At 49.9% G+C, this 114,296-nt stretch overlaps 1 protein-coding gene, 1 non-coding gene and 1 pseudogene across 2 annotated transcripts; all 3 read right to left on the minus strand.

Moving 5' to 3' along the window:
- Positions 1–18,008: 18,008 nt before the first annotated feature.
- LOC118555659 (uncharacterized) lies at positions 18,009–77,860 on the minus strand. Its single transcript, XR_013449934.1, has 5 exons — positions 77,563–77,860; positions 43,009–43,128; positions 42,280–42,402; positions 20,086–20,162; positions 18,009–18,929 (listed from the first exon to the last, which is right to left on the minus strand). It is a non-coding gene; the product is annotated as an uncharacterized LOC118555659 (transcript).
- Positions 25,067–25,690, minus strand: LOC118555658 (cilia- and flagella-associated protein 276 pseudogene; annotated as a pseudogene).
- BLACAT1 (BLACAT1 overlapping LEMD1 locus) lies at positions 56,851–67,019 on the minus strand. The gene is made up of 2 exons (XM_078078304.1): positions 66,900–67,019; positions 56,851–62,830 (listed from the first exon to the last, which is right to left on the minus strand). Exon 2 carries the CDS (start codon positions 62,792–62,794, stop codon positions 62,693–62,695), a length of 102 nt encoding a protein of 33 aa, XP_077934430.1. The 5' UTR covers positions 62,795–62,830; positions 66,900–67,019; the 3' UTR covers positions 56,851–62,692.
- Positions 77,861–114,296: the final 36,436 nt, after the last annotated feature.

Raw genomic sequence — 114,296 nt, forward strand, 5'->3', positions numbered from 1 at the left:
TCGCTGCCAGAACTATCCCTTTGTCTCCCAGACTCCCCTCGGAGCTGCACTTTGGCCCCTGAACAGGGTGACATGGTGACCATTGGCTGCAGGCTGTCACATCTAATGAAGTGTTGGCCTGGGGAAACAGCTGTCCATCAGAACAGCCGAAGAATGAACTATGCGCCACATTAGAAATGCCTGAGAGATTGCTACAACCCAATTAAAGAGAAGGTGTGTGTGTGTGTGTGTGTGTGTGTGTGTGTGTGTAAAGCGACTAGAGGGGGTGGAAAGTAGAATATAATTAAGAATCAAGTGAAACTGATCCCTGGAGACAGATTATAGACCACAAGCAAACAGCTTGCCTAAATGAGATCTGCCTGGTGATGCTGGAGATTGGACCCAAGTTGCCAAACGGCCCCAAACCAAAGGGAAGCTTGCTGATTCCTATTTGTCCTGTGGGGCGATGCCTATAAATAAATAAATTACATAATCCATAATCTGAGAATAATTTGAACCTCAATTGGTGATGGTCCATTCTAAGCAAATATTTGGAGGCGTTGGCTCTTCTTTCTTCTCTGTTTTGTTCGGGGTTACAAGACGGAGTGCAAGACAGGTGTGAAGACGGTGATGGATGAAGATGTTTCAATCGTGAAATCCATTGGGGAAAATTCTCATCTCTCCAGTGACGCTCACACCCAGGGGCAGGGAAGAGAAGAGGAGGAGGCGAGACCATGACAGCAAAGGTAGCCATTAAGATGATGGCTGCCCTAAATGACAGTTCTGAACGTGAAATCCTGGGGAGGAGGAGGTCTGATGTGCAGCGCAGAACCTTTCCAATGATGAAAACGACTCTTTTGGCAGTGATCTGATATTAGGTGATGAAATAAAGAAAGCATGTTCCAGGGGCGCCTGGGTGGCTCAGTCGTTGGGCGTCTGCCTTCAGCTCAGGTCATGGTCCCAGGGTCCTGGGATCGAGCCCCGCATCGGGCTCCCTGCTCGGCGGGAAGCCTGCTTCTCCCTCTCCCATTCCCCCTGCTTGTGTTCCCTCTCTCACTGTGTCTCTCTGTCAAATAAATAAATAAAAATCTTAAAAAAAAAAAAAGCGTGTTCCAGCTGAAATTAGCAGGCTGGGGTCCAGGTTAAAAAGCAAACAAAGGAAAGCAGCCTGGAGTCAGCTGGGGTTCTGGGATACAGATAAGTCACAAAGCTGGCTTTATCTGCAGGTGTCAGAATTGATCAGCCCAGGGTCTATTTCCAAGGCTCTTCTCTACTCAGCCACCACCCCCGGCCGCACCCCGCCCCCCTGCCAAAAAAAAAAAAAAAAGAGACCCAACCTGAAATATAAAAAGGTGCTGGATCTGAAATCCTGCCTAATTTAAGCTCTGCTCACAAAGAAGGCCAGAGAGCACAGGGAGGGGGGGAAATCAAGTAAGTAAATGTCAGCCCTGCAGTTGGGTAGAAGCCATTAGCCAGGCAGAGCATCCAATTAGAAGGCATTGAATTAGCGCAGTAAGAGAGGAGGCCTGACATCAGAGGGCACCGCGGGGAGGGCCAGTCGAAGTGGGCGGGGTGGGGGGGAGCGAGGCAAGGCAGGCAGTCGGGAGGGGATTACTGTAAGATGTACAAATGGCAGGAACAGATGCCTTCCAAATGACAGAGCCCCCAGTCAGGCACCCTTCATAAAATGCCCACATGATGCCTTTGTCCTCCCCCAAATCCTGCCTCAGGGAGCCCAGCCATCCTATGGGCTATTTTGGAAAAGATTCCTCCCTTCTGCCCGAACCCAGAGACAAAATGTGTAGCTTTCAGCCACTCCGGGGTTTACACGCCAGACAAAGGAGGGGAGCAAATCCCTTGGCAAATAGTGCCCGGGAGATTTCCTTTCTCCCTCTTCAGTCCAAACCTCCTCAAACAGATGCAGAAATACACCTGTCTGCTTGCACACACAAGAGAACTTCGTTCACAGGGAGATGTTTCCATTTAATGTTATAATAATTATCTTATTTTGTAACGTGTTGTCAATGTTGAGTCTTTTTTTTTTTTCCTTTTTATAAACTCGTGTTCCTTTGTCCAGAGAAGGAAAAGATGAACATTTCTCCCGTTTCTCCTACAATGGAAGATTTCAGATTAAGTCTCTTAAAAGCCACGTATGTCAGGGACGCCCATGTGCCACTGACTGCAGGATTTAACAGGGGGAGATCCACTCTGAAAATGAAAATAAAAAGTAGCTTTGATTTAGGACAATCAAATCTCATTTTTTTTTTCACTTAACACATAGCTACTGGGCAACTCCTGAGCACAAAGCATGAGGTGGCATAGCAGGGATGGTCTGTGTGCTTGGGAAGCTTTCAGACTCTAGAGGGGATAAAACACAGGACATACATCTCCTGAGTGGAAGGGGGCGTGTGTTGAGTGACATATAATCAGCCTGCTTTTTGGAGGTGGAGAGGAAGAAGAAATCATAATTATTTGAGAGTAGCAGAGAACACCTTGTTTGTTTGTTTGTTTTTAAGATTTTATTTATTTCAGAGAGAGAGTATGAGTGGGGAGAGGGGCAAAGGGAGAGGGAGAAGCAGACTCCCTGCTGAGCAGGGAGCCCAATGCGGGGCTTGATCCCAGGACCCCGGGATCATTACCCGAGCCAAAGGCAGACGCTTAAACGACTGAGCCACCCAGGTACCGCCAGAGAACACCTTTTAAGAGAGGTGGTCTCTGAACCAGGTCTTCAAAGGCATGTCAGAGCCGAGGGCATTCAAGCAGAGACAAAGTAGATCCACGTTTGCAGACTGACTATAGGTTGTCAGATAAAATACAGGACACCTGGTTAAATTTGACTATTTAGGATATACTTATACTAAAAAATTATTTGTCACTAATCAGAAATTCTGATTTAACTAAGGGCATCCTGTATTTTTATTTACTGAATCTGGTAATCCTATGACAGGAGCAAATGACCGCTCTCACGTCAAGTCCGTGCAATATTCCAGGTGCCTAAATGTGTTATTTGTAACCCACTGCAACGACTTCTACAAAGGCAGCACCCATTTTACAGGTGAGGAAACTGAGGCTTATAGGGTTTAAGCAGCATGTGACTCTGGTCAAGCATTAAGGAGTGCAGAGACAGGGCTTTGCCCTTAGCCTGACGGACTCCTAAGATGCCTTGGGAGTGCTGAAATGCCAGGTGAGGGGAGGCTGGGAGCCAGAGCCAGCTCGTGCTTGAGTGCCAGGCTACAGCGCTGGGCTGCTCCAGAGGCAATAGAGAATCCTTGAAGGTTTTTGAGCAAGGGAGTGAAATGATCAGAGCAGTGTTTGGAATCTCAGTCTGGCTTCAGACTGTAAAATGGGTTTGGTCCAGGTGAAGAGCTGAGAGAGAAGGACGCCATGCAGTCTTCCTTTCTATAGTGGTTTATGGAGCACCTACTAGGCATCAAAGGCATGCTGATGAAAAGGAACAGCATAGTCTTTGTCTTCTAACCTAATAGATTGACAGGCAACTGATTTCAATATAGGGTGTTGAGTTCCGTGAATGAGGAACTTGGCCTGCTTTGAAGACTGTGCAAATAGCATACTGGCGAAGAGATGAGGACCTGAATTAGAGCCATGGAGATGGGATTGTATGTTGCTTTTGTAAATCAAGGTTTTACAATATATTCAGGACATGACCAAATGGTTTAATTCTTTTTAAACATTTTAAAATTTATTTTTATTTTTTAAGTAGGCTTCACGCCCAGCATGGAGCCCAACACAGGCTTGAACTCACGACCCTGAGATCAAGACCTGAGCTGAGATCAAGAGTCTGATGTTTAACCAACTGAGCCACCCAAGAGCCCCTAATTCTTAATTATAAGGATAGTTGGAGCGGGAGAAACATAGATCATTAAAATCTAGCAGTCACTCTAAATTCCAATTACATAGTATCTCATGCTCCCCCCTCCTCTATGGGCTATGGATGTATTTGTGTCTATTCAAAGAGTAAAACATAGTGGCTAATAGTAAAAGCTCCAAAGACCTAAATATAAGAGCTACAACCATAAAACTCTTGGAAGAAAACAGAGACATAAATCTTCATGACCTTGGATTAGGCCATTTTTTTTCAGCTTTATTGAGATATAATTGACATATATGTAAGTTTCAGATGTGTAAGTGATGATATGATTGATACATGTATATATTGCAAAATGATTACCACAGTAAGGTCAGTTAACAGCTCCATCACCTCACATAATTACCTTTTTTTTGGTGGTGATAACATTTAAGATATATTCTCTTAGCAACTTTTTTTTTTAAGTGTAGGCTTTTTTTTTTTTTTAAGATTTTATTTATTTGACAGAGAGAGACACAGCGAGAGAGGGAACACAAGCAGGGAGGAGTGGGAGAGGGAGAAGCAGGCCTCCCGCTGAGCAGGGATCCCGACGTGGGGCTCGATCCCAGGACCCCGGGATCATGACCTGAGCTGAAAGCAGATGCTTAATGACTGAGCCACCCAGGCACCCCAACAACTTTCAAGTATATAACACAGTTCTGTTAACTCTAGTTAGGCGATGGTTTCTTAGCTAGGACACCGGAAACAGAAGCAACAAAAGAAAAAAATCTTCTGTATCAGTACTTCATTTCTTTTTTCTTTCTTTCTTTTTGCCTAATAATATTCCATCGTATGGACATGACACATCTTTTTACCTATTCATCAGTTGACAGGGTTTCTTTGGGGGGAGGGTGTGATGAAAATGTTCTAAAATGGATTGTGGTGATGGTTGCACAGCTCTGTTTGGTAAAAGCCACCGAATCATACACTTTAAATAGTTAAATTGTATGGTATGTTAATTATATCTCTAAAGCTTTTGCTTTGTTTTTTGTTGTTTATTAATTTTTAAGATTTATTTATTTCAGAGAGAGAAAGCACACATGTGCACCCATGTGGGTGGAGAGGGGTGGGTTGCAGAGAGAGAGGGAGAGGGAGAATCTTAGGCAGACTCCCCACGGAGCTCAAAGCCTGTTGGGGGGCTCGATCCCATGACCCTGAGATCATGACCTGAGCCAAAATCAAGAGTCAGTCACTTAATCAACTGGGCCACCCAGTAACCCCTTTTTCTGTTTGTTTTTTTAAGAGCAAAGCTGTCAGCATCATGTAGATATGGGTTTGTATCCCAGTTCTCCATTTGATTTTGAATAAGTCAACTTTCTGGGTCTTAATTTTTCTTCATCTGCAAAATCAGGATTATTATAATACCTATTTCACAGCACTGCTGAGAGAAGTAAATGAAATAATGCATGTAAAAACACTTAGCACCGCTCCAAGCATACAGTAAGCTTTTAATTAATGTTACCTAGGCCACTAAGTTTGGGTGAGTACCAACTTTTTGTGTGACCACAGACCACGCTTACTTCTAGCACCTTAACTTATACAAAAGTATGCTCTGGAAACTTCATGGGCCTGTGTGTACGTTTAAGGAAGTTACAACCGTGTCATTCCATATAGCATTTCGAAACGAGGGAATATACTTCTCAACTGTTGAAACTCAATCCTCAAACAAACAAACAAAAGACAGCCATGGTTTAACTTTGGTTAAAAGTTTCACAGCAAACTCAGCAGGGGGCATTTATGTCAACGTCACACCCTTTGAGAGGAATTCAATGAAGACATCTTGGAAGGTATGTGATTGACTAAAAGAGGGTATAACCAGGGCCAGAACAGCAAGGAAAAGTTCTACCACAGTTTCTTCAGCCTCCACATTTTTTTCCATCGTTTTTTTCCATCATTTAAACGTGGACCATGAAAATTAAGCATTTGTATTTACACGTGCAAGGTATGCTGTGCAAACATAATTGCTTATGAACATATGAGAAGATTGGAAAATAATGTAAAAAAGCATAGAGCAAAAAAGAAATCATTTGGACGAACAACTTTAACAGTTTACATTTCTTCTAATCCTCTTGTCCGACTTAAATGGGGAAAGGCTTACAAGTGTAGATAAGACAACCAACCAAAGGGATCTCAACTGGGGCAAAGAAACATTATATTAAGAAGAAATGCTGCTTTTTGAATACCTGCTAGGTACAAAGATTTTTAATATATTATCTACCGCACAAAACCCATGCAGGGGGGGATTATTTTAACTCCCGTGTTATAGATGAGAAAACGGAAGCCCGGAGTGAGTTTCCCAGGATCACAGAGGTAGGAGGTGGTCGCACCAGAACCTGACCCCCATGAGTCTGATACCATACAGAAGCTTCTTCCCCTTCTACCACAGATCACTGGGGCCTCTCTCATACTTGGCCTGGTTCTCCAGTGAAGACCAATCTTAAAGCCACACCGCCTCCTCTTCTCTGAGCTAGATCGTTTGAAAGGTTTTAACCTTCCCCACAGTGGCCTTCACCTAAGGCAACTCATTTCCAACCTTGGCTGCACCTGTTCCTGTGTCCCTCCACCAGAGAATCTGATGTAATTGGTCTGGGGTACAGCCCGGGGTCAGAGAGCACTTAAAAGGTCCCCAAGTGGGGCACCTGAGTGGCCCAGTCGGTTGAGCGTCCCACGCTTGGTTTCAGCTCAGGTCATGATCTGGGGGTCCCAGGATTGAGCCCCGCCTCGGGCTCTTCACTCGGCACAGAGTCTGCTTGTCCCTCTCCCTCTGCTCCTCCCCAACCCCCACTCTCTCTCTCAAGTTTAAAAAAAAAGTAAAGTCCCCAAGTGATTCTAATGGGCAGCCAGGTTGAGGACCACTGGATCAGGGGTATCTGTGTGGTACGGATTCTGAGCCTTCAGTCCAAACCTGCATCGTGAAGGACTCCGAGGAGATGCCCCATCTCCACTCGCATGGCCCGATCAGATTTGCCCAGAAGCTGCTGGGCCTTTAAGATAAAGAAGAAAAATACTTCCTTACCAGGCCTAAAGACAGCCCAGCCAAGACTCTTGCACCGTAGGCTCCTGTTAGATAAGAAGACCAAACCCCAGGCTCTCAGCCAGCAATCCCCGGGGTCAGCCGGTTGCTTAGCCAGTTCAGTAGTTGCGTGAACAAAATGCACCCCGGCAGCAGTTTGTGGAATTCGATGCGAGGAAAACCCGCTCTCCTCCCACACCTACCAGGTGACCTGGACAGGAAAGACAGCTGATTAAGCAGCCTACCTCTCTCCTCTGGCTTCTCTCCGACGCTTCAAGAGCAAGGGATGACTTGGCCCCCAAACAGGCTGGGAGGATCGGTGTCATTTTGGGAAACACAGGAGAAAGACATCCAAGGAGAATGACGGGGAGGCGATCAGGAACTGGAGGAGTAAGAAGCCCATGTGATTTTCCCTGGGGTTTCTCTATTGTTTGCAAACCCCACACTGTGAAGACGCTCTGCCCATCTCAGGGATTGTGAAAAAGAAAAGCAGAGTGTGAACATTCTGAATTTTAGCCCTCATATTAACATTAATTGAGAGATAAGATTCACCCTCCCCTTTTCCCTTTTAGGATCCACATGCATATGAACACCTAGTTTAATCTCAAAACCATTTACCCAGAAACCTCAGCTACCCAGGACAAAAACATGGGCTTGACTTCTGCGACAGAGTTTCGGGCCCTCGTTTTGAGCCTCTTGACCTACATTTTCTTTCCAGTCCTTATTAGAATTGTGTTCCCACTAACATTTACTGGATCCTTACTCTCTGTCAGCACCGGCTAGGTACTGGAGACTTATCGGGGATCCAGACACGGCCCTGGTGCTCTGCGTTCACAATCTAGTTGAAAGCTACACATCTGCCCCTTACCAGGTGATGAGTCCGACTAGGCTAAGAGATTTAATAATAATAATAATAGTAAAATCCCAATCAATTATAAGTCCAGTGAGAGGGTTTCTCCATGTTGGTTTGTAACCTCCCCGGGAGCTACTCTGGTGAAATCTGAAACTGCAGCCCCCCACCTCCCCCACCTTCCCCACCCCACCTCCCCACCCCCACCCCATACTCAGAGGGCAGGGAGAGACCAAGGAAGAGGCAGGTCACTCCAAGTTGGTAGGTGACAATTTTAACAAGCAAAGGGAACTTACACAGGAGGCTTGTCTCAGGCAATGGGAAGATGAATGGATCCCCGCAGCCGCCCCCTACATCTGAAATTTAGAGAGAGAGAAGCCTTAACTGGGTTCAGGCAAGCATACTGTCCAGGTGTTCTCAACACCGCTTCACCATTTCAGGGCTACATCCTTGGAGCAGCCTCTGGGAGCGGAAAAGGCAAGGGGAACCCACACTCTGAGGACAGGGGAGGGGGGAGGAGCCTCTGAGTACCCGGGTCCAGCTCACGCATCAACTGGCAGTCACATCTTCTCGATGACCTTCCACAACATTCCAACCTCCAGAAGATTACAGCCAGAAGATGCAAATGCAGGGAAGAACTGCTGGAAATAGTTGGAAGTCTGAAAGCAGAGGGAAAAAAACAAACAAAACCAACAGCTCAGAAAGCACAGCAGTCTGGGGCTTTTAGCGTAGGGCAAGCTGTCTTATAGGCCTCTGTGGGCACCCCTATTTTAATATGGCAGTAAAATATAACTAATAACAGCTATGACTTATTGCTAGATGCCGCACCATGTGGGCTCTGGTATAGACGGTTTCAGTGAGCCCTCGCAGCAACCCGGCGTGACTCCCAGTCCCCACTCGGCAGACGGGGGACTGGAGCCCAGCCACGCAGCTTCCCGGCCCCCCGGCTGGCAGGTGCCGGGTCAGAATTGGAGCCCACGTCTATCTCTCTTTCCACCCATCCCCAAAGTGATGCTCATGGTTATGAAGTCAAAAGCACATGAGAGTTGGCAGGGAGGCCCTTGTTTGACTGAGGAGGAAACAGAGGGGAAAGTCATTCCAAATATGCAAAATTATATTTATTAAGATTCTTTGCTTAAGAGGAGGGCAAAGAAGGGTATAACATTAAAACTAATGATGTAATGTATGGGGATTAACATAACAATAAAAAATTTAAAAAAAAAAAAAAGAAGGGTATAACATTTCAGGAAGATTTCCACCAAATAGTATCCCCATAACACTGTCCCAGCCTGGGTTCCCCAGGCACAGAGCCTGAAATAGACACTTGGGGTGTATGACTTGTTAAGAAGCGTGCTTCAGGGGGCGCCTGGGAGGCTCAGTTGGTTGAGCAGCCGACTCTTGCTTTCAGCTCAGGTTGTGATCTCAGGGTCGTGGGATTGAGCCCTGTGTTGGGTTCCAGGCTCAGTGCTGAGTCTGCTTGTCCCTCTCCCTTTGCTCCTCTCCCCACCACTCGCTTTCTCTCTCTCTCTCAAATAAATAAATAAATAAAATCTTAAAAAAAAAAGATTCTCTCTCTCGGGGAGCCTGGGTGGCTCAGTCGTTAAGCGTCTGCCTTCAGCTCAGGTCATGATCCCGGGGGTCCTGGGATTGAGCCCCACATCGGGCTCCCTGCTCTGCGGGAAGCCTGCTTCTCCCTCTCCCACTCTCTCTGTTTGTGTTCCCTCTCTCGCAGTGTCTCTCTCTGTCAAATAAATATAATCTTAAAAAAAAAAGATTCTCTCTCTACCTCTCCCTCTGCCCCTCCCCCCTCTAAAATTAAAAAAGAAGTGTTCTTCAGAAAGACCTGTAAGGCTCTGAAGCGGGATAAAGGGAAAGAGCCACATAGAGCTTTGGTGCCAGGCAAACTGTAGCCCTGGCCTGATTCACGGTAGATGGGTGGGCAGGCAAGGTCCTCTGGATCATAAATAAAATGGCAGAGTGTTCTCTCCCCACCTTGATGCCAAGGGGCTGCCCTTTCATTTTTCCGTATCAGTTCGTCTTTGGCTGTGGGCTGCCCAGGGTGGGTATAAACTGAACAAGAGAAGTAGCCCTAAGCAGCTGAGGACAACTCTCGGAAAGAGGGGTCCTCCATGAGCTTTTAGCAGCCAACGCACACAGTAGGGCTGGGTACACTGGGCCAGGGAGGAAATCTGGGCAGAGCACCAAAACAGCATCCACTGACATACTTGGACAAGGTGTAATCCTCTGTCTGTGTCTTTGCTTTCCCCACCTGATCGTGAGCTTCCGTGTCATTATATCTCAGTTCCTAGCACAGGGCTCGGCACATAATAGGCTCTCTGTAAGTATCAGCAGAATGATTCGCAGGAGGAAAATTGCCACTGCTTTCAAAGAGGCAAACTCTAGTTATCTGGAAAAAATTGCCAGCTAAGTGAGGTATCACTGGGCTTAGGGCCACACTGGAGCTCAAGAGAGGACAGGCAGAAAGACTCTTTGAATACGGGGCCCCAAACTTCCATCGGCAGCCGGATTTGCTGAGAATGCAGATCTATTCATCTAAGCAATATTGTGTCCCCACTTTGGGAGAGCATATCACATCAAAAAGAATATTTTGATGGCTTCCCACAAGCAGGAGACTTATGTGCTGTCACTGAGAATTAATTGTCGAAAGCCTAGCCTAAGGAAATGCCCAATTTTCTCCTTTTTGCTACCAGATTTGGTATAAGCAAGAAGTAGACTGGCAGATGATTAGTGATGTGTTCTCTACACCTCTCCAAATGGCCTACTTTTGCAAGCAACGTCCCACCTTTAAATAAAGCTGCTAGCAAATGCAGAAAGCTGTCTATGTTCTCTTGCCAAGTTGCAGTACTGTGGTTATAAGTGAAATGCAAGAGACCTCTGGAATCCGCATGGCCGCTACTACTCTGGTAAAGGGAAATCCCTTGACCCTGGGGTCTCACGTACTGGGATGTACTTTCACTTTCCACACTTGTCAAAAATCAAGAGGGATGCAGGATATTGTCTGACCTCTGAATACGGTTGCAGGAACAGACACCAGATACGGTGGGGAAGTGGATTGCTTTCGAACCAAAAATCAAGAGATGGAAGGCATCAAGTGAGATGGGGCTGTTAGGGGCTATTTCACTAGTTCTCCGTTAAAACCAAACAAAATAATGGTAAGCGTTAGTGGAATTTGGGGGGCGAAAGTGACTTTGGGGCTAGAAAATGCATGTGGGCACCTCAGATCTCAGATGGGCTCTGCTAGAATCACCCCAAGGTTGATGCCCGCGTATTCACCAGTTACAGTACCTGAGTGGGCCCTTCCTGTTCTGGCACATTCTGGTTGGGTTCCCATGGGCACAATGTGGAAAGTCAAGGGCTTATCCAGATACAGTTTGTCTGGGGTGGGATGCTGGCAAAGAAAGAAGAAAAGGACAGCAGGTGCTCCAAAGTTGCATTTCCATAGAGGGAGAACACTGGAGGTCTGGAAGCAGAATATAAACTGTAGATGGATTTTGTTTGGCCCACAGTTTTGTTTTGTTTTGTTTTGTTTTTTTACAAATTTTGAATGAGTTGCCAATTTGAAGAATTCAGAGATTTCACCTAAATACCCAGAATTTTCGCTTTTCTAGAAAAATCTACCCACATCACTACGCATGGCACATCTTGGTTGGGCTGGGGAGCCACTGCCCCCTCTGGCATAATGTACGCCCTGCAAGTCACGGGGCTCACGCTTCCCTTTATGCACCTTGCGTGGCCCTTGTGGGTGGGTGAGTTTGAGACCCCTGATACTGTGGGCAAATGCTGTGGATAATTGCTTGGTTTCTTTTTTCTTTTTCTTTTTTTAATTGCAGTAAAATATACACAAAATTTACCATTTTAATCATTTTTCAGTGTACAGTTCTGTGACGAAGCACACTCACACTACTGTGCAACCATCACCACCGTCCATCTCCAGAATGCCTTTCATCCTCCAAAACGGAAACTCTGTGCCTGTTCAACTCTCCACGCCCCCTTGGCAACCAGCATTCTACTTTCTGTCTCTAGGAATTGGGCTCTTCTAGGCACCTCGTAGAAGGGAAGTCCTACGGCACGTGTCCTTTTGTGACAGGCTCACTTCACTTAACACAATGTCTTCAAGACTCCTCATGGCTTAGTTTCTGACTCAGAATTCTGGGGCTCAGTTTATGGATGAAACTGAGGCCCCAGAAAAGCCCTACATTCCTACAAGCAGCGCGGGGCCCAGATGGGTTTGGAAACTGGATCCTCTCAGTCCCTGCTCAGAGCACTTTTCCTCCACGTCACTCTTCTTCTTCCTTCTCTTCTTCTCCTCCTTCTCCTCCTTCTACTACTTCTTCAAGATTTTATTTATTTGAGAGCGAGAGAGAAAGAAAGAGAGAGCGCACAAGCAGGGGGAGCAGCAGAGGGAGAGGGAGAAGCAGGCTCCCTGCTAAGCAGGGAGCCCTATGTGGGCTGAAGGCAGATGCTTAACCCACTGAGCCGCCCAGGCGCCCCACGTTGTTCTTCTTAGACCAGATTTCGACTCCCCAGTAGGGCAAGTAGGAAAGATGTGTTCTTCACAGCAGCAGAGTGATCCTTGTTCATACGGGTTGTGAACCTGCCCTCCTGCTGGTTGGCCCCTTGGAGGGGTTGCCCAACATCGGTCTCGTGAAAGGGGAAGGAGGTGCCCTCTAATGAGGACGGTGATGGACGTTAATAACCTATTCCCCTCCTAAAGGCCAAAACATAGTTGCAACCAAAAAAAAAAAGACAAACTCACCCTGTCCCCTCCACATACTTTTAGTGAATCCTTGAACTCCAAAGAGGATTTTAACAATGGCTCTCTAGGAAATTGTAGCTGTCACACCATTCTTATTGCCAGGAAATGAGGAGAGCCACCTTCATTCATGTCTGAGTGTTTCTAGAATAACCTCCTTCTGGCTCTCTGGAGATTGATTCGAGAGGTTACATCCCTCCACCCCCACCCCAACACACAAGAGAACATTCGCAGGAGCAATTATTTAACAGCGAATGTGGTCTTCTAAGGCTGAGAGGGAGCTCGTGGTAACCATGCTGATGAGCATGCATATGTCCTCCCCGCTCCCTGCTTTACCTCCGTGGCACCTGGCCAATCTGCCCCCCTCCTCTGCACTCACCTGCTTTGCCAGAACGCACCAGAAGGATGTGGGGGCAGGCTGCCTACCCAGGCGGGCACGGGAGCCCTGGCTGACAGCGGCACTGACATTCTGTACCCTCTTAACAGGTTCATTCCTTCTTGAGCAAGCTTGTTAAAAATTAGGCGGCTTCACACAAACTAACTGGCTTCTGTCTCATTTTCTGCCACACAGGTTTCTACGGGGAGTCTTCCTCCCAGAGCACATGTTACGGTGGTTAGGCACTTTCTCATTTTAATCTTGAGATAATTTCTTGCTTCAGGAAAGAGTGAAGTTTAATTTTACTCCAAACATCAGCCCCTTCACATTACTCTAATCAATAAGACTTTTCTTGGCTGGGGTGGGGGTGGGGCTTGGGGAGAAAAGGAAAGAGGGGGGGAAAAAAGGCAAGAAAAGGCAACCTCCCTAACGTCAATAATCTTTTTTCCTTACATGAAGAATTATCATCAGCTACTATAGATATGAATAATGTGGTCTAGCACTTCTTTATTTATGACTATGGCAATGAAAATAACTTGGTACCTAACCAATTATTTTTAAGAGGTGGTAGCACAGTGTTTCTTTGAATGTTGCAAATCAGAAATAGAACTTTTAAGAATTTCTTCCATCTGCCAGCCTGGATGTTGGCTGGGTAGAGATTTTAACAGCACACATGTGATAGGATGGGCCTCCTCGCCCCCTGTGCAGAACACAAGCCCATGAAACCCAGCGCCCCTCTGTGACATGCAATTAGCTGAATTCGGCTTTGCCAGCCAGCACTCCAGCGCTGAACTGTTTGGCAATCAGGGGAGACAGAGCCCCCTGTCTGGGCGGCAGGTCTTCCCCGGAGGTAAGTAGTGACATTTACAGGAATGAGCACTCTGCTGCTCTGGGAATGACAGCCTGTTACAGGGGTAAACACTGCATAATGAGGTTGATCGGGAATGCCTTTCGGCAGCAGAGGCTTGCTCATTTTAGGAACTTCTTTTAGGGATGAAAAGGAGGCAAAATCTGGGGTATTGGTTTTGTGGTTTCACATGTCTATTTGGGTTGGAAAAGGCTTAAAAAGGAAGTGGGCTCGTTCTGCATAGAGTGAAGCCGGCACTTGGAGAAGAGATCCAGAGATGATTAAGATACAGTCCCCAACCCAAGCAGCTCCAGGATTTGTAGGGGAAGGCAGACGAGTAGTTAGGACTGGAAAAATACAACATCCTGATGGCTGGGAGTTTGCTCTTGACAAGAGGAGAATAAATCTCTATACAGATTCCCTTTCTACTACTGAGACTAGGGGGAGAGGGAGCCCTGCCTGGGAATTTGATTTGGCCCAAGGTAAGAAAATCTCAGTGTCGTGGCTTCTGCTGGATCCATGTGGAGCTGGAGGTGGGGTGGGGGGCAGGTAGATGACTCTGTTGGGAAGAGCACCCATGTAGGCTCAGGTCTCTCCTGCCCACATTTTAGCTTCCTTGTTATGTCTGAAATTTCAGACAAGCCTGTTACATAGCTCAAGTTGTAGTGCTGTGAAGAATTTGGGCACAGGGCAGTGGTGGAAGTGGCCTTCTGCTCCAGCCCTCTGCTGAGGTCAGCTTGGTGGCGGCCGTTTCCTATGGAGGATGCTGTCTTGGGAGGACAGTCAGTCCCACTCCCCATACACACTTTCCCCACATGACCAGGGGAAGGTGAGTCTTGAAGAGAGGGTCATGAAATACTTGGTCACATCATCAATATTCAGAAAACAGGGCAAGTGCATTTTTGGGGGTTTTAACGATTTCCTTTCATTCCCCACCCTATTTGCCCTGGGCAACCGTGTCCACTCCTTTTCTCCCTGGGCGGCCCATGGAGGTGCCCCACGGCTGCTCTCCCGATGGATGTCTTCTCTCCTGTTCTGTATGCCCGAGTCTCTTCCTTTTAGACAAATTTTTTCCCAAAGAGGGAACCAGTCCCCAGAGTGCATAGATTCCGGATGGACCTACCCCACTGGTCCTCTGGCCTAACTCTTAGGGTCAGCCTGGCTGAGGCTTGAGCTAGGACCCTTCCTACATAAGCAGCTGATGGTGATGGACCGCAGCAGTACTTTTTAAACCTTAATATGTGTGGGAATCCTGGGATCCTGTGAAAATGCAGGTTCCAGCTTAGTAGGTGAGGGTAGGTCCTGAGATGCTAACGCCGCTGGTCGGGGACTCACACCCTGAGTGGTAAGGCAATAACCAGGTGCCTTGTGCAGTCTCTTTAACTGATTCCAGGATTCTAATTTACAAAAATTTATTGGCAAAAGTGGAAAGCACTGAAGCAGCCTTTCTAGGAGACATTTGGGTTTTTTATTCTTTTTATTTTATTTTATTTTTTAAAGATTTTATTTATTTATTTGAGAGAGAGAATGAGAGAGAGCACATGAGAGGTGGGAGGGTCAGAGGGAGAAGCAGGCTCCTTGCTGAGCAGGGAGCCCGATGCGGGACTCGATCCCGGGACTCCAGGATCATGACCTGAGCCGAAGGCAGTCGCTTAACCAACTGAGCCACCCAGGCGCCCGACATTTGGGTTTTTTAATGCTTAATTATATTAAGAACAGAAGTGTCCTTTTTTAAGAACATGTGACCATCACTGTAGGTTGCTTCCTCCTATTCTTATACCCAATCCTCTTCTCCCCTGTCTGCCTCATACAGAGACTGCTAAAGCTCAAATGCTCACTCTCCCAGCCTCCCTTACTGTTCTTCTTCTTTTTTTTTAAGATTTTATTTATTTATTTTGACAGAGAGAAAGGGGGGGAGGGAGGGAGAGAAAGCACAAGCAGGGGGAGCAGCAGAGGGAGAGGGAGAAGCAGGCTCTCTAATGAGCCAGGGAGCCCGATGTGGGGCTTGATCACAGGACTCTGGGATCATGACCCGAGCTGAAGGCAGACGCTCAACCAAGGCACCCCCCTTCCCTTACTGTTCTTACGGATAGGGATGTGGTTAGCCCTTGTGTTCTGCCTTAAATGCTAATGCACTGGCCTAAGCTGCAGAACTAATTTCAGCAGTTCAAAGATAGCAGGCCAGGGGCGCCTGGGTGGCTCAGTCGTTAAGCGTCTGCCTTCGGCTCAGGTCATGATCCCAGGGTCCTGGGATCGAGCCCCGCATTGGGCTCCTGCTCGGCGGGAAGCCTGCTTCTCCCTCTCCCTCTCCCACTCCCCCTGCTTGTGTTCCCTCTCTCGCTGTGTCTCTCTCTGTCAAATAAATAAAATCTTTAAAAAAAAAAGATAGCAGGCCAATGTCTTTGTGATTCTCTCAGCCTTTCTCATATGCTTTTTACCTCATGGTCACAGAATAGCTGCTGCTGCTCAATAAGATCTAACATCTCTCTCTCTCCCTTTTTAAGTAATCTCTACACCCAGTCGGGGGCTCGAACTCACGATCCTGAGAGTCTGAGCCAGCCAGGTGGTCCCCAACCTCTCTTAATGTCACTGAATAGCTAGTCAGTTTCAGATTTTTTTGATCATAATTTTTTCTACAGTTGATTTAGTTGAATCAGAATTATATGTTTGGTTATTTTTACCAATGTTGTATGTCTTAAGCTCCAAATTTCTTATGAGATTAAAAATAAATTCTTATTTAAGTCCCCTTACCAGAGTGTTATGTTCCTTGCAGTTGAACTGTAATACAGTATTACCATTTTTAAATATTAAAATTTATTCTCTCTCATTAGCAAATTAATACACCCTGCTTACGAAATCTTTAAAAATGTGGAAAAGTAGGAATAAGGAAAAGAAAATTAGAGAATCCCATCATTGAAGTACTGTTAACATTTTTGTGTATTTTCTTCTGGTGGTGTGTGTACAGTTGAGATAACACAGTAATAACAAATCCGTGTCTTTTGTGTACCATTAAAAAAAAAAGTAAGTTAAAAAATAAAAAATAAAAAAAACATTAAAGTAAATTAGGGGTGGGGAGCCTGGCCGGCTCAGTCAGTAGATGTGCAACTCTCGATCTTGGGGTCATGAGTTTGAGCGCCACGTTGGGTGTAAAGTTTTCTTAAAAAAAAAAAAAGCAGCATATTAGGGGTGACGAAAATATTCTAAAGTTGATTGTGGTGATGACTGTGCAACTCTATGAATATACTAAAGATCATAGAATTGTACACTTGAGGTGAATTGGATGACTTGTAAATTATATCTCAATAAAACTGTTATTAAATTTTTATAAATAAGCATTTCCTGTTATGATAAATTCATTGCTAGTATTTTTAATTGTTGTATAATCTATCAAGAGGCTATACGTCCATTTATCAAACTATTCCCCTATTGTTGGATATTTGGGATGGTTCTACATTTTGGTTATCATAAAAATTGCTGCAGTCAACTAATTGATACTTAAGACTCCTCTTGGGGCACCTGGCTGGCTTAGTCAATAGAGCGAGTGACTCTTGATTTCGGGGTCGTGAGTTCGGGCCCCATGTTGCATGTAGAGTTTACTTAAAAAAAAAAAAAGACTTCTCCTTCTTAACTATAGAGAACAAACTGCTGGTTACCAGAGGGGAGGTGGGTGGGGGGATGGGTTGAACAGGTGATGAGGATTAAGGAATGCTCTTGTTGTGATGAGCTCCGGGTCTTGTATGGAAGTGTTGAATCACTATATTGTACACCTGAAACTAATATTGCACTGTATGTTAACTAACTGGAATTTAAATAAAAACTTTAAAAAGAGAGGGACGGGAAGACTTCTCTGTATCTAGAATTAGTCTCTCCAGGAAGTAGAAATATTGTGCCGAAGTGTAACATTGCTTGAGCATTTCTTTTTTTTTTTCCTTTTTTTTTAAAAGATTTTATTTATTTATTTGACAGAGAGAGACACAGCAAGAGAGGGAACACAAGCAGGGGGAGTGGGAGAGGGAGAAGCAGGCTTTCGGCCGAGCAGGGAGCCCGATGCGGGGCTCGATCCCAGGACCCTGGGATCATGACCCGAGCCGAAGGCAGACGCCCAACGACTGAGCCACCCAGGCGCCCCTGCTTGAGCATTTCTTGAAGGCTTACTACCCATCAGGTGTGGACCACACTAAGTACTTTGTATGGATTATTTCTTCAAATTCTTCATCCCCTAAGAGGTCTATTCTATCCCTACTTTTAGAAGTTGAAACTGAAGCACAGAGAACAAGGAACTCACCCAAGGTCACAGAACCAATAAGTAGGGGAGACAGGCGCCTCCCCAGCTCTGCCTGCTCCCGGAGGCCACAATGCCAACATTCCCTCATCGGGCATTAATTTTTTCAAACTTTGCTAGTTTCACTGGCAAAAATGCTGTCTCGTTCTACATTGTTTTCCTTTCACGACTGGTGATGCTGGATATGGCTCTGTGTTTGCCGAACCAGACACATTCCTTTTTTGTTATTTACCTGTTGTGTTGTGGCCTTTCGCATAGTTGACTATACCATTGGAAGAGTGAATGAAGTGGGACCTATGGGCTTAGTACCGTAGTTCAAAAGAAAAAACACCAGGCATGGTTTTCTTTTCAGAAGTATACTCAAATGTGGCAGCATTTTTAATGATGGCCAGCATGACTCAGGGAATTCCCTGTTCCTCAAGCTCTTCGACAAGAGTGCCTTGTTCTCTCCCTCGTTCCTGCCACCATGGATGCTGGTTTCAGGTCATTGTGACTTTTGTTCATTGCCCTCTACCTCCCTGGCCTATTTCCTTATCTTGAAACATGAGTGGTGAACTAGACAGCACGTAAGGCCCCATCGGCTTTGAAATTATGAGCTGGGTACGGATTTGTGAGAGCAGCATAGTGGATAGTGACGTGGCTATGGGGCTGGGCATCCCCCTTCGGAACAGTCTTTCTGTTCTTTCCTGCACCTGGAGGGCTTAGAGTAGCACTCAGGGGCTCTCTCATTACTTCCTAAAGCACTTAGCCAAAGAACGGCTTCCTTTCCACTGTTACGTAGACAAAGATCACAATGATGAAAATGCCAAACATAGCAAGCTTCAAGCCCACTGGAAGAATTTCTTGGTTCCCGCACTCAAAACTCCTGCTCATGGGCCAGTAGTCTGTCTCTCGGGTGCTACTCCATCCTTTGAATCGGGTGTCTGATGCTCTTGAAGGTAACCTGTGAAAACATTAGTGGCTCTTAGGGTTGTGGACAGCTATGACTTGAGCACCCCCTTAAAGTATGTGGCCCTTGAGCCCCAAGGGAGCAACCGTGGTGGGGCTAAAATTTAGTGAGCAGCCCTCTACTTGTTTAAAACCTATGCTGATTTCAACAAGTGAGATCAACAAGGTATCACAGGGATGTGAGATCCCTAAAATCCCCCAAAGCATTTATTTAGTATTACCACCTGCTTGCATAACATCTTTCAATGCTGGCCCAAGGCCTGCCGCAGGGACCCGCAGATCCTTCAATCCCCACTGGAAACGGGTACAGGTAGATGGGGGACGCCAGTTCCCATGCTCTCTCCTCTCTCTCTTCACAGGTGTGAATAAGGACTACCCCTCAGGGGTGGGATGGGAAGCGCTTTTGAAATCTGCTAATGTTGGTTTAAAAGGACAAGATGGTACGTTCTGAAATCTCTTAGAATTTTATGTACCCACCTGTCTAATCCTGGAAATCTGCCTCACTTTATTCAGAAGTTCTGGAACTTTCCAGAAGACTTTACTTTCTGAACAACAAATAATATGGCCTGTCCTGAGCTCTTATTTCAGCTACCTGCTCCTTTTCTCCCCGCTTTCTCCCTATTTTCCAAGACACAAATAGGAATAAACGTCTCCAAAGACTACAAATCAAGACACGTGACTTCTGGTCTCAGTTCATTGTGACTTTTGGCATCCTCCTCTGCCTCTCTGACCTGTTTCTTTATCTCCAAATATAAGTGGTGAACTAGACAGTATACAAAGTTCTTTCAGCTTTGAAATGATGAGATATGGGACGCCTGGGTGGCTCAGTCGGTTAAGCGTCTGCCTTTAGCTCAGGTCATGATCTCAGGGTCCTGGGATCGAGCCCTGCATAGGGGGGGGTCCTTGCTCAGTGGGGAGCCTGCTTCTCCCTCTGCCTGCCGCTCCCCCTGCTTATGTTCTCTCTCTCTCTCTCCCCCTCTCTGACAAATAAATGAAAACTTTTTTAAAAATGATGAGATACTATGAATCTTTCTTCTTTCTCAACAGATTCTTTTCAGCCTCAAACCTTTCACAGAAATCTGAATAACAAATTTTTCCCCAGGAGTTATATAAGACAACAATATCCTCTCATACACTAAGCAAAGCATTACCTTATTCCCTCAGAAGTCTTATAAGCCAGGCAGTAGATATCTAGGGCTTTTGGTTTAGTGATGGAAGTCTCCAGTCTCTAATGAACAGAAAGAAAATATCAAGAAGAATTTATTGTTTCCAATGTCTTGTACAAAGGACTTTATTTTTTTATTCTAGAAAAAGCCATATAATCTGAGTACTGATAGATGTTTTGGTATGTCAGGTATTTAGCCACCTCATAACATGAACTTTAAGTTTGCCTTTACTCAATAATTAGCAAAAACATTCAAGTGCCATGGAGTAATATTTTACTTTAGTGACTCACACATTAACAATAGACACACTGGTAAATAGGGTCACATGATGCAAGTAGCATTCTGGTCTTAAATATCAACTCTTTATTTTGCTCTTACTTGTACTTTATTGCTTGGAGCTTCCTCTATGAGCAGGCGTCATTTGTATATAAAGAATAACATTATTTTAAAAAACAAGTTGGGGGGTGCCTGGGTGGCTCAGTCAGTTAAGCGACTGACTCTTGGTTTTGGCTCACGTCATGGTCTCAGGGTCACGAGATTGAGCCCTGCGTGGGACTCCGTGCTCAGTGGGGAATCTGCTTGAGATCCTCTCTCCCTCTGCCTCAGCAACCACCCCCCGACTTGCGTGCTCACATGTGCATGCTCCCTCTCTCAAAAAATAAATAAATCTTTTTAAAAATTAAATAAATAAATAAAAATAAAATAAAAAAGCAAGTTGGCCATGGACAAAAACTGGAAAGTAATTTCAGAAAATGAAAATGTTGTCCTGTAAGAGGGATAGCAATAATGATTATGATTCTGGTAATTATTATTCATTGCGCATTGCTGTTTTTCCTCATAGGCCTGGTTTTCCTTGATTGTCCACTCATGGTTATGATGCAGGCCTCCTCATCCTCAAATGTCTGCAATGTCCAGGCCAGGTGTGTTGTGTCTGCAGGACCAATGGTCTCAGCCCAAGGTGGGCTGGGGAGGGCAGGGCCCGGTGTACCATCATTTACGGCTGGTCACCCCTTTCCCGATACTGGCCACGGATGCCCAAGCAGCTACGGCCTCCACCCCTCGCCTCCACTCCCTGCCTCAGCTTCTTAAAGAAGTTGTTCTTTTTTTTTTTTTTAAAGATTTTATTTATTTGACAGAGAGAGACACAGCGAGAGAGGGAACACAAGCAGGGGGAGTGGGAGAGGGAGAAGCAGGCTTCCCGCTGAGCAGGGAGCCCGACGTGGGGCTCAATCCCAGGACCCTGGGATCACGACCTGAGCTGAAGGCAGACGCTTAACGACTGAGCCACCCAGGCGCCCCAAGAAGTTGTTCTTAACAGTGGTTTAGTGTACCCAAGCCAGGCCTCTGCCGATGGTGGGAAGCTGTGCCTAGCACAGGGTGCCGCACCCAAGGAAGCAGCTCACTGCAGACAGTGCACACGTACACACCTCTCTGATTTCCTGGAAGAGGGGGACCCTTGAGGAAAAGGGACTTTGAAAATTCTCACCAAGGAGCCACGTGGGCTAGTGTTTGCTCACCGAGAGACACGTCAAACTATTTCCAAGGGTGTAGGAAAATCGTTTATAGGCACATCCTTTTTTTTCCAACCTTTTTAATTACAGAAAGCTTCAAGCAGACACAGAAGTAGACAACAGTATAATGAACCTCCACGTACCCATCACATGCAACTTCTTTTTAATTCTCTTACATGTAAAAATAGGTCTGTTAAATAAAACACTGGGGGTAGAAGTCTTTTTGCAAAATCAAATTATAGGATTTCACAGCTCTTAGGCCATCCAATACTCCCTCCCTTCTCTTCTCCCCTGCCACAGCAGGTTTAGGTCTTTGATTGCCTTTCCTTTTATCATTGCTGTCCTTTACTATCATTCACATGTCGAGTTCTCCTACAGCATGTAAAATGTGGACATCGTGATTTTCAAAAAAGGAGCAATTACGGCCTATCAACCTGACTGTGCAGCCATCAATAATAATAATAATTATAAAGTCAGGGGAAAGGGTTATTGATCACAGTAAACAGAGTACACACACAGTGACGGCAACTGGCTAAACTTATCCAGCACATGCACATAAACAACAACTAGAGGGAAAGAGAAACAATGAAACAGTTTTTGTGTCAGGTGGCATGTTTAGAGTTAATTCATTTTTCATTAAAAAAAATTCTTTTAATTTAAATATTAAATTTAATATTAAATTTATTATTTAATATTAAACCGTTAAAATACGGTTTTCACTATGAACACCATTTACAATGGAACGAAAAAATATTGGTGTTCATTAAAGCAATGGCTTAGTGAGGGTGAAATCGCACCCATGGGGGAGTGTAATGCTCCTTTCTCCCTATGCCCAGAGCTAGAATCTGCAAAAAAAAAAAAAAAAAAAAAAAAAAAGCTGGCTATTTCCAAAGCATTCACAGCTGACAGTGAGGGGGATGTGGGGCTGCCTCTGCTTCCCCACCCTCTTCGCTACTGCCCATGGCATTCAAGTCAGAAAATGACACCCATCCACATATCATTGATCACAGCTGTAGTTACAAATATAATAATAATTCTGAGATATGGCAATGTAATAAACAATGAGTGTCTTAATATAATCCTAGCTGACACTTATATAGTTATTTCCTGTGTGCCAAGCACCACTCTAAGCATCTTACATAAATAAACCCATTTAATTCTCAATACCACCCTATGAGGAAAGTGCTTTTATGGTGCCCATTTCACAGATGACAAAACTGAGGCGTGGAGAGTTTAAGTCAAGTGCCCTCGGTCACACAGCTGGTGAGATGGTGGAGCTAGGAGTCAACTCAGGTGGTGTAGTCTCAGAGCCCCTGCTGACGATCACCCTGCTGTCCTGCAGAGGGTGGATAATGAGGCTTTACTAGAAGAGAATTAGAAATACCGTGTTCTGAGCATCTGTTGTCTTGGGCATTCAACATGCCCCGAGCCACGTAATCTTTCCACAACTCTGTAGTGACCATTTTATAGATGAGAAAAGAGAGGTTTATGGGAGTGAAACTTTTTGCCCGGGTTACACAATTAGGAAAAGGCACAACCATGACTGAAACCCCCGTATTCTGTCTCCAGTGCCCTGTTGTTCTTGTTTTATAATATTTCTACTGGGGAAACTCATCATAAACAATAGAGCAAAAACATGTTTCTAAAAACTGTTTTCACTAATTGATAAATGATCAAATCATTAATTCATTTCCCGTGGAAGTGACACTTGTAGCCATCTGATCTCTTCTTAAATATTTTCGATGAATTGTTTTGTTTTGTTTTTCAAGAAGATTTTTCTAGGTAGGCTAATTTTGTGCTAATTCTGACCTACTTAGTATATCCGTGGCATCCGAAAGTGGAGCGTGTATGAGATATTATGTTCTCCTGTATTATAGGGAAGTACAAAACTCTGGGCTAATATCCAGAACCAGACGAACAAGAATCATTTTGTTTTCCCATTCAATCCTTACTCATCAAAAAACGTATTTGGTTTTTGAAAACGATCAATCTCCTCTGACTAAAGCCATTCATTTTGGGGCATGAGGAAATACGAGTGTGTTTGCATTTCCACGAGATGTATATCTGACAAGGTAGACCCAAACCTAGCCAGAGTTATCATAGCCTGACCCCTGCAGTTACAGGCGATCAGAGAGGGGTGTCGTGGGCTGTGCCAGCTTCCTCCCCGTTCCTTTCTCTTACTCTCCCAGGACTTCTTCTTCTTCTTTTTTTAAATTTTATTTATTCATTTGTTAGAGACAGAGAGAGCACAAGCAGAGAGAGAAGCAGACACAGGGAGAGGGACAAGAAGACTCCCCGCTGAGCAGGGAGCCCGATGCAGGACTCGATCCCGGGACCCCGGGACCACAATCTGAGCCAAAGGCAGCCGCTCAACCGACTGAGCCCCCCAGGCGCCCCTCTCCCAGGACTTCTTACTGCTGGCCTCTGAAGAGTCAGGAGGCAGTGCTGTTCCTGGCGGTGGGGACGAAATCCTCTCCTAACTGCAATGCGTTACACTTTCCAATCACTCTATTTCGTGGACGCAGTTTTTCAAAAACAGGTTATATTATAGAAGCAGACATTTTTACCAATGGCTTGGCAAACTGGTAATTGTGAACCTGCTCCCAGGCAGGAAAAAAACCTTTTGATTTAGAGCTCTTTAAAATTGAATTAACCTTGGGCGCCTGGGTGGCTCAGTTGGTTAAGCAACTGCCTTCGGCTCAGGTCATGATCCTGGAGTCCCTGGATTGAGTCCCGCATCGGGCTCCCTGCTTGGCAGGGAGTCTGCTTCTCCCTCTGACCCTCCCCCCTCTCATGTGCTCTCTCATTCTCTCTCTCTCAAATAAATAAACAAAATCTTTAAAAAAAATAAAATAAAAAAAATAAAATTGAATTAACCTCAAATCCCTTTATTGACTAAAAATGATTCCGTTAATAAAAGATCCTACAGTAATTTCAGACTCTTCATTGTTTTTACCTCAGCCTTGATTTAATAAAGCTCTCATTTTCAACATTGTGCTCCGTTAACCTAAGTCATGATTTTGAATTTATTAAAAGCCTTCTAAAGTAATCTGTACCACATTAACAAAAGAAAGATTGAAAACCTTATGATCATCACCATTCCTGTTTTTTTTTTTTTTTTTTTAAGGGAATCTTCTAGCAAACCAGGAATAGAACGGGAACTTCTTTAACTTGACAAAAAGTGTCTTCCAATACCTACACCAAAAACCATACTCAAAGGCAAAATGCTAAATGCATTTCCTTTAAAATCAGAACCAAGGAAAGAATTCTTTCTTTCTTTCTTTGTTTATTTATTTGAGAGAGTGAGAGAGACAGAGAGAGTAGGAGCAGGGGGCAAGGGAGAAGCAGACTCCCCACTGAGCAGGGAGCCAGCCGTGGGGCTCGATCCTGGAACTCCAGGATCATGACCTGAGCCGAAGGCAGACACTTAACTGAGCCACCCAGGCGCCCCCAAGGAAAGAATTCTTTTTTTTTTTTTTTTTTCATCCAGCACAATTCTATTTAATGGAGGTGGGCAGCAGGATGTTCCATTATGATTAATTTAGTCCAGGGACCTGTCAACATTAGGTAGAGAAGAAGCCACCATCATTCTTTCGGGAGTAGCCTCCACTGGTGGCTGCAGTGGGCGGGGACACTATGGATCCCTGGATGCTGTGGATAGACTCCTTCTTAGGGTTGATCCAGTGTCTAATGTTAGCTCGGGAAGTGATGGAAGGTGGCGGAGGAGGGGGTAAAAGTTCTCCAGGGAATTGGGTCTTGATGATTCTGTGGGTATCCTGGGTGGTCTCTTGGTGTAAGAGTATCTCACTTTTGTTCTTGAATGTCCCTGTGTGGTGGTTGTACAAGGCTGCTAAGCGGAAATCCAGGTCATCCTTTGGTATCTCAGGATCAAAAAAATAAACATCCCGCCTCATGGAGGTGATTGTGGGAGTTGAGCTGAGCCGACTCCAGGGTTGCTGTTGCTGAGCAAGGTGAGCTGGGTTCTTATATGGCAGTTTCTTGGAAGCCCAGAGTTTTCCCAGGAAGGTATCATCGTTATCCAATGTAGGGTGCTGGGAGGGGTCTCAGGTGAAAGGCATGGTAAAATGCGGAGTGAGCCGCTGGTGTGAGGGATGGGGCTAAGGAAAGAATTCTTATTATCACTCTTACTTAATACTATAATAAAGGGGGTCTTAGTCAGTCCAGTAAAACAAAACAAGACCAAAAAAATGAAAGGTATACAAACTGGACTAAAAAAAATCTACAGAAAAATTATTATAATTGCAGAGGGTAATTGTTATAAGATCAGTATGCAAAAGTCAATTTTGTTTCTATATACTAACAACAAACCATTTAAACATAATTTTTAAAAGATACTATCCCCAATAGCAACAAAAATTAAAAACCTAGCACAGCTACCTACTAAAGCTAACAAAAGATGAGCACGACCTACACTGAGAAAATTATAAAATCTTACTGAAGGACGTTAAAGAAAATTTAAATTAATGTAAAGAACATGAGCAGGAAGACTCAACAGAGTAAAGCTTTAGCTCTTTCCAAATTAATTCATAAAGTCAATAACATTTCAATCAAAATTTCAATATGAATTTTTCATGGAACTTAATACACTCATTCTAAAATTTATATGGAAGGACAAAAGGATAAGTAAAATAGAGACACTATTTTAAAACAACAAGGAGGATGGGGGCTTGCTAAGGTCATTAAAACATTCTGCTGTCGGCACAGGCTGGACAAGCTGATCAGAATAGAGACCCCGTTGAATTAATCACGGCTTTTGTTTTCCGTGGTTTATGATGCTTTGACATCTCGAGTCTTGCTAATCCTAGAGAGAATGCACATGAGCAAGCCTTTCATAGGCAAGTCAACCAACCCCAAACCCATATCCCCAGCTACCGCCTTTGTCTCTCATATCCCAAGCCAATATTTTCCCCTGCTCTAATTCAGCCCAGTTACTGGCCAACTAGGAACCAGTCTTGTAGCCCGGAGTCCACTGATATTGCTCAAACTAGCCAATCCTAAAATGCATACCTTGCCTGACCAATTTCCTCCTGCAAAAACCACAATAAAGTCGGTGCCCATACCTTCCCCTCACTGCTACCCCCCCACTTGACCCTAATACTTCCCCACGTGGCCCTGCCTGCCATGAATTCTCTCAGTGGTAGTGTCTCGTGTCTGTCACCATACCTGATAAAAACAAATTCTGGGTACATTTTGAAACACCCATGTAGGTACGGAAATCTGATATAAGACAAAAGCTAACAATGCAGAGCAGAAGAAAAAGGACAGAATTCAAAAATGAGATTGGGAACAAGATGGGATAGATATGCTTCTCTCAGTTTCTTCTGCTGAGTATCGCTCCAAAACCTGGACATTATATATAAAGCAAAGGTAAGAAGACACTGAAAGGTGGAGAGAAGCAGAGGGACTAGGGACCTTGGCACCCAAGGACTGATGCGTGGTGAGTGCCCTGGGTCTTCCTCTTACCTCCCATACCCCCAGAGGCAGTGCTGGAGAAACTGGCAACCTGAAAACGGTAATGGGTGCAAATGGAAAAAGCCCCCAGAAAAACCAAAGGACAGGAAAGGAGAAAGGGGCAGCCAAGTAAGACAGAAGACTTTTTGACAGTCACTGTCCTACCCCAGCCACAGAGCCTACCCCCGTCCCCACCACCCAAGGTGCAAGGGGGAAGCCTGGACCACCAGCCCCAGGTGTCAAACCCTCCCTCTTCCCACAGGGGTGGAGTCAATGGAGGCCACGTGGAAGCCCCCCCCAGCAGCCCAGCAACAAGGCACCCCACATGAACACCAGGGTGGCTGTGGAGGCCCAGTGGGGGACCCGGACTTCTATCCCTACCTGACAGTGAAGAGCTGACACCCCTCTATCCCCACCAGTGTGGAGTCTGAGGAGGCCTGCTAAAACAAAAGATTGAACTGAAATCCAGAGTCTCATAAACATCAACAAATGGAGATGACACAAATGTTGGAATTATCTGACCAGGGTTTTAAAGCAGCCATCATAAAATGCTTCAAGGAGCAATATGAAAAGGTTTGTAACAAATGAAAAAAAAAATCAACTCCTTGCAGAGAAGTAGAATACATACAGAAGAGCCCCGTGTAAATTTAGAAGTGGAAAAAAAAATGCAACCACCAAAATTAAAAACTCACTAAATGGGCTTGACAGAGGAATGGGGAACACAGAGGAAAGAATCAATCTACATGAAGATAGAACTGTATAAATCACCCACAACAAAACCCAGAGAGAAAACAGGAGAAAAAAAAAAAAGCACAAAAAACAGATAAACAGAGTCTTGGGGGATTACAATAGAAGATCTAACATTTCTGTCATCAGAGTCCCTAAAGGAGAAGAGAATGAGGTCAGGCTGAAAAAGATATTTGAAAAAATAATGGCTGAAAATGTCCCAAATTTGGCCAAAGACGTAAATGTACAGATTCAAGAAGCTGACTGAATTCCAAACAGGACAGATGCAAAGAAATCTATGCCAAATACAAATCATAATCAAACTTCTGAAGACCTTTGTGCATCAAGAGACATCACCAAGAAAGGAAAAAGGCAACCCACAGAGTGAGAAAAAATATTTGCATATCCTTCATCTGATAACACTCTGGCTTTCAGAATATATAGAACTCTTACAACTCAACAATAAAAAGACAAGCAACCTAGTTAAAAAATGGACAAAGGGCTGGACTAGACATTTCGCCAAAGAAGATATATGAATGGCCAATAGCAGATGAAAAGAATGCTCAACATCATTAGTCATTAGTCATCAAAATGCAAATCAAAACACATTGAGATACCATTTCACATCTTCCAGGATGGCTACTAAAAACAAGCTGGCATAGAAGGACGAGTGTTGTCAAGGATATGGTGATACTGGATCCCTCAGACATTAGTGTGAATGTAACATGCTGCAGCTATCGTGGAAAATGGTTTAGCTATTACTAAAAATGTTGAATACAGAAATACCACATGACCCAATAATTCCACTCCTAGGTGTATATCTGAAAGAATTGTAAACAGGTATTCAAATACTTGTCCTTGAATTTTTACAGTATCACTTTTCCCAATATGCAAGAGGTATAAACAAGCTAAATGTCCATCAACAGATGAATGAATAAACAAACTGTGGTCTATTCATATAATGGAACACTATTCACTCAAGCCCTGATGCAAATACATGCTATAATGTGGATGAACCTTACAAACCGTCAGCTGGGTGAAAGGAGCCAGTCACAAAATAGCACATACTGAATATTCCGCTTATATGAAATAGCTAGAAGAAGTAAATCCATTGAAACAGAAAGCAGATTAGTAGTTGCCAAGAAGGGGTTGGGGAGGATCTGCTTAATGAGTACTGAGTTTTATTTTGAGGTAATGAAAATGTTTTGAAACTAGATAGAGGTGATGGTGTCACAGCACTATGAATGCCCCAAATGCCAGTGATTTGTGCACTTTAGTAAATTTTAGGGGCACCCGGGTGGCTCAGTCGTTAAGCGTCTGCCTTCGGCTCAGGTCCTGGGGTCCTGGGATCAAGCCCCGCATTGGGTTCTCCACTCCGCGGAAGCCTGCTTCTCCTTCTCCCACTCCCCCTGCTTGTGTTCCCTCTCTAGCTGTGTCTCTCTCTGTCAAATAAATAAATAACATCTTAAAAAATAAAATAAAATAGTAAATTTTATGTGAATTTAATCCTAGTAGAAAAATTTCTGGGGTGCCTGGGTGGCTTAGTCGGTTAAGCATCTGCCTTCGGCTCAGGTCATGATCCCAGAGTCCTGGGCTCCCTGCTCAGTAGGGAGTCTGCTTCTCTCTCTCTCTCTCTGCTGCTTCCTCTGCCACTCCCCCTGCTTGTGCTCTTTCGCTCATGCTCTCTCTTTTGAATAAATAAATAAAATCTTTAAAAAAAAAGAAGAATTTCTGATTTTTGTCACTGTAGTGTGAATATCCTTATGTCTTCAGTCTAAGGAAATACATACTGAAGTTTTGGGGAGGGAGTAAAATGATCATGATGTTTACAATTTAGTCCAAGAAAAGAATAGATAAAATTATAAAACAAATATGGCAAAATGTTAAAAATTGGTAAATCTGGGTGAAGGCCACAGAAGAATTATTTGTTAGAAACCTTCTGTAAGCTTGAAATTATTTTTTTCACTACTTTTTTTTAAAGGCACTGAGGAAAGAGTGAAAGACAAGGCCCAGGTGGGGGATGGTAATGGAGGAGGCTATGCATATGTGGGGGCAGGGAGTAGATAAGAAATCTCTGCACCTTCCTCTCAAATTTGCGGTGCACCCAAAACTCCTGTAAACAAAAAAAAGATAAGCCCAGACTACTAGAAGATATGTGCTACACTTATGACTGACAAAGGATTAGTATCCAAAATATATAAAGAGATCCTGTAAATTAACAAGAAAAAGATAACCTAATAGAAAAATGAGCAAAAGACACGAACCGGCACTTCATAGATGAGAAAACACAAATGACCAAAAACATGTAAGAAGATGCTCAACCTTATAAGCAATAATAAGCAAATTATTATTATAATGAAATACAATCTTATACCCATTACTTTGATAAACATTAAGTGTGGCGATACTAAATTTTGAAGAAGATTGAGAATGACAGAGCTCTCCATATATTGCTGGTAGGAATGTAAGATGGTGCAGTCACTTTGTAGGGTGATTTAACATGATCTGTAAAGTTGAAGAGGTCTGTGTCCTTGGCTATCTAACAATTCCACTCCTAAGTGTATTCATTCAATCAGAAAAAAATTCTTGCCCATGTATACAATGGTTCACACATCACAATGTTTGTAGCAGCATTGCTTATAATAGAAAAACTTGGAAACAATCCAAATGTCCAATAAATAAGGAATGGATCAATATATTTTTACAATAACTATATAGCAGTGCAAATGAATGAACCAGCACTACAGATATTGGAAGAAGCCCATGGCATTATGCTGAATGATAATGGGAAGTTATAGAAGAATACTTACATGATGATGTTATTTATTTATTTATTTTATTTATTTACTGAGAGAGCGAGAGAAAGTGGGGGGCGGTGGCGCGGGGCAGAGGGAGAGAGAGAGAGAATCCCAAGCAGGCTCCACGCCCAGTGTGGAGCCTGACGTGGGGCTCGATCTCATGACCCTGAGATCATGACCTGAGCCTAAATCAGGAGTGGGATGCCTGATCAACTGAGCCACCCAGGCGCCCCATGATGATGTCATTTAAATAAAATCTAAAATCAGGAGAAACTAAAGTTGTGGATACTATAAAGAAAGGAAAAGAATGAAAAGTAGTAAATTCAGGATAGTGGTTACCTTGGGGGAAAGCAGGGAAGAGGAATATGATCAGGGAGGGCTACATTGGTCTTCAACAGAATTGATTTATTTTTTTAATCTCTGGGATGGGAATCTAACTGCTCATTACAGAATTCTTTATACCTTTTTTAGATGCATAAGATCTATTATCATAAACCATCAAAAAATATTTTCAGGTTTGAATTTTTTTCTATTCCCTTGGGCAAATTCCAACTACCCATCTGCATATCTGTCAGCCCATTTTAAACTGTGCTGATTTCTGTACCAGGGCTTCTACGTGTGAATGGAAGGGCCACCAAAGAGTGCCTCATATGGATTCTCATTACAAAGCAATCATCAGAAAAGAAGCCTCTTGCTTCCATGGGTGAACGGATGTCCAGAAGTCCTTCTGCGATATCACGGAAAGAGACACTGGGGGGAGCTGTTTCACTACTCAGGTGCCTGGTTGTCTTTCCTTCCCTTATGGCAGCCTGATCTTATGGAAAGGGCAATAGGATGGAAATTAGGAGGCTGGAAGTCCATTTCCGATTTTTCTGCTACCTCTCTGTGTGGTCTTGGGTGAGTCATAATCCCTCTCGGCCGTTTTCCTCATCATTCCTCACCACACAGCCTCCTTCAAGAAGCCTTTCAAATAGGAAATTCCATGATCAATAATTACAATAAATCACTCCTGAACTCATGAATAGTGATGAACAGGGCCTGGTTTTTGCAAAACCTTAACAAGTCCCAGGAGATTAAAGTAATCTGGGGTTCTCGTATGGGAGGTACAACGGGGAAACTCCTCTCCCTAAACTGATACATACAGCCATAGACCCATAATGCAACGGATAAATTAGCTAAAGTCAGGGTTATATTCGGAGGTGAAAAGGAGAAGCTGAATTTTCTAAATAAATTCATATTTTCCGGTAGAAAGAGAACACCACTACTCATAATTCAGTTTTATGAAAATAACTTTACCTTTATTAACATGTTATCACTGTAATCAGAGTTTGGTTTCACTATCTCTTCCTGCTGTTCCTGTATTTCAAAAACTGGGTTCTATTACATAGAAAGAATCAGCATGTAATCAATAAGATAAAGTCATATTGATCGTTAAGCATATTTAAGCATATCTACCAGGAGGTTAGTATTTTTATAGGGAGAATGTTGAATTACATTCCTTGTAAAGACAGCATTTAGCTCCCATTAGCACATGTTACAGGTAAGAACAGAGGGCTTATTAAGTAGTTATAGAATATGTAATTTACTCTTCACTTTGACCCAATTGGAATATACAACTACTACTGGGAATAAGGATGTTTTTCAATTGATTAAGAAACTGTTATAGTGATGTTCAACGTCGGTCTCCTAAAACCTTTACATGCAACTCAACTCAAACTGCACACTTAAGTAGTCCTTTAATACTTATTCCTGGGTGCCTGGGTGGCTCAGTTCGTTAAGCGACTGCCTTCGGCTCAGGTCATGATCCTGGAGTCCCTGAATCGAGTCCCGCATGGGGCTCCCTGCTCGGCCGGGAGTCTGCTTCTCCCTCTGACCCTAACCCCTCTCATGTGCTCTCTCTCATTCTCTCTCTCTCAAATAAATAAATAATAAAATCTTTAAAAAAAAAAAATACTTATTCCCTTGGCACATTGGGCCTCCTGATGGCAGCATTTGGGGTAGTCAATGCACATGCTAATTATAGGCCTACAAGGTAACTTATCAGCAATAATAGGAGAGTAAAAATCCTATTAAAGTTTTGGCACAAAGATATGGAAACAGACCTCAAAATTGGAAGCAAAAAAGAGAAATGAAGCTTTCCTTCCCTTCCTTTTCCTCCCCTGGGAGTCAGTGTGGGAAGAGGGGACATGGACGCAGAGGGTCAGCATGTCCAGAGGCCAAAGAGATGGAGTGCAGGGGGCTGTGTATATGGAGGGGGGCACTGGGGTGCCTCGTGGCTGAAGAATGGGAACGGTAGGGGAGGGGACAGCATGAAGGCATTAGTGTGCCAAGGAAGAGAGACGGTGAGGGGACGGTCACGTGGAGGGGTTGGCAAGTCCAGTGGTGGAGGAGGGGGTGATGGGGGTGATGCAGAAGGGGTGGTGGCTGTTACGATGGGAGATTGGTTACACTGAGTAGAATTTTTAAACTGAGCAAAAATATATTGAGGATAATGGAAGCCAGGTTTCTCACAGTCGTAGGAAGGGGAAAGGTTAGAAGGGACACTGAAATGGTGGATTGGAACTGGAGATCAACATGGACTCGTGGCTTTTAACTTTATATGTAGAGAGAGAGAGAAAAATAGTTATAGACGTTTAGGTGTATGTGTACATTTGCAGACATTTATTTTTTATCTCTATGCACTGAGAGGGCCTGGAAGCAACAACTCCCCAGTAGCAGTGAGCTCCCTAAAGGCCTAGATTTTGGTTTCCAAATACCACCCTGCAATAAAAGGAACCAAGGCTCCGGAGCAGGAAAAGCACAAGAAGGGGCTGAAACATCTTGTGCCGGAAATTAAGAAAATCCTCAAGGAATAATGAGGACATGTTAAAAGGACACAGTATCTGTTTTGAAGGGGCTCCCACTGGCCAAATCTGAAACAATTTAAGCATTAAAATGATACCAATGAATACAACCTACTGAATCAAAAGGAATCAACGAGTCCATGCTAATATATATGGATTAATGAATAAGGGGAGCTCTTCCTTATGGTAGAATGTCAACTAATAAATACAGAAGGAAGGATAGAAATAGAAAATCTTTTTATCCTTATTTTTAATTTTTTCGAGTAATCTCTCTGCCCAGCGTGGGGCTTGAACTCGCAACCCCGAGATCAAGAGTCACATGCTCTACCAACTGAGCCAGCAAGGCGCCCCTAGGAATAAAAAATCTTAATGGGCCATCATCATAATGGAGTTGGAATCAGGCAGTCCTCCATGGGTACTGGGGCTAACGGATGAGGTTTGATGAGGAACACTATGTTGGTATCATTTCAGAATAATTCCCCACAAAAGTTCAGTTACAAAGGGGAAAATGACGGCTTTATGGAGACATCTGACAGATGCCAACTTTCCCAGGTGGTTTAGGTTACCATCACCAGCAGTGGGACAGGATGACATTGTTCCCTGTTGTGACACTCTGAGAAGAGCATAGCACCCTGTCTGAGGAATTTCTGCCCAGAATGCAAGGCCTCTATGAATAGTAAAAAGGAAAAATCAGAGAAAAAATCACCCAACAGAAATGAAAGGCCTTACTTTTTAAAATAGTCAAGGGCGTGAATGACAGGGAAAGATTGAGGTACCGCTCCTCCAGCCCGAGAGGCAAAGTGCATTCCTGGATTGGTCGTGGACCAGAAAGCAGAAAGACATTTTGGGGACGATTGGTGAAATTTGTATGGGGTCTGAATGTTAAGACGGTAGCATTGAATCAATGTGAATGTCCTTCTTTGGAGTGTCACATGGTGGTTATGGAGGAAAGTGTCCTTTGGTGGTAGGCAGAAGACATGCAGGGGAGCTGAGAGACTTCCCGTCTACAGCTGGCCCTCAAACGGTTCAAAGACACAATGGTAGGGCGCGTGCGTGCAGACGCACATGCACGTGCACGCATATGCACACAGAGCAAATGCGGTAAAAGCCAACCACTGGATAATCTGGGTGGAAGCAATCTAGGAGTTCCTTATACTAATCTTGCCACTGTCCCTAAGTTTGAAGTTATTTCAAAATAAATTATTTTTTCAATGTTTCAAAAGGCAGGGGAAGGATTTAGCATAAGATTAAGAAGAAGGAGTCCTTATATACAAGGAGGGCACATAGGACTTTTTTTTTTAAGGGTTGGTCTGCGTCATTCAACACACAGCACTCACAGAGAACAATCTTTAATTATATCTGTATAATGGGTGCCTGGGTGGCTCAGATGGTTAAGCGTCTGCCTTCGGCTCAGGATATGATCTCAAGGTCCTGGGATGGAGCCCTACATCGGGCTCCCTGCTCAGCGGGAAGCCTGCCTGCTGCTTCTTCTCTCCCTGCCTCACCCCCTGCTTGTGCTCTCTCTCTCGCTCTCTCAAATGAATAAATAAAATCTTGTAAAAAAAAGATAAATATACCTGTTATATAATTATATAATAGATAAATATACCTGTGGGCACTCTGATAAATCCTTCTCTGCAGCACTTAGGAGTTCAATACTGAGATTCAGTTGCCATCATATTATTTTCCATTAAGCAGTTTGCTTTGTTTTGTAGATAATTAAATATCGTGCTTTTTCCATGATAGTACTGATGATAATAGTAGTTATTATTGTACTTAGATGGCTCTTATGATGTAGCATTGCTACTCTGTTTTACATATGTTAACTTAATCCTCACAACGCTCTATGAAGTTGAGACCATTATTGTCCTGATTTATAGATGAGGAAATTAAGACCGGGAGGTCAGGTGTCTTGTCCAAGTCAGTTTCAGAGCTGGGATTTTAACCCAGGCAGTCTGGCTCTGGAGTCCAGATTTTTGATACACATATTCTTTGTTTCCAGAGCTCATTTTAAAGTTTCTCCAGGGCAGGAACCATGGCTCCTTTTGCATCTATTTTCTTCCTCAAAAAGGTCTAGCACAATGCTCAGTATAAATAGTTGTTAACTCACAGGCTGAGACCCAGGGGCGGAAGGTCTGTTGCAACCATTCCCTGGGTGGTCATCAATTCACTGTGCCCTAAGCATTGTCCCTCAGGAGAATACGTTAAGGTATGTCTAAGAGACAAAAGAGATAGTACAGAATAGGAAGTCAGAGAAAGGGAGATCATCAACATCAATATATAACAAAGGTTCCCTTGGGTTCAGCCAACAAAGACTGAGTAACTCCCTCCTCCCTCTCCCCATATGGCTGGCACTGGATTCAATGCAGAGGATTCAAAGACATCGGTTTTCACGCTCAGAGTTTTACAACCTGAAGCCAAAGCTCTTAGGCAGAGGGTGGGAGTTGCGGTGGATTGAAAGGGCAGATTGCTAGACCCAGACCCACAGAACACATTTTTAGAAGCTCCTGGAGGAATGTGTCGCATAGGTGGCAAGATGAGAAGAGTTTTCCGGGCTGGGAGAACAGGGAGAACAGGAGAACCAGGATTCTGGCAGGAACGAACACGCGTGTCTGGGAGTGGACAAGGAGACACCGAAGGGGCCGGGGCGCTCCGGAGCACACAGCTCCCGGGCCCAGCAGCCCTCTGGGGATCGGACAGGCAGCTGTCCAGAGACGGGAGTGCACATGCTAACATCTCCACCCCTGGAACCACTCTTAAGCCCAGGGTGCCCAGATGCCCTGGTTTGCCAGGACAGTCCTGTTTGATTCCTGTTATTCCAGCGTCTCTTCTAGAAGTGTCCCCTTTCATTCTCAAAAGCATCCTGCCGGGGGTGTAAATGACATGGTCACCTTACTCAGAGGCCACTTTATGCAGCCTGACATTGCAGATCATTGTGCTTCCCGAACACCCCAGATCCCATCTCCCCATCTTTGGTAGAAGGGACTTAGAGCCTGCATTACACACATCGGCTTTCCTGCCTTCTCCATCACAGGAGGCACCCGCTGCGCCCCGAGTCCATCTGATGAAAAAATCCCCAATTAAAAAATATATATTGGCCTGACTTCCTGAGTGATCTTAATCTCCAAAGCAGTGGGCTGCATTCGTGATCTGATAAAAAACACACATGCAGGATTACAAAGTGTCTGGAAATGGACATAATCAAAATCTCAATGTAGTTTGTATTCCACTGGAAACCCTGCTAGGATGAGAGGGGAATAGGTGTTCCTTGGTGTTTCAAAAAAATGCAAATTCTGCCTCTCCAGCTACTCTGAGGGCAATTAGGTACACACCACTGCTCTTAAGTAATTAAAGTCTATGGCGTTAGACAAGTGACTCTATAAACACACTTTTTACCACCTTTTACATGGAAATTTAAATGCTTATTTACATTTACTTCAGAATTTAATGTTGAACAGATGTCTTGAGGCCCTTCTGAGAATCAAAACGGCTTATATAAATCCTTCAGATCCAAACATTTCGGGCCCTCACAAACTTTCGGTTGAATTCTATTGCCAATTCAAAATATTGATGTGGTTTTATTTCAGGTTTATGGAAAGCAAAGACCTGAAGGGCGCTGGTCCCGCCCGCATGCACTTCAAATACTCAGGTTGCTTTGTTCTCCCCTCCGTGTCTGTGCAGGATCTAGACAAAGGGGTGCTCTGCCCTCAGGAGGTTTTTTGAATGGAAAGGATTCCTCTGATGAGCCATTTGGAAGATTTAAAACATCCTTTTAGAAAGTTTGATAAGCTATCAGAATTACTTCATCAGATTTGAATTCTGTTCAAATGGGAAGCCAAAGCTACATCCACTATAGGAATGTGTACTCGGGGTTTCCTTTTCACTTGCTGAAACTCAGCGAGGAGTTTAAATACTAGAACATATTGGGGCGCCTGCGTGGCTCAGTCATTAGGCGTCTGCCTTCAGCTCAGGTCATGGTCCCGGGGTCCTGGGATCGAGTCCCGCATTGGGCTCTCCACTCAGCGGGAGCCTGCTTCTCCCTCTCCCACTTCCCCTGCTTGTGTTCCCTCTCTCGCTGTGTCTCTCTCTGTCAAATAAATAAATAAAATCTTTTAAAAATATATAAATAAATAAATAAACACTAGACCATATTGGCAAACTAACCTGTTTGTCGCTAGAGCGGTTTGGCAGATGGGATGAGGTGAGCTCTGGGCTCCTACTCTGTGGGAGAGCCTGTAACAGCTACTGCAGGGGAGGGAGGGCAATTTTAAGGGGATGCACAGGCATGGCTTTGGAGTCGGGTCCTTAAACAATCACAGGATTTGAACCAGAAGAAAATGGGCAGGGGATGGGGGTGCGGAGGATGAAAAGAATGCCAGACATAAGGAACGGCTGAGGCAAAGGCACATGGGAAGGAAGTGAGAGAGGTGGGAAACCAGGGAAGAGTCTGTAGGGTGATGAGGGAGATACTGGAGTCTCTTCGTGGTGCGTGGCAAGTTTGCGCCTTGTTTCCAGGCGAAGTGAGTGTCATGGCTCAAGCTCTGCTTGTACATCTGAACTGGAATCAGGAAAGGTTAGAGGCGGAGGTCAGTTAGGAGGATATTACAATTGTTCCGATAAAAATAAAAAGTAATATGGGGGCGTCTGGGTGGCTCAGTCGGTTAAGTGTCAGACTGGATCTCAGCTCAGGTCTTGATCTCAGGGTCGTGAGTTCAAGCCTGCGTTGGGCTCCATGCCCAACAGGGAGCCTACTTAAAAAATAATAATAATAATAATATGGGTGCAAGTTAGGATAGCAGAAAGGAGGGATGGATTTTTAAAAATCATAATTCAAATCCACTGGCAACTGTTTATATGTGAGGGGCAATGGGTATTCCAAGATAACTGAGGCCTTGAGCCTGGACAGCGGGAAGTGGTGAAACCATCAAGGTGAACAGAGGCCACAAATGCAGGTTTGGGGTGAGCAAAAATGAGCACGGTCCTGGATGTCCTCAGTGGGAGGAGCTGGGAGGTAGAGCTCACCACGGAGAGAAAGATAAATACACTTCTGCAATCTATGAAATGTTCACGATTATAAGTAACATTTGCTGCATGAATGCAGGAAGGAGGGGAGGAAGGAAGGAAAGACAAGGAAAAGTAAAGAGCTCTCCTCGAGGGGGCTGGATGTGGAGGCCTCTGCCTAGGGGGAGGGAGCCCGTGTGGAGGCTTCTGTGTGGAAAGATGACATGAGGTAAAGGGAAGGAGGCGGGCAATGGAAATGATGCAGAGCAGGAGGAGAGGGCGGCTAGAGACAGATCTCATTGAGGGGCCAGAAGACAGGGTCAGAATGGAAACTGTCCGAGGGGCAGAATCAGGAACCGAGCCAGCACAGTGTTGTCAAAATGGAAAGAGAGAGGCATCTCTAAATACGAGGGACAGTGGTCAGAAGACTGGGAAAAAGTCCTTGGGGTTGGCGTCTTGGAGTTCATGATGTGAACTAATTACATGCCTCCTTCTAGAGCTTTCCCTTCGCACCCACCCTGTGAGGTAGGTATTGCCATGAAGCTGCACGAGGAGTTGACATCTGTTAAGTGACTTCCCCAAAGCCCCAGGACAAAGCCCAGGGAAGGACATGGACTCTAAGCCAGCGAGGCCTCACTGTAAAACCTCTGACCCTCACACACTTGGCCATGAGCTTCAACACGGCAGTGAGGGTGGAAGCCAGAGCTCAGTGTCTGGGAAAGACAAGGAAGCAGGAACTCACATTGCTTCTCTGCTCACACTCATGGTGGGTCTGGAACTGTGCTCAGGGCTCCCTGCCAACGTGGGCCCTGGGGCCCCAGGAAAGGGGAGGGGAATGGCAGCCGGAGGGCGAAGCAGGGTAGCCGCAATCTCAGGGAGGGGCAGGAGGACGGTGACTCTGGGCCTTGAGCCAGAACATGGAAATAGTTTCGCAAAACAGAAACCTGCATTACAACGAGCTGCTGTAAACTAGGATTTTACGGCTAGACCAGAATGGAGTCACTTGCTATTTCCTTTCTTAATACATTCGGGAGTGCTATTTCCTATATTTAATATATTATGGGTAAAAGTATTCATGCATTAGAATTGTACATACTTTTTTGGGTCCCTTGTTTTTTTCTGATGAGAGAATGATATTTCCTTTCAAAATGATAGTGGCATTAAGCTCTGGATCATGGAAAACAAAAGGAAAATAGGCCATGAGAACATACGAGCTAGAAAGGGAAATAAACACCAGTCATCGGGGTGAATTCTCCCAATTGTAGGGCAGGAGAATTTCATGAGGGGAAGAAAATTCACTTTGCCCTTCTGAGGGCAAAGGGCATTTCTGCAGTGGCCGTTGTGCAAAGCGCTGAGCCCGTCCCCGGGGGACACGGGAGGGCTCCTAACGGGAAGGCCGTCATAACAGGAGGGCCGTCATGTCTGTATACATTCCGTACACTGTATACATGGCTGAGCTCAAGCTGGCCGCTCCTCTGGGCGGCTGGTTTCAGTCTAGTCAGTGCCCCTTTGAACCAGCTGCAAGCCTCACGCATCCTTGAATGTCTAGATCGGGCGGGAGGATTTTCTCCTGTGTCCGAAGAAGCCCCCAGAGGAGGGAAGGCCAGACCTGTGCTAAAAGGCTTTAACATCGGGAAACTGCTGGGGGCAGGAAAGGTGGTTGTTCGTCAACCCTTGGCTTCAGCTGGTGGAGAAGCATTTTGATAAACTCGGAGCAATCAGGGGCTGTTACACACTCAGAAGAGCTGTTGGAGGGGATTTTAAAGGAGCCCTCCAACTCCAGAATATTTGGGAAGCTGGAAAAGAGGTTTGACCATTAAAGCTATGTCCACTTGGTGCCAAAACAATGAGTGAAAATGAGAAAAAAATCAAACCTACCCATTGTCTGGATGACCTACTGCTTCGCCTTAGGTCTGAACTGGGCCCTGTCACACGCTCCCCACCGTGACCCCACCCCAGGACGAGGTGTTTCTGTGAAGCGCCCAAGGCTGAATCTCCCCAGGACCTTATCAGTCCCGTGGCAACCCCTTCATTCTGATGGCACCGGGGTCTCTGAGGCTCCTCCAATGAGCAGACTCAAACATCTGATTCAGACCTGACCCGGAGACAGCAGTCATTGCCTACTTGACCTAAGCACCATCCACTGGCACTGTAGCATTGCTTGACAAGGGAGGGACTGCCCCAGAGCTTTCTCCTCTGAGCTGACTGCCTGAAGTTGGCTGGCATCAGGTGGATACAGTCTGTAAGGCAAAGGCAAAGCTTACAAACTGAAGGACCCATTCTCTCGCGGCCTGGGCATACATGCCCCTCTGCGGAGGGCTGCACGCTGGGAAGCAAGAGAGCTTGGCCTAGGACCACCACAGCTTGGCTGTGCAGCTTTGACCTGCAGTCCTGGGCAGTTGTGAGCAGTAAGGACACAATGCTTCCTCTCTGGAATCTTCCAACCTGGCCCTTCATTTCATCAGAGGGCTGCTCTAGTCCCTTCAGCTCCTGTCTAGGGCAGGAAACACACGCAGTCCCAGGTCTGGGGCAGGACTCTGAACATATCCCCCATCCAGAAAGGGTCTGGGGTATGCTCAGGGGCCGGTGGGGTCCATATCCCAGTCCGGCTGCTCTTTCAAATGAGGCCGGCCACACGGGACTTAGGGAAAGCTCTCAGAACTGCACCACCTCGATACCAGGCATCACCAGGGGATTTTTCAGAAGGCCCCAGGCACTTATCTTACTTGTTAAACTATTCACTTGAGCTGTATGAAATTGCCATTTTTTGGTAGGTCAAACATGGTCAAAAAGGTAATGCGTTCATCCTCACAATAGAAATTGTGAGAACAGTGTAAGGCATATGGTGGAAAGAGCACAGTTACGAGAACCAGACCTAGGTTCAAATCTCAGTTCTGTCACCCTCTTTCAACAAACACATCCTGCATTCCTGCTTCGTGTCTGGTACTGTTCCAGGAGCTGGACGTGTAATGGTGACAGAGACGACGGACCTTGCTCTTCATGGCACATTCTGGGGGCGCTTCCTAGGTGTTCGATGTTGGGCCACTCAGCTTCTCAGAACTTCAGCTAAAAGTTTGTGAGGGTTAAACGAGATATTGCACTTACGGGCAGACGTGCCCTGGAGGCCTTCAAGGCATGGTAGTTCCTGTTATTTTTCTGTGGCTCATGGAGGACTCCTAATAAATATTTATTGAATGAAACAGCCTTGGAATGGATTGTAGGAATCTTCAAGCCCACCTCCTACAGGAGAATGGTGCCCGTGGGGGCAGGGGCCACTGGAACAGAAGCCCCCGGATCCCCACAGCTCTGCACCTACCCTGGGGCCCGCAAGAGACCAGCTGTGGTCAGCTCCCATGAAGTCAGGAGGGCGGTAGGCATAAGAGTTCCGGAAGGTACCGTTTGGTTCATCTTTCTGAACGGATTTGAAATCATTTAATCTGAAGAAAATAATTGTCCCATTTATTGATTGAGGCAAAACAGAGGTTGGGACCTCACAGGAGATGTGGAAACTACCTGCAGGAACTCCCGGTTTTAGAAATCAAACACAGATTTGGCTCTGGTTAATAAGAGGACATGCAAATTGACCAGGTCCCCCCCACCACCACCACCACCACTTTCCATCCAGTGGGGTCGCTGGCATGAACATGGACATGGAATAACGGATTCTTCTTGCAGCCCGGGGGCCTATTCTCCAGGCTCTGTGTGCAAACAGGCCATCTGGACATTTCATAGGTCACCCTGCATAGCATTTCAAGCTACACAGATCATCCCAGACAAGGTAAGAATAAGCACACAGTTGCTATCTAGCAGTACAGCTTCTGATGGTACCTTCACTGTCGTCATCATCCTGAGCTCCGTCCAGCTCCTCAGGTCCATTCATCACAGGTGATGCACAGGGAGGTGAGACCAACAGTTGCACCAACTTTTTTTCATACACTTTTCTGGTGGAAGCTGAAGAAGAATGTGGAGAACAGATTAAGTTATCCCGTTTGTGTAGGCGATCTCACTGCACGCTCGGTATTTCACCACGGGATCCTTATTCGTGTACCTTACACTGTTGGTTAATTACGGCCCTTACAATTGGGTCCACCCCACAGCTACTCAACGCGCTCCTATCCTTCCACAAACAATTAAGTTGAGGCCTCCATGGATTAGCCAGGGAGGCAGGCATTGGATATATCTAAAAGTAAGACTGACAAAGTTGTACTTCCCATCTATGGGGAATATGAACAATAAGTACATAAACAGTTAACATAGTGCACATCCTAGAAATGAAAAAAACCAACAGGGTGATACAACCAAGAGTAAATGGGTTTTCCTTGTTGGAAAAAACCAATCCTTTCTCTCAGGCCCCGTACTTAGTAACCTGTGCGTAACATCTGGGTGTATTTATCACTTCTTCCCCCTTTATGGTTTTCTGTGTTTTAAGAAATTTTTTCTATTTCCATTTTAATGTTTTTTATTGCATATGTTCCTTCCACTGTAAATAATTTTAAATCTTGGGAGGTAGTTTATAAGTAATAAATGATGAGTCTCTAATATTTGCCTCATACGTACGTAGTATTGGTCCAGGTGAAAATCCAAGCTTACTAAGTTCACGCTGTAATTCATAGTCACTCAGACACTTCACATCCACCATGGCGTAATAGGAGTTTGGTCTCTTTCAGACAGTGGAATCTATGAAAGAGGAAAACATTAAATTCTTTAAAGCAGCCTTACAAATAAGAACTAAAAATTTCCCGAAAGTCCACAGAAGTGCTTACAACCCAATCTCTCCAGTTTTGAAGGTACACGGGCAATAACCCCCCAAATCAGCATTCTCTGCAATAAATCTCTCTTGGGTTTAGGTTGCCTCAATGCAAGGCTTTGGGTGGGTGTCACTTTCCCCAATGTCTCTGGGGTTGAATTATTTCTAACTTTTCTACTTAACTCATGTGAGAAAAGTCTTCTGCACCAAATGAACACGTGAACAAATATTTCTATGACTGCTTAGGAACTCTGAGTAAGACTCAGGCACTGAAAAAATAAGAAGTTAATTAAATATGAAAGAGCTGAGAGAGATTTTCTAGTGAGTTAAATAAAAGTTATTTATCCCTGCCCTCCTTTTGATGAGAGTCCAGAGAGTCCAGAGTGTTCAGTTATTGCAAACACTAGTAGTTTTCACACTTGTAATTTAACTCGGAACATAACGAGATGGTAGTTTTTAATTAACCGCCAGCAGACTTTGTAATTGCTGAATTGGCATTTGAAAAAAAAAAAAAAAGTCAGCTATTCATTCTCTGGCACATAAATTGACTTATATAGGCTTACACAAGTCTTGATTGGCTTTCCTGTCCTACACCAGCCTCAAGTTCAATCACATTTATGCACTTGATCTCTTTATCCCCCCAAAAGGACCCCTCCACCTACTTAACAAAATCCTGAAAAAGACACATTTGTTACACCTTTCAACAGAGATTTGTAATGTAGAAGTTTATTTATTGTACCTCGCTGCTATTATATTTCCAGGCTTTTTAATATTGCAGTGAAAACAACTGCAAGAAGATCACTCAGCATCAGAGGATCTGGACCAATTTTAAGTAATGACTTTGCCTTTATTGGTGATCAATCAATGTCCAATTAGGAAGAACATTGTATACAAGCTGGAAGAAGCTGTGAGTTGTCATGTACAACAGGGTTGTTGGAGAATGCCTCGCTTTACAGTTCTCCTCCTTAAAGCTACACTTGGACCAGAGTCACATTCTGGCACAGAGTAGGGGCTTAGTAAATGGAAGTTTCCTTCTTCTCTACGTGTTGGGGAAGCTGAATTAACATGTTTGGCCCCTAGGAAACGACCTAATATAGAAAGGAAGAGGACAATACACCTCAGATTATTTTTACTGTTATTACCCTTAGAAGCTAACTTAGGCCCATCCTGCGACATTTCTTCCTGAGAACAGCTGTCTGTTGTTTCAACGCCTTCTCCAAAATAACCTCCAAAAGAACCCTCATCAATTTCAAGTGACACTAGACAACCGCCTAGAGGGAACACACATATGGAAGAAAAGTATTCAAATGGAATCCAACTGGATGATTAATCCACTTACCCCTTTACATGGTTGTCTAAAGTCTATGCAGTTGGGTTGAGTACTAAAGCTGGGGGAGTTTCACCCAAGGGTTTCTAGTAGCACCCAGTCCCTTTTTGCCTGTTAGATATTATGGTAATCACAATACTGACAGTGTGACATCAGTAAACCCCATAGCAACAGACTGATGTGAAAGCCAGATGATTAATTGAACCTACGCTCAGACAGAAGGAGACACTGGTTGACTTTATAGGCAGCCTGCCATGATAAAATGTCAAGAGATGCAGAGAAGTTATCATTATGCACAGGAAGTGGGGGGAAAGTGCTGCTACCCAACCAAACAGTGCCAGGAAACTGGGAAGATAAAGGAAAAATTAAACAAATTCAAGCATTTCGGCCATCCTCAAAAGATCCATAGTAGTAGATGGGTAATTTGGCCACGGGCTCTAGGCAGAGTAAGAAAGGAGAAGACAGCTATATTAACTTGTCAAGGAATTGCTCATTGAAGAATAAGAACATTCTTCAGACTATTAGCTTGAGTCTTTTTTAAAAAGACTGCTGAGACTTTAGAAACAATTATGCAAGACGAAATGTAAATATGGGAGAACACACTGCCTTAATTAAGTGCCAGGGATAGGAGGGAGTCACTTGAAAGGGTTAAGGGGACAGTGAGCCAGCCTGCCTGGAGTCAAATTGCAGCTCTGTCTCTTCCCAGCTGGGTGACATCGGGAAGGTAAGTTACTAACCTCCCTGTGTCTCCTTTTGCTCATCTGTAATGGGGATGACAATGGTACCTACCTTACAGGACTGTTACTCGGTCGCAATGAGTTTATAATACACATAAAATGCTTGGCACCTAGTAAGCACGATATAAATGTTTCCCATTATTCTAATTATTCATGAGCCATATCCTCAAAGTCTCCACATCTAGTTTCTTCCTCAGGAGGCCCCATCCCATTTACACTTGCCCATGGGACTTGACCATTTCAACATTATCAGGATTCTGGGAAAAGATTAAGCATCTTTGTGTGTATCGTCAGGGAGACTCATTGACTGATTCCAGGCTGTAGTTTCGAGGGCTATAGCTCCAGAGTTTCTGAATAGAGCATCAGTTTCCAAACAAACATGTTTGCCAACATCCAAACATCCAAACATTGGATTCACCAAACAAAGACTTGGAAAATTGACACATTTGTTTCAATCAAAGCAAATAAATGATAGGCTTGGGTTATTAGGATGCATAAGCATTTTGTTTACATTTCCCAGAATTGCTTTCAACAAAAAAGCAGCCAGCAGGTGGAACTGCTTGCATTTAAACAGACTATTAGGATGAAACAGGCATTTCTAGAATAATTTCTTAGACCTCTGCGGTTTAAAGGAAGCTAGGTTGACAAAGGATTCAATCAGATGATCTGATTGGGTTGAGCCTTCTATTATGTGCAAACCATTCTGTCTGAAATTATTCTCCTGAAGAGCCCACTAGCCTATCCATGATTCTGTTCTCAGCATTATTCTGTTTAAGAATTCCTATACTCTGCAGGATCCAGAAATACTTGGTTTTGATGTTTGCGGCACCCCTTTTCCTCGGTTTTATCTGTGAAATCCTGGGCATTTGCTTGTTTTTTGTTTATTATTCCCTCCATGGCTGCAAAGATATTTTATTCCATTTCTTGAGGGAAGCAAGTTTTAATTGCCAATCGAGAAGGTATTCAACATGATAAGGTATCTAAACCCTGAGAGCTTCCTCTTTTCATTAAAATGTAGATCCAATTTCTTTTCCCTTAATGCCACATGCTGTTATTAAACCGAAATAACGGAAATAGTAAAAGCCAGATGTCACTTTGGTCTCAGGTTTGACGTGGGGCACAATTTCCTCTCCTCAAGTTTAATCTGCTGTTATTTACCAACCCCATCCTTTGGAAGAATGCACAATTTAAATGTAAATGCAATTTACATAGGGGAGCAGATAGTAGATTTGCAGTTTCAATTGCCAATAACCGTTTGCAAAGGGGGAAATCAACTAAAGCAAAGATCAGCAGCTGTCAGGCTGAAGTCTGCATCACTTGCCATTATCCTAGACTTTCCTCCTGAAGGCACCTGCCTCTGAGCCTCAGCGAGGCGGGCAAAAGGAAGTGGAGAACTGAGGCATCTTCCCAGATATTTCAAACTTCATTTACTATTGACTAGGGGTAAAAGAGGAAGTTTGGGTTTCAAATGGGCAAATTCAGTTGGCGTCATCACTGGAGTCATTAACTGACTCCATCCCTTTCAACGAATATTTATTGATCATCTCCTATGGGACAGACATCAGGCTTGGCCTAAATTAGAGGGTGGTAGAGGAGAATACAAAGATACAGTCCTCCTTTTAAGGTGTTCATTGTCTCCTTTAAGAAAAAGAGAACAAATAATGATGGGGAAATCAGGTAAGCTGTTAACAGAGGGCTACCAGAGCCCAGATTCGGAAGCCCCTAAGTGTTGAAAGATTCATTTAGGCTGAGACTTCCAGAATGAGCAGTAGTTTGCCCTATAACAAGGGGATTGAGGACAGCCATTCTAGGAGCATAATGATAGAAGGGAAATGAGGGAAATGAACTGGGGGACAAGTTGGGGCTAATTTGTGAAGGAGCCTGTGGGCCATGTGGAAGAGTTAACCCTTCAGCTTTGGGCACATTTGGAAGTTTGGAAGTGGGACGCCGCAAGATTGAATTTCTGACACTGGCTGGGGGGGGTTCTGTGTTCATGCATTTGATACAATTTAGGTTTGGTTCTGAGCAGAGACTGAGTTGGTGGTGCAGAGTCTGGAGGCTACTTGGGGGAGTTGTTACAACAGTCCAGAAAGGAGTTGATTCAGACTTGGACCGGGCCAATGGGAGGGAGGATTGGAGAGGAAGATACATGATTCGTGAATGATTTAGGAGCTGGAAGAGCCAGGACAGGATGTCTGATTGGATGTTTCCTCCTGACTTCAGTGGCGCAGGCATGAGCTCCCTCTAAATCTTTTGTCTCAGCCATGAGCGCACTTACGGAAGGAACCATATGGAGTGTGGTCTACACAGCACTGACACCGAAAGGATTCTGTTCTCGTCTAGTCAGTCCTTGATTATCCACACTACTTGAAGGCAGCAGCAATGCAGATAATCCATAACTCTCTTCTATTTGGCTTTGGAATTAATTACATCTTTTAGAGCAAATTTGCCTTCCTAATTAATCTTTCTTAGGTTAATATTAAAATTAACTAATACTCTCTGAGCCTGTAACAGCTGGGCAGGGGAGGGGAGGAGCAGGGGAAGGGGAGGGCAGGGTAGCTGCTCAGACTCAGGCTGAGCAGCAGGAGAAAACCACTTCATATTTAAAATTCAGGGTGAATCATCCGTGGGGGCCATGAGCTGGGTCTAGCTCACTGAGAGGCACCTATAACTAGAGACTCAAATCCCTTGGGAGTCCAGGCACTGAGCACCTACTATGCACCGAGCACGTGGCTAAGCCTGAAGATAAGACAAACACAGGAATCTCTGCTGTCAAGGAGCTGCCTGTTGAATGGGGACAACGGAGGAGTAAACAGATCGTTCAGATCAAATGCAGTCGGGGCTCTGCCGCAGCACCTTCTCAAGAGAATAAGGCGTGAACGAGGTTTATGGAGAAAAAAACAAAAACAAATTTGTATGAAACAAAGGGGAGAAAGTCACTTAATTGTTGTTTTTTAAACATACCAGCAAATATGCTTTTTTAAAAAGATTTTATTTATTTATTTGAGAGAGAGAGAGAGCATGAGATGGGGGAGGGACAGAGGGAGAAGCAGACTCCCTGCCGAGCAGGGAGCCCCAAGGGGGACTTGATCCCAGGACCCTGAGATCATGACCTGAGCCGAAGGCAGACGCTCAACCAACTGAGCTGCCCAGGTGCCCCTAAAATATGCTTTTAATAAAATGAGTACCTACAGTTTTTTCTTTCAGTAACTCAAATTTGTAAATTCCTCCTATGTGAAGTAAGATGTGATGCTCCCTCATGATTTTTAAGCTATAATACTTCAGCCCCAAGATTTCCTCTGAGCTACCATGGAGGGGTGGAGGCACAGAGCAGCCCCACTCAAGGGCAACCAGAGCAACCTCACCCCTGTCTGCTTTCCATATTGAGCTCCTATGAAGACTGCCTCTGTTTTATTTATTTATTTATTTATTTATTTATTTATTTATTTATTTATTTATTTAGAGAGAGCATGAGTGGGGGTGGGGGCAAGTGGCAGAGGGGGAGGGAGAGAGAGAATCTTTAAGCAGGCTCCATGCCCAGAGCGGAGCCTTGACTTGGGGCTCCATCTCATGACCCTGGGATCATGACCTGAGCCGAAATCAAGAATAGGATGCTTAACTGACAGGGCCACCCAGGCGCCCCTGAACCCTGCCTTTAAAGGGAGAATGTCACTACTACACAAAGTTAGGAAGCTACTAATCTAGACCGTTTTCTGCACTGCTTCTTAAAACCAAAATGACTTCTAGTCATGTTATGAAGACAAACCAAACCTTAGATACTGACAAATTATGATCCTGAGGGCCTCCTTCCTGGTGTCCTATAAGTCCTGCATATGGAGATTTATTCTGCATAAACCTGCAAGAAATTTTGGATAATCCATGGATGATAGATATCTAAAATGTGGTTTTTGTCCTCAAAGGGATTATGTTCTAAATGGAGAAATCAAAAACACACAAGGGAAAAGGTAAATCAAAGTTCATAATCGAATACCAACACAGTGGTACCCATGAGTGCCACAGAAGTTCAGAAGCAGAGAAAAAAAAATCAGCACAGGTTGGGAGTGGCAAGTGTTCAGGGAAAGCTTCCTGGAGGAGGTGGAATTCAGAGTGTGAGCTAACGCTTGGGCAAGGTCTGGATAGGCAGGAAGCAGGAGGATGGGCATTCTAGGCAGGGACACATTATGAACAAAGGAATGGAGTAGGATTTGCTTAGAGAAGCGGATGGATGCAGTTGAACCAGAGAGCCCTAGGATTTCCTATTAAGGTGTAGGGCCCCAGGACCATTGTGCCTCCAGGTTCCTCCCATTCTGGGGCCCTCTGATGACAATGATGGGTCGCCCCTTGAGGCAACTGACAGAAGGTGTTCAGTGATGAGAGCAAGGCCATCAGGAAGACTAGCCTGAGAGTGCAGGGCAAGATGCATTTCGGAGGAAGAGACACCAGCAGGGAGATGCCGTGGGTTCTTGGCCCTAGTCTCCCCATGAAATGGTCATGAATGGTAGTGGAGGGAACGCAATGAGGCTTTGGCCTGCCAGAGTCCCAACCAGGAGCTCAGAAGCCACCAGAGGACCGTGGGAGGCAAATGCAGAGTGGTCAGGAGCACAAGCTCTCAGGTCAGATTGCCTCCATTTGTATCCTGGACCCGCCACTTACTATAAGCTCTGTGTCCCTGGGCCCTGGCTTTCACATCTCTACAGTGGAAATATAATAATAATAGTACATTCTTCATGGAATTACTGAGGACCAAATTAATGCATCTCAAGTGCTTAAAACACTTTTTAAAAAGATTTTATTAATTTATTTGACAGAGACACAGCGAGAGAGAGAGAACACAAGCAGGGGGAGCGGGAGAAGGAGAAGCAGGCCCCCCCGCTGAGCCGGGAGCCCGATGCGGGGCTCGATCCCAGGACCCTGGGATCATGACCTGAGCCGAAGGTAGACGCCTAACCATCTGAGCCACCCAGGCACCCCTAAGATTTTATTTTTAATGTTTAAGTAATCTCTACACCCAAACTCACAATCCCGAGATCGGGAGTCGCATGGTCCACTGACTGAGCCAGCCAGGCGCCCTTCCATAATTTTTTTAACCCAATTAATTTTAAACAGTTTCAAGCAGGGGCACCTGGGTGGCTCAGTTGGTTGGGCATCTGCCTTCGGCTCAGGTCCTATCTCAGGGTCCTGGGATTGAGCACCACATTGGGCTCCCTGCTCAGTGGGGACCCTGCTTCTTCTTCTACCTGCCACTCCCCCTGCTTGTGCTCACTGTCTTTCTGTCAAATGAATAAAAAATAAGTTTCAAGCAGAAGGAAATTATAAGCAAGTAAAGTGAAAGTTTAATGAAACTCACACATACCCTTCACTCTGCTTCAACAGTTGTGAACATTTTTCGTGTCAGCAAAGAGCTTTGAACAAGGGAGTAACATGAAAGCATTTGAGTCTGAGAAGGATGCCTCTAGATGCTTCTGAGAGAAGAGTACACAACTGGACACAGGGGTATCATTAGGTTGCAGCAAACCAACCAACCAACCATTCATTCATTCATTCATTCAACGAATAATTCCTGAGTTCTACCACGTGCCTGACACTGTTCTTAGTGCTGTGAATTTAAGGGTAAATAAAGTAATGGGGTTCCTCCCCTCCTAGAGCTCATGTCCTAGGAGGGGAAAACAGACAAATAAGCAAATGAAGTGAACATTTCAGAGTGTGACAATGAGTCTGATGTGACAGAGAAGGACTTGGGGGGCAGGGGGCTAATTCAGATTCAGTGGTCAGGGAGGGTCATGCTCGTGTGCCCGGAACAAGAAAGCCAGGTGGCTGCAACAACATCAGCAAGAGCATGGGAGAGATGAGACCAGAGAGGCAAGGCAAGAAGAGGTGATGGCCCGGACCCAGGTGGTGGTTGTGGAGGTACAGGTAAGTATATATATATATATATATATATATATATATATATATATATATATATTTTAAAGATTTTATTCATTTATTTGACAGAGAGAGACACAGCGAGAGAGGGAACACAAGCAGGGGGGAGTGGGAGAGGGAGAAGCAGGCCTCCCACAGAGCAGGGAGCCCGACGCGGGGCTCGATCCCAGGACCCTGGGATCATGATCTGAGCCGAAGGGAGACGCTCAATGACTGAGCCACCCAGGTGCCCCTACAGGTAAGTATATTTGGGGGAGATTTAGGAGGGAGAGCCAACAGGATTTGGTGATGAATCGAATGTAGGGTGGAGAGTGGGGGGTGTCAAGAATGACTCTCCAGCTTGAATGAAAGGATGATTTTTGGCTCGAATATCCAGGTGGACAAGGGTGCCCTTTACTGAGACAGAGAAGAGGGGTACTGGGCGGAGCTCAGACCCCCAGGGAGCCCCCTCACAGCTTTTCAAAATGAGGGCCTGGCAAAGTGAAGCTACTCCTACCTATCTATGCAGCTTCTGGATCAGACAGTTGCCTCAGGAAATTCCAAATATCACCACTGTTACCCCTAACCTTCCAAAGTTGGTACTAAGCCACCTCCACTTCCAATCACATAGAGAGTATGGAAGGATGCTTCTGGGTCCAGCTTAATTCGCTTGGGCAGTGGGGGAGATGAAAGCGATGCCTCAGCCTCTGGGGGAGGGTGGGAACATGAAGCTGAATCAGAGGAATAGGGTCTCCATGGTGATGTTTTTATCATCATAGCAGGGGTCCTCTGAAGCCATGTCTGTGTCTCATGCCATGTTGGGGCTTGGCTTATCTCAATGTCCCCTGTCTCGGGTGGTTATGATGGCTGAGATTCAAAAGGAGCAGGATTTGGCTGGGAGGCAACATGCAGGTCCCGCTAGAGGGAAGCCTAGCATTAGAATTTCAGTCCTGTGACTTTTGCATGGTGCACAAATTAGAAGGGACATAAAAGATGGCCTGTGAAGAGAGCTGGGGTAGGGAGGAGGATGCCCCAAAATGCAGTCTAGACAGGAGACCACGGAGGCTAGGCAGGTGTCTGTTTCTGGAAATGACACCTCCAACTCTCCTTCACCTGATTTTCATCAGTCCTTGCATTTTGCCCTAGAAGGGCATTTTTTCCCCCCAGCTGTCTATTGGGGGCAGCGGAGGGCAGGGACGGGCATTCAGAGTCACTGTCTGGGAATGAATCCTGGACAGCAGGAGGCTGCTACTCTCACTCCTCGTCCCCATCATCTGTCACCCAGCGAGGGCCCCCGGCAGCCAGGCTGCGGACTGCCTAATGAAGACAGAGAGGCGGTTCCGGCTGCGCACAGGTGCCGCTTCCCCATTAACAGAGGTGACATTCCCAAACACTACTCATTACAGAGCAGACACTGGACAGGGCTGCGACACATATTGATGGCAGCAGGGCCAGCCAGCGTCTGTCTGAAATCCCACTGCCCCTGAGAGAGCAAGCAAGAGAGCCAGAAAGAAGCGTCGCGAGTGTCAAACCCACAGGCCCCTCACTTTGCCGAGAAAAATTAATGCTTGCCACTCCGGACATTTAGGGCTAAGTCATTCTCACCACTGCCTGCACACCCGAGGGTCCTTATCTTCAGGCACCCCCCAACGCTGACCAGCTCCCGAAAAATCCTTCAACTCCTTCCCTCCTGGGAAGGGCTGATGGTGGGGATGGCTGTGTGTGGGTGGGGGGCTGGCCCTCAAAATCGGACCTGGATCTGGAATGGGCCCACGGTGTAGCTAAGAGCTACGGAGATGGGCTAAGGAGAAGAACTTGCAGACTGAGGGCGATCAGGGAGAACCACAGTCGTGGCCGCTCCTTTCCAGCGGACAGAAGTGCACAGAGCTCCATCTTGGCTGGGATGGGCCGCGCGTTCCCCCTCGAGCCGGGGTCCGCGTAGCCGCCAGCGAAGTGGCGGCCGCCGGGGGCACAGGCTCCCCGCTCGCGCGCGCGGTGGCCAGGACACCCCCCCCCGACCTGGGGCCGGGAACCACGCCCCCCCCGACCCGGGGCCGGGAACCACGCCCCCCCACCCCGGGCCGGGAGCCACGCCCCACCCACCCGGGGCCGGGAGCCATGCCCCCCTAGCCGCCGCCGCCGCCGCCGTGCGCACGCGCGCTCGGCCCCGCCGCCCGCCCCCTCGCGCCGCCGCGGGGCGCCCCCGCCCCCGCCCCGCCCGCTTCCCAGCCCGCAGCAGACGGAACTCGACTTAAAAATAACTATTTTGACAGTTCAGATGTAAATATGTGAGCGACGCGTGGGGCTGTTTTTCCTCCACACTTCCCCTCTCCCCGTCGCTCCCTGCCCCAGCCGAGGCTGAGATAATGGGAGAGCGCCGCCTGCAGGACGCGCCCCAACATGCAGCTGGGGGAAGTGACTGGTCCGAGAACGCTCGGCTCGTGGTGGGGGCGGGGGGGGGGTCGGTGCGGAGGGAGGAGGGGAGGGGAGGGGAGAATCAGAAGTTAGAAGATCCCCAGCTCGCTTTCTCCACGGCACACGGCACTGCATTTAGGGGCCAGCATATCTCTGCACCATTTCTTGTCTATTACCGGAGAAAGAAGTCATCTAGGATACCGGTGAGATCACTTAATAACTCTCCATACGCGTCTTCAGTTCAGTTTGACCTGTGTTTACTGACTTTCTGTCCTGTGCCCCCAACACTGAGCTAGAGGCAGTGGAAGATGTGAGATACCCAAAATCTTTTGCCATCTATAACTTTTCTTTCAAATGACCCTTTCGGTTAACTGTATTTACTCCCTGAGCTAGCTAAGTAAGCATTTCAGCACACGCTATCTTATTTGATGCTCGCAAAAACTTGCGGGGTGAGGTGGGCATTATTGCAAAACAGAGGTTTGGGGAGGTTAAGTGAGTTCTCCAGACTGCCACAGCTAGTGAAGAGAACTGAGATCAGAACACAAGTCTTGTGCTCTTTCCCCCATAGCCAATTCAGAGGAAGGGAGATGAAGGCAGAGATCCACTCATTCTACAAATAGGAAACCCCAGGTCCAGACAAAGACAGGTGTCTATCTGACCACCAACAAGCATCTTAGCTGGAGCAGAGCCAGGACAAAAACACAGGAGCTTTAGGACTGCCAGCCCATGCCTCTGTCATCAATCTTCTGGACCCATGTAGTACGCTGGGAATTGATGGGACATCGTAAGATGTCTTTGAGGTTTTCTGACTGTCTGGAGGGAGGGTAGAGGAAAAGGTAGTTGGAGAGAAAAAGAAGGGGAAGGGAAGAGGAGGGAGGAGGTCTGGAGAATGAAGGAGCACAGCTGTGCATAGCCTGGCTGGGCAGAGCTATGAGGTAGAGGTAGTTCCTTGTCAGACCTCCCAGCTACACTTTTCTTTGTCCCCTTTTCCCCGCCACGTCATCCGCAGCCAGATGCCCGTTGATGCTATCACGCCCCCCCCCATCCTAATGAAACCTGCCTCAGGAGGGCATCTGCTGTAGTAACTGATGCAGTAGGGCAAATGCCTGACAACTGACCAGTGTTTGCCTTCCTCCTGGATTACAAATCCGAGGGGATCAAAGCCTAAAGCTAAAGAGAGGAAGCACTAATGAAACTTCAGGTATCAGACTCTTTGGGAGAGGAGAGGAATTGGGGAAGAACAGGGCCCACCTGCAACAGAAGAGGCTATGTACAGCACCTGCTGGCAAGGTCGTTGCAAGGCTGGCTCTGGCCGTGCATATGACCACGGGCAGGTGTCTGTAGATTGGCAAGGAGAGAGGGTCCCAAGGATCTGTGCTTTGAATGTTCTTTCCTCTTCATCCTTCAAGGCTCAGCTGAAATTCACCTCCTCTGGAAGCCTTCCCTGATCTCTCCCCACTTTCCAAACAGTTCTGCTCTCTCAGACCCCTGTGGCTTTAAAGCACTTTGCTATATACGCAACCTCAGGCATCTTGCATCCTTCAAGCCTTGGCAGGTTGCTTGGTATTAAATTGTGAGTTCCGCAAGGGGCAGAGCAATGTCTGATTTCCCTGTTTCTCCGGCAGCTTCTCCCACAGGACTTTGCACAGAGTCAGAACTTGATCTTGATCGAAGGGCTTGAATTGACAGCAGTACAGTGCACACTTTCCCCACACAAGGAGGTAAGGACCTGTGCCCATAGCAGAAGGACAAGAGGCAGGAGTCCCTGCTGACTCCTGAAGACTGAAAGTGTGAGGCTCTTACCTGCCCCAGACTATTTAAAAACACTTAATTGAGGGGCACCTGGGTGGTTCAGCCGGTTAAGCGTCCGACTCTTGATTTCGGCTCAGGTCATGATCTTAGGGTCGAGGGATTGGCCCGTGTGGGGCTCCCTGATCAGCGGGGAGTCTGCTTGGGATTCTCTCTGCCTCTGCCCCTGCCCCTGCTCATGCTCTCTCTCTCTCTCTCTCTAAATAAATGGATAAATAGATCTTTAAGACAAAACAAACACTTACTGAGTGCTTCTCTGCTAGGCCGCATGGCAACTGAAGTGAGAGAAGGGGTGGCCACCTCCCTTTCAGGAGCAGTAACTCCACTGTTCTAAACGATAGATTAGTGTCATCCTGCCCCAAACCACTCCATGCCTACAGGATGCTGGCTTTAGGTTAGAACTTATGGCTCTAGCCCCCCGAGCTCCGCTCACGTACCCCTGTTTAGGGATAATTTGGAATTTCTGTCCCACCGATCAAAGTGGAGTCATGGTATAATAATTCTTTTTTTTTTTTTTTTTTTTAAGATTTTAGGTTTAAGGGGCGCCTGGGTGGCTCAGTCTTTAAGCGTCTGCCTTCGGCTCAGGTCATGGTCCTAGGGTCCTGGGATTGATCCCTGCATTGGGCTCCCTGCTCCTCGAGAAGCCTGCTTCTCCCTCTCCCACTCGCCCTGCTTGTGTTCCCTCTCACTGTCTCTCTCCCTGTCCAAAAATAAATAAAATCTTAAAAAAAAAATTTTTTTTTTAAAAAGATTTTATGTTTAAGTAATCTCTACACGCAATGTGAGGCTCGAACTCACAACCCTGAGATCGAGTCACATGTTCTACCGACTGAGCCGGCAGGCATCCCAAAGAATTCTTTCAAAAAACACTTTTATTGATATGTAATTCACATACCACATAATAATTCTTTTTTTACCATATAATAATTCTTATTCTTAATATTATGCTGTCTCGTAGCATCTTGCTCTCCTTGTAAGTCTGAAAATTCCCATTTGTTCTGTCAGTAGTCCTGAGAAGCCTGACTTAAAGGTCTTTATTCTTTCTGTAAAAAATAAAAGCACTTTTCAGTCTATGCGATCGTATTATAATCCTAAACAAACTTCCCTGCTTCCAGCCCACCTCCTCCAGCCAGCTTGATCCCACTATTTCTCTGGGGCTCCAGGAGGTAGGAGGCCTGCCTTCGCTCAATGTATTATGGGTAGCACAAGTGAAGCTCACAGCTCTAGGGGCTCAGTGTGTCTCCCAGAGCTTCCTTCTAAGCCCTATCACCTCACTTTATGTCCACGCTCCTGACTTCCTCCTGGTGTCCATTCCCCTTTTCTCCCCAGCAGAGTTGGTAGAAATAAATATTTAGCTTCTGCTGCTGGAGCGTATCCCAGTGCGAAATAAACACGGATGCCCCATCTACCCTGACAACATAATTCATTGACTGCAAAGGGATATAATAAAGTCTGTTTATTACAGCAATTAACAGAGCAGCATTTGCCGGCATGCTTTTCAGAGGCAACCAGAAAAGTGCTTACTCCAGGTGCATAGATTCAGGAAGCCATGCAACTTGAGCCAAGATGAAACCAATTAGAGGCTTAGTAAATGCATTCCAGCCAGCCTAGAAAACTTAGCCATCCCCGAGTCAGTTCAGCTGAGGTAGAACCTCACTGTAGGAGTCCAGCACAGTATGATTGCCACTTTGCTGGGTTAAGACCTGGACCTGTCTGCAGGGTCATGGTCTTGAGGATGTGCCTGAAATGCTCCCCCCAACCCAACCACCCCAGCTGCTGGGTTCAAATCTCACTGACCATGAGAGCATATAGGTGGGGAATGTTAGCATCATTGACTCTCAGGGTACAACTGGGGTGGAGGTGGGGACATAGGGAGAGGAACAGAGGCTGGGCCAAGGAAAAGGGACAGAGTATGATCAGCTCTAAGAAATCCTTTCATTAAACCCTGACTTCAAGGGCATTGTCAAAATTTAAGACCTCAAGCCCCTGGAGAGAAACATGACTGTATGGGGGTGGGCGGGGGTAGGAAGGAGAGGAACTCAGCCTGGAGGATGTATGCTAACTTGCTTTGGGCATAAAGCCTAGACGAAGACACGAAGCCCAATTGCTCTGGTTCTTTGGTGGAGGGGCAGAGGAAAGGGAAATACTGGTTTAGATTTCCCAGGGATGTTAAGTGTATCCGATTGCTATTTAATCAAACTTTGCTCTCCACCCCCTTTCAAGGGGCCGGGGGCTGGCTCATACCGATAGGACATTCTTCAGGATGAGGTCTGGCTTTCCCAAGAGCAGCAGCTACCCATCCCCCAATCACCAGCAGTGTCATAGCCCTGTGGAGAAAACTCATCTAGAGTGGCAGCTCTTCTTTTTTTCTCTGGAGTGGCCTCTCAGGGAGACCATGGGGAGTTTTGATCTCCTTGAAAATACGAAGCGGAGTGCCTAAGCCAGCTAGAAAACCCAAGGCTCACAAGTGCAGAGGCGACCCACCGCCAAGCAGTTCCTCTAGTTGAGGCAAGACCCAGTGGGTTCCCCCTTTCTTCCATTACTCTTTTTCCTTCTCAGGCCTCTGGGAGAAGGTGCTGCATTGAAGGATGAGGGCAGAAGCCTGCCTGGCCTCTCTGGAACAGAGAAAGTCAGAGCTTTGAGCATCATGAACAACGGGATAAAAATAGCAGTGTTGCCATGGCAACGAAGGCTGGGGAGAGTCCTGAGGATCTGGCTGGGTCCTGCCATCTCCCCCTGCAGCCTTCCTCCCGCCTTTGCCTCTTGGATGGAACAGAGGAATGAGCTGAGGGAGGGGGGCAGGCTGCCCAAGAAGGGCAGGGAGACAGACCAGTACCCACGAAGAAACCCTTAAACTTCAGAGCCTGGAGTTGCTGTGTGAGAGCCGGGGCTGCCCAGTTTTGGGGGTTTCTGGCTTTTGGATATCCTTCCTCAGTATCACGAGTTCCTCTAGGGATGCTCTGGGTAGCTCCCCAACCTCACCTTCCTGCTGGATGGTCCTGACCTCCTGGCTCCCCTGTGGATAGCCAAGGTTTCTGTTTCCTCTTCGTGATCTGTGGCTCTGATCCCACAGGACTGTACAGAAGGGAGCCCAGGCTGGACTGGCCACAACAGCCCGACCCAGTAGGCACTGACCTGGGGGGTGTGGTGTGGCGGATAGTGGGGATAGAGGATTCACTCGGACCAGCCAGCCGTCCCGATCCTAGATTGTTTAGCCACATAGGCTGAGGGTGCTGTTTGCATTGGGAACAGGGTGAAGGTGATGACAGCTGCTCATGCTCTTGTTTTTGTGCCAGAGGGATGGAGCGTTCATTCTTTGGGAACAGATTCTGGCTCTTGGTTCTGATGGTGTCGTCAGCCCCATCACCTGCTGCGCACAGCAGCTACCTTCAGGGTGAACACCAGGCTTTCTGGACCAGCCTACGAGGAGCCCACCAGTGCAGCAGTGAGATTTCCTTCTCCGGTGGAAGCCCATCTTCATAGTTGTAAACCAAGTACTTGTCTCCAAAAGCACAAGCCACATCTAGGCGCCTCTGATACAAAGTGCCCTTGAGACCCATGCCTTCCTGTGAGGGAGGGAGGAAATGGGTCTTGTCACCACCTTTTACAGAGTCCGGGAGAGAGGAGGCAAGTTGCTGAGGTCAGGAGGCAGCCGCGGCGGGCGCTGGGAACCTGGGGGCTGCCGCTCTCCATCCAGCTGTCAGCCCATCCCCCCACACGCACGTCCCAAACCACTGGGCCAACTGCACATTCATTCAGGAGACAGGGCAGATGGCAGCCTGAAGATCCTTCCCCTTCCAGAAGGCAAGGCAACGAGGTGGGGTGGGTCAGGCAGCTGCCGCTGAGATCCCATCTCACCTGCAAGGGCTGGTGTGTGTGTGGGGGGGGGTGGGGAATGTGCGCGAGGGGGCACTTGGGGTGGCATCGACAGGCCTGGCTGTTGGAGGCAGGAGAGGCAGGACTATACGGAGCACTGGGGCAGGATTCCAGCGGAAGCTCCGGGAGCCTCGGCTTCCCTCTCACCACCCCCAGCAGTTCTCAGGTCTCCCGTATCGCTGCTGTCGCCCTGCCCACACACGTGTGGCATGCATGGAGCACGGAGCACCTGCAAGCTCTGCACTTCCACGGCGGCCCCGAGCCCCACTGAGGCTCAACGTCCCAGGGCCACAGGGCCCTGGCCTCTGGAGGGGGCTCTTCCGAGGACATTAGTGGAAAGAGACTGAGTCCCAGAAGTCGGACAGGATAATGAGCCTCAAGTCACACTGTCATCAGTGTCTAAGCAGGGCTAGAACCCAGGAGATCCGGTTCCCAGCTCAATGCCCTTTGCGTCCCGCTGTGCTACCTCATGCATATTTCGGGTAAATGATTGCTTTTTTTATTTTTTTCAAAAATAACAATCTTCCTATATATTTCTATGGACTCCTGTGCGACATCCAGAAGGCCCTTCCCTGGGAATGGAGAAGGAAATGACATTCTAATTAAAATGCCCTGAGACAAGAACCCCTGAGGGCCAGACCCCCAGACATTAGAGGCACAAGAACCTCAAGCACCCCTCATATTTCTTTACCCCCCATTCGGCGGCCCGCAGCACAAGAGGGGAAAACTGAGGCCCAGGTAGGCCAAGGCCTCCCACCCTCCTACAAGGACTCAGTGCCACACAGCCAGAATGAGAGGCCCGCCCCCTCCCAGAATCAACTACTCTCTTGCCCCCTGCCTCCATCCAGGAGCTCCTGGCCTCCTCCTCGAGGTGAAGTCTGGGAGAGAACCGTGGAGTGGAGAGAATTAGAAACAGGGAGGGCAACATTGTCCCACCTGTCCTCTGTGAAGGAGCCTCAGCGAAGGGCAGGAAACGAGGTGGCCAGACCTCGCCCCCGAAAAGCAACAGAAGGAAGAGAAGCCTGGACTACAAGTCAGAGGCCTGGGGGGCATGGTCTGGGGACACTGGGGCTGCTTCTGCCTTTTTGGATTAAACCTCTTGCCTGGGCTCACCCAGGGGCAGAGAGCAGGGCACAGGCCTCCAGACTGGTTCTCGAGACGCTGAGAAGAGCAAAGTTGCCATTTCCCTGAGACGGAAGCCGAGGGACGGCAGAATGTGGGGTGTGTCTGGCTCAAAGCTGTTGCTGTCCTCCTACTCCCACATTTCAGCACGGCCCCAGCTTTCACCCTGATGAAGAAGGGGCCACTGGCTTGGGGTCAAGGGCCCCTGTCTGCAGGCATAACTGGGCCTCCACTCAGAGATGCCTTGACCTTGGGACCTCTCTCATGTTCCTGTAGCAGGGGCTCCAGATATCCAGTATCCCTTTGGAGCCAAAGGAGTTCTCCCCGGGGCAAGAAGCTCTCTGAACGGGCTCACTGCCAAACCCCTGCAGCTGAAATTCCTGCCAAGGCCTGAGAGGTGCGCAGGGGCAAAACTCTCCTTCACCACTCCTCTTGACCTTTTCTCTGGGTGAGCCTCTGTGGTCAGGACCTAACACCCAACACCTCTACGGCTCTGGGGATACAATTTCATCCTCCACCACAAGAGTGACTTCTCTGGGGCTGCAGCCTCGCAGGTGACCGCTAGGGACACACATGCCCTCCAGGCGGGCTCTCCTGCGGCGGGATCAAGGTACCCTTGAAAGCCTTTCTGCCCATCTCTGTGCCTCATCCAAGGCCTCTACTGTCTAAGAGGCCAAAGAACTGGGGAGTTTTTCTTCTGTCCCTTGTGACCCCACTGGCCTTTATTGCTGTTTCCTTAAGGGAAGGACTTCTGTTTATAATTCTTTGGATATAAAAGGAACTAACAGATTGTATAAGGCTGGGGCTGGGTGGTCGGGGCCAAGGAAGGGGTGCGAGGAAAGAAATTGTAAGCTGTGCTCCGGCTTCACAAAGATGACCTGGATCCCACCAAATCTGCCAAAAGCTCAGGAAATCTCCCTGAGCATGGGGCATGAGCTGGACAGGCGAAGGTTGCCAGGATAGAAAGTGCCTTTGCTTCTCCCAGGTTCTGGGTGAATGAGCAAAGGAGGTCTTCTGCCCTCCCGGACTGCCCAGAGAGGCGCATTCCAAGGAAGAGGGCACACAGCCCCTCCTTCTGTCTTAGGGCCCTGATGTCCTCTACCCAGGCCACCTGTTAACTGTCAGAAAGGTTATTCTGTCCCTGGATGCTACAGGGGATCTGACTTTGTTCCTGGGCTGACCTGTTCTGTAGTGAAGTAGAGGGCAGGTTTGCTAAAGCTACAGAACCGGCCTGAAGTGTCTCTGCTGCCGGCCCTGCTGTCCGCATGGCCCTCTAGCACCTAAGAGGTTCAGGCACAGTGACAGAAGGTAAGTTATAGCAAATGGGAGGAGGAAGGAAGGAGATAGGTTTTTGTTTGCTTCCTACTGGCCGGAAATAGGCTGGGGGAGGGGAAGAGACTGACCCTGGAAGATTGAGGGGGGGGCAGAGAGATTAGGGGAAAAGTCAAGGCAAGTCCTTGAGGGCGCCCTCTGCCCAGATTCCCCTAAAGGCACAACATGCAAGCCTTTCCCTTTCTATGGCTTCTGAGAAGAGAAAGAAGAGGCAGGTGGGTGAGGCAGGGGGACGGGAGAATAAAGGGGGGACACGGTCTAGTCCAGGAAAGGGGTCCCAACAGTCCGGCCCTGGAAGACAATTCCTGAGAAGGGGAGTCAGGACCTGGGGAACAGGCTCCCACATCTGAGCTGCTGGGAGGAGGCATGGGGGGAGTGAGAGGGTCCGCGAGGCCACGGCTGGAGGGAAAGCTGCTTTCTGGTGTGCAGGGGCCACGCAGCCGGCTTCCTGCCACCAGGACATGGCCTGCGTCTCACTGTCCCGACTCTGCCGTCCGACTCACGAGCAGGCTGCCCACCTTGGGCCTGGCTGCACCTGGCCCAGGAGAATGCTGGGAGGGGACAGGGAAGCAGTCCTGATTCGGGGACGCTGCTCTGTAGAGGCTCCTGCCTCAGGTCCTGGGGTCCCAGGAGCGACTCCATCCTGGGTTTGGAGGGGGCTCGTCTTACACCTGCGCCCTGCCCCGGCTGCCCAAGGCCTCCCCCAGGGTCTGGGCTGCTGGGAGGTCCTCGGGCAGAACAGCCAGTTTTGCATCCGGGAGCAGTGCTCCTAGCCCAAGGCGGCACATGGCCCCCCCCCGTGGAGGAGTTGCCCTGGGGGGGTGCCTGGAGCCCTCAGCCGAAAGCACTTTCACTCCTGGGGCTGCCCCAGGGCTTCTCGGTCTCTGGAGGGCCGGGCAGGTCCTGCCAGAAGTGGGTGCCCTCAGGTCTGGCACCTGCCGGAGGAGGCCGGAGACGGGACCCGGGTCCTGCTCACACTGCCGTTTCCCGCTCTCTGTGAACTTCCTCCTTCTTCCTCTTCATCTTGCAGAAGCCGTGGAGGCCACAGAAGCAGGCGAAAGTGAACTGGGGCATGCCCTAGGCCAGGCTGGGGGGATGCTCACCAGAGATCTGCAGGGAGAGGCAGGGGAGGAAGAGGGGCAGGAGGAAGGCAGGAGAGAGAAGCAAGCTGGGGTTAACGTTCCCAGAGCCCTCCGGGGCTGGCCAGCCACTGGCACTCCCTGAGTGGCAAAGCCCTGCCAAACCTCTCACAGGCCCGGGGAAGGGGGGTGGCGGCACCGGACAACAGCCTCTGTGAAAGCCGAGTGTCCTGATCTCTGGGGAGCTGATGTCATTCCTCCAGTTGGAGCCTGGGTGAGTCCAGGGCAGGGAAGAGAAAGCCACAGCCCCTGCTGCCTCTGTCCCCCTCCTGCCCCCTCTGCCTCACCTCACTGCCACACACCTGTGCTTGCGCGACAGGAAGCAAGCGGCTCAAAGTCAGCTCTGTGCCACCTGACACGGGTTAGGGGTGGGGGTTTCCACTCGCCCCTTTAGGTCACACAGTCCAGTGATCCCAAGGCGGGACTTTGTGGGCCTGCATCCAACACAGCCTTGACCTTGACACCTGGAACTGAGTCACGGGCAGGGAGTGGAGGGAGGGGCCCTTCCCTAGCAGGCCCAGTTTATCTGATACCCTTAAGGAAATCTATAGAAAACAGAATGGACTTTGACTGCTCAGAGCAACGTAAACCCCGGTCCTCCTCATGCAGAGAACAGACAGCAGAGTTCTTTCAACCAACAGGCTATTTTATTGAGCACCTATGCTGGGCAAAGAGGTTGGGAGGTAAAGGGTAAAGATAGAGTTTCTTCCCTGGCACAAAAGTCAGTCTGAGATAGAAGCTGAGGCTGGATTTGCCCCAGCTGGGCATGTTATCCCCCCCGGCTCACACAGCACTCAGCCCTGAAGGCAGGGCTGCCTGTGGTAGCTGGGGCGCTCTGGCTAAGGGTGGGAGGGGGTTTCAGGGGATCGGCACTCAGTCTGCAGGTCCCTCCGGCTCACTTCTCCGCCCTGGCCTGCCCTGGAGGGGGCACACATATATTCAAGCCGGCTCCAGCAGAGCAGCTGGGCCCAAAGGGAGCACCTTGCATGGAGGTCAGGCCCACATCAGAGGCCTGCTTTGGATCACTTCTCCCTCTAGAAAGAAGACGGGGGATGCAGCCCAAATGCCGAGAGGAAGGAGGGAGGTGCATGGTGATGCTGCAGTCTGGAATAAGGAAGCACGAGGCCTAACCGTGGCCCAGACTCTCGGGCCGAGAGATTGCATCAGATGGCTCAGGCCCCAAGGCCCCAAACGCTAACCACACCTGCAAGTGTTCCACTGTGTTTGAGGAACCTGGCCAGCCCCAGGTGCCGGCTCTCTGGACAGTTCCACAGGTCTGGCCAAGCTTGCTCCTTTGGACAAATGTCATGTTTCTCCAGGCAGAGCAGAGGGCCCAGCAGGCAGGCCCTCATCAAACACAGGGTCTACAGTGGAGCCAGGTCCGGTCAGGATCCTCCCCTCCCATCCCCTCCAAGGGTCCTGCTAATATAGCTAGTGACTAATTAATAGGTGCGTTGCATTTCCAGTGGCCAGCTGGGTGGGCAGGAGGCCCAGCTTGAGTCAGCATGGGTAGGTAGACTGGTTATTTAATCACCCACTTTCCAGCATCCTCCACACACCCACTCTCCTGGAGTATATATAGAGAGCAGAGAGCAATCTCCAGGATATATATAGACAGAGCCGAGACACAACTACTATATTTCTAGATCCCTCCTGTGACAAACCTAGAGAGATGGGGATCTAAACTGGGGCTTCGATGGCCTGGGTTCTATTCTTGGCTCTGACGCTGGCATGCTGTGTCACCCTGGCAAGTGGCTGTCCCTCCCTGGGCTTTCATTTCCTCATTTCAGTGTACCAAGAGGTGAATCAATTTCAGGTTTAATGGCCTCCAAACCTAAGGGGCTGGCAGGGCACTGGGGATCCTCATCTGCTCAGGAAGGAGGGAGGGAGAACAGGTAGGTTTCCTTGTAATTAGTAATTATAACGCCTACACTTTCCTGGCTAGGGGGATGTCTATCAAGGGTACTATCAACAAAGCATTTCCAAGATTACAGGAGAAAGACGTGGGGAGAAATCGGTAGGCACAACAAAGCTGATCTGGGGAAGGAAGTCATAATTAAAACAAGCCAGGCAAGGAGCTCTGACCATGACCCTCCCACCCCAAGCCTGGGTCTAGGTGCAGCTTGGGTCTCTGGTCCCCTGGGTGCATAGATCCTCTTCCCTCTCCACCCTACTTCCCCTCCAATGTCTGCTTGTTCTACAAATACAGCAAAACTTACCCCCTGTGACTGTTCCTCCCCGAGGCCCTTTGGGAAAGATGAGAAAATCTGGGTTTTGCTCACTGTGGAAAGTTTGGGGGCAGAGGTTGGAGGCACCAGGACCTACACATCAGAGTTTCAGGAGGGTTGAATCGAACTGCTCAAGAGTTAGGGATGCCTGGGTGGCTCAGTCGGTTAAGCGTCTGCCTTTGGTTCAGGTCATGATCCCAGGGTCCTGGGATCGAGTCCCACATTGGGCTCCCTGCTCAGTGAGGGGCCTGCTTCTCCCTCTGCCTGCCACTCCCCTTGCTTGTGCTTTCCCTCTCTCTGACAAATAAATAAATACAATCTTTAAAATAAATAAATTAATAAACGGATCAAGAGCTAGGCTAGAAGCTACAACCTGGCTCCTGAGAGCTGTCCTAGGAGCGGACTGTCTCACAGAGATTCTGGGTCCTTGCTCCTCGGGCAGAGTGTGTAATGAGAGTCTGCTTATTGTGCTCAGGTCGCTGATATAAAGTGTTTTTGTTGCCCCCCCCGCCCCTTCCCTACCAAGGTCTGGAAGCAGTGTGGGCCCTGGGCATGGTGCAGGTCCCTGGAACAGCCCCTGAAGTGGAGAGCTGTGGAGCAGAGAAGCCCTTCCCATTTCAGTGTCCCTCCTGCTCTGGGTCCCACGCATCCTTCAGCATCCCTCTGCCAGAGCTGTGCGTCTGCACCTCTCTCTGCGTTGCCCCCTCTGCCTTCATCCCTTCGTGCTTTGCAGAGTGTTCCAGCACCAACTGGAGGGCTCCCTGAAGTCAGGTCCTGGTGAACCTCCTCTTGCTAGGTCTACTTGAGGAGAAAGGAGTTTGAAATGACGGAGTCCAGAGTTTGCACGAAACAAGTGGACCAGTGGCTGGAGGCACCTCCCACTTATCTGTGTTCATGATGGAAACTTCCCCTCCCACCCTGCAGCTTCCCCTCGGACCTCAGCTTTCATGCCTCCAGCCCAGGAGGGGCTAAGGGATAGAAAGATGGGCCCCAGAAACTCAGAACAGGAAGGAAAGGAAGGTGGACACTGGACAGAGCCCTGCTGCCTCACAGTTGGCTGCATCTGACTGCAAGCTGGTGGCCCAGATTTCTTCCCCGTCCTCCTCTGGCCTTTCCCCAGCTCAGGGCAGAGATGATCTGGGGTACGGGGGCGAGAAAGATCCTCCCCTTGGCCAGCTTTGTGGGAGCCCAAGCAGAAGAGCTGCCAACCCACAGCTCATCATCGCCCAAACACCAGGGGGTTCCCGGCCTCTCTGGTGACCCCTTCCCCTGGCCCTCAACCCCGCTTCTCCTCTCTATACCAGATACCCTCCCAGGGCCCCCCAGCCCTGGCACCTCCAGCCAAAATGGGGCAGTGGGTCAGAGACCGCTTGAACACGTGGAGGGATCAAGAGGAATTGGGTCTCAGAGCGGGCTAGAAACTGAGAGCGGACTCCACACTGGCGGACCAGGAACTCCTGGGTGCCTCCAATTTTGGCAGTGTTCTCCATCAAAGTGTATGGCAGTGGGGGGCTGGAAGGGGGGGGGAGATATTTACAAGTGTTGGGACTTGCCTGGAATCCTCTGACAAACAAAAAAGGGGGTATTTTCCTTCCCACCCCCATCCCCTCACCTCCCAAAGCTGAAGCAGAGTAGCTTCCAACGAGGCGCCCCCCCAGCCTCACTCTGCCCCACCCCCACCCCAGGTAAAGGGCAAAAGAGAAGTGACCCAGTGAGGAGGGGCGCCTCACTCCTCCAGAACAATGCTGAGCCCTCCGCCCCCTCCCCAGCTCCCCTTAGCCCCGCGCCTCAGTAATTAAAATATGAATTCACCTTCCCTCCCCGAGCCATTCATCACTGCGAAGGGAAGCAGCTGCGGCTTAGGAGACCGGATTTGGGGGATTAGCTCGGGCGGTGGAGCAGACACACCAGGAGAAAGAATTAAAAAGGAAGGGGGTGAATTGGGTTTTCTCTCCCCACCTCCTCCCTCTCCCTCCTGCTGCCACCGAGCCTCACACCCCACCCCCTTCCCCCAAAGCCTGGCCTCTGCAGGTTTCTGGGAACTGTAGTCCCCAGGACTGTGTTGATAAACAGGCAGGCCAGGGTGGGTGGTGACACAAACTACAGATCCCAGGACTTCTTCCCGGAGTTGGCAGCCGCAGGGCTGGGCACAGGACTCCAGTCTGGGAGTAGCCCTCATTCTCCTTGGAGATTAACTCCTTCTTGGCCTGCTGGAGACTGACTTCCAGCCTCTGGCTTACTGAGCTCCTTGGACTCTGGAGCCAAGGTCCTCTTGGCCTCTGATGCTTCCAGGCCAGCCCCCACTCATTTCTTGCTTGCCCACCTACAGAGAAAGAGGGGAGGCTCCTCCTACCTCTCAAGACTACAAGGACAAACAGGCATTTAGCAGTGGTTCTGAGGGACTCAGGGGCCCCAGGAACTGGAAGGGTCAGACCAGGAACAGTCTTGAAATATTTTGAAGCCCTGACCTCCAGGACCTTCCAGGAGGCCCACCGCTTGGCAGAGGCCGGCCCACCTTAATGGTCAACCTAAGCATGACCTAGCATCGTCAGCCTGACATACAGCAAGACCTGGGAACACAGTGGTCCTGACTGTCGGGGCCAGAAGGGCTCCCAGAGGTCAAACCTTAGTGCCATCCCCTTCTAACAACGGGGCAGAGATTTTTTTTTTTGAATAGTCTTTGCATTTGAAAGGAGCAGAGTTTTAGCAAACTCCACTTGCGCTAAAAAATGGGATACACACAACCAGAGAGATTCACTTGAATCTCTGTGTTGTTCAACATGGGCCGGCTCTCTCAAGGGAGGTTGTACGCTGGGTATCCCTGAGGACTGTGACAAAGACTGAGGTTCAGGATCGTTTTTAGGTTTCAGCGGTCTGCAGGCAGGGGCCAGGATAGACGCAGCCCTCTGATCCGTGAATCCTCCGGGGAGAAAGGGCATGAGGCCAGCTTGCCTATTCACTTCAGTTGAACAATTATGTGAAATATATAATTACATATCTCCTCCAGGCCTGGAACACTGGCAGTGGCCAAGAGACAAAGAACAGAGAGAAACTGCAACCTTGTAACCCCAGAGGTGCCCTAGGCCCAGGCCCAGCAAAGCCACCTCGCTCTGTGTCCCTGTTCTCCGGGCTCACGATTCATTCAACCAACATTTACCCAGCAAACCTCTGCTCAGGGCCTTGCCTTGCTGGAGCTTTAGAGAGGCAAAAGCTGGCCTGGTCGTCTGTTCCCTTCATCCAGGCCCAGCCCGGGGTTGCGGGGGGACTTCCCGGCAAATTGTGCATTGGGATTCCTGCTAGGGACCCAGCCGCAGAGGCAGGAAGGGGGTGCTGCTCCAGCCTGCCTTGCCAATTAGATCGGGGAGCGCAGGGGAGTAAATCTGGATGTCCTCTGAGCAGAGAGGCTCATTCTGAGCTGGGGGCAGCTGGACAAGGAGGGAGGTGGGGGAATGTTCTAGCCACCTCTTATCTCTGGGCAAGAGAACCCAAATGGAGAGTGACCAAGCCTGGCAATTCTCATCCCCGTTCCTTGCACCACCCAAGCTGGGGCAAGGCGGGAAGTGGCTTGGAGCAGCCCCAGCAAAAATGCAGCTGGCTTAGGCTTTCTCTTTGCTTCTTCGATTGTTTTGATTTTTTCTTCCCCCTGTGCTCTTGCTGGAAAAGGAAAACCAAGGATGGACAAAAGGTGGTTAGAGTGGGGCCATGGGGCCAGTTTGTGGACGTGCATCCAGCAATTTCCAGCTTCCAGAGTGCTTCCCCATGGGCTGGCTTGTTGGGTTTCCCTGCATCCAGCATGATGCGGTTTAAGAGCCCAGGTTCAAATCCCAGCTCTGCCTCTTACTAGCCATATGAACGTGGGCCAGTTTCTTAGCTCCCTTGTGCCTCAGATTTCCCAAAGTAGAAAGGGATAGTAATAGTACCTTTTTCTTAGGGTTGTTTCCAGGATTAAGTGAGTCCGGGTAAGATGGATAGAATCTTGCCTGGTACCTAGCAGACACTAGATAGATGTTGGTCAGGGAGATTAAGGGCTCTGAGACATTATAAGTAACTTGCCTTCTGATTCTCAATACCAAATATAATACTCTCTGATTCTGCCGTGGTCTGTCTTAGACAGACTAGGGGCTGGAAGGGGAGGAGAGGGGAGGGTGCTTCCTCTGCTGCTCCAGCCAGACTGCCTGGGATGGAGTTAGGCAGATTTGCATGGACTTGAGGGGTAGGGCAAGAAGGTGAGAGTGGGAACGGGCATGGGGAGTCAGGCAAGATGAGTGGCAGGCAGCGGGGAATAGGGAGAACGGGTACCATTCACAGACCCGGGGAGAGGGAGGCCAGTGCTAGGACAGGTAGCTGACCAGGAGCTAGGAACCGCCGACCCCACCCTGCAGCCCATGGTGAGAGGCTGCCTTCCTAGTTTCCCTCTGTGGAACCTCCTCTCCCTAAGTGGCCGGCCTGAGCTCTCCCATTTCAGCCACTGAGAAGTCCCAAGGTCTCTCTTACACAGAGAAGGCTATGGCTTTCAAGCTGACCACAGAGAAGTGAGACCCAGAAGCACGGACTGTCCTGGGGGGCACTGAGGGAAGGCCCGAGTGCTGTGTGGCCCCATGCCCCTGACTCAGGCCCCCAAACCTCTGAGCATGAGCCAGTCCTCAGTAACTTGGCAAGGGACGGGGAAGGAACCGACTTACAGACCTTGGCACCCCCTGAATGTGTCTCCATCCTCAGAGGGAATCTCCCTCTGGAATCACCAGTCCAGCCTCTTCATTTCAGAGTGAGGGACCAGGCCCAGAGAGGGGAAGTGACTTGGCCAAGGTCACACAGCCTGGCCCCAGACCCTCCGTTACCAGATCCCCTGCATGCCCCATCCCCAAGTGGAAACCCCTCCTGGTACCCCCTTTGCAGCTGGCTCCCAGCCTGGTCCTGTGGGGAGGGAGGTGCAGATGTCAGGAGAAGGAGCACGCCCCTCACTGTAGCCCATGGCTTTTAGCCCTACATGAATTAGAAACAGCAATCACATAGGAATGAAAAGCCATAGGCCACAGCAGAGCTGAGGGGGTCCAGCGGTGGGAATCTCAAAAGGATGCGGGGAGCTGGAGTACCTGGGGAGTCCCCTTCCCACCAACCCTCCCCACCCACCCTGCCACCCCCCCCCCCCCCCCGAGGTACTGGGCCCCCAGGTTATATTCTCTCACCATCCCCCACCACCTGCCCTGGCTCCAGCATTAAAGCCTTCCCAGTAATGAGTTTCCAGTTCTGGCCCCACAAAGTCCCCACACAATGGGCCTCACTCCAGGGTATGAGGAGGGGTGGCTTCCTGGCCATAAAGGACCTCCTCTAATTCCCTTAATTAGCCTCCAGCCCCCTGCTCAGGGTCCTTAACTACCCCCTCCCCTAGAGAGTAAGGCCGGATCTTTTCAATGGTACCGCTGCCAAGGCCCAGGGCCAGCCCCATATTAGACGCTCTCCTTACAAAACTTAACCCTTCCTAGTCCAGCCACAGGAAGCAGAGAGGGCAAAGGAGGGTCTGGGTAAAGGAAGGCTGAGATGAGGGCCTGAGTATGGGATTCGGGGGGGGGGGGTGGCGCTGGGAATGGAAGCTAAGGGAGAACCAGAGGTTCTATTCTTTAGAAGAGTGAACAAGCTTCTTGAGTACCCCCAAGGTTGGGGCCTGGCCCACACATCCTAGACTAGTCAGGGTACCTACCAACGATACCCGTTCTCATGTGGTTTAGAGGAAAGCAGGACCTAGTTTTCAGCCCCAGGTGGAGGCAGGAAAGGGCCTGAGCTTGAAATCCTCGGCAGCTGAGGGCAGCTAGCTTCAGACCCATCCCTGGGTGATGCTGTGAGAGGGGTGCTTGCTGCCCTCTCTCTCTCTTTGGCAGGATATGGTGGTTGGCACGGGCACTGGGGACTCGGGGACTCGGGGACTTGCTGAGTGGAGGGGAACCAAGGTCCCAGAACCCTGGAAAAGATGTGTTCTAAACACAAGCACTGTCTCCTCCTCCCCTCTGCAGTGATGGGTCATTTGTGGGCAAGCATCAGCCTCGGAAGACAGGAGTTCAGGGAACCTCAGGTTTAGGGAAGCCTCAGGGGCTTCAGATCCCGACAGGAAAGTAAGAGGCCGTAGGCCCAGATCAGGCCGTGTCTATCAGGGCTCAGCTACAACCCTCACCTCAGGGGGCACTGGTTTTCTTTAGGACCCTGGCTGGATTGACCTCCTTTATCTGGGCTTCCCACTCCAGCAACCACAGGGCATGCACACAACACGCAACACACACACACACACACACACACACACACACACACACACACGTCTTTTCCAACCTGCAGGCCAAACTGCTGGACATCCTCCAACTTCCCACCTGAACTTCTGGGCATTTGCCCCAAACCCAGAAAACTCCGGTTCTCCCTTGCCTCTTTCTCCCACGGGTCCCCATATCCCAAAACCCATGGGCTCCAAGCAGAATGCCCTCAGTCCCCTCCCAAGGGACACTGGGGCCAGGGGCTGGGGTCCCAGGGACAGCTCACCTGGTGGGCCCCCTTGCCCTGGAAGTCTCCCTCAGAATTCCCGCAGAGCCACTTCCTGCCTTCCAGGCAGCCACTCACTCTCCCACCTACCCCCAGAAGCTCCACGCCCAGCGAGGGCAGGCCTCCTCCCTCTTCCCGCCCACTAGCCTGGTCTGAGCGGTGCCCAACTCAACTTGACTCATTGAGAAGGCCTGGCCCGCCCCTCCCCCAGCCCGGTGGCCAGTGGAGTGGGGGTGGGGGTGGGCTGGGCAGGCGGGGGAGGTCAGGTATTCCTTCAACCCTGACTTGGGCCTGGGTAACAAAGGTCTCATTGAGCCTCTGGCTGTCTGGTCGGTGAAGCACAAACCTCTTGTATCTATTCGCTTTTGATCTCACTCCCTCTGAACCAGCCGTGTATTACTCACGTCCCCCTGCCGGGCTATTGGTGTGGAGGGGCTGTTCCTCCCCCTTCTCCCCATCTCCTTTCTCTCCTTCCTTCCCCTGCTGCTCCCCTCCAGCTTTTTTATGGTTCAATTTTTGGCAGGAGACCTGAGGCAGCTCCCTGGAGGCCCCCTCTCCTGCCTGCTGCCCCTCCCCATCTCTGCGCACCCGTTCCTCCCCTCCCTCCCGCCCCCACCCTGTGTCCCTCCACCTCCGCTGCTCCTGCACTTGCCCTTCTAGTTTGAAGATCCACACACCAGCTACATCTGGGCCCCTCCATCCACCCTCACCTGGTCGGTCCCGCAGATTCCTGTCCCCAGCACATGAAAGCCTCAGCCCTGCCTGCCCCAGCCCACCCGACAAGCCCCAAGTAAGCTCCCGAAAGGGCCGTATCTCTTCAAGGTGTTTCTGGGGCCAGAAACGGGGGAGGAGGGGTGGGGGGGCGAGAAGAACATCTGTCAGGTCTCAGGCAATGGCCCATCCAGACCTCGTTGGGATGTGGAGAAAGGGGAAGCAGACCAGCTACCCTGGCCTCCTCTGCTTCCTCCAATCCCGAGACTCTGCTTTCTAATGAAAGGTCACCACTTGGTGAGGACCCTAAGGACTCACCCTCCTCAAGCTGGGGCCATCCCCACTATTCCTGTCTCCTCTGCGGTCACCCCCAAACTGTCTGCAGCATTGCTAGGGCTGAGAGTTGGGGCCCAGGCAGCCCCCTGGCACATTCTCTCTATGGCCTCCCTGGCCCTGTCCTCAGGGAGAGAGACAGTCACCTTTGAGCTCTGAGCTCTCCCCAGAAATGCCAACAGATGCGAAGAATTCGTTCCCATGGTGGCCGGCTCCAGGGGGCTCTGCCAGCTCCCCCATGCCTACCGCCTGTGCCCCCCCTCCCCTCCCCCATACCTACTGCCTGTGGCCTCCTCCCCTCCCCCATACCTACCACCTGTGCCCCCCCTTCCCTCCTCCATGCCTACAGCCTGTGGCCTCCTCCCCTCCCCTCCCCTATGCCTACCGCCTGTGGCCCCCACCCCTCCCCTCCTCCATGCCTACCACCTGTGGCCCCCACCCCTTCCTGGCCCTCAGGTACTCCCCTTCAGCTGAGCTGAGGGTTGGGGAAAGTTCTCTTGCTCCGACAGAGGCCCCATTCTTCCTGCTGCTGGCTCTCATTGTCCGTCATGACTCCACACATTCTCGGGCCTCTAATGAGAAGCCAAGGCAGCCACCTTCCCGCCCTGTCTCGTTGTCAGCACAGCCTGGGCCCTGCCACCGGCCAGGGAAAGGAGGTGGGGGAGGGGCGGGGCAACCAGGAGGCAGTGAACGGAGGTGGGGGACAAAACAGAGGGAGGGGCAGGAACTGGCCCAGACAGAACAGAAAACGCTGGAAGAAAGCTTGAAAGGGGCAAGGAGGTGACAGCAGATGGACACGTTAAGAAGAAATTATAGAGGAGAAAGTGAAGGGGAGAAAGGGACGGGGACTAATATTTGAGTGAAAGCTGTGTGTCATGCCTGTGCTAGGCCCCTGTTTATAACCATTCAGGAACTCGGGGGTCCCTGGGTAGCTCAGTCATTAAGCGTCTGCCTTCGGCTCAGGTCATGGTCCCAGGGTCCTGGGATGGAGCCCCTCATCGGGCTCCCTGCTCTGCGGGGAGCCTGCTTCTCCCTCTCCCACCCCCACCCCCGCTTGTATTCCCTCTCTCTCTCTCTCTCTCAAATAAATAAAATAAAATCTTAAAAAAAAAAATAACCATTCAGGAACTCAAACCCTATTATTCTTATTCCCATTTAGTAGATGAGAAAACGGAGGCTTACAAAGGTGGGTGGGCAGTGTTGCTCCTAGGGTTACCCAAACCCTGACCTCCTGCCATTCCCCTCAGGGTCTGCCTGCCAGGAGGAGGAGGGCAGATACTCCACGGCCCCTGCCGTATGCCCTCCCTCTCCAGTGGTAGTCCCTCTGTGCCCGCACCGACTGGAGAATGGAGGGCTAGCCTGGACACCGAAGCCTCTTCCCCTGGGGAACAGGCGGCAGCAACTCCCTTTTTTAGGAACCTCTGGTCCCACCATTCCCTCCAAGGGCACACAGTCACCCTGAACCTCAGCCTCAGTCTGGTCACCGGGGTTGGAGATGGTTGGAGATGGCTCAAGCTGAGGGTAAGCCAGATGGGGGAGCCCTCCTTTGCAAGAAGAGGAATGAGGATGAGGCTAGCGAGCCATTCGCCCTGCCCTCCATCGGAGAGAAAGCCACAGATGGAGGGGGAGAGGAACCCACAGATGGAGGGGGCGAGGGGCACAGACTAGGCTCAGCTCCAGAAAGGACTGAAGAAGACCTAGAGCTGCTCCAGAAAGAGCCAGTGCACTCCCTGACTCCAGAGGAAGTCAAACACAGGGTGCACAACCACGTCTCAGACCCACTGCCAGGCACACAGTAGGCGCCCAATAAATGGTCTACTAGTGTAGAAGGGATCCTTGCACCTGGAAGGAGGCTAGATAGATCAAATCCAAGGTCGTTGGATTTAATGAGTCTCTGTTAGAGCTGACTTCTCCTGTCAGAGCTTTTCATACTTATGTACCTTTTGGGGCAGCCTGGAGCCCAGCAACCCTGCGTCTTTGCCCACGGGGGGGAAGGAAGGAAACCAGGCTGCTAGAAGATTCTGAATAGGAGGAGGCTCTCACCACCCCACACTAACCTGGAGGAGATTAAGCTGGAAGTATATCATATTATTCTAAGGATGTTGGCTGAATGATAGAGGTATGCATTTGCTGAATGAATGAACGAATGGCTGATGAACCTGGAACAAGGGCAAGAGATCTAGGTTCTCCCATGTTCCAGGTTTGGTGTGTCTGGAGCTCCCTCATGCCTCCACTCTCTGGGAGGAGCGTCCCTGTGCTGCAGCACGTTGTGGGTGAGGATGAGGAACGCATCCGGCTCCACTCCGTGAGAAGGGAGGCACGTCTGAAACTTCAGAGGAGCCTCAGGGATTTGGTTCTGCTGCTTCTGCCCCAAACAGATGTCTAGATTTGGAGTTTTAATTAGGATGGATCAGCGGGTGCAGTCCCTGGCCCAGAACTGACCCAGGAGAAGACTAGTTCCAGATGGATCTGCCAGTCTCCCATACGTGGTCCTCCAGACCTGAACCAGACTAGCGGTGTGCTTGTAGCTGAAACAGGATGAGCGCCCTATTTCTGGACCCTTCGGTAGCCTTCCCCATGGCTCGAACTCCCACTGCTCCTAGCTCCATCTCTACTCCAGAGCTTGACCAGCTCAGGTTCCCTCTCAGTCACTGGCTCCACTGAGCAAGAAAGCACAGAGAGGTCAGGCATGAATTCTCTTTTTCCCAAGGGCTTTCTCTTGTTGTCTCAGGAGGGCTCAGCTCTGAGCCCTCACAGACCAACAGGGAGCTCCCAGCCTGGGAGGGTCCCGGGGCTCTTAGGGAAGGGAAGAGAAGGGAGACCTGGGGATGTCTCAGGTAATCGAGGCAGAGAGAGACCAAGGAGAAGGGAAGTGCAAAGACAGAAGCTGGGGAGATGAGAGTGAGGGGGGTTGTCTCTCCAGCCTGGATACTTCCTGCCCCTGCATTTCTACTAAGCTCCAGGACTGGGCTGTGGGAGGGAGAAGAACCCAGGGAAGTGCTTGTGTCACCAGAATCCAGCCTCCCCAATCACAGGACCCGGGCCACAGTTCAGCCCCTCAGAGCAGTTACGCTGTTAAAGAAAAATACAATAACGGATCATTGGCAAACTCAATGCATTTCAACCTGAGCAATTCACGAATACCAAAATATTCTGATGTTCTGCCCAGGCCTGATTCTTCCTCCACTCCTTTCCTCCCCTCCTGCCCCCCTAAACCCACACAGGGCAGGCAATGGCAGCCCAGTCTAAAGAATCACACAGCTGGGCTCTCCCAAGCCCTATAGGAGTACCTCTCAGAGGAGGAGGCAGGAAGAAATCAAGGGTAGGGAGAGGGTCCGGGGGGGCAGCCACTCACTTAGCAAAGGTGCACTGAGCACATACAATGGGACAGGTACTGTGCATTGAGACAGCACTCAATAAGGCACAGCCAGGCAGTCCAGTGGGAAGACAGGCCCATATGCATATGATTGCAATCAGAGCTGGCCTACCATCCTGATCCCTGTCTTCCCCACCACCTAGAGTCTTCACACCACCTCCTGGGGGTTACACTGAACTTGCTTCTCCCTATTTGAGGGTTCCTCCTTCCTCTTAATGCCTTTAGGAGGGGCCCCAGCTGGATACACACTTCTTCCTCTGTGCGTGTGCACACGTGCGTGGTGTGTAAGAGAGATCTTCCTCTTTCTCCTGATTGGGATGGGCGTCAGTGGGGTGATGGGGAGCTGGAATTGAGTGACAGATAGAAGCTGTTCCCAGTCCCAAGCCTCAGCTTTGACCTCCTGGAGGATGCAAGCAGGGTTTTAAGGCCTCCAAAACCACCCCCAAGGGGGCCTCTTAGAGGACAACCAATTCAGAGCTCTGTGATCCCAGGGCTCCCATCCCAACCTCAAAAGAGCTGAATTTCCCTCTAAAGTTAGCCCTTCTTAAGGCTTGAACGCGGGCCAAGTTGTTGACTGGCAGATGAGGTACATTGAAAAATCACCAGGAGAGAGTAAAATCAGACCTGAAGAGGAATTTGTTAACGAGGGTTGAGGGGAGGAGGGCAGGATACTATGCTTTCAAAGGGAGGCTGTGGAATGTCGGTCAGGAAGGGCGGGCTCTCCCTTGGGCACCCAGGCGCCCTCTCCTGACAGGTCTGGTAGAGCCAGGGGCTGGTAGCCAGCCCCGTTCCCTAGGGGCACTCTGTCATGGACCCTTTCTCAGGAAAGGGAGCAGCTTCCCTCTCCAGAGCGGCCTCCCCCGCCCCCACCCAGGCCAGGGCTCCAGCTCCCTGGCGGGCCTCCAGCTCCAGCCCCTCTTCCGTGCGCGAGGGCCCTAGGGTCGAGGAGGGAGGTGGGCGGAGGACCCCGGGCCAAGAGTTGGTGGTTTTGCTCCTAGAAATGGCTTCTCTCGGTCTCCCAAGCTGGGGTTTCCTGAAGACCCCTGTCCCCGGACACCTCTGCTTTTCCCTTCTTAGTGCTAACAAATGCACAGGTGTCACAAAGTCCTGATCCCTGCCTCATTTATAGCCCCTTCCCCAACCCGCCCCACACCACGGGGTACGGGAAAGGGGGGGTGGCACCCAAAGCGGGTTTCTCTCTAGCTCCCTCTCCTACTCCCCCCTGAATCCTACCAGATGCAAAAAAACCTTTAAAAGGAACAAAGGCAATGGGGGCGGGGTGGGGGGCTTCCCTGTGGCGGACCCAGGGCTGCGGTTGACGCAGCCCAACCCGCGGCCGGTCGGCGCTGGCTTTCAGGTGAGTGCCTGAACCCGCAGCCCGGAGTCCGCCCCTGCTTCAAGGACCCCTCTGCGTCCAGCCAAAAACCCCCCGGCGAAGAGGCGAGTCCTCCTCAGCTGCTCCCGGCCCCAACCCGGCCGAGGGGTCCCCGACTCGCAGCACTTTCTGCCTATTTGGTTTCGCTCAGTACTCACAGTTCGGATGCTAAGCCGTCTCCTCTCGCACTCACTTCCTTTGTCTCTTTCTCTCTCTCTCCCTCTCCAACCTCTCTCTCTCTTCCCTCCTTGTCTGATTCTCTGCTGTAGCTTCCAGTGGAGAAAAATAATTATTCTTCTCAATGGGTTCGCACGGGGCGCACGCACACACGCGCGCGCACACACACACACCGCCGTGGTACCCAATCAATGCACAAATCTTCGGGGTCCCTTTAACCTCTGCGGATGACTCCGGGAGTTAATTATGAAGCCTATTTCGGCGCAGCATAAATATGCATTAAGGTATGAAATGACAACCGATGAGCTGAACTTCAGGGGATTGGCATTTAGACAGACTTCGTCTCGCCGCCCCCCGCTCCCTCCACAGCCCCGCGAGCCACCTCCACAGCCTTGCGCCCTCCCGGGGCTCGCAGTGGCCCTAGCGAGCTCCTAGCCGGTGGAAGCGGGCCGCGTAGCCGCGTCCGCGCCGCGCTGCGGGCCCCGGAGCCCCCCTCGTGCGCCCCCTGCGGTCGGGGCAGACCTTGGGCGGGCGACTCCCCTTCCCCCACGCCCGCAGGCCCGGCCCAGGCCGCCGCGCCGCACCCCCCCGCCGCACGGGGCCCGTCGGTGAACAAACTCCGCGCTCAGTCCTCTGAGAAGCGGGCGGGGGCGGGACGGCTACCTGCCCGCACGCCCGAGTCCCGGGAGGAGCGCGACCCAGCCCGCCGCCTCACGTCCTCGGGCCTCGCCGCCCCCGGCCGGTCCCGACCCGCACACACAGGCACGCGTTTGCACACGCGCGCGCACACGCAGGCATGCACACGTATGTGCACACACAGGCACTCCCGCGCGCGCTCACGCCCGCACACACTCAGGGTTATAACAAAGGAAGAGGGGCCAGCGCTGCCTTACTTTTCTCTCTCTTCTCCTCTCTTTTGCAGCCCCCCAGCCCCGGGCCGGCGTGCCCGCCCCACCCCGCCCTCCGCGCCCGCCCGACGGCAGCGGCGGCCGGCATTCCGGGGCAGCGCGTCGGGGCGGCAACTTCGCGCCCGGGCGCCCGCGCCTCGCAGCCCCGCCGGGCGGGAGACAAAAGCTGCGGCGCCGCCAGAGGCCGCGCGGCCAAGGTGTGCTCGCTAATTGTCAGGAAATGTGTGTGTGCGCGCCGGGAGCCCGCAGGGGCGGGGAGGGGGCGGCGGCGGGAGGGGGCGAGGGGACGAGGAGACCCACCCCCCCAAGTCCCCGCCACTCGCCAGCGCCGGGCACCCGAACCGGGATTAGAGAATAAATTATCTGCTCTCTTCTCATTGGGCTGTGGCTGAGGACGCCGTCGGCGGCGCCGGGCTGGGAGCTCGCCCGGCTCTTTGCATTCACCGCACAGCTCCGGCTCGCCTCGCTTCGCGGGGGCCGAGAGCTCGGGGCCTTGGCTCCAGACACCAGAGGACACCAGCCGGCTGCCGCACCGCCCCTCCCCCGCCGCCCGGCTCGGCCTGACCCCTCTCCCCTCCCGATTCTGGCTGGTGCCTTGGGGACGAAGAGACTGAGAAAGAGAAGCCCAGAGGATGGAAATCTCAGAGTCCCACCCTCCCCCCGCCTCTGTTCACCCCTTCTCCAAGGAGAATGACGGGGGGCAGCTGGGGTCGGTCTGCCTGAGCCAAGCCCACCTCAGTCACAGAGGGTTTTGAGAGCTCTCAGAGAGGATCCCTCCCGGAATCAAGTCCCCTCCTTTGGGGTCATCTCCTGCCCTCCACATGGCAGCAACGACAAAGAGGAGATGGCACTCCGGCTCTTTGCTTTCTCCTCTCTCCAGTCCCACCAGCTCCAGCCCAATCTTGTTCCCCACTTCCTGAGCCTTTCCGTGGCCCACTCGGGAATATAGTTCATGAACTCCCTGCAAAGGAAAAGCTCTCTAGTTCAAAGCAGCTCCCTGCCAAGAATTCATTCATTCATTCATTCGTTCATTCAGCAATATCAGGACCATCCCTGTGCTGTGACAAGGGCTAGGCACCAGGAATACAAAGGGAAAAGATTCAGATGACACAGTCATGTAAAAATAAAATAACAACTGTACAAGAGGTGCTACATCAATATACAGGCAAGGTTGAACCCAGAGGCAGGAGTGACTAACTTCAGCCATTCATTCAACAAATAATTTAGCATGCCTTAAGTGCCAGGCTCTGTGCTGAGCAGGTGGGCTTCGTGCCCACCCCCCTGGAGCAGACAGTCTGGTGGACAAGATGGGCACCGACTGGTGTGACATGAGCTAATCAGAGGCTTGGGGGCGGAGAGAATAGCAGGGGCTCATAATCTACTCTGGAGAATCCAGAAAGGCTTCTCTGAGGAAATGAGATCTAAGTCCAACCTTAAAAGATGAAAAAGAGATAGCTAGGTGAAGATGGGATGGGGAGGGACAAGGGAAGAGTTCCGGGCAGAAGGAACTTTTTAGAAAGGCCCTTGAGAGCTTGTTTGGAGGTTCTAGCAGGGGAGCGCAGCTACTCGTATAACCTTGACCGAAGAACGGTCCTCCTCTATCGGGGAAGGTGGTCCTCTTCGACCGAGTGAGCAGCTTCAGGAGGGACGCACATGGAGCGGTGAGAGAGGAAGGGGACACCCGCCTAGCCAGCCAGATCAGCCGAATCAACCCTGGCGATCGATGGGGTGACAGATGTTGCAGCCAGATCGTAGAAAGGCCCTTGAGCTGCTGGTAACTGGCTCATTAGAAGGCAAGCGTTGGCCACCTTGCAGAGAGGGAGATGAGCCTGGGAAGAACTAGGAGAGCTGCCCAGAGTAGCATTTACAGGTATAACCCAGGGCAGACTTGCCCATGTCCTGCAGCCGAATGTTCTAGAAGAGGCTCCGTCTTATTCTAGGTCAACCCCATACCTTATCCCCATTTTACTTCTAGTCCCTGTCTTTTGCAACCAGACCAACTCTGTGCCTTCTAAAGACAACCCTAAAACAAAGAACATAGAAGGGCAACCCTACTTCAATGTATCACTTCCCAGAGGCTTGGACCACTGTTTCCTCTGTCATTCAGTGATTCAGTGACCCTTGGCCCTCACATGGGGAGGCTGTCCACAGTACTGGCCTAGACTCCTTCTCATGTGCTGGGATTGGATGCTTTCCAAGCAGTTCTGCATTTGTAATCCCTAGATTCTCACAACAGCCCTGTGAGTTATCTCCATCAGACAGATGAGGAAACTGAGAGTCAAAAAAAGGGAGTGGCCTGCCTAGTGCCACTTAAAAAAAATGCTGTGGCCAAGCAGCGTGTGTGACTCCCTGTCTTCTCTCTACCAGACTTCAGGATTTGCCAGTCTCCCCAGCTCTTTGGTGAGCCCCATGAGGGTAGGGGCTCAGTGATCCCCTGCCTCTACAAGAGCCTTCAGCACCTAGGACAGGGCCCTGCACACCCAGGCTCTGGAGCCGACCCTGCTGAGTGAGTGACTGCTGGGGGGTGGGGGGGATGCTGACACAGCAGATTGGGAGCGACTTATAGCAGAAACTGTATCCGTTTTGGACTTACACATGCCTCAATTGGAATCGCCACTGTTACTAACACACTGTGCATGCACTTTACTTAGCCTTTCTGAGCCATGGTCCCTGTCTTCCAAACAGGAATCACAATACTCACCCCCAGAAGGCTGCTATGAAGATTAAGTGAAATTATGTATGTGTGGAGTATCTCTGGAAAAATACCCAAGACATTGGTAACAGCAATTACTTCTGGAAAGAGGATCCAAGTGGATGTGGCACAGAAGTATATAGAGAAGCCCACTTTCCATGATTTACCTTCTAGTAGTTGTGATGTACCATGTGCATGTAGTATCTGAGTAATCAAAGTGAGTAATAAAATATTTTAATGAGATAACATGCACAGCAACGTAACAACAACAATAAAAACAACGCTCTGTACACATTTGTTGAACTGAACTGAGTTTTGCCGTTTGAAACCCCAGGATGCGCCTGTGACTCTGGCCTGAGGAGTTGCACGCTGCCCTGTCTATAGGCGAAGGCGAAGCTGTCTAACCAGGTGAGATATTTTCCAGCCCAGAAATTCTACAGTTCAAACCTTTAATCATGGAGGGAAACAGCATCCTAGCAGGCTCATTGTTCTATTATGAGACTCAACTCCCAGGAAGTAACAGGAGATGGAAGAGGATGGAGCAGGGGTGATGCAGAAGGAAAAGCTGAGGGGTGTGGGCAGCCCCTCAGCAGGCACCATGCTGTCCAGAGAGGCGAGGGCAGGAAGGGATCCTGGACCTGCCCCATTAGTGTTGATCTTCCAAGGCTTAGCCAGCAAGCTACCTGCCCAGGTACCCCATGGCCCCCAAGGAAAGCTGAGAGCAGCAGGTGCAGAGCCTAAGGAGAGGAGTGGGCTTTCTCCTGTTACCCTCCAGGTATTGAGGTCCTGGGGCAGGACAGGGCAGCCATTCATCAACCAACACAAAGAGACACTTTCTCAGCTGCATAGAGACCAGGCCAGGTCACCTTAGACACTGGGGCGTAACATCAGTGGGAACTTTAGAGGCCTCTTTAGAAAAGTTTTGGACTCCCACATCTAGTAGTATTGGGGGAGGGATTGGGACAGGAAGGAAGCATGTCATGGGAGATTCTGGAGAGGGAAAGAAAAAGTGGCCCTAGCCTCAATGAAACAATGGGAGGGCAAACAGAATCAGAAAGGCTAGAAAAATAGGAGTCAAAATAAGTGGAAATCATTTCTTCTGGAGGAGCAGCAGGTCAGGGAGAAAAGGAAGTAAAGTCAAAGGCCCAGGGCTGGAATGGCCATCTTTCCACCTAAAGGAAGGACATGGCTCTTCCTTTTTCTGCTGTGAGTTTCCAGAGAAGGGCCTGCGCTGAGCATCTGAGGTAGGGCACGGAGGATTTAAACAGGTCACTTTCCTGGTCCCCACCTTTGCCTCCTGTCCACCTCTTCCTAATTAAGGCAGAACACAACCACAGTCCAGTCCCTGTTCAAAACCCAGTCTTGAACACAGGAATGATTTTCATCAGAAGGGACAAGGTGCAAGCTATTTAGATACTAAGCCATCAAAGGTACTTAGAGATTTTCAACACCCCCAGGATTCTGGGTACCTGTTGTACATAGTGCACTAGGTTATGGCCTGCCCTATTCCAGTCACCAGGGCATCAACTATATGCAGGGTTTTTTTTTTTTAAGATTTATTTATTAATTTGAAAGAGAGAGAGGGTAAGAGGGCAAACAGAGGGGAGGGGCAGAGGGAGAGAGAGAATCTCAAGCTGACTCATCACTGAGCGTGGAGCCCAACACGGGGCTTGATCCCAGGACCCTGAGATCATGACCCGAGGCAAAATCGAGTCAGACGCTCAACGCAGGGAGCCGCCTGGGCGCCCCAACTATTTGCAGTTTTAATCAATGAATATGCCCTGTGCCTGGCACAGCACTTGACCCCTCAGGGCTACATGGATTAATGTCATGCATCCTTTTCTTCAGTTGAGTCATCTTATGTGCCACGCTAAATACCCCAGATGGTATGTAGCTTTACCTGACCACCCACTCCTTTACTGACAATGTCAGGACATGCCCCATCGTGTCTCCTATCACAAATCCTAGCCTCCCCCATTGCCCGTAATCCCATAGACTGAAATCCCCTAGCCACTCTGTGTAGCTGCTGACTGCATCCCATCTCCCGCCTGTCTCCAATTCCCAAACCTTGCCACTGGAGCCTCTGGAACTCAGTCTGCCACTGGCCGATGGCCCTCCAACCTTGAACCCTTCCCTGAGCATTCCCTTCACTGTCTTGCTCTATTGACGCCTGGCTGTCCCCTGAAGATACTTCTCCCAACGGCCTTGCCTATAGGCAAGGGCGAAGAATAAAGAAAACAGGGAAGGTTGTTCTTTTCTCTGGTGCCCCACATAGCTCAGGTTCTAGAGAGGTGTTCCCAACTACTTCTCCTCCTTCTCCTGCAAAAACGTCAGCGTGTTTGGTATGAATGGGGTTAGACCCCACCATATGCTACCTTTTTGCTGTCTTCTCTACCCTCTTCCGTGGTCATACCCTAAGTCTCGCCCTCACCAATATGTTTACCTCCAATAATCCCACTTTTAGGCATCCCAGCCCCTAATGCCTCCTCTTGTTCCCATTAACTTTCACTGAGACCTCCATTCCAACTATTCTTTGATCCCATAGAGACCTGATACCCCGAACAAGTTTTTATTGTCCCCATGCCCTGCATGTGACACTTTGATCCCTTACCCAGCTTCATGGTCACATTACTGCCGTGATCTCTATCTTACAAACACCCTCATCTATGTTGCCTCTCCTTGCCTCTGTTGTACTTTTCTGGCAAAACCCTAATTCTGGTTAAACCCAGCTAGCCATGTACCCTTCACCTGTATCCAAGCAAGTGAATATTACGGAGGAAAATCACACAACAGTGCTTGTCGACTGGTCTCACTCTAAACTTGCGACTTTGAATCTCACGAGAGCACTGAGCTCTACCTTGCAAACCTTCTACACTCCCATGGTGTATTCACCTCCCCTGCCTCTCAAAGGACTATTTCATGCCTCCTCTCTCCTCCTTCTCTTTTCAACCCTCCAGCACCACCCCTCCCTCCTGCTGCACTGATAAAATAAATACAAAGAAATGCAAAGGAATGAGAGCTATTTCATCCTCCCAGCAACCCATCTGCATGATCTCTACTCATAGTCTCTGCCCTCCCTGCAGATGAAGAATCTCTGTTCTTCTCTGGGGTCAGTCTCCCCCCATTTGTGCACTGGACCGCATCTGTTCTTACTTCTTCCATGACTTTGCTCCTTGCAATTATCCCCTCTTTTTCCTGATTCATTGGTCTCTCCTTAGATCATACCCACTAACATAAAAAATATGACTTAATATTGCTCACCTTTAAAAAACCTTCCCTTGACCCCCACATCTTTTTCCAGGTAAGGCTTCATTTCTTTGCTGTTACATAGTGAGCCTCAAAACAGTTCTCTGTCATTACTCTATACTTCCTTACCTACAGTCTCTCCTCAGCTCACTCCACTTTGACTTCTCTCTCCACTACCTGCTGACCTCTCCTGCCAAGATCATCAGCAACATCCCTCTTTTTTTTTTTTTTTAACAGCTTCTCTCTTACCAAATCCAAGGGCCAAAGTCAGTCTGACTTACTTATCACCCGTCTCTGACACAATCAACTACTCTTTCCTCCTTGAAACACTCTTCCCTTGAAATACAAGGGCTCTCTTCTCTCAAAATTCTCTCTCTCTGGGTAATCTCATCCAGTCCTGCGGCTTTAAAGACCAACCTCTCCCCTGAGCTCTAGGCCTACATATCCAAACTTGACCTCTCCACTTGGACTGTATTTGTCCCCTAGGACGGCTGTAACAAAGGACCACAAACTGGGTGGCTTAAAATAATAGGAATTTATGGTCTCACAGTTGTGGAGGCCAGAAATCCCAAATCAAGGTGCCAGCAGGGCCACACTCCTTTGAGGGTTCTAGGAGAGGATCCTTTTTGCTTGTCTCTTCTAGCTTCTAGGACTCCCAGACGTTCCTTGGCTTGTGGCAGCACCACTCCAATCTCTACCTCCCATCCTCACCTGGCCATCCTCCCTCTATGTCTTCACACCGTGTGCTCTGTGTGTGAGTTCCAAGTTTTCCTCTTCTTTTCTTTCATTTTTTTTAAGATTTCATTTTTTTTTTAAAGATTTTATTTATTTATTTATTGGAGAGCGAGCGAGAGAGAAACAGCATGAGAGAGGAGAGGGTCAGAGGGAGAAGCAGGCTCCCCGCTGAGCCGGGAGCCCGATGTGGGACTCGATCCCAGGACCCTGGGATCATGACCTGAGCCGAAGGCAGTCGCTTAACCAACTGAGCCACCCAGGCGCCGTTAAGATTTCATTTTTTTTAAGTAATCTCTACACCCAACGTGGGGCTCAAACTCACAACCCTGAGATCAAGAGTCACGTGCTTCACTGACTGAGGAAGCCAGGCGCCCCTTTCCTCTTCTTTTAAGGACACTACTCATATTATTAGGGTCACCCTAATGACTTCATCTTAACTTGATTACATCTGTAAAGATCCTATTTCCAAATAAGATCACTTTCATAGGTATTGGGATTAAGATTTCAACGTATCTTTTTGGGGGGGACATAAGTCAACCCATAATAGATGTCAACTAGGTATCTCAAACTTAACATGTCCACAATGGAATTCTTGATTTCTCTACCCCTTGCCCCCAGCCTGTTCCTCCTCTACCTTCCCCCATCAGTTAACAGCACCATCAGCTCTGTCCAAAAGCCTAGAGAATGAACATCCTTGCTTCCTCTCTTTTCCTCACCCCCTATTTCTAACCTACCAGCAAGACCCACTGCCCAAATCCAAGTCCTTCTCCTGTCTCCCCTGCTCCTATGTGAGTCTAGTAAACTCCCCTCCCTCCTGGACGGCTGCACCAGCCTCCTGTTCCACTCGCTACCCCCTCCCACCACAGTCTACTTTCCATCGAAAAGCCAGAGCGATTGTTTTAGAACATAAATCAGATCACATCCCTCCCACTGCTTAAAACCTTCCAAAGACTTCTTACTGGAATTAGCATAAAATCCAAGCTTCTTAACTTGGCTTATGAGGTTTTATAGGATCTGACCCCTCTTCTCTCATTTCCTACCACTCTCTCCCACTCTCGCCTCCTCTCCAACTGCACCAGCCTTCTTTCTGTCTCCCTGGAACATTCCAAGCTTGTTCCTGCCTCAGGGCTTTGCATTTGCTGTTCCTTTTGTCCGGAACACCCTTCCCCCATCTTGGCAAGAACAACGTCTTCTCTCATTCCAGTCATATCTCAAATGTCACCTCCTGAGAAAACGCCGCCACTGTGACAGGCACTGTCTATCCTATTATTCTATTTTTTAAATTCATAACTTTATTACTATTTGTTAGTTCCTGTGTTTACTGTCAGACTCCTATCAGACTGCAAATGCCATAAGGACAAGGGTTTAATCTGTCTCTCTTTCTTTTAATTTCATTTTTATTTATTTAACTTTTTTATGTAAGCTCTACTCCCAACGTGGGGCTTGAACTCATGACCCGGAGGTCAGCAGTCGCGAGCTGTACAGACTGAGCCAGCCAGGCGCCCCTGACCTGCCTTTGCCACTACCGAATCCCCAACACCTACAACAGAACCAGTACATCGTAGGTGCTCCATTATGTTTACTAAATAAATAAACTTATTACTATGTGCCAGGCACTGTACTAGGGCCTGGGGATTTGACGATGAGCGACAAACAAAATCTGTTCCTTCTCCGTGAATCGGACAGGGACTGACCCCCTGAGCAGCATGTCACAGGGATAACCAGCTCCTGACCAACCCCTTAGCAACACTGCCTCTGAGGATGGATAAGCCCCCACTTTCTTAGCCACAGAAGCTTTTCTGACCCTACACCACTCTTGACATTTCCCTGCCTCCTCATCTCTGTAGATGATCTTGTTTTCTATTTCACAGAGAAAATTGAGGTCCAGACCAGAAACTCCTCAGCCCACCCTTTATTTCCTTCCTTTTTCTTCTTCCTATCTGCCCTTCTGGAAAGAGTGTGGCCTTTGCATGCAGGGAGACGTGGCAAATGACTTAACCTCTGAGTCTCAGTTTCCTCCTCTGGAAAGTGGTCATGATAACACCGGCCTCATTAGGTTGTCCTGAGAATTAAACAAACATCCTCTGTCACATTGCCTGCCTTTTCATCGATGCTTAGTAAATGTTTCATTCCCTTCCCTTCCCTGTCCCCCACCCCACCCCCACCGCCCCAGATAAGTGTTTCATTCCTGGTTTACAATGGAGAAACTGAAGGCAAGTCTACCGATGTTTGAGTCTGTTAGTTAATTCACACAAAGTCACACCCTGCCAAGTGGCAGACCCCAAATTAAATCCCAGATCTCTGACTCCAGGCCCAGGGCTCCTTGCACTGCAGTGAAAAGCAAACATAAAGACAATCTAGTGACTTTTTAATAAAGGCCAAATTAAGTCAATTTAAAGGATTGTCCTTCGGTCTGGCATTCTGTCCTCTTTCTCACTCCCTCTCCCTCCCTCCCTTTCTTTCTCTCTCCTTTAGTGTTAGAACGTCCTTTATCTGAAGAAATGACGTATTTCTTCCTTACTTGGAAACAAAGCTAGCTACACAACATCTCTCCCCACTATTACAAAACTGCCTCAAATATCCTACGTAGGCTGCTACTTAGTTCCCTTTGGCAGAGGGCTGACCCCAGGACTTCTGCATTAGAGAGGCAAAAGGTGGTGGTTTGGTTGGGAGGAGGAGGGTGGGAGAATTGCCTTGAAGCTGGTTGCATAACTATTAGCCTTGGTTTGGAGGCATTGCCCCGGCGATTTCAGGGCAATGAGAGCCCCACCCATCCACGTCCTGCCGCCACCGCACACCAGCACAATGCCTTCTGAGAAGAAACCCCAAAGTGCTTGGATACGCTGCACCCTCCCCGTGTGGTCCTTCCCTGCCCAGTTAGAAAGTCGTCTCTGCCTTTTCTCTCCAAATAGTTTCCAGCAAATCTCATGGGGAAATTTTTGGATTTGAATGAGGAGTGTAAAAATGTGGTCAGCATATTGGCTCTGGTATTTTTTTCCCCATGCAACCAGCCCCAGGAGGTGACTGACAAGCTGGGCCGAGTGCACTGAACGCCTTGTCTCTGGTCGCCCGTAACTCCTGAGCCTCCCAGACCCCGCAGGACCCCGCAGGACGGCGGAGAGCCGTAAATCTGGCAAGCTGGGGCTGGGAGCTCACTGATTGCCCTGGGGGAAATGCAGCCGATCTGATTGCTGAAAATACGACCACTTCGGAACAAAATGAAGCAACAGAGGAATGGCAGGAGGGACTGTGCGTTTTCTCGTCTGTACAACAAAGGGGCTGGATGACACATCGCTGAAATTCTTCGTTCCACTTTGTAACTAAGGTCAAGCCTGATTAAGCAGATATGGGAGATGTTAGGGCAGGAAAGCAGAATTGGGGGACCCAGGGAAGCTGCTGTTCCACACTGAGCTTGTTCCCCTCAGACAAGGGCGGCCGTGGGAGGCACACTGGAGGGCCAAGGACAGGGCTCTCCGCCGTCATCAATCTGTCCAGAGCCACTAGCTTTGTGGACTCGGCCAGTGCATCCGAAGGCCCTGGGTCTTGTTCCTCGTCCTCTGACATTAGTCCTATGAAACCTCAACAGCCCATTCTGGGTGGCCTGGCAGGCCCTCTTGATGATCAAAACAGAGAGGTGTCTAGACGGATGCGCTCCCCGCTCCCCTGGCAGGTGGTTGGGTGGACAGGGCAGCGGAGGACACGGGACCAGCAGGGGTCCCGCGACTGCCACGTCCAAGTGCACCTCCTGCTCGCCTACTCAGCCCCTCTGTCCTGTCTCTCCCCATCCCCGGTTCACTGCCCCATCTAGCCCCCTCACCCACAATGTCCCTCCCTCTCTTGGTGGGAGCAGGGACAGTGACGCTAGTCTCTTCTTTGGCTATTTCCCTGACCCCGGACTGAGCATCAGTCTCCTACATGGGCAAGATCAAGACACACAGTAGGCTTTCAACAACAAGGAGGGCAGAGACTGGATGCTTAATCCTTAGCATCACATCGGTGGTTTTCTAAAAATACTGAGCAAGGGGGCACCTGGGTGGTTCAGTCAGTTAAGCATCCGCCTCTTGATTTCGGCTCAGGTCATGATCTCAGGGTCGTGAGATTGAGCCCCACATCGGGCTCTATGCTCAGCAAGGAGTCTGCTTGAGATTCTCTCTCCCTTTCCCTCTGCCTTCCCCCCGACTTGCACTGGCTCTCTCACTCGCGCGCGCTCTCTCTCAAATAAATAAATAAATAAGTTTAAAAATACCGAGCATAGAATTACCTGGGGAGCTTGTTATACCCGAGTCCACCTGAAATACAGTCTCCTGGGTGGATAGCTGGAAATGTCATTTATAACCAGCTCCAGCAGCTGCTGGTGCATGCAGGTGGTCTGGGTGGACATTTTGAGAAACAGTGCTCTGATTGGGGATTCCTGTCTGTATTCCTACTGCATACCTGGACCTGTGGGAAAACCATAGGAAGCTTACAAAATGCCCCACCCTCGGGGCGCCTGGCTGGCTCAGTCAGTGCAGCATGTGACTCTTGATCTTCCGGTTGTGAGTTTGAGCCCCACGTTGGGTGTAGAGATGACTTAAAAAAAATAATAAAATCCTAAAAAAAAAAAAAAGAAGAATTCACAAAATGCCCCACCCTCAAAGAGTTCACAGTCCAGCAGGAGAAAGAAGATACCACGGGAGAAATTAGTGCTCAGGTCCTGACAGATGCCATGTGCTGTGAGAGTCTAGCAAAGGGCTGGCTGAGTCGGAGGAAGCTCCGGGAGGGAGGCGAGGTCCAGGCAGGGTGAGGACAGTCAGGAGGACAGTTTTCCTCCCCAGGCAGCCAAGATAGGCTCCATCGTGGAGGTGCTCAATTAGCCACACTCATGAATCCTGCCCGGTTAACTGGCTTTCATCCACCCCCACCTCTTCCCTCCAGATGGAGCCCTCTGCTCCGCGGGACATAATTACACTCTCTGGCCTGTTTTAATGAAGGCAAACATATTCAGTATTTGTATGTGGCTTCTCCTGTGCCGGAGAGGGTTGGAGTGGGCAGGGCAGGGAGGCGGTTCTTGAGGAGAATGAGAGAGTAGTAATAACCTTGCTGCTCACTCGCACAGCCTCTCCTTTCTCAGCAGTTCTGCCCCCTAGCGCTGGGGCCGTGCACTTTTTTATTTTATTTTATTTTATTTATCTTATTTTATTTTATTTATTTGACACAGAGAGAGAGAGAGAGCACAAGCAGGGAGAGCTGCAGGCAGAGGGAGAGGGAGAAGCAGGCCCCCCACTGAGCAGGGAGCCCGATGTGGGGCTCGATCCCGGGACCCTGGGATCATGACCTGAACTGAAGGCAGATGCTTAACTGACTGAGCCACCCAGGCGCCCCTGGGGCCATGCATTTTAGAACTGTGTGTGCCAGCAAGGTGCACCTGCATGGCTTTACGATGATGTTGACATTGTGTCAGTTCAAGTCAATCAGTGTTTCCATCTCAGCCGACTCATTTAGCTGGTAGTTCACATACCAGGACACGGGTTAGCTCACACCATCCCAACATCAAAAATGTTTTATTAGGGAATCAGTTTTTATTTCTCCTATGGTTCATAGTGATAGTCACTGAACTGAGCCTAACATGTTACACAAACCTCGGATCAGACAATAAAAGCACAATTATTTTACAAACCACCAAGAAAATGAAGAGCTTTGCCAATTACTATGCAACCACCAGTTGTACGCTGTGTGCCGATTTCAAAGATACTAAAATTTGAAAAATAACGCATATTAAGATCAGCGAAATGGTATAAATGACAGAGAACACAACACGACACATCAGTCCACCTGGCTTTGGCATATGAATCTTTTTATTGAATGTTTATCCCAAATTCAATAGCAAATGGGAAGAGAGTACAGGAAGAGAGAGGGGAGAGGCAGTTTCCAATTTCTCTGGTGCTCTCAAAGGGCACTAGAGACTTAAAACATTATGGTTTCATTGTGCAGGTGAAATAGTCAAGGTTCAAAGACATTACATGGCTCCCGAAGGCCACAGAGGTGGAGGTGGTGTGGGACATAACGCTAGGACTTCTGTCTCAAAATCCAGTGCCTAAACCACCCAAGTGTCCATCAACGGATGGATGGATAAACAAGATGTGGTATAACCACACAGTGGAATATTATTCAGCCAGAAAATGGAACAAGGTACAAATACGTGCTATAACACGGATGAACCTGGAAACCATTGTTGAGTGAAAGAAGTCAGACATAAAAAGCCACATATTGTATGATTCCATTTATATGAAATGTTCAGAATAGGAAAATCTATAGACATGGAAAGCAGATTAATGGTTGCTAGGGGCTGGGGGACGAGGGGGGAATAACTGTTAATGAGTATGGAGCTTCCTTCTGGAGTGATGACATTTCTGGAACTAAAAAGTGGCAATGGTGCACAATCTTGTGAATATACTAAATGCCACTAATGGTAAATTTTATGTTATGCGTATTTTACCACAATTAGGAAGAAAGACAGATACAATGGTGGGGGGGAAATTCCACTCCTTTTCCTCTGTGATCCTATAATAGCAGCAGGGAGGGGGGGGCAGGGGAGAAAGAGAGAGGATGGGGGTACCAGAGCAGAGGGCACCCAGGCATTTGGCAAGCCCCCCCCATACCACACACCCCGTCATGACTTTCCCTCCTCCAGCAGGAAGACGAGCAGAGCTGGCCTGGGATCATCCGTCTTCATTACACCATCCCTACCAGCTCCGTCACTTCTTGCCAGAAAACTCATCAATATTCCCCTGTGGCTTGGCAGACCCATCCCCCCCCCCCACCCTGGTTCTTCCCCCTCTTCCCAGGTTATAGGCCTGGACCAGCCGATGCACACAACCCCAGCCCTCCACTCTGGGGTCCCTGCTCTTCTTTCTCTCCTCTGGAGATCCAGTCATGCCCTCCCTCCCGGGCTGCAGGGGTCCCTGGATACATGTCCTGGGGGTGTGGAGGGGGCTTTGGGAGCCAGCCACGCTGAGAGGTGCTGAGTGTGGTCAGCCCCTTCTAGAAGCCATCCTCACCCCTCTACTTGGAATTTCTAAGCACCTCCTCACACTCTTGGACTCCCTGTGTCTACTTCATTTTTCTCTAGTCTAAAGCATTGATCATTTTCTAATATGAGTTACATATTAATAGCCTATAGTACATACTTATGCTGTTTACTCATCCCCTATTAGAATGGATGCTCTGTGAGGGCAGGGCTCCATCACACGCGTTCACTGGGGCATACCCAGCGCCCAGACCGGTGCCCGAACCAATAAGTAGAATGAATGGCTGTCTGGGGACTGGGTCTGGATGCCCAGCAACAGTGTGTTAGCAACTTCTGGCTTTATCTCTGTTCTTTCCTTCTCTCTGCCTCATTCACTCTTCCAAAGCTACCCTGGACTTCTCGAAGTTCCTCCAGCTTACTACCAAGGTTATTGCCAGTCCGGGTCTTAGCACTTGCTGTTTCCACAGCCCTGATTCCAGTGCTATTCTCCATTCCCCATTCAACTGGCCTTCAGATGGCCTGTCTCTCACTTCATCTGGGTCTCAGCTGAAATGTCATCTCCTCCAAGAGATGCCTGCCCTGACCTCCTGAGCTAACACAGCCTCCCTCATCCCCCTCCACCTCCTTACCCAGATGCAACCTGGCTATGTACTACGGATCTTCTTTCATATCTCTCTCATTAGACTGTAAGCTCCATGCAGGCAGGAACTTTGGTTCTCCCAGGGTAGCAGGTGCTGTTGGTGCCCCAGCTCACCTCCTTTGCCCTACCACAGTCAGTGCACAGCAGATTTGACTCCAGCTGCGAGCATCTGCATTTCTTTGCGTGATGGCTTTCTCCTTCTGTGTGTGCTTAGCTTGCATCTGCACCAAGCAAAAGGGAACTAACAGGAAATTAACACGCAGATGCAGACACACGCAGAAGACTCAAACAAGGCTGCTGGGAACTGGTTTATACATCCCCCTGCCCCCTTCTCCTCTGGTCGGATGGCTCGAAGTACAAGTTCTTCACGGACTCCCAGAGTTCGGCAGTGGCCTTAAGCTTCAATTATTCTCAGTGGTAATTTGCTTGATAATAATCCCTTATTGGCTGCCTTCCCTTCTCTTTCTCCCTCCCCTATGCTCCTACTGGTGTTTCCTGGGATCACTTCCCAAATAGAATCCTACAGTTAAAATCTTATCTAGAGTTGGAACACTCATGCCTTGCCAGTGGGGATGTAATATGGCCCAGCTGCTTTAGAAAACAGTTTGGCAGTTTCTCAAAATGTCAAACATGGAGTCACCATATGACACAGTAATCCCATTCCTAGGTATAGACCCCAAAAGAATTGAAACCATATGTCCACACAGGTTCATAGCAGCATAATCTATAATAGAACATGAAACAACCTCAGTGACCACTAATTGATGAATGGAGAAGCAAAGTGTGGCAGATCCATACAGTGGAATACTATTCAGCCAGAAACACGAAGGAAATACTGGCATATGCTGCAGCGTGGGTGGATCTGCAAACACTGTGCTCAGTGAAACAAGCCAGTCACGAAAGGCCACATGGTGTATGATTCCATTTATAGTGGATGTCCAGAAGAAGTGTTTCTCTAGACAAAGCACACTCGCGGCTGCCAGGGGGGCGGGGGGCAGGGAGAGAGCACAGCAGGAAAAGACTGCTAAGGGGTGCGGGGTTCCTTTAGGGGGTGATGAAAATGTTCTAAAATTGAGTGTGCCGATGGTTGCACAACTCTGTAAATATACTAAGAATCGCCAAAGTACACACTGCAAATGAGTGAATTGTATAGTAAATGAATGATATCTCGATAAAGCTTTTTAGTTTTTTTAAAGCCCTTTCTTTCCTCAAGGCCCCCTTCTAAAGGAACCCAAAGTAACGTCCTCAGAACCTGGGATTGTGCCTGGCACATAGCAGGTGGTCGATCAACAGAAATACACGTGAATAACTGAACGAATGGGAAAGAGCTGCAAGCGAAGGCTTGATGCCAATCACACAACATCAAACAGAGCTACAGCTCTTCCCCGGAGCTCGTCCGCAGCCACCCCTCGTGTGCCCCTGGGAACGCATCGCAAATCTCACAGGCACGTCTGTTTGGGATTATCTCAGCCCGAGAAGGGAACAGAGTGGTGTGGGTGTGTGTGTCCATGAAATGGTGAGGATGGAAAGGGGTGTGTGTGCGTGCGTGTGTGTGTGTGCAAGTATGTGTGTGTATCAGTGTGTGAGGGTGTGCCCATGTGTGAGTGTGGACGCGTGTGTGTGCTCACGTGTGTGTGTGTGTGTGTGTGTGTGTGTGGTGATGCAAGGGTCAGTGTGGGAGCCGGCAGGAATCTAACAAGGGAATCACTGGTTGTTGGGGAGGGAAGGCTCTGAGCAGCAGGGACCACCTCCTGCGAGCTGAGAGCCAGTGGGTGCCTACCCCCCTCCCCGCGGGTGTCCTCTGGGCCCATGAAGCAGACACTGTCACTTTAGCAGGATGTTCCTACCTGCCAAGGGCTTGGCCAACATTCTCAGCGGCTCGTTGCTGGGTGGGACCCCTGCACAGGGGTGGAGGGCGGAGAGGGGAAAGAGGAGCCCAACTCCGAGCAGACTGAGAGAGCAGAGGGAGCCCTCCACACCCGTAATCCAATATTTCAGACCTTTCCTTGTCCATTAACAGTAAGACCAGTTCTTGATCAACTTAGAGCACAATCCCCGTAAGAATGCGCTTCCGATTATCGGTGACTCATCATCCCCCTCGACAGAGTGAGACCTCAGAGTCCCCTGCCCCAGCTGCCCAGGGCTCTGCCAAGCTTCGGGGCCTAACATGCGAGGCGCCACGTTGTGTCTCCTGCGAGGCTGCGTGATGGGTGGGAAGCCCACGGGTGACCAGAGTGTGAGCCCTGGGAGGCGCTGGGCAGGCCCCCCCAGTGTGGCGAGGGCACGGGGCCGGGAGTCTGCTGACACTGACATTCCAAGTCCTGTGCAGCACGGGACAGCCTCCTCCTCTCGCCACCTTGGCAGCCACCGGGACTACCCCCTCCTTCTTCCCAGCCCCGTGGTTCCAGGGGTGCTTGACCAGCTGCCCCATCACATTCGGCAGGGCCATGTGGACTCTCCCTCTAGCTGTCCCTGGTCCAGGAGCTCAGTGGCTGAAGACTAAATCCTCTAGGCTGGCTCTGGACTCTACCTCCCTGGGCACCTGCCCTTCCCGCCCCAGCAGATGGCCACAGCGCCCTGGGGAGCTGAGAGCAGGGAAAGAAGAAGCATGGCACCCGGACCAGGCGTGCCCTGACGTTGCCTCCCGTGACCCCGGCATCTTCCTTCGGACCCCTCCCCCAACAGAGAGGCTCTCCACCCCAGCCCATCCCAGTGCTCCTACTGACCATTTAGTCAGTCGGCACTCAACAAGCATTCTTGGCCTGTCTGCTCTGAGCCAGGCACTGTGCCAGGTCCCGAGGAGACCAGGATGAGGGAGGAAGTCGGAGGGTCCCTGCCCTCAAGGACCTCGGGAGAAGCAGACAGGTAACACAGAACATGTCGTGGTAAGAGCAAGGACAGTGCTCCTAAAACACTGTATGAGCGCTTACTGCGCGCAAGCACTGTTTGTCTGCACAATTACTGGTTCAAGCACGCCTATGTTAAGTCAGGAAATCTCACAATCACGCCATAGCATGGCTATTACAAGTACAGAAGCTGAGGCTCAGAGAGGTTAGGTAACCTGTCCAAGGTCATCCGCTAGTACAGGGAGTGAGGAGGGATTCACGCCCATGCCATCCACCTCCAGAGTGGAACTTTCATTTATGTATTTGTTTAGTTTTTAGAGAGGGGAGGGGCAGAGGGAGGAGAGAGAGAATCTTAAGCAGGCTCCATGCCCAGCACGGAGCCCGATGCGGGACTCGATCCCCTGACCCTGAGATCGTGACCTGAACCAAAATCAAGAGTCGGACGCTTAACTGACTGAGCCACCCAGGCGCCCCTAGAGTGTAACTTTTAAAGAATGTTAGATTGCTTCCAGATAAGTACAGGAGAGAGACACACAGGGGCAGGCCAGCTTAGCTGCCTGGAGGAGTAGGGAGGGACTACTGGATACTGTGAACAACCTTAAACTTGGCTTTAAACACAAGGGTGGGGGGCACCTGGCTGGCTCAGTCAGAGGAAAAGCATGCAACTCTTGACCTCAGGGTCCTGAGTTCAAGCCCCACCGTTGGGTGTAGAGATCACCTAAATAAATAAATAAAGGGGATTCTGAGCCTCCCAATATTAAGCCCTTAATGGTCAAAGACATTTCATGAACTGAAGGGCAGCAACGTGGTCCTTGGTGTAGGAGGGCAGGGAGGGGGCAGGGTCATGGTGCCAGGACTCTGCGACCATGAGAGACCACAAGACACCATGTCTTTGGCAGCCGGTACCACTGCATGAGCAGAGGGCAGTCCTGGGACCCCAGCAAGGATTTCCTTCACTGCCATTATACTCTACACTTTCTTGGTCATAATTCACCACACTTGAACTTCACTGTTTCATTGCCTGTCCGTCTATCATGTAATTCTCCAAGTTCCCTGGGAGCAGGGGCTATGTGTGTCTTACTCCAGGTCATGCCCCCTGCTCCCAGCACCCTTGCTTCGTATGGAAGACACACAGTGAAGTTATTGAATGGATGGGTGGGTGGGTGGATGATGGCTGAGTGAATGAATTTGAGCCTTATAATCACTCTAGGAAGGTAGAGTAGGTATTATTCTCCCCATCTTACAGGGTTCGGAGTGGAGGCATGGCAGAATTGCCGGACCATCGTGTTGGTCTGACTCCAGCCCGGGGAAATTCTTTAGGTCACACCAGGGGCAGATCCCCAGTGTCACAAGAATCAGGGGACAGCAGACTTCTTGCCACCCCAGGTCCCATTTTCCTTCCTCTTTGCCTCCTCCCTCTGTTGGTTCCTCCAGCAGTGCGTCCATAGACCCCAAAAGGTTGCAGTCCCTTCCCTTGGATTGGCTCATCATTGTGTTCTTGATGCCCATTGTAGTGGACCGGACATGAGCCTGGCGGAGGGACACGAATATTAACACGGATCCCTGAGGCCATGGTGACACCAACAAAATCCTCCTATCAGCCCCTTCACTGCAGTGAAGACCCATGTCCCATACTCTCAGGGAAATCATTTCATTCATTCATTCATTCATTCATTCACTCAACACGTATTTATCAAGGGCACACGGTGTACCATGCACAGTTCTAGACACCAGGGACCCAGGCCTGACCTCAAGGGACTCCCAGTCTAGCAGGAGACACGGACAGGCAGTCACAAGCCAATGGGCAACAAGCACCGGGGTGGGTGTACTGAGGAGGGTAAGAGGAAGTCACCTCTTGGAGGGGCACAGACATAGAGATGAGAAATAACACAATTGGCAGGGTGTGTGTGGCGGGGAGTGGTGGGCGGCGCGGGGAATTACAAGAAAAGCTAAGCGGCTGAAGCAAATGAGTGAGGCAGGAAGGGGCAGGAGAGGAAGCTGGAGGAGGAGATGGCAACAATCCCAGTTGTCAGAAAAACTCATTTAGTTCTCACAAGTCTATGAAGCAGGTATTCTTAAAATTCTGATTTCGTAGATGAGGAGACGGTGGCACAGAGAGGTTCAGTAACTTGCCCTTGGTCACACAGCCGGCAGGATATGAACCCAGGAAGTCAGGCTCCAGCATCCGTGCCTCTGATCACACTGCCCAGCCTTGGCCAGCCCAAGTCAAACCCTAGGCGCCTTGTGGTCATGCTAAGGGGCCCAAGATGATCCCACAGGGGATGGGGAGACCCTGCAGATTTAAATGGACAGAGGGCTGCTCAGCACGGCCCTTTGGGGGATGAGCCTGGAGGCCACGTGGAGGATGGGTTTGGGGGTGAGACAGAGAGAGCCGGTAGGAGGTGAGGAGAGGGAAACGGGTTGGTGGGAGCGGGGCGCTGGGTTTGAGATAGGCTGAGAAGGTAAACTTGGCACAATGTGGTGCCTGGCAGGAAGTGAAGAGTTGGAAAGAGGAGGTGGGGAGGAGGATCTCCTGATTTCTGGCTGGGTGCTGGGGGCTGGTGCTCCTCCAGGCAGGAAATAGAACCCAGGAGAAAGGTGGGGAGCGCCAGAGCTCAGGCAGGGACATGTTACCCCTGAAGAGCCTTTAGGACACCCAGGTGGCGATGTCCCACAGTCCCGCTGCTGTCTGCCAGGCCCTAATTCCTCCCACCCCCCTGCCCTCTCCCCCAGCCAACCGCTGTCCCCTGTTCAGTCTTCCAGAGCGCCCCAGAGCCACCAGCTTGTTGGAAAGCCCCTTCCAGGGCCCTGCGGTTCCCAGGGCCCCTCCCTGCCTCCTGCAGATGGGGGTACCGCGGACCTTCCCCCACTTCCTGCCTGCCCTCTGATGGTGGGATGGGACTTTTCCACTCTGGTTTCCCCTGGCAGCTGCAAACGGTATCTCCCTTTACGGGACCCCACCCCCGATAACTGAACCAGAGCCAAACTGAGGAAGACCCCGCGCCAGGGTGCCTGGGGGAGTGCCCACAGGGCTCCTAGAGGGTAGCCCCCTGGTCTGTGCTGGGAGATGGGGAAGAGCAGAGTCTAGCAGGCCGTGCTTGGAGGGGACCCGAGGTGCACGGCGGGCACCTCTCACTGGGGATCTGGAGACCTAGAGGCTCTCCTAGCCCATCTGCACACTCGCCATGCGGCCTTGGGCAGCACAGTCGCTTGCACGGATCTTTTCTGGACCATTGCGGCTGCACGACATGAGCTCTGGGCCCTACACCTCTGCCCTCACCTCCCCGTCGGGAGCCTCTCCCACCATTAGGAGACGGGGAGCCCAGAGGGCCACACAGTGCTGTTCCAGAGGGAGGCAGGGCACTTGGCAGAAAACTCGGCAAGGTGTTTTAGCAACAAGCCGGACAATAGAGCGGCTTAGAGCTGGGAGCTTATTCTGCTTATTTCCCCCGTCTGTGTGTTGGGACATGCCAGGGTTGGGTGCATTTCGGTAAGCCTCTTGCTACAATAGCATTCTCTGCAGCTTCAGTCACTTAGACCACAAGGGTAATCCGCTCAGGAAGGGCCCGGCCCCGCCGCGGCGCAGCCCAGCCCAGCCCCGCCCGGCCCAGGGGCCGAGTTTGGGGCAGGGAGCCCGCCTGGGGTGCAGCCCCTCCTACTTCTCCGCCTCTGTCTGTCCCTTCTCCCCTCGCCCAGTGTGTCACCTCCGGATGCCCTACACGCCCAGCAGCAAGCGCCTGTCAGTGGGAGGGCGGCCAGGTCACTCTCCACTGAAAGGAATCAGACAGTAGGAAGAACTGTCCCAGTGTTGGGGCGGTTGAGCAAGGAGCAATGTGGTCTCTCCTTGTCTAAAGAGTTTTGAAAGCATGAGATGTTTTCTTGCCTGAGGTACAAGTTAGCTGAGTGGAGGTTTGGCAAGAGGGCAGGGAGATGGCCATTAAGCCTTCAGAACTTTCCGGAAAGGAGTCGAGTGGGGATGGGCTGGGGGCTATATCAAAACCGTGGATGAGGAATAACCCCAGGAATAGCTCTCCAAGACTCAGCTCCCCCCCTTTGCCCCTTGAGGTAATGAACTTGAGTGTGAGTCCTGAGTCGTGGGTGTGAGTTTGACTACAGGAATCTCTCTGGCCCACTGTTTCCTCTTCTGTCACACAATTTTTGGATGGAAAAACATCTCTGACCTGACACCCTCAGCATTTGATACTATTCATTCTCCCTCCATTTTTTAAAAAATATTTTTATTTATTTATTTGACACAGAGAGAGAGAGCAAGAGAGGGGACACTAGCAGGGGGAGTGGGAGAGGGAGAAGCAGGCTTCCCACTGAGCATGGAGCCCGATGCAGGGCTCGATCCCAGGACCCTGGGACCATGATCTGAGCCGAAGGCAGACGCTTAACGACTAAGCCACCCAGGCGCCCCTCTCTCCCTCCATTTTGAAATCTTCTCCCTTGATTACCAAAAAGTGGCATTCTTTAGGTTCTCCTCCTTCTTCTGTGTGAATTAGGGATCTTGCATTTGCAGGAAACAGAAAACTCAATCTTACTGGCTTATACCACAACGGACATTTATTCATTCACCAATGGTTCAGGCAAGGATCAATGGGACAACTCCAGAACGTCACCAAGGGCCAATTTCTTTCCATCTCCCGCTGCCTCCCTCAGCCTAAGGCTGGCTTCCCTGGGGGTCCCAGATGGGGGTCAAGTTCTCTTGGTCTGACATGGCTCTTTGTTCATGTACTGATGGAAAGAGCTTCTTTGTTCCACTGTCCATCAAAGTGCTGTCCTTCTCTGATTGGCCTGACTTAGGACAAATGTTCCCCTGGACCACTCGTGGTTCCTAGAGGGGCTCTATGTGCTCCACTCTGGAGCTGCTGGAATGAGGAAAGGGGCTGACTGTTGGGGAGACCCATACACACACCCTGCCTCGGGGCCCTCCCCTTCTCACCCCTCTTCCTGCCGGGCCTCAGCCTCCCCCCACACTGCCCACCTGGCATCCGTACTCCCTCTCACAGCTCCAGAGATCAGGTCCATGTGGCCGATTCCCTCCTACCTATGTCTCGAGCCCTCTCTTCCAGTATCCATGGGGGATACATCCCCAGACCCTCACTGGATGCCTGAAACCACAGAGAGTACCGACCCCTAAGCATGCTGTGTTTTTTCCCGTGTGTACATACCTATGATCAAGTTTAACTTATAAATTGGGCACAGTAGGAGATTAACAACAATAATAACAAAATAGGACAATTATAACAGTAGACGGTAATAAAAGTTATGCGAATGGGGTCTCTCTCTCAAGATCTCTTGCTGTACTGTACTCACCCTTCCTAGGATGGTGTAAGATGATAAACTGCCTACGTGATGAGCCAAAGCGCGGGAATGACACAGGCTTTGGGACTTCACGTGAGCAGCTACTGACCTGCTGATGACACTCAGAAGGAGGGTCGTCTGCTCCCGGGCCACAGATAACTGAAACTGCAGATAAGGGGGGCTACTGTATCCTGAGGTATTCACAGAGCATTTCTACGTGATGTCCTCAAATTCATCCTCATATAAAAAGAATTCATCATCTTTTCCCTCCCATTGACCCTTCACTCATATACACCGCCTGACTGTCCGGTTAGTCCTAATTTGGGCTGGTCCTTCTCCTTCCCCCTCCCATATCCTGTTAGTCTTGACACACCCTGGCAGTTCTTCTGGACCCCGTGCCTTCTCCACTGTGTCCATAGTCACCTTAAGCCTGTACCATAGAAATACCCTCCTCTGCTTCCTTCCCGATGTGCACCCTCTCCTCATCACTTTCGTCTCAGTCTTCCTGAAACACCATTGCTTCTCCAGAACCTTCTCTGTTCTCCCCATTGCCCACACGACCAAATCCACCCCCCTTAGCCTGGCATTCAAGGCTCTTCGCCAAGCAGCCTCCTCTAACTTCATGGGCTCCCATTTTGCCCTCCACTCTGCAGTCTGTTCTAGGCCCCATCTGGTTCACTGCAGACCCTGAAAGACCATGAGCCTTTCTGCCTCTTCACTCTCCTTCCTGCAGCTTCCCGAAGGCCATCCTCCCGACAGCCTTCCCTGACCACTTGAGCCCAGCAACCTCTCTGTCGCAGTCTGCTGCTGAGCCTCCCGTCCGCATGCGTATGTGTCAGCCTGTCCTCAGCTTCCCAACTGCATCCATAGCCCCCGCCCAGAACAGGTGCTGCCTCAAATCCCCGGGGAGAGCCTGGTCTCAGCTGAAATGAGCTCACGTGTGTGGAAGTACCTGAAACGTTCCCGAGCCCCACAGAGGAGTGGCCTGGGGTTTGACCAGCAGGAGCAGGACAAGGAGAGAAGCTGCAGCAGGTGGAGAGTGTGGCCATTAAGGACAGCCCGCCGACGAGGAGAGAGCCCCACCTGGCATCGGAAGACCTGCTATGAGCTGCAATCCCAGCCACCCCGCTAACAAGCTAGGAGAGCTTGGGCAAGTCACTCCATTCTCTGAGCTTCAGTTCCCTCACTGGGATGACATTATCCCATCTGCTCTGCCTGCATTCAGGGGCGCTAGAGGATGACATGAGGTGGGAGAAGGAGTGTTTACCCAGCAGTCTGGCCTCAGCCCAGCCTGCCCGAGAAAGAGCAAGAAGGAAGCCTGACTTGCCCCCATTAGGAAGCTCTGCGCCAGTCTGGCCCTCAGCAGGCTGTGGGGAGAGCAGGAGCTGATCAAAGGCCAGGCTTGTAAACAGCGGGGGCAGCACCTCTCCCCACGCAGGGACGCTGCAGACCGACTCCATCTGACACCTGCCTGGCAGCCAGCAGGGCCCTCCCGCCCTCTAGTGGGCGCCATTGGGAGGTGCAGCCACTTTGGTAACCACCTACCCTAACAGCAGCAAGGTCTAGGGACTGCAGGATGCCACCGTGCACGGGGAGCTGTGCTGTGAGATTTGTCACCTTAGAGAATCCTCCACAGTCCTCCAAGGTCTGTGTTATCATCCCCGTCTTACAAAATCCTAGGGTTTAGAGGTTATGGAATTGCGTAAGCCCCGCAGTTCATAATGGTGGAGCCGGGATTTCCAGACCGGAGACTGTGTGGAGGGGTCCAGGTCCCTTTAGGATTCCCCTAGGGAGCTAACTAGGAGCTGGCAAGATGCAGGTTCATCATCGGGGAGTTTTGTCATGGGAGAATCAGGGCAGCTGGTTCTGGCAAAGGCCTCCCAAGAGCCCACCTCCTCCTTCAGCTCCTTGGTCCTACCCACCCCTCCCCTGCGGTCTGCAGCCTGAACATGCCCCCATCCTTTACCCCGGACCCCATCCGCCACCCCCACCCCAGCCCCCACCCAGCGGCCAGGCTGCTTCCCCTCCAACATGGGGGCAGATCCTGGGGCTCAAGGCCCTTTTTCTCTAAGGTCGGGATCCTCAAACTTTTCTACAAAAGGCCAAATAGTAACTATTTGAAGCTTTGTGGCCATTGGGTCTGTGCTAGAATTTAAGCCTCCACTATAGCAGGAAGCAGTCATAGAGAATGCATGAGTGAATGAGCACGACTGTGTTTCAATAAAACTTTATCTCCAGACATTGAGATTTGAATTTCATTTAATTTGGGGTGTCATGAAATATCCTTCTTTTGAATGTGTTCAACCATTTAAAGATGTAAAAGCTCTGAGGGTTGGCCAGCCCTCCAGCTTACATGATACTCCCTTACCTGTGCATTTTAGAAGGCATTTCCCTTCTCCAAACCCCCAGCAGCGATGTGGTATGCTCCAGAAAGCGCGCTGCTGTTGCTGCCCTCTGACTGGGGTCTAAAATCCTGACTCTGGCACCAGCTGGCATGTGATCCTTACCTTGTCCTTCTCCGGGGCCCTCCCTGTGTCCGTGTCTCATGTTTTGTCATTGGAGAAGCAGTGCGGTGCTGAGACCTGAGAACCGAGTTAGGAGCCAGCACACCGGGCATCTGGTCTCGGCTCTGAACTTGAGGGAATCACGGGCTGCTGGGGTGTTAGAGCCATTTGCATGGGGATACACAGACGTGGTTCTCAGAAGAGATGAAGACTTGGGCTGCGAATAGATCTTAAATGTTCTCACTCTCCCCATTCAAAACCTAACTATGCGAGGCCATGGATGTGTTAGCTGACCTTATTGTGGTCATCATTTTGCAATATATACGTGTATCACATCGTCATGTGTACGCCATGAGTTTACACAATGTTATATGTCAACTACATCTCAATAAAGATCGGAAAACAAAACCTGGAATAATTATATATATATATATATATTTGAGAGTCAGCAGCATATAGATGGTCACAAAGCCCTGGGAGAGGATGACATCCCTGGAGGGAAAGTAGAGGAAAAGAGAAGAATCCTGAGAAACACCCAAAAGGCCAGTCTTAACACTTTGTGGCCAGGAGGTGGCAGCATAGGCCATTAAGGAGCCTTCTGAGGGGCAGGAAAGGGGCTGAGGAGAGAGAGGTAGGCCCCCGGAACTTTAGATTTGCCTCCTGGTTGGGCAAGTGCCTGGCACCCAGGTTTGGGAGGGGAGGGGAGCTGAATCAGAAGGTACATGTATATGTTAGGTAGAAAGTATAGGTAGCTTTTTCTAACCAAAAACTCACTGGATGGGATCAAGCAGGTTTTATATTGCCGGCAGCACGGACCTAGGAACCCAAAGGGCAGCACTCATTTGGAGAGGGCTGGGGGAGCACGGGTTACCCACTCCCAAGCTGCCCAGGTTCAAATCCCAGCTCTGGTGTTTACTAGCTGTGTGATCTTGGGCAAGTTACTTAACTTCTCTGTTTCAGCTTCAACTATAAAGTAGGAACAATGATAGTATCTATATCCATAGGGCTATGTAAGTATTGGATGAATTGGTAACGTTAAAAGCTCTTAGGATTGTGCTTGGCACATAGAAAATGCTTAAACATGAGCAATTAATGTCTTAACTTTAAGATCCCACACCGAATGGGAACCCCCCAGGTCCCTTACTTCCCATGAAGATGCCCCACAGTCTCAGCCTGGGGACTCAGAAAGGTAGCAGCCATGTCAGATCAGCCCCTGGGAGAAGGGTCCCAGCAGAAGCATAGCATGGCCTACCAGCTCAGGAGACTCAGATTTCAGAGGCCATGCACATAGGAGGGTCAGAGCGCACATCCCTCCAGACGCTGATCTCTTTTTACCTGACCTGGGTCCCCACCAGTCTCCAGGAGTAATTAGAGCTAGACTAGAACCGTGGTGTGTGTGTGTGTGTGTGTGTGTGTGTGGAAGGATGGGGTGGGGGGAAGACAGTGTCTCCACCCCTCACTTCCCCTGCTACCCCACTTTGTCTCTGATCCTGAAGTCAAATGATGAGGTACAAAGACCGCTGGGCTGGGCATTAGTGACCCCGGTTCCAATCCTGGCTCTGTGACTTTGGGTGACTTACCTTTCCTCTCTGATCTGTTTCTCAAAGGTCCCTCCTGGCTCTGGTATCTCATGGTCTTTGGGCAGGCTTATGCTTCCTCTCCCCCAGTCCTGCAGCTCTATCCCAGACTCTTCTTCCACTGTCTTCTCCCTCATCCTCCCCGACCTGGCGTCCTTGCAAAAGGCTCCTAGGTCTAGAGAGGGGATAAGTCTTTTTTTGAGAGCAAATAAGGGGAGACAGACAGCCTCCCAGCCAATCAGTTTCCATCTCCCCCGCAGCAATGCTTCACAGGGGTCAGTAGGTGGGCCCAGACTGCCAATTTAGCAAACGCTGGGCCCCTGGGAGCAGGAGTCTAAAAACAGCTAAGGGGCAGACGCTGTGGAGGTCAGATGCCTCAGAGCAGTCGGCATCCGAGGGAGGGAGGGCTGGGTCCGGCTCGGGCTCCGCCTCTGGTTCCAGTCCTGGGACGTCAGTGTCTGGAGTGCCTACCCTGGCCGTTATTTCCTGACCTTGTTGCTCAGAGCTCTGTCTCTGCCCCTGCCTGCAGCCCTCCCCCGGTGGGTGCCGAGGGGGCCACGACCCTGCCGAGCCCCAGGGAGGAAGTGAGTTGGGGGAGGTGGAGGCTCCCAACCTGGTGGGGTATTTGATACCTCATGGGGGGCTGGTGGCATCAGGGAGAGCACCCTTGCTTGCCAGAAGCCAGGGCTCTAGGTTCTCCCCCAAAAGGCCCTCTTGTCAGAACAAGCAAGAGTGTGACCTTCTCCCTCCACCACGGAGGTGCTAGAAGTGGAAGGAGAGAGTGGTTCTGTCTGGCTCTCTGATTTCTTGTGAGCCACAGCAAGATGGGGAGAGGAGAGGCCAAGAAACTTCGCAGGCATGGAAAATCATGAAATGATGCCGCAGTAGCTTACTCCAATTTGGGGTAAAGTCAGTCCCTTCTGGATTCAGGGAACTGAACCCAAACCGATAAGCAGGATTGGCTAGATAATTTGCCAAAGCAAAACGAAAATGCAGGGTCCCTTGTTCAAAAAGCATGAAGAATTTCAAGGCAACAACATGGGGAGCCTGAGTGGCTCAGTCGGTTAAGCGTCTGCCTTCAGCTCAGGTCATGATCTTGGGGTCCTGGGATCAAGCCTTATGTCTGGCTCTCTGATCAGTGGGGAACCTGCTTCTCCCTCTCCCTCTGCCTTCTGCTCCCCCTGCTTGTGCTCTTTTGCTCTTGTCAAATAAAATCTTTAAAAAAAAGAAGAAGAAGAAGGCAACAATAAAGCATTAAACCAGGTGTGGGGCCTTCTGTGGGTGGGACCCCCGGGCACTGCATGAATGCATGTCCGTGAAGCCAACCATGCCAAGAACTATCATGTATTAAGCACCTACTGTGTGCTGGACATTTTATATACATTCTCTCATTTGATCCTCCAACGACCCTATGGAGTAAGCACGATTAGGTTCTCTTTATGGATGAGACAATTTGGAGAAGTTAAACCACTTGCCTAAGCTCACACATGCTAGTGAGTGGTAACTTCATTCAGATTCTTCCAAGGCCAGAGCCTGTGTCTTTTCTTGAGTGGCGCTGCCCCTGATCCGCAGCATCGAGGGGCCGCCGGGATCACGGAGTCCGAGTGTGGGCGCCCTGAGGTGGGGGCAGAGACTCCCTGCCCCAGTGTGGCCTGCCCCACGCCGGGCTGCTGGAGTCTGCAGGGGGCCCGGAGCCAAGCAGGAGCATCAGGGCACTGCTGATGGTACACGGGCCCCGACTCAGACCTGGACTTGTAGTCAGCTCTGCCTTGCAGTATGTGACTAGGAAAGTCACTTAGCCGTGGGGCGCCTGGGTGGCTCAGTCAGTAAACGGCTGCCTTCGGCTCAGGTCATGGTCCCAGGGTCCTGGGATCGAGCCCCACATCAGGCTCCCTGCGCAGCGGGAAGCCTGCTTCTCCCTCTCCCACTCCCCCTGCTTGTGTTCCCTCTCTCACTGTGTCTTTCTCTGTCAAATAAATAAAATCTTTAAAAAAAAAAAAAAAAGAAAGTCACTTAGCCGCTTACAGCCTCAGTCTCCTCATCCGTCAAATGGGATAACAATATCTAGTTCATGTTATCATGAGAATTAACTGACACATAATAGACCCCCAGGAAAATAAACACATTGACGGTCTCCCCCCCCCACACACACTCCCCCCGTTTCCTCTCTCTTCTGAAAGCCCCACTCTCCACCTGTTCCCTCTCCTTCCAGGAAACAGCTCCAATTCCCTCTATCCCTAGGGCTTCTCCTCTGGGCCTGGCTGGCCAGGGAGATCCCCTCAACTACTTTTCCCCTAAATAACCTGGTGGCAGGGTGCATTGGTTTATTGCTAATCATGCCAGGGACAATCAGAACGTAAATGTAGGTAAATGACCAAGTTTCGGGATTCTTAGAGTCATGGCGGGTCCGACTCCTCTTGGGGGTAGCGGCTGCTGGTCCTGACGCTTGTGCCTGCCTGCTTTCCTTCCTCAGTGGGGTCTCAGTCCAGGGCACCTCCTTTCCTTGTCCCCATCCCCTTCCAGGGGAAGTGAGCTGTCCCCTTCCTGCAGGAAGGCCTCCTGCCCTGGAAGCCTCCAACTGGGTACCAGGGCAGGACCTGGGTGCCTTCTTGTTCTCAGGGAGGGGCTTGGAGTTCTGGCAACTCCTGGCTTAGGCCCCTCATCTCCTTGACTTCGGGACAAAGTCTCCTTCGAGTCCCTCCCAGCCTGTGGCAGCAAGAGGAGGTAGGTGGTTGGGTTAGGAGATCCCTAAGGTCTGAGAAACACTCTAGTTCCTGGGAACACAGAGCAACTTCTCCCTTCCTCTCCCCTCCCCTCCCCCAGAACCCAGCCAGCTGCAGCCTCAGGCTGCCTGGGGTAACGCCTGCCCCTTTGCCCTCTCTCCAGGAGTAAATATTGGATCAGCTTCAGTCACCAGCCGTTTAACTAAGAGCGAAGTCGTGGGTTCACAAATGGCTGGGATCCTGGGGAAGAAGTGCTGGGCAGTATTAACACCCCAGAGGGACGGTGGGCCAGCTCCCTGGGGCGGACAGTAGGCCTGGGGGTTCCAGACTGTTCACAATTCCTTTCCTTCCCGCCGCCCGCCCCCCCCCCCCCCCGCCAGGCACTGCTAGATACCAGCCTGCAAGCGGGGCTGTCACCTGGAGCAGCCGGTGCCCTGGAATGGGTCTTTCTTGCCAGGTCATTTGGCACTCCGGTCTGATTTGGGGCAGCCTGGTGGTTCCAGATATTGTACCTGGTCATACCTGTTCACTCGGTTTGACTTATCACCTCTGCCTGGCCGCTCAGGTGTATTTTCACCTGGTAGTACCTGACGTAGTCAGATGTATTCTGATGGGACGTACCTGTTCATTCAGGTAGAGGGCCCCCCCGACGCCGGCTGATCATTCAGGTGTGTCTGTCCAGAGCAGGCCCCGTATCTGCTCCATCACTCACAACCACTCACACAGGGTGTGTTCCTGGGAGGCCCTGGTAATCACACCACTCCCATCACAGGCTCAGCCCAGAGACAGAGGGTTGTGAGTAAATCCTTCCTCACTCCTCCAGTTGTACCCCCAACCCTGGGCCCGTCCAGATTCCTTCTGGTTCCTGATCCCTCCTGACCCCTCCCATCTGCCAGGCCCCACTCTCATCCCTTGGGCCACACCTGGCGGCTCTGGGGCCCCCACCCATCCCCAGGCAGCAGGAAAAGGGGAAGTGGGTCTGGGAGGAGCCCCCAGGAAATGAGCTGTGACTCCAGGGCTGGGTTCACACGGCGCGGTGTGGTGGCCCAGGGCTCTCTGCTGATCCCAGCGGGTCACAGGCACATCCTGCCCAGGCCTTTCTCAGGGCCGTGCTAGCCTCAGAGGCCAGCGTGTGAGTCACCACTGTAAGGCTGTCCTGGCCTCTCCCCCTTTCCCCAGACTGGGGGTGGCAGTGTTGACCTGGGGTCAATCAGAGGTCAGGATAACCACAGGGGAGGGGGGACAGGGGCCAGAGGGGTTTCTGGGCACTTTTCTGACTGTGGGCAGAGTTAGTTCTCTGGGCTGCAGCTGGGCCCTGGCCATCCACCCACCTGCTCTGTTTTAACAATTAAGGCCTTGCAAATGTATGCCAAACAGCACACACGTCTTCCATCCGTGCCCTGGTTTCAGAGGCTCTGGCCTCTGGGTCTCCCAGTCTCTGCTCGCCGTGAACTTGCCTTCTGGCCTGTGTAGAATAATTTGCTCTGTGGCTCTGTCCTCCATCAGGATCCAGCTGCTGGAGCCGGAGCTTAGAGCTTGGAGCTTGGAGCCTCGAGTCCTTGAGGCCCAAACCACTCCAGCAGGGGACCGGCTAACTCTGGAGGGGTGTAGGCACCCCATCCCCAGACTCCAGCCAGCTGCCTTCTCTCCCACCTCCTTTCTCCCTTAGCTCCATCCTCACACTGCGCCCCTCCCCCCGACAGCCACACTTGGTAGGGTGCGCCGTCTCTGCCCTTCAGCTGGAGATCATGTTTGGCTAGAGACTTACGGGTGCCCAGGATACCTTTTCAGTATTTATTCAAAGTGGATTTAGCAGAGAGGACAAGCGCTTGGTGGGGGTGGGCACAGAAGACCTCTGGCTTTCCCAATCAGTGTGTGCTCCCCACTGAGCAGAGCAAAAACCCTGCGGTCTGCCAACCCCACCATCTTGTCACTAGAGCAGACTTGACCATGAGGAGAGCTCACCTGTACTCTAAAAGGGCTTGTCAAATGGTTTCTCCTACACACGTCTTGTTGTATTTCCAGAGGTGGTCTGGGCACCTGCCAACCAGCCCACTCCCTCCTCCAGTTTTGGCTACAAAAGTCCCTGGGGGCCATCTTGTCCAACCTCTTCTCCCAGAATCCATCCCTGTCAGCCCCCTTCTGGTTACAAACCAATGGAGTGTGTGTGTGTGTGTATGTGTGTGTGTGTGTGTGTGTGGTGGGTGTGGTGGGTGTGGTGGGTGTGTGTATGTATGGGGAATGTGGGGGGGGCTATATGGTGTGCATGTCTGTGTGTGTGTGTATGTGGGGTGTGTGTGTGTGTGTGGTGGGAACATGTGTGTGGTGTGTGGGTGCTTAGATGTTCTCAGACAAACCTGGAGCGAAGACTTTCCAACACCTCTCTTTCTAGGACCTCACTTCCTCGTGCCCAGCTCAGAAGCCTCTGTAGAAGCCAGTGTGGCGCATTTGCCCTCCGTGGGTCCTGGGGGTCCGGGTGGGGAGAAGACCCAGTCCCTCCTCTCATTCCATGCTCTTTCACTTCCTTTCCCTGAGAACTTCACAAATTGCTTCCCCAGCTCAGGGGAGGGTCCTGGGGACCCCCACTCACAACTCACAGCCCTCCGTTCCCCTTCCCCCAGCAGGGTCAGAGCAAGGCCTCACCCTTCCCCAGCCCCTCCCCCCTGCCCCCCTATCCCCCACAGGAGGGGCAGGCCGCCCCGTGAAGAGCCAGGGATTTTGTGTTTAATTATGGAGCAGGCACTTGGCAAGGAGGCAGCTCCCAGCAGGCCGTGCGGCGGCGACTCGGCCCCCTGGCTAATGAGACGGTGCTCCACCAGCTGACGGAGGCAGGCTCTGTGATCATTGCTGTGGGGGCTATTGCTTTCCCATGCAATCAAGAGCAACGTCCTTCCTCTTTTTCTCTCTCTTTAATCTGCCTAACTGGGAGAAATGGAGTTCTGGTCTCTCCTAACGTGTTATACCAACCCGGCCATACCATTCAATGGCACCGGGATCCGTTCAAATGTCTCTACTGCATATGATGTTATGGGTGTTCACAGACCCCCCGAAGCCCTGCGTGGACTCCCCCCACCCAGCTGCTCAGGGGTATGAAGTTCTCCACGTGTAGGAGGCCTGAACCCAGACGGAGATACCTGAGGGTAGGAACTGTGCCTGTCACCTTGACCACCGGATAAACAGTGCTTAATTAGTGTTTACTGAAGGAAGGAAAGAAGGAAGCAAGGGACGCAGGGAGGGAGGGCATGACCCCTGCCTTTAAGAAGTTCAGAATCTAATTAGTTCAACAAGAAACACAAACTAAAGATTTTAAATAACAGCTCAGGAGAAGAGTCCACCAGTAGCTGGATCCATTGCGCTTACCGGGCAAATTATTACAGACACGGGACAGAAGGCCGCTGGTGCTGTGGGCGCTGGGGTGGTGGGGAGGGTCAGCTGGGTGGCAGTGGTGGGGGCCTTGGAGCCCTTCGGGAAGATGTCGTCAAGGTGTACACCATGCTCCTGTTGCCAGCCTTGTTTGCTTTCTCTGCGGGGCAGTGGGATCGGGACAGATGGGCTGGGAGGCTGGTGCCATCCACAGGCTCCTGCGGCCCCCCGCCCCTGCCCCGGCCCAGCCCACCGGCTCAGCAGTCACCAGTTCTCCCAGTCGCCCCCCAGCCTGCCGCATGCGGGCTTCTGCCCCAATCCCGCTTCCAGAACTGCCCTCATTAGGGTCAGTGATCCAGGCTGACCCACCACCTCCGTTTGCCTGGGGCTTCCAATTCCAGAACTGGGAGACTCCCAGGCAAACTGGGATAATTGGTTACCCCACCAATGGATTCCTCGTTGCCAAATTCCATGATGCCTCTCAGTCCTTAACCATCTTGACCTCCAGGCTCCTCCTGATACCCCGTTCCTCCTCGATACCCTCCCTCCTCCTGGCTCCTGTCCTAACTCCAGGCGTGCACATTCTTCTCCTTTGTCAGCCGTTTCCTCTGCCAATTCTGTCCTGCCATTGGGTTCTCCAGACCTATTATATGCTAGGTACTAGGGATATAAAGACTAAAGATGTGGCGTCTGGTCTTGGGAAAGCCCAGTAAAGAAGAAAGACATGGATCCCCCATGTACTAGGAGACACGCAGTGAGAGTTCTTCACACTAAGGAGTGATCAAGCCTGATCAAGCCTCACAAGACTGTGAGGTATTGACTCCTGAACAGGGTTTTGAAGAACGAACAGGAGTTTACCAGGTAACAGGTGAAAGGAAGAATTCTCTCCAGTTGGTGGGAATGACATGCTCAAAGGCATGAAGCAGTGAAGTGCGGAGGTGCGTGCAAGGGGAGTGCACAGAGTTCATGTGGCCCGGCACGTACCAATGATGGGGGCGGGGGGCGGCTACAAAGTGAGCTGATGAGGGAGGCAGAAGCCAGCCACATGGGGCTTCCTATGCCATGCCTCTTGGAGCAAGTCCATGAATGAGCTTCGAGAGGCCCATAGCTCCCAAAAATGAATGGAAAACGCCAGGCATGTATATTTTTGATTCTAGGAAGGGAATCCCTCAGCTTTCTTCAGATTCTGAAGGAGGGGACCCAAGGCCCACTGTTGGGGAGTCATGAGAAGGAGCAGCTGGGCAGAGGAGCCCTTTGTCAAATTTTCATTTTAGATTAAGATCTCTCTGGTAGCTGACCAAAGGGAGGATGATGAGGTATGGAAGCCAGAAGCCAGTTTGCCAGGGAGGCCCGCACGGTCTGAGCTTCAGGCCTCTTCCCTGGCCCTGAGCAAAGTCTCCTCAAGGCGATCTGCCACCCCCATAAGCACCTGTTCCAGGCCTATCCAACAGACCTCCCCAACATTTCCAGATGTTTCCACCAACATGTTCTGCAGGCCCCTCACAGTCCACCTGGCCACAGCTGAAGCCAGCATCGGCACCTGGCACGTGGTAGATACAAGGAAATGTTTTCAAACTGAATTGAGGTCCACCTCTACAATGAGCTCATGAGCTGGATTTTAGGGTCTTTCTGGGGATCAGCCAGCTTTCTTTTACCCAGAAGTTTCAAAATTCTTAAGCTTTTCTGAAAAGATAACCTATAGTTCCTATCCTTATTTAGCAATTGAAAGGAATTTCTTTATAATACAAGCCCATTCTGTAATACACATGCTGAGCATGTCTTCGACCCCATCTACAGGTGAGCAAACTGAGGCCCAGGGCTAACAAATGGACTTAGGAAGCCCAGATGAACCAACTCTCTTTTCTTCCCCTCCCTGCGTGGGGACCCCCTCCCTGCATGGGGACCCTCTCCCCATAGTGACCTAATGCTAGCCAGTTGTTGCCTGCATGCTCACCCCAGTGGCTGGTCCGGTCATGTTGCTAAGGGCCACTTTCCCATTTTCCCTGCTTTGTGGGATGGTTTCGTCGCCATGGCAATGCAGGTTGTGTCTGTGTGTGTCTGTGGTGTGTTTGGGAGGCGCTGCTGGACTCAGGGGTGGGGCTCTAATTGGTTTGATGGTTGCTAGGGTCAACAGGGCTGTGATTGGCTTACTCTGTTTATGTGCCCACCCTCTCCTGGAACCCTCTGGGGATGTAGATTTTGCTCCATCTGAAGTCTGGAGCGGTTGTACACAGCGCGCGCACGCGTGTGTGTGTGTGCGTACTCACACATGCACAAGGACATGCATGCCTGTACATTTAGCACAAGCAGTGAGGGGAGGATGTGATGCTCGGCGCAGTGACAAAGTGGCAACTTTTGGGCTCTGTCATGGAATCACACTGGAACCAGGTAAATGACATTTGTCTCCTAATCGTCCCCACTCTCCAGAAGTCACTGGGAAACAATGGCCTGGATTTATTCAGAGGAGGAGGAAGAATTGGCTGGGTCCAGCCACGTCCTGCTGTCCTGACTGACTAGTACGCTTGGAAGGAGCTAGGCCACTGGGGTTTGGTCCGTGGGCTAAGGTCCCTGCTGCCAATCTCGCTCCCGAGGTTCTCGGGTAGAGCGTCCCTATGTTCTTACTTCGTTTCTCATTTCTCGGGTCTTCACTTGTCTCCTAAGAACCCTAAGAAGGTCTCTTTGGCCAAACACTAATGATCTCATATGCATGCAGATCTTTTTAGAGTTTACAAAGTACCTTCATATTCACCCTCTCATTGAACCCTCCTGAGATGCCTCTCACATCATTCCCATTTTTCAGAGGAGGAAAACGGAGGCCCAGATCAATGAAATGGACTCTTGCACCTTAGGGGCAGAGTCAGATCTCTGGGAGTCCCAAGTGTCCCCGCAGTGCTTTCGAAGACTGCGCTGCCTGTGTGTGGACAGGGCCAGAAGGGAGGGGAGCCTGCAGCAATGTGCAGAAAGGAGATTCTCTGTTGGCTGAACTCTCCCTGTCTGGATGCTGTGCCGCCCCGGGGAAAGTGGGGCGGGCTTGAACTTTGGTTTTTCAGAAGCTATTTGAATGCACTGCCCACACAGTCTGTGAGGGAGAGCTGTTTCCAGCTTCCCCACTCAGCCCTTGGGCACCCGCGGATGCCTGTCCTATCTGCAGGGCAGTGGCATGTCATT

Source organism: Halichoerus grypus, chromosome 7, assembly GCF_964656455.1.
Source record: "Halichoerus grypus chromosome 7, mHalGry1.hap1.1, whole genome shotgun sequence".
In the NCBI taxonomy this organism is placed as follows: domain Eukaryota; kingdom Metazoa; phylum Chordata; class Mammalia; order Carnivora; family Phocidae; genus Halichoerus; species Halichoerus grypus.

What these genes read in the sequence shown, in the direction of transcription:
- BLACAT1 (XM_078078304.1), bottom strand. Translation starts at nt 62,794, where the DNA reads ATGCCCCAGTTCACTTTCGCCTGCTTCTGTGGCCTCCACGGCTTCTGC.